General features: G+C 41.3%; 7 protein-coding genes and 3 long non-coding RNA genes across 10 annotated transcripts; 3 read left to right on the top strand and 7 right to left on the bottom strand.

Moving 5' to 3' along the window:
• The first annotated feature begins 2177 nt into the window (after positions 1–2177).
• On the top strand, positions 2178–6277 carry LOC124291077. The gene is made up of 2 exons (XM_046727985.1): positions 2178–2296; positions 4512–6277. The coding sequence occupies exons 1-2, from the start codon at positions 2284–2286 to the stop codon at positions 5306–5308; spliced, it is 810 nt and encodes a 269-aa protein (XP_046583941.1). The 5' UTR covers positions 2178–2283; the 3' UTR covers positions 5309–6277.
• A 3530-nt stretch (positions 6278–9807) lies between these two features.
• LOC124291080 lies at positions 9808–12262 on the top strand. Its single transcript, XR_006902136.1, has 3 exons — positions 9808–9909; positions 11003–11081; positions 11949–12262. It is a non-coding gene; the product is annotated as an uncharacterized LOC124291080 (long non-coding RNA).
• On the bottom strand, positions 11333–13510 carry LOC124291076. The gene is made up of 3 exons (XM_046727984.1): positions 12290–13510; positions 11918–12073; positions 11333–11491 (listed from the first exon to the last, which is right to left on the bottom strand). The coding sequence occupies exons 1-3, from the start codon at positions 12832–12834 to the stop codon at positions 11359–11361; spliced, it is 834 nt and encodes a 277-aa protein (XP_046583940.1). The 5' UTR covers positions 12835–13510; the 3' UTR covers positions 11333–11358.
• Positions 13511–30909: 17399 nt separating this feature from the next.
• On the bottom strand, positions 30910–38473 carry LOC124291072. The gene is made up of 3 exons (XR_006902133.1): positions 38419–38473; positions 37221–37349; positions 30910–31031 (listed from the first exon to the last, which is right to left on the bottom strand). It is a non-coding gene; the product is annotated as an uncharacterized LOC124291072 (long non-coding RNA).
• A 2615-nt stretch (positions 38474–41088) lies between these two features.
• LOC124291068 lies at positions 41089–42230 on the bottom strand. The gene has a single exon (XM_046727969.1). The coding sequence runs from the start codon at positions 42147–42149 to the stop codon at positions 41586–41588; it is 564 nt and encodes a 187-aa protein (XP_046583925.1). The 5' UTR covers positions 42150–42230; the 3' UTR covers positions 41089–41585.
• Positions 42231–61449: 19219 nt separating this feature from the next.
• On the bottom strand, positions 61450–77818 carry LOC124291073. The gene is made up of 3 exons (XM_046727980.1): positions 77708–77818; positions 64096–64346; positions 61450–62359 (listed from the first exon to the last, which is right to left on the bottom strand). The coding sequence occupies exons 1-3, from the start codon at positions 77718–77720 to the stop codon at positions 61940–61942; spliced, it is 684 nt and encodes a 227-aa protein (XP_046583936.1). The 5' UTR covers positions 77721–77818; the 3' UTR covers positions 61450–61939.
• Positions 77819–81452: 3634 nt separating this feature from the next.
• On the top strand, positions 81453–108400 carry LOC124291088. The gene is made up of 4 exons (XR_006902138.1): positions 81453–81462; positions 89262–89272; positions 96098–96107; positions 108259–108400. It is a non-coding gene; the product is annotated as an uncharacterized LOC124291088 (long non-coding RNA).
• Positions 108401–109927: 1527 nt separating this feature from the next.
• On the bottom strand, positions 109928–112651 carry LOC124291069. The gene is made up of 3 exons (XM_046727971.1): positions 112371–112651; positions 111484–111770; positions 109928–110977 (listed from the first exon to the last, which is right to left on the bottom strand). Exons 1-3 carry the CDS (start codon positions 112381–112383, stop codon positions 110507–110509), a joined length of 771 nt encoding a protein of 256 aa, XP_046583927.1. The 5' UTR covers positions 112384–112651; the 3' UTR covers positions 109928–110506.
• Positions 112652–115021: 2370 nt separating this feature from the next.
• LOC124291082 (neuropeptide Y receptor type 4-like) lies at positions 115022–118711 on the bottom strand. The gene is made up of 2 exons (XM_046727988.1): positions 118396–118711; positions 115022–116351 (listed from the first exon to the last, which is right to left on the bottom strand). The coding sequence occupies exon 2, from the start codon at positions 116326–116328 to the stop codon at positions 115177–115179; it is 1152 nt and encodes a 383-aa protein (XP_046583944.1). The 5' UTR covers positions 116329–116351; positions 118396–118711; the 3' UTR covers positions 115022–115176.
• Positions 118712–131117: 12406 nt separating this feature from the next.
• On the bottom strand, positions 131118–138334 carry LOC124291066 (serine/threonine-protein phosphatase 6 regulatory ankyrin repeat subunit C-like). The gene is made up of 3 exons (XM_046727967.1): positions 138305–138334; positions 137436–137951; positions 131118–131285 (listed from the first exon to the last, which is right to left on the bottom strand). Exons 1-3 carry the CDS (start codon positions 138332–138334, stop codon positions 131118–131120), a joined length of 714 nt encoding a protein of 237 aa, XP_046583923.1.
• Positions 138335–144179: the final 5845 nt, after the last annotated feature.

The raw sequence follows: 144179 nt of genomic DNA, 5'->3' as shown, positions 1-144179 counted from the left end.
AAGTAAGGGGCGAAGTGGTGTGTTGGGCAGAGGAACACTGTTCCTGGAACCAGTGCCCTCAACCACCAGCCTCCCGTCCTCCACCGACACAGGGGCGCAACCCACGGCAAACGGGTTGGTGGACCAAATATCCCCCCGGGTCCACAACGGGGGGTTGAAGGGCGCTTAGCGTTACCCAGCACCCACCACGAGGAGGTGGCCCTTCATGGGTGCCACATACTTTAAAATATATCTCAAACTGAAGAAATCGTGGAGAGTCCTACCGTGCTTTGATGGACGCGGACCAGTAGTCTGAACTTGCATGTAACCATGCCACTATACCCCTGGAGGAATTTAAAATGAATATGCTAAAAACAGCATGAAGGGCCTCGGAAACGTCAGAGTAAATCAGCCCAGTAAAGTGAAAGGTAAGTACATCGTTTAAGTTTAAAATTTATTAGTTATGATAAATATATTTAAGAAAAAGGGGCAAGAAGTGGCCCAGAAAAGTTGTGTTATATAATGAATATGAAGCTGCCATCCATATACTTGTCTTCTTTATTCACCAACTTCTAAATGCCTCTCAAGAATCCCGATAAATATATTATTTTGAAACTGGTAGCTATCTTTTCATTACCTAAAAATGTCGAAAAACGCACATACAATCTCCAAAGCAAGCCCGCAAGATCGTCAGGGAAAACGCTCAATTGGAAACATGAGGGTCGTTATGTAAACAAACACACGTGTGTGCATCTGGATTTGTCATCATTCATGGTCCTGTCTTTATTCGAAATTTTCTATTATGGAAACACAATTCTGAGGATTTACAAAAATTAAGATATATTTTTCACGATTTTTAAACAATCACTTAATGCCTTAACAGATTCAAGTTCTCGTGATTAATTTTATTAAACATCTCAGTGCTTGCCTGCTTTCGGATTGGTATTGGTATTTTTGCGCATAACATCCATCGATAGGGGCACGGGGTCTCCTTGGAGGCAACGGAAAGGGGCGAGTGGTGACGAATGGGGTCTTAATGGAGGTTGTGGAAAGGGGCGAGTGGTGACGAATGGGGTCATTTGTGACCAACGTGTTATTCCAGGACAAGCCGAATAGCGACTTGTGCCCCTCTGGAAGGATTTCATATTGGCGTAGGAACATCAAAGCTACTTTAACAAGAACGATAACACTATTTCTGTTTGATTGCAATGGTACCAAATATCACCAAATTACTCATACATTACATTGGTGTTCTTGTTTTTGCTTATTTATTTTAAAGAATAAAACACCCTTGATACATCTCAATAATGACTTTGAAATATTTCTCAAACTGAACATAGGTGTAACCTTGCTGACATACCAAAGTGGAATTTAAAATGAATTCGTTGAAAAATATATGAATAACTAAAAAAACGGCAGACTAAGATATTCCCAGAGATGTGAAATATATGCCCAATGTTAAAGATTAAAGTTGATTAGTTACATACAGAAATAATATTATTGTTTTGAAACTCATAGCGATTTATTACATTTCCTAAAACTGTTGGAAGCGCACGTACAATCACAACAAGCCCGCAAGATCGTTAGAAAACACTCAGTTGGACCAGTGAGAGCCGTTATGCCAAAAAACGGACGTTCGTGTATTTGAATCTCTAACCCACAGGGGCTTGTAACGCTAAACAAATGCTGTCAAGGTATATACTGTCACTGACGGGGTCTTAGTACTATATAAAAAGAAAGGGATGTAACGAAGTCAACACACCAAGTTCGTTTCAGGGCGAATTCAACAATGCTCACTGTATTTATCACATTTAAAGTGTGCACACATTTCAAGCCATTAGATTTACCTACAAAATGAGACATACAGCACGAAAATCGAAGCAGTACTTTGGGAGCTAGGGTCTGGGGAAGCTCGAAAAATCGTCATTTCTCGATTCCAAGCCAAAATCCCTGCTCAGAATTTGTAGCGGTAACTCATCCATTTTCTTGTTTATTTCACAGTTTATACATACGACATTCACAAAAACATGTTGAACTGAGGGCGTCTTTCGGAGACACTTACATCTCACTGTCATAATGAGTTTAAATACATATATTCATCGCAAACAGAATTGTGTCGTGCCCGTTCGCCATTGACGACCTTGGCCTTAACCACACTTGAAAGAACAAGGGGGCTCATTGGCTAAAAATACATATGTCCCATCAAATTGCTGACGCTTTTCAGTGCGAGGCAGGTTAAGGCAGATTCAGTGTCGCTGTAATAATATCAGCTCTGATATCGAATGAAACTTGCACTGCGACACAATGGGAAATTCAAGTAAGTACTCGTACATGTTTATGTCTTTTATCATCAAAGCTGTCTTCTATTATGCAATATGTTGGGTGAATAGTATGAGCATTCTATACTGACAATAAGGATCTGATTTTTACATTCGCTACATCTCTCCCGCTAGATTTGGAAAATCACCCACATGTTTTCAAATCAAACACTTTTACTTAATTACATCCTTGTCATGCAATCCAGATGGGCCTTTATACATGGCGAGGAATGTGTGTTTCATTTATAACGACAGAGTGTGGAATAACGGGGGACGACGACACCGTGTCGTATAACGGGGATTCGCTGTATATCTATATACTGATAAAATAATTGGAGCACAAATTGTACAACTGAAGGTTCACAACAGTTTTAATATCACAGTAGATGAAACTTTGTTCATCTAACGTTATTGATGTCAGATTGACATTCTCTCTGCAACAGGAAGTATATCGTAACGTATTGCACAAAGTACTGTCAGCGAGCTTTGCTGACGTCAGACATTATCACCCACACAATACATCGAGCGCAAGTATAATTAATTCTCGAGGAATTGATCTCCTTTGGAATTTGCCGAGCCCATCTTGTTTACACTGACGAGCAGTAAACTTGGAGTGAAGTAGTGTTTTCGGGGAGACGCACATTTTCTGGATTGTGTACTAAAAAAAAAAAAGAACTGCCGGAAATAGAAAAAAAACCACTGTTTTTAGGCTGTTATTCTGTATCCCGAAAATTTACAAATTTACAAATAGCATATCGAAATAACCCACATCGGCCTAACTGGGCATTCAGTGGTATGCATAATAGTATATACAGAAAAGCATGTTTACTCTTAAAATCGGGAAAAAATACGAGTAGCTGCTCAAAATAATAGATCGGACTATAGATGGCAATAAGGTTGCTCAGCCAGGTATGACGACGGACCGTAGACTCGCCTGGCATGAAATGCACGTCCTGCCTACAAGCACAAGGGGTTATACCTCAAAGATATTTTATGCTTTTTCATTTTTTGAATATGTCTCCTATATGGATCATAAAGTTTATGTTGAGATGCGTAAACGGGTATGATACCCGTGGAAAAGCTTAAATCAGCCATCGTATTAAATGTCTCAAAATAGCATGACCACCCGAAGATCGACAGGACTGTATATTGTTTGTAATTTGTTATGACATGCCGTTTGCTTCCCAGTTTAATTCCCCTGAGGATTATCTTATCTCAGCTTATATCTCTATCTCCCAGCCCGACCCCAACCACCGTCTGCGATACCCGTCCTGGATTTGCTTTTGAGACGACCACTCCTACCTGTTTCTATTTATAGTGATAGTGAGACTCCATGGTTGCTACATCCTTCATAGTTTCAGAATTAAACATATTATTTTTTACGTCAGCTATCGTTTATAATGAAGTTAAGTATAATTTCAAATTAGACATTTAAAATTGTCCTTTGTAATATAATATCATTGCACACTAATTTGCATAAAAATATGGTCTATTTCACATAAGTCGCTTTGGACTTAGTTCTCATTTCTGCACTAATCTCTCCTCAGTAAAGGATACGTTTCCTATCTCCCTACCACTGAGACTGTAGTTAGGCCGAACTTAGTTTAACATATATTTCACACTTACACATATTAACTACATAAGTTGTAGATATTAATGCGGAAAAAAAGTTGTTTTTCTATTTCCGACAGTACTTTAGCTGTCCAGTCGGTTCAAAGGCCGGACCGTCTAGGTTATAAGAGCCCATTCATTATCTACCTGTCTGTCTATCTGGGTTGGAGACATTAGAACCTACTTTCCAAATAAAATTAAAATTTCCAATGTGTTTATGCACTTCATTTCATCTAAAACGTAGTTCTGATCTTTCATGACATGTGAGTGGCTGTGGAGTAGGTTAGTTGTTAAAGCGTTCGCCCGGGTTCGATTCCCCACATGGGTACAATGTGTGAAGCCCATTTCTGGTGTCCCCCGCCGTGACATTGCTGGAATATTGCTAAAAGCGGCGTAAAACCCAACTCACTCACTCGCTCATGACCTGTGAAGGTCCAGATTAGAGGCATCCAGATTAGAGAGGGATCTCTGACTTTGATGCCATGTGTCTACGCGAACTAGATTTCTGGGGATCGAATCCTAGCGCGGGTCCAATGAGGTTGTTGGTAACTTCACGGAGTGCACTCAGTTTATATGTGTTTCAATATTATGTTCTATTCTTAGGAGACGACAGCCTGGAGCAGACATCTTTGGACTGTCGCGACGCACAGAAACGAACTGCACGTACACTGCAGACGCTTGCGCGGGCGTTGCGAGCGACACAGAAACAGATGAATAATGCTAAAGTGCTCTTCCACTCTACTGGTATTGTTTCCGGTGGATTGTCTCTCGCAGGCGCCATTCTCGCTCCTTTCACTGGAGGTCTGTCCACCACACTTATAGCATTGAGTGGAGGAATTGGAATAGTTACCGGGGCAGGTGACCTGGCAACTCAAGCAATCGAGTTCAGAGTTGTTAACAAGGCAATAGAAGACGCCCAAGCGGAACTCGACCGGCTGAATAGGAAACTCAACACATTAGTCGAAGAGCTAACAAGTCGACTGAAAGGCCACGGAATGTCAACATATGAAATTGGGCGGATTTTAAAAACAAGTGGTAACTTGGCATATGGGGTTTATTCGTTTCCTCAAAAGATCAAGGAAGCCATTACCATCGTAAGAGCAGCTCAAAAGTGTCCACTGTGTGGAATGTCCCTAGACCGTGGACATGTTGTTACCGATGCTGTTGAAGGTGCAGTGGCCAGAGCGAGCGCAAATCCGAAACTCGCAGGTGGGGTTTCTGGGTTGAAGGCTCTCAGCAAGAGTGCCAAAGCCCTCCGCGTTGCCGGTGGTGTTTGGACAGCGATAGGAATCGGTTTGAGCATTAAAGGACTTGTTGAAGACCGCATCAAAGTTGAAAATAATGTATCTGAATTGGCAGATGAACTGGAACTAATGGCCGACAAGTTGGAAGAATGCTGAACCATCGACTGCATGTATGTAGTGAACAGAGGTGTTCACGTGACACAAAGGGGAATAACTGTCATCGGCCAGAAGACATAAATCCACAAATGATAAATCCACTATTGATTTGTATCTTGACAACAAAATGATAATTGGTGTTGGTCCATTTCATAACATTTCATTGTCTATATTATCAGTATGTAGCAGTGCTTTTATTAATATTGCCTGAAAACTAAATCTATTTACAATTGATTTCATCATGTTTCATAAATATCAATATATGTTAAATGTTCATTTGTTCGATGTTGTCCGAGTCTTGCCGTTGAATGCCGCCTCTATACATCTTCACCTTTCCTTCTGTTTCCTGGAGCCTTGTCAACAAGGATTTCCCTTCACTTCTTCTCTATTTTTAGCCAGATAACCCATTCTTTGGGATTTTCCCTTTTCTATTTATACGTCACATCATTCCTAATTAGCTATTGTGTCCTCTGACCTTACTTCCTTTGGCTACCTGTTTTCCACTTGCTGTTCCACTGGAAACATCTTTTCCTTTCTCAGGTATGACCATTCTGCTAATATGTTTCCATCTGCCTCTTTACTTTATAAATCCCTATGAAAAGGTGCAAAATGTTATTGCAATAATAATAGTATAACATTAAAAGTAATATTTCATTGATAATTATATAAATTTAGTTAAATATATTAGTTTTACAAATAATGTAAATTATAAACATGGCTGAAACCATGTGCTTACATTTTTTTTCAAAAGTGCAATAACTTTATCCTGGTATTTAAATTGATAACATATTTACTGTGATATTTAAAACTATTTAATATTTATTGTTAAAATTTGTTAAAATTATTTACTGGATTTAAATTTTATGACTCCACTTGCTGATGCTGAACTGGAAACATCTTTTCCCTTCTCAGGCTTGACCCTCAGCAACAGCTTCATTCATCATTTGAATAAAATTCATCTCATCACCATTGCCTTGTGTTGTCTTGAGCAGCAGCCCAGAGCCGAACCACAAAAACATGGGTACAATTTGGCGCCACACGTTGGACGCCAATGTAGCGGCCATAAAATTTCCGAGTACCGTGCTGGGCTTCGAACCACGGACCTTCTAATCCAAAGTCAGACCCTTTGTCCACATATTCAACGTGGTTAACCCCGTCAGCAAGCTGACAAGTTAGGGATTCCATCTGTGGGATGACTCCACAAGTATGTTATCTTCGCGTATGGGTCGTTCCTGACTGCATTGTGACTGTGAAACATCAATTATAACAATGAAACAGGGCGCGAGTCATGCTGAAGCCTACCTCACGACATTGACATATTTGAATGAGTGTTCACTAGAGGACCGTGTGGCTGGGGTGTGTGTGTGTCTGTGTGTGTTGTGTGTGGTGATGATGATGATTTTAAGGAGAAGCATGTGCAATGTGAATGACCCCCCCAAAAAAACTTATGTACAAAGTGATCCCCCCCTAATGTCATGTACAAAATCAATGACCCCCCTCCCCATATTTTTAAAGCATAATTATAAAATATTTGTATGTTCAAAATTGCTGACCCGCCTAGAACATGTGTACAAAATCTCCGAAGAACAAAATGGATGAACCACACCCCATCCACCCACCCACCAACCCCTAAAATCATCATCACCGCCCCTAGCCATAAATTATGAACGGTCACTAGGGAACAGATTGTGACCACGTGACTTTTCGTGTCAGTCCAGTGATGATTATGTATACGTGACAGATGTTTTTCTTGATTTTCAGACAGAATGACGCTTAAACTCTGAGAGTCTGGACTGGGAGATTGTTTTCTTTTTAATGTATTCTCTGGGATATATTACGGAATTTTGTTTGTTTTGAACATTGGTTATTGTTTAATGTAGATTGAGTGAGTGAGTTTTGCGCCGCACTCAGCAATATTCCAGCTATAGTCTATTTGAAGTGAAAACGTACCAATGAAGTTCACGCTAAACAAAAAAAAAAATCGAATAAAGTGCAATTAAGATTTCGAATCCTCATAATTTTACCTTGCCAATTAACATTCAAATCTCAGAATTTTATTCAACTTAGGATAAAAGTTGTTCAACAAACGATCATAGTTTCAAATCGCTATTATTGGTTTGTATTACAAGGGGGCATGCACATTAAATGAAACACCGAGAACAAGTAGGGTTGGTCTAAGTTAACGCTCATCACGTACCGCACGTGCATTTGTTTCACTGTTGCATCCACTGCGTTTACCCCCTTGTAGTACAAATCAGTGTTATAAATACATTAATGTTTGTTAAGCATTTTAAAATATTTTATCAATTGTTTCAAACTGTTATCTTAATATACTTTTAGTGCTAATGTTCCTCCGCATAATTTTAATGTTGTCCCTATAGCTTTAAATCTTAAATCTATATTTATTTATTCATCATTTATCTTTACCTCATAATAAGTTGGCCAGCTATTCTAGTAACATTTAACATATAGTATGACCAGAAATTATTGAGAATTTTAGGAATGTTTAATTGGATTTCTAGTATAAACAACCTTGACCAGCTATCAAGTGCGTGGTTTCATTCAAGGGAGACAACTCCGTTAATCCTTTTAAAGCAAGGACATCAGATCAGCTAAAGTGATTTCAAGTAGAACAGGCATCCCTTTGTCCACTGTTTATCGTGTTTTGAAAATTATTGCAAATGGATATGGCATTGAGCACCAGGGAGGCGCAGGTGACGGTGACAGGTGGCGGCTTGGTATTCTTGTTTCTAAAAATACACAAAGGAGTTTAGAAAACTTAAGGCTGGATATGATTGATAGAGGAACTGTGGCTGTCTGTAAGGAGGCAATTAGAACTGAGCTGCATGCAATGGGTTGGCAGAAAAGTCGAGGAATTCCATCACCGATCATGAAACCTGAACCAAAAGAGGGAATGTTGAACTGGTGCTTACAGCATAGAAATTTCAACTGGGACAATGTGATTTTCTCAGAGGAAAGTTCTGTGTGGCTGTTTCCTAATACACTGAAATTCTGGACCAAACAAACTGAAAAACCTTTGAATCAGCGCCCAAAGTACAGGCCGAAATTTAACGTGTGGGGTGGTATATCTGTGTTAGGGGCAACGCCCCGCTGTGTATTTGAAGGGAATATGAACAGTGAGCGGTACGCAGATATTCTCGAGGGACATTTATTTCCATCTGTCCACGTGTTCTACGGAAAAAAAAAATTTCCAGCAGGACAACGACCCAAAACATCGTTCAAAGCATTCACAGGCCTGGTTTCGGACCCATAATATGTCATTATTAGATTGGGCAAGCTATAGCCCTGACCTAAGTCCAATAGAAAATGTTTTGGGACTTATGAAGGAAAGTGTCAATAAGAAAAACTGACAAATATTGCTGAAATGAAAGAAGGGGTGGTCCGATATTGGGACAGCATTGGCCCACAGGCCCTCGTGTCTTTGCGAGGATTAAAGATTAAAAAAATATTGTTTTTGAGATGACCCCCGACCCGAAATGCTTCACAGTATAATACATTATGAATGTATTATACTGTGAAGCATTTCGATTCGATTCGATTTCCGAATGTCTTCACAGTATAATACATTATGAATGTATTATACTGTGAAGCATTTCGTGTCGGGGGTCATCTCAAAAACAATACTTGTTTAATCTTTAATCCTCGCAAAGACACGAGGGTCTGTGCATGGGCCACGACTTTCTAACTTCTTTGATCAGTAGTATGCCCCGCCGCATTGAAGCCTGCATTGCTGCCCATGGTGACTTGACAAAATACTAACTGTTCACCTGTCTTTGAATCTGGAGTTCTGTTCTGCTAATATTCACATTTAATACGTGAGTAATGAGTGAAAAAAATATAAAAAATTACAATCTTTAAATTCTCAATAATTTCTGGTTGTACTGTACGTGTGGGTGTTTTGTGGTCTTATGTACATGTATCTTTTGTTGTATTGTATGTGTGTTAATATGCAACCGTGTACAGTCAAGTACCTTCGGTATCATAAAGTGTTTTTATCTTATCTTCTCATAACTTGTCCACCCTTGATGATAATAAAATATTTAAAGATTCATTCCTCATGTTTTACGTATTACAGTTTATGTTTTTATCCTGTGGCCAGGAGATCTAGAGGAGTGAGTGAGTTTAGTTTAGTTTTTCTCCGCACTCAGCAATATTCCAGCTATATGGTGGCGGTCTGTAAATGATCGAGTCTGGACCAGAGAATCCAGTGATCACCATCATGAGCATCGATCTGCGCAATTTGAAACCGATGACATGTGTCAACCAAGTCAGCGAGTCTGACCACCCGATCCCATCAGTTGCGTCTTTCGACAAGCATAGTCGCCTTTTTGTGGCAAGCATGGGTTGCTGAAGACCTGTTCTACCCCAGATCTTCACGGACCGCGAGTAAGCTAGCTCCGTCGACTGGTTTGACAGCTTTCTCGCAGCCGTCATTGAAGTCGACAAAGCGATATCCCCACTCAGTAACCATACAAATTGTATGTGTCACGCAATATTCTTTTACAGTTCTGCCTGACAACTCATAGGCAACTTATCACAACATTCAGTGTTAACCACGAGTGTTCGGATGGGACAGAGATGTGAGTATATAATTATTTGAGAATGGCTTAATATCAAGAAACCTAGTAAACACAAAGTAATGTGGGAACTTGATATACATGCATTACAGCTGTTATTGACAGACTTGTGAAGCGGTGTCATGTGAAGCTATCAACAGTCACCATTGAAGTCGATTGTCGCAATATGGCCACAATAAAAAAAAATCAAATACTGTTTGTCATTTACGTTTCTATTATTTTTAATCGAAATTACACATTGCTTTCCTCGAGGGGATTCAGGGTAAGAATTGATCCCCGCACCCTGGGCTGGTCCAAAGAGCGACCAACAGATCGTGCAGTCAGGATGAGTCGGTAGCTCGTAGTGTGCCCAGTATATACGCTTTGGCGGCCGGAATAGCACTTTCGTCATGTCCGCTAAGCTAGGGTTGGGCATTTAGACTGTAGGAGAATACAATAGTGGAATTTCCGCAAGTCATGTGATCTAGTTGCCGATCACGTGGTACAGGTCAAGCTTTGGGACAAAATGGCGGCTGTCAACCGTGCCCTTGAGTGAGCCTCGCCAAGTTCAAAGTGCAATATCATCAATATGGGGGTAAAACGATGCGCTTATGGCACTTGTAATAGTGACTCACGTTTCTACCATAAACCACATATGGCAGTTGTGTTTTTTATTACATTTCCAAAGCCCACATTAAAGCCCGAGATGTGTGACCGCTGGATCAGAGCGTGTTCCCGCGGTGATGATTTTGGCCGTCACAAGATCACCCAAGATACATATGTATGTTCCAAACACTTTGTTGATGGACATGGTCCTACAGGCGAACATCCTGACCCTATACCAGCTACCGCTAGAGGTGTGGAACTTAGAATCTTCAACACTAAGAAGTCAAGACCACCACCTAAAGGCCGTGTGAGCTTGTCGCCAGAGAAGAAAAAAAGTCGTTCACAACTCCAGGTATAGTTTTGGAATGAAATGAAATAAAATGAAAAAAAAATACATAAGCAAATAGATAAATGAACAAATAAATGACTAAATTTTGAATAATTTTTAAAAAACTCTCTTTATAATAATTTATGATGTTCATAAAATATTAATTAATGTGTTTTTTTGCAGGTACTCAATGTGAACATTGATAAGGAAAATGAAATAACTGAGGGTTCTGAAGAGCAAGATACAAATGTTGATAATGAAGGTATATCCATTGATTATATTACAGACAATCTTTTAAATAGAATGTTTAGTTAATGAAATCCGGTTGGGTTTTAGCAATCCTTATTGTCTGAAAAAGTTTGCAATTATAAAATTATAAGATGTCGTTTAGTGTATATTTTTGGACCATTTATCATCCGCACAGTTTTGTTTTTTACAAAAATATTTTATTTTGCAGATGCAAGAAAACAGGTTACAAGTGAAAAAGTAGGCACTTCTTAGATTTAATTCAACCATCATTGCTTTCAGTTTACTAGATCTCATTTAATAATATTCACCTCTGTCAATTCATCAATAAACTGTTTTGCTGCCTCCTGTGACAAACTCTGTCTGTCTTCAGGGTGTCTGGGGTCGAACTCCACCTCTCCCACTTCTTGTTTCTCCTTACCATAACTGAAAAAAAATTCTTTTGATTTTATTTGACTGAAATTAATTAAAGACAGCTAGCTCTCAAATCAGAACTTGCACCTCGTTATAGAATTGAAACATTTGGAAGGAAATCCTTTGCTTGTTCTTCCCTCTACTGTGGAACTCCCACCCTTTGGCCATAAAATCAGCAGTTGACTTTACCCCATTCAAACGTTGGCAGATGATCCACCTGTTTTCTTCTCATTAAAACTAACTATATTTCCTTCACTTATACATTTCAGTATATAATTGTACCATGTCAGCGCTTTGAGCATGATTCTTGTACATGGAAAGGGTGCATTACAAATGCACATTTTTTTATCATTATATAATGTAAGTTTAGAATAAACATTAAGTACCCATTGAGAATATGTGGAGTTAACAGATTAGTTATTATTAATTACCACACACCCAACAGTTTCAATCCTAAGCTTCTTTATAGGCACAGCTTCAGTCTGGCTCAAGGCTCTCCTCTTCCACAGACAGGGACCAGATGTCACGGATGGCTTTTCAAAATCCTCAAGCGCATACAGGCTTGCTGCTATGTGTCGACAAGCCCCATCAGCACTGAAATATGAACACAAAATGATAAAGAAATTGAATGATATATTATATTAACACTGAAGTGTTTAAATGCCAATATATTAACATTTTATAAACGTGATGTAAAATCAATTACAATTTTCTTTTGAATAAAGGTTGCATTAAATAAATATTTCAAATACATGTATTGAAAATATATTCAGTGGTGGATAGTTGTACTGAACATGCATTAAAACTTACCCGCCAGGACATTCACAAAATGCCAGTTTGATCCCTGCTGTTGATTTTTCCATGAGGAACCACATATCATATGTTGGCTTTCCAAGATAGGAAGAATCCTTCTGTGTTGGTTTCACCTTTGACTTGAATGCACAAAGGTTACTGGCAGCACTAATGTCACAATATTGGAGGTCTAACACATGACCATCATAAAACAAACGATAGTCCTCAAAAGACTTGAAAGCCTTCAATTTCCTCCTATCATAATCAGATCTATGAAATAACAGGTAGTTGAAGATATCATACAAGCCAAAGTCTGGGATGAGGCTGAAGTCAGATGTATAAGTAAGAGCAAATGGATCATCAAAATCACAGTGTAAGTCCGTGAGACACTGCTTCATAAACGTTTCTGGTCGACAGTCATGTTGAAAATCGGGATCAGGCTCCAATTCAAGTTTGACAACTGCATTGGCTAAAGCTATGAGAACGTCTTTTCTGTTACCTGTAGTTGTTATTCCGTACTTTTTCAAATAATCTTTAAGTTCTGGGACTTTCAATTTCTCCATGGTAATTAATCATAACTTATATAAACTGCGTATTATGACATGGACCTGTCATCGGAGACGTGCCCACTACCAGATCTGCATTCTATCTCAGCCGAAATATGCAGCCTCAGAGAAATATTATATACACTAAAGGGACAAATTATATACAAGAACTATTTAGAACAAGTATTTCATTCACTAAATTCGATAAACTGCGAATAAATGTTACAACAAACGTGATCAGTATCTACAACGATGCTTGACAGACGCCATTTTGTACGTAAGCTTGACCTGGTCACGTGATTGCGTCATTAGTCACGTTACCACCGGAAAATGGTCAATTACGAATCGATGCAATGTTACCATCTAAAACCATGCAATATTAAAGCATTATAGGCGGGGGAAGAGATCCTCATCTCACCCATACCAAGGAAGTCATATTGGCGACCCTTTGGTGTTTTACTGTCGCAGATAGTTAACCTTGGTTAGAACTAAACAAAACGTGAAGAATTAAAGTACGAAATTAACATGAAAGCGTGTTCTGTGGCGTAGTGTTGTGCAGGTTCGTCTGTAATTCTCATTCCAATGATTAGCTGATTCGGTTTAAGAGAAAACTTGTACTAATTCAAATGGCCTTACATGTGCAATATTGGGGCTGTGGGGTAGCCTGCAGTGTTTAATGCTTTCGCTCGTCACGCCGAAGACCCGGGCTCGATTCCCCACATGGATACAATGTGTAAAACCCAATGCTGGTGTTCCCCGCCGCGATATTACTGGAATATTGCTAAAAGCGGCGTAAACTATTCACTTACACATGTATGGGGTATTACTTTAAGAACCCGAGACAAAGGAATTTAGTTAGCTCCGGCTGTAATTCTGAGTGCGGCCTTTAACTGAACATACACCAAACAGTAGCCGGAGAACAAGCTGCACATAATGTGAGGCCTTTTCAACGTTCTTGTAAATATGTTCGTGTTACAGATTCGGCTCTTGGAAGGTGCGCGAAAAGAGCACAGAAGAACCAGCGTCGCGCAGCCGAACAACTGCGAAAATTGTCCGCCGAAATGAGAAAATTTGAAAAATCAAGCTACTTGAACAAAATGGCGGACGGATTTCGAGGTACAGACCCGTCTGTATTGTTGGCGGTAGGGAAAGGTCTCGGACTTTCGAAGAGACTGACGGAATTGGGCATTGATGGTTCGTCCGTGATAACGTCTTTCCTTAATTCCAGGGTAAGTATATTTGTATGTTTGTATTTATATATCTACAAACAGCTGTAAAGACCACAGACACGAGGTCTGAAACATAGCAATACTTCTCGTGTAAAGGTGAATCTGAAGTTTGCCTTAAGCATCAGATGTTTATTATATGTTTCGTGCTGGGTTTGCGAGTGCTACCGACGATACCATTTTGCCTTTAACTGATAGACCGAAAGGCATCGGGACGGTGGTCATATCAAAGTACGTGCTTGATGTTACCTTGTCTGGCCCTAGTCGCAAGCCGACTCAGTGAGTGAATTTAGTTTTACACCGCACGCAGCAATATTACAGCTATATGAGGGCGGTCTGGAAATAATCGAGTCTGGAACAGACAATCCAGTGATCAGTGATTAACAACATGAGCATCTGGGATGCAATGACACGTGTCAACCGAGTAAGGGGGCCTGACCATCCCATCCCATCCTGTTAGTCGCTGGGAAAGTTCACCCTGGAAACAGAGACTGACCACCAACTCCCCTTCCTTGATGTCTTCCTGAAATCCACAGACCATGGATTCAAGACCTCCGTCTACCGCAAGCCCACGCACACCGACCAGTACATCCATTACAACTCCTATCATCACCCCAGATCAAGCAAGCCATCGTAGCCACCCTCACTAGACGTGCCAAGTCCATCTGCCATCCAGAAGCCCTCAGCCACGAATTACAACATCTAAAGGACACATTCACGTCTCTCAACAAGAGCATGAACAAGCCCCTCAACACCACCGAGACCAGCCCCTAAGCTTGCACCATACCCCATCAGAGTGACAATTCCCTACATTGGACCTATCAGCCACATGATCTCCGGCCTCATCTAGAACCAAGCCAGCATTGACGTCACATTTTCAAGTGGCAAGACCCTCAAGAACCTTCTCAGATCCAGCACTGCAAGCCCCAACCAAAGAGGATGCATCTACCAGATTCCGTGTAGCTGTGGACAACAGTACATCGGGGAAGCCATAGATAACAGACAACATTTGCTTGGGACTCGCTTATATAAACACACGCTTGTCATCCTATGTTCTTCACCCGTGAGTATCGCCACCTCAACAGCCCACTGGCCTCTTGTTTACATTGCATAACTGGCCTCCCTTCCTCTGTTTATGCGGTATCACTGTTGCCTTTACCCCATCATTACCATGTTGGTTTAGTGTATCACTGGCCTCTTCATGTTTGTATTATATCTCATCAAGTCTATTGTTAAACGTGTTTTCTTTGTAGTGCCTCATGTATGTACATATACCCCCTTGATACCCCCTACCATTTACCTGATGAAGGAGCAAGCATACGTTATTCACAATAAAGAAGTTGACATCCGTAAATCTTGCTTTTCGTATGCATTCCACTTATAAATACATTATCAAAATGTTTCTACTTTAAAACAAGTTTTACTCAAGTTCAAAGCAATAACGTTATATCAGTTTTGAAAGAAATTGTCTCTATGACAAGATATCGTTGGCATCCTTCTGTCTCGTGAGACAATGGTGAATCTGCACCCAGGTCAAACTGTGGCTGAAGAGTCCGATGCGGGATCGGCAACTCCGCTGACACTTCCTGCAGGTGTAGTCTGTGGTGGGATCGGCGGGGGAGGACTGGCCGCTTGCAGTCGTCACGTCACGGTTGCATTGAGGGGCAGAGTAGCGCAGTGAGGGGCGTCCATACGGGCGGGTTCCAGTGGCGAGCTCGCCGAAAAGAATGTCCCTTGGAATGCGACCGTCTTCCATCGTGCACACGTGGCCAAGCCAGCGCAGGCGTCTCTGGGTGAGAATGGCGAACATGCTTGGTACGCCTGCCTGGGACAAGATGCTTGCGTTTGTGGCACGGTCCTGCCAGCTGATGCCCAGGAGTCGCCTCAGGTAGCGCACGTGGAAGACGTTCAGCCTTTGCTCTTGGAGGGAGTAAAGAGTCTAGGCTTCGCTGCCGTTGAGAAGGGCACTCAACACACAAGCTTGGTATACTTTCATCTTTGTGTTGAGTGTCAGCATGGTGTTGTCCCACACTCTCTTCACTAGGCTAGTTGAAATTATCCACCTCCTCCAGGGTGTGGTCGCCGATGGTGATTGCAGGGGTGGTGCTGACATCTTGGCCCATAATGTTGGTCTTCTTGAAGCTGATGGTGACGCTGAACTCTGTGCATGCCTCTGCGAAGCAGGTGATGACTCGCTGGTGGGCCTCCTCAGAGTGTGCACTGAGGCCTGTGTCATCTGCAAAGAGCATCTATCGTATGAGGACCCTGCGTATCTTTGTCTTTGCTCTGAGGCGAGAGAGGTTGAAGAGGTTTCCGTCACTCCTCGTGTGGAGGAAGATGCCGTTTTCGTACTCGTGGAAGGCGTAATGCAAGAGGAGGCGTAATGCATAATGCAAGAGTAGGGAGAAGATGTTGCCGAGCAAGAGCAGGTCTTCTTTCGGTGGAATCTCCCTGACCCTGAGGCGGAGTGAGAGGATGCGTGTGGTCCCTTGAGAAGGAGGCTCTACTGATGACAGGAGCAGGTTGCGGACTGCGAAGCTGACGACACCGTGAAGTCGGCGCTCGTCTGGCTCCAGTCCTTGCCAGAAGATCGTGTAGTCCTTCTCCTTGAGACTGCCACTGGAAGAGAGGCATGTCTCCTGGAGGGTGGCGATGTCAATGGTGAGCTTGGATAGCTCGCGGTCGATGATGGCAGTTTTCCTGGTATCGTCCACTTTGTGGAGGTCGTCAGAGTGGCCGAGACACAGTGTTCTGCATCATGACGTTCCAGGTTGCCAGCCGCAAGGCTGGTGGTTTCTTGATATTTTGATTGTTGCCTGGTACTTGGTTTTACAACCTATCTGTCGATTTTGGTCTGCGCTCCACACACCCAATGGAGCAAGCGGGTAGGACCTAACTGCCCGGGGGCTGCCCAGAGTCCGAGGATTCCTCCCACCGTCGGGAGCAGCCCCTAGCGCCCGGCTCTACGCCAAACGAGCCTGGGCTTATAACTGGTAGACTGCTGCTCCCCGTGTTGTGTCTACGCTGGTGCAGCGAAGCTGGAGTGGCCTCGCCAGGTACAGGCCTGGGCGTGCAGTATGGAGAAGATGGGATGCCCAGTCGCCAGAATCCCCCTCTCGGCGTTACTAGCAGGGTCCGACGGAAAGGCGAGCCAATACGGTCGGTGCCAGCGCAGCTGCAGTAGTTGCCGGAAGGTGTTGCAGTGCTTGACCGACTGCCTTAGGGCCTCCATCGCGGATTTTCTTTCGGGGTTTACTCCTTTAGCCTTTGCACGGCCAGAGGGGTCCACAAGGCAGTCGAGCTATTGGACCCATAGCTGGGGTTTGGTTCATGAGCATCAGGGCGTATCCACACGCCGGTTGACCTGCATGCCACATGTCTGGGGGCCAAACCTCCTCCGTAGTCACTTGTAGGTTTAGCCTGAGGCTGCAAGGCACCCAGTTCCCTTGTGTCGCCGCAGGGAGGCCCTACGTGGGGCTTGCTGATGGAGAGGCTATGTACTGGCAGGGAAATCTTACACACTCGGCTTCCTTTTCACAGGCAAGCTGCCAGCCAGCGGTGTTACCCAAAAGCGAGAAGTGACAAGGACGACCACTGCGACTACCACACTAGGCGAATCACATCAACTATTATGACAAAGTGTGACACATGACAATATATACTAGGCACATAAAGAAACTGTGCATACAAAAACTTAAAATCTAAATTTATTAATCCTTTGTAGACACATAAGGATTTAAACTTAGAGATTAGTGACATGTATCCAACATGCATGCACGTGCCACGTTCCGTGACGTCAGTGGATTCGTCTTTGAGACGTACAATACGTTGTTGCACGTGCATTCCGGGAAAGAGAAACAGAGCAAATGAATGCCACACAATACTGTCACTTTGGAAGCTCAACCCCTGCCCTTGCGATCATTCAAAAAATTAAACGGCTATTGAAACGCATAGCATGCCCAGGCTCACGTCTGCACAACGTCATGAGGCCATTGGGATGGTCCGTGGGGGAATGTCTCAACGACAAGTGGCTGCACATTTCCACTGCCACCGGAACACCATTTCTGTACTGATGAGACGCTACCAGAACACAAATGACGTCATCGATCGGCCACGTTCTGGACGTGTAACAACGCCAAGACAGGACAGATGGATAAGGGTGACCCATCTTCGCCACTGGTTTCAGACTGCAGTGATGACTGCCCGAACCATCCCAGGACTTCACCGTATCCACCCCAACACAGTTCGACAACGTTTACGTCATCACGGGATCAGACCACGACGTCCCGCCTTACGGCCTATCCTGACACAACGTCATCGACAAGCTCGCCGAATGTTGTGCCGACATCATGTCCGCAGACCCTTGTTCTGGTGGAGAAATGTTGTTTTTTATAGATAAGTCCAGGTTAAACATTTCCCATAGTGATGTGCCTATAGACGCGCGGGAGAACGTTATGCACAGGCCTGTGTCTTGGAGAGGAATCGCTTTGGTGGTGGTTCGGTGAGAGAGAGAGAGTCTTTATTTCTTCCAGACGATCATCCGAAGATCAAACATATTATATACATGGAGATACAAGAAAGGGGGGCAAAGTTAAAAAATTGATATAGATGTATATACAATTATATTAATCAAGATGAATACCTAAAGCTACAATTTACATAAGAACATACATGTATATGTGTATACAATTAATTTATACAAGAAACTTCCGAAAGTGGACATACATCATTATAAATCTGCAGAGATCAATCAGTGTAACATTGTAGGAGATGTCGTCTTATTACAGGGATCAGATTCTTCGACCTGTGGCAATTCCTCTTCTGCAACGCCATGGCCCTGGGTTAACATTCCAACAGGACAATGCCCGCCCTCATACGGCAAGGGTTGCTATGGATTTCTTGCAACACCACAACGTTGACTTACTGCCTTGGCCTGCAAATTCACCGGATGTCTCCCCGATAGAGCATGTTTGGGACGAGATGGATCTACGTCTACGCCGTCTACGCCGTCTTCCTCATCCGCCAGATAAAGTCCTTGACCTTGCAACAGAACTTGAGAGAATCTGGCGTGACATCCCACAAGCCTTCCTTGCACGTTTGATAGGCTCTATGCGTCGTCGATGCACTGCTGTTCTCAATGCCGATGGTGGACATACCAGTTATTGAGCTTGTGACATGGTCGTTTGACCCTGTCCCGCTTGTGGACTCGTGACGTCATTGTGATTGACTTTTCAATTGAAATTCTCCCGACTTGTAATGGTCTCATGATGCCTCCATTAATGTTTATATGTACCTTTGACATTGTTATCGTACGTATCAACTGGGATAATATTTTGACAATGCACAGTTTCTTTATGTGGCTAGTATATAATTTGCAGCATACATAGTCAGTTCTTACTTTTTTCGACACATGACGGCTATTTTATATGGTCTTTGATATTGATAAAAAGATTGTTCTTTAGGTACATATAATGGTATTCATAGTATCTAGATTTTATATGTTTTAAAACAATAGTTATTCATTTATCCATTCTGAATGGGATATATATCTTGCAATGCGTAATATCTCAGTGGACGTGCACTATTAAACCGACAGAAGTCCGTACTAGTACTTGAGTGGACAACGTCCGCATAACAACATTCATGTGGACGCACGTCGCTATATGAGTAAAATAAGCTCTGGCATTAAACCAGTGCATGAAAAAAGCCCCAAACCCAGCCAGACATCAGGGCTGGTAACTCCAAAATGTTACCAGCCCAGAATGGATTTAACCAGACCAGACAGCAAAATATGGTGAATGTATTCAGATTAATGGAACATCTAAAATATCTATCAGGCCATCGGGCTGGCCAACTGTAAATTTAAACCGTCCGTCAGAAATTTAGCCATGCTGTCTCTTACATGCTGTAATCATCTGTCATTTCAACATCACCTCCATTTCTTCAGCTCGCCAAATAGCTAGAATATTGCTGTGTGCGGCGTTAAACTAACTTGAAATTAAGGAGACAGTGAGTGAGTGAGTGAGTGAGTGAGTGAGTGAGTGAGTTTAGTTTTACGCCACACTCAGCAATATTCCAGCTATATGGTAGCGGTCTGTAAAGTAATCGAGTCTGAACCAGACAATCCAGCTATCAACAGCATGAGCATCGATCTACGCAGTTGGGATACGATGACATGTATAACAAGGATCGCTAATCCGTTTGAAGAGTGAGTGAGGTTAGTTTTTACGGCGCGTTCAGTAATATTCCAGCTATATGGCGTCAGTCTGAAAATAATGAAGTCTTGCCCAAGACAATCCAGTGATCAACAGCATGAGCATCGAGCTACGCAGTTGGGATACAATGACATTTGTCAACCAAGTCAGCGAGCCTGACCACCCGATCCCGTTAGTCGCCTCTTACGACAAGCATGGTTTGCTGAAGATACATTCTAACCCGTATCGTCACGGGTAATTAAAGAGACAAGTGAGACAGCCTCAACTTTCCAGATTTAGATCTGTTCATTAAGATTCAGAGCGACAGAAAACTGTGCACAAGGTTGTATGACAAGGGGATGATTTCAGCTTCCCAATAGATTTCATACTTCCCTTTCATGTCGAGCAATATTCAAACAGCTCCAGCCTTTGGTCTTTATATTTCACAACTTTTCAGGTACAATCGAGCGTTCTCTTTTATCAGGATTTCAAAGAGCGTCATGCCACTCTTTTCATTTTTTCACTCTTGTGGGCTCGTTCGGTAAACCGGACATTCGGGCTATTCCGACCACAAGGTGTGCCTTAAAAATGTAGTTTTATCCGAAGTGTCTTTGTTTCGACAGATTGTTGTTTGTTTTCAAACGTGCATATGTGGTTGATATACATATACTCTCCTCGTTCGTATTAGTGAACTTTATGTAAAGATCCCTAACAGGAACGAGGAAGTTCCTGAATCGATAGGCCAGTATTTGTAACATGTATGGCGTTAATGTGTCTGTATACGCTAACAATATCAGGAAGTTTTATAATTGTAAAGAACGTATTGACGTCAATATACTGACATTCTAACACTGTATTTAACACAAAATGAGACCCCAAATTCGAAATAAGTCACCAAGATAACATTTTCTACAACGTCAACAGTCTGGTCAGGATAACCCTAATAGTCGGGTGCTATTCAAGGCCTGTATGAAAAGCAGCAAACATGATTGTACATCCTCGGTATTATGAGTGAGTGAGTGAGTTAGGATTTAACGTCACATCGGCAATATCTCCGCCATATCGTGACGAAAACAATTTGTACAATAATGATGAAAACATTTGAAAAGTAAAACCTGTCGACGATGGACAGTAAAAATACTAGAGTATCACAGATAAACTAGCATGTAAAACTAAAACATTTTAATTCAAGAAGATAATACAATATAAAAGAGATCTATAGATCGCCAACAACTAAAGTTAGATCACCAGACTAGGGACCATGGGGCTCAGTGTTATGAAATGTAACAATACATAAAAATATTTATTGAAAAAAGATACGTTTTAAGATTATATTTACAAGAATAAATGATGAATATGTTTCATGATTTACTATACATCATTCGATCGACTTTTCGTCATTTGTTTGAAGACAAAATTTGTCAACTTTTCCAACAACACATTGATGCAAATTTTTTACACTCTCAGTAACATTTAGTAAGGCAAGCGTTTTCATGATTCGTTTATTTAGGTTTATACGATTTGCAACACTTTCCTAATTCTGCACAAATTGCACTTCTGCAGTAATTATTAAGGGGTCGACCATATAATCAACATGTATTTTCATTTTGGGGTGAGGGAGTTATTATTCATGGAATTACTTATTTCAACACGGACAGTCGTGATAATAACTGAACTGTTGTCATTTAAACACTTTATTCACGGTCTAATAGGACCAAGTAAGCACGATAATAAAGGACTAACAAACATTTGGCACTTTGAGTAGCGACTAACATCGACTTATGTAACTGAAATTTGGGTAATTGAATAACATTATTTTAACATGCTATTTTTCAGATTCAATCCTCCAAGTACATATCAGCTTTTTACATTTCACATTATCTCTCTGCACGTCGCTCCACAAGCGATGTCACTCAGCACTTTTAGAATAATACAAACATACACCAATTAACATTCCAGGCAATAGCCCCTCATATGAAAAAAGTACAGACAGTTTTGAATCAACTCGACGGCGACCTTAGAAGGCTTGTTGAGGTACTGAAGAACAGTCTTGACGAAACTGATGCTGCTGACATTGAGAGCGGCCTGAGAAACAGAACAGTAATTAACAGAACAGTAACGAGGTGCTAGAAAAGCAGTAGCAGTTGTCAACCGCACGATTGAGGCGCTTAACCTCTTTGAACAACAAAATGATCCATTTGGCTTGTCCGCAATTGTTTCAAGAGTAGTTGAGTATCTAAAATCATTGATGTGTTCCGTCGTTGAGGGGAAACTCCCTGTTCTTGACATCACATCAATCGTGGAATCTTGCTTGAAGGGCACTCACAACGTGACAACAGCTGCTGATCTCCTGGATAATATGGCAGGTAGCCTTGAGAAGAAGTTTTGTGAGTTTACTTCTTAACTAACGACCAATGAAACTTTACCTAAACTATCTAGTTTAGACAAAAGATGGATGCATGAAGTGATATTCACTGAAAAGAGTCATCTCAACGAAATCAACATTTAAAATGACAGTCATACAGCTGTCACAGAATGACTTTAGGGTACTTTGTTTTGACAAGGAAGCTATCTTTCAAGAAATATAGCTTTTCGATTGCTTTACTCTTTTTACGTGTCGAGGTTCATCTTGTTAGAGAAATTTAGACTCTTTCACATTGTAGCACAATCATTAATATGACACTTATATTCTTAATTGGTCATTCCCTTGACCATGTCTGCCAAGTCAGTTTTAGGAATGACAAGTCTTTATGGATTATCAACTTCTTTATAGCTTAATAGCGACGTTTCTGTATAGATACTTATACCGTTTTCAAGCATGAGCTGATGGTTCGGATTGCCACGTCTCCATGTAAACGGCGAATGAACGACTTGAGAGGCATTCTAGAAGTTCTAAGCAATAGGTACGACAAGTCTTTATGGATGATCAACAACTTTTTTGTATAAGTATCTGTACCGAAACATTATACAATAAAGAAGTTGAGCACCCATAAAGACTTGTCATTCCTTTTGCTTACAACTTCTAGAATGGTCCCTATTATTGAAATCTACCTTCAGTTGTTGACAGTTAATAGTCTGATTTTATATTGTATCGTCTTGTATAGTTAAAATGTTTTAAATTTAATTACTAGTTCTTAAATGTCCATCTGTGATCATATATGTTTTACATCAATACAGTCAGGCAGTCTGGTATTCCGACTGCACCTGTATGTACGGCCCTGAGTAGGATGGCCCTGCTTGCTGGACTTTTCCCGTCATAGTAAAGTTATAATCACTAGTCGACGTATTTCTTAATGTAATGTATTTATTGTATAACCGACTAAAGTCGTCTTCGGCAACGTATTACATACGCGTTTACATAGACATCTCAAATCGTTCAATGACGCGTAATAACATGAGTGAGCACCCATTGATACAAGACTCGCAAAAGCTTCAGCGCACAGAAGGTAGTCGTCTGATGACAACATGTGGGATTCTTGGATAATGTTCTCTCCTGCCCTCAAATGCCTCCCAATACCATAACACCCCTTCTTCCATCCGGCACGACAGCCCTTTATAAACGGTTGCACATGAACGGTTACAAATAACTGAAACACTACGGCACCTGCACACACGAATGTATTAATAGCTTTTCAAGATACGTGATTTGGCTTGAAGGGACAAATAATGTCCCTGAGGTCATCGATGGCTACTATACTGAAAGATGACGGTTGTCCAGAACGAATTCGATCGTATCTGGGAACGGAAAACACATCAGTAGAGTTTACTACGAAGCCAGGATTCTGAGAGATTCTAAGGTCACAAGAGCTTCTTTTGAGTGTCCAGTCACACAAACCAACGGATAGAGTCGCGGTGTATCCTCAGGAAGCAAATGGCACAGTACTGGATGGATTTCTTCAAACGTACCCGTGAAGATTCGGGTTAGAATAGCCCATGCTTGTCGTAGAGGCGACTAACGGGATCGGTAGTCAGGCTCGCTGACTTGGTTGACACATGCCATCGTATCCCAACTGCGTAGATCGATGCTCATGCTGTTGATCACTGAATTGTCTTGGGCAATACTTCATTATGTTCAGACCGACGCCATATAGCTGGAATATTACTGAACGCGCCGTAAAACTAACCTCACTCACTCTTCAAACAGATTAGCGATCCTTGTTATACATCCACAGCAGATTAGCTGTAGTGATATAAAAAAACCTTTTAATTGGCTGATTTTGGGGTGCTGGTTCTTCAGGGTGATATAGCGATTGTCCGAATCAGCCACTGTAGGTCTTGAATTGACTATTACAGGCAATAAATCAGTCTGCATGAATAGTATTAAAAACACACGCGCTGACTGTACGAGACAGTCCTTGTACCATGTCGACATGCTCCTTGGATACAAACAACCAAACCCCACGTACGTCTTTTATGTGAAAGATACGATCACAATATTAGATCTATAAGATTTCACACTAGGTTTGACAGAGAATTCGAAGGTTTCGACTTGTGGGAGTATTCGGGTGAAGGTCAGTTCCTCGAGAATTGATAGCATATATAATCTGTAACATACTGCTGTCAGTAAACAGTCCTCTACGCATTATGTAAATAACTGTAGGTTATCAACATACATAGTTGTTCAGTGCCGCTAAAGAAAAGTTGCTTTTCAATACATCTTTGATGTCGAAGGCCAAACTGATACCAGCAGCCGCAATACCAGCAGAATTGACCACCTTACCAGCCTTGACCTTCCCCAGGAAGGTTAACCCTCGTCTGAACTTAGCGATGTTGTGCACACCAACCTCCTCTGGTTTTAGACCAGTTGCCATCCACTGGACTTGTAGCGTCATGTTGTCCGTCTTCCACATTTTTTGGCACAATGTAATTTCGTTTTGTTCTGTATTAATGTGTCATAGTCTGGGACATCTCTATTTTTTCCTTTTCCGTCTCAAGGCAGCGATTAGACCCTGTGCTTCTTCTTTCAGCTTCTTTCGGTCTAGAATACTCTGAACCTCGGCAATACGTATTGTCATCTCCTGAATAATTTGACGGTTTGGAATTAAATGCGAATTTAAGCCAAGACATAGCCAAAACATTTCTGTATATAGTAATGGGTATAGATGAGAGTAGTTATAACCGACCAATTGTTAAGTCTAGGCCGAGGAAGGGGTTATTAGTTGTATGAAAAGCAGTTGCACTTTTATGTAATTCTTCTATATAGTGTAAATAGGTCCCGAGACCTTCTAGTTCCGAATCTGGTTTAGAACAGATCCCAGCAAATCATACTGGTCCTGGGTGTCTAAATCCCTTACCCGTGAAGTTACAATCGGTTTTAAGCGACCCATGCTGGTCGTAAAAGGCGATCAAGGGGATCGTGTGGTCAGGCTCGCTGACCTAGCTGATGACGTCATCACAGACGGTGCTCATGATTTCAACCACTGGATTGTCTTTTCCAGATTCCTATATTTACAGGCCTGCCGTCATATGGTTGGAAAATTGCCAAGTGCGGCGTTTATCAACAAACAAACAAAATCTCTAATTACTGACCTCCGATTCCAAACAGGACACTGCCAGTTCCCGGCCTCACCGGTGAGCCCAGCTCTAGCTCTGGCACACACGGACATTCCCTCTGTCACAAAACTCGCAGCTGCCCCCAAAGGTACAATCCCGGCACCAACAGCACCAACAGAAGCGAATTTTGCCTTGGCAATATTGGCATCCTTCTCTTGCCTTCTTATGAGCTCTGACAATGACCGGAGTTTCTTTGCTGTTGATTTTTGTACTTCAAGGCATATTATTATTTGGTTTTCTATCAAGGTAGAACAAACACTCCTTTCTATACATGTTTTTTGTGAATTTCAATGCGATAAGAAGGTAATATTGTAGTTAAAGTTTTCCTTATATTTTTGTCCTTCAATGATATAACAGTTCTCCTTATTTTCTTGGCGTGAAGCCCATTTCTGCTTTCCTCCACCGTGATATTGCTGGAATATTGCTAAAAGCGACGTAAAAAGAGAACTCATTCACTCATTTTCTCTCGAATTATTCACATACATAAGCTGTCAGCAAATTGTTAAAGGTCACATGCAACGTAAAACACAACTTTGCAGATTCTGATGCCTTTCGGTATGGACTTACCGAAACAAATCGTCAAAAATGCAAATTCAACTTATTCATATTCTCATACAAGACCTAGGACTGCCTCAACTGCAAATACCAGAGCGGACGAATTTACTAATACATCCTCACTCAAAGTAGGCGCACGGCAACCCAGAGGTGTTCCGGCTACACGTGTGGATTGTATCAAGGCATGCTTGAACAAGAGAGGGTATTTCGCCAGTGCAGCGAAAGCAGTCACACTAGCTTGCGCAAGTCTTCACGCAACTTGTCTGACGACAAGTGGTGATGCTTCGAGACAAATGTTACGTTTCGAGGTTCGACTTCACAGCCATGATAGTGACACATCCTCAAGTGACGGACTTCCTTTATCACCTAGATAAAGGAAGCGGTTAAAAGGGTCACAACCCTCAACATACCTACCGGCATCGAGTTCAGTTATCGCCATGAGGACGAGTGCAACTGACAAAAGTACCTTTTAATTGGAGGACCAACATCAGAGAATTTAAGCTCCGGCGTGGTACCTCAATGTAATTCTACGACATCTCACTAGTAAGATCTACGAACCATTACAGAGAACATCATTCGAGTTCTTGACGCAGAAGACGCTGTTCCTGATAACCTTAGTAACAGCAGCAAGGATGTCGGAAATACATGCTCGGAATTTCGAGATAACACGATTTGATGATAATCATAACAGCGTGCATATGGGACTGAGATGGGACTTCATAGCAAAGAATTTACTGCCAGGTCTTCCAGACAGACAGTTCCACATCCCAACACTATCATCAGTCCTGGGACCACAGGATACGCAGGTCTTATCTTTGTACCCAGTGAGAGCATTGAAGTCTTCCGACAAAGATCAAGGTCCAGGTGACGGAATTTCAAGTGTCCTTTCGTCACGATATCAACAGCGACACAGACAGAGGTCTTCTGCACTGAGATATCAAGCTGGATCTGTCATACTACGGGCCTACAAAGCAGCAGGATTGGATTCTCCAAGAGCCTCCAACCCTCATGAAGTTAGAGCTCTGGCGTCAACACTCGCTCTACTTGGGAATCGCTCTATCAGGTCGATAATGAAAGGGCTGCTTCTGGAAATGGGACGTGGTGTTTGCCAACCACTACTTGAGGGACATCGCCACTGAGGACGGCTCTGAACACTCACCATTTCGGCCCTCTTATTGTAGCACAACAATTGACAGTCCCACAAAGGCACTGAGACGGAGTCTCGCCCTTTTATCACATGACTTGCAAAGCTTTCACTCAGCAGAGTTCTGCTTAAGTCGCAATGCACGTCTACGACTATAGTTTGGCATGAAATGCATGTGGACCCGGTTTTTTGTAAATATCTCTTCATCCGACGACCCAATCGATCTCAAACTGTGCAAGTGGATGTTTTGTCAGACAACCTAATCACATTGTAAATCACCGATTTTATGCATTTGTATTAAAGAATCTGTCTATGTAACTGTCAACAAAATAAACAGCAGAACGCAGAATGCTTGCAGAGGGAGGGAGCCAATGACCTGTAACAGCGTCAGTGTTGGGTCATAAAGGTCAACGTTCGTCAATGTAGGTCAGCTATGCACGTGACAGGTATGAAGAGGTGTCACAGGTCGTGAATAGGGTAAGGTGGGTGCCAACTGTTAACCATCATACGGAGTTTGTTTCTCTGAGTTGTTCAACATTAACCACAAAACCCATTAGCGAGAATTATTCTGTAGGTTAAAATCTTTAAATATTCACAAAAAACCGGGTCCACATGCATTTCATGCCAAACTATAGCATAAGTGATATGACCCAGTACTTGTAAGGATACTTGTACAAGAATGGGTCGCTTCTCCACTTGGTGCTTGCATCAAGAAATGGAGTCGCAAAATCCACATAAAATGTTAACAGAAGAAGGCCCAAAAGTTAACTATTGTGGTCCCCCCATATAAAGGCAGCTGGAAGGACAGGGTCGCAACAGCAGCAGAGATTAGCAGTTAATTACAGTGCCAACTCGAAGTTCCCATAGGGAGGTATAGAAGACGTAAATCACTACATAGAATCCAAAGTATCTTGCCCGCCGCCATTTCCGTCGGATTCTACAAGCAAATAAGCATGAGTCAGGATAAGGAAAAATATGTAATTTTCTGAATAAAACTGATATTTTATACTTATCCTGACTCATGAGGTAAGCCCTCCCAGCCTCCCCTTTAGACACTTTGGATTTCCCTGAAAATTCAAGTGTCGGTCTCATAATCAGGAGAGAGTGAGGCACGTGGGGACGGTGGCGCCACAGTTTCCCGCCTAAACAGCTGGGAGGATAATTAAATAATTACATAACCACTCATATATGAGCATCTTGCTCCATATACAACATACAAGAGTAAAGTCCCTTCAAAAAAGGTTCCTCATCATAAATAACATCTCTTCTTTCTCATGATTCTAGTGCTTGAAAACACAAACAGTAAATGCATTTATCAGGTTTACAGTTCTGAGTCAAGTAACTTACATCCTGAAGGACAAAATAGGAACAAATTATCTAATTGTAAGTGTTAAAAAGCAGCTCTCATAACACAAGCAGTAACCGCAGCTGATTGTCTACCAACATTTGGTTGATAAATGAGTGTCATCAAGGATTGGAAGTTTCGGGGATCAGTGTAGTGCTGTATCTTATGCTGTGTCTTCCAGTGATGTTCCAGAGTTGCAGGAATGTCCAAGTGATGCAGGCTGGGGAGATCTTCACCTCCTGTGAAACCCCCAGAGAGGCAGGTGTGGAAGCTAATAATGAGATGACTGTCACTACGATGCTGGTGACGTGAGAACACTGTCAGAATGGAAGGACCAGCAGAACCTAACAGAACCATCCCTACTGATGTCCCTGTTCTGGCTGCAGGACCAAAGGCTGGTTTGTTTTTGATCAGGCTATAATGTTTCAAATCCAAATAAAACAAAATACAGTTTTGACTGAACCTGTTTTGTAACACAGTCATGATAAATTTGTTTCTTTAAATAGAACTATGCCTTTTGTCACATTTCCATTCAACAATATGATCAAGTTAACTTATTTATGTATATATTTTTACTCTTGCATCTTATCACACTGTACAAATCAGTACAACAAGAAATGCAACTTACGGGAATGAAAAGGGAAACAAGCATAATTTCTTGCTTTACAGATTTTCTTGGTAGAGACAGCAAGTAAACATTTTGGAGATATTTTGAAGTTATTTTCCAGAAACAAAACCTCTTATAGAGCTTTCACACAAATACAGAACACCTTGTTCTTTAATTTGTAAAATTAAGAGCCAACTTGTTCACATAACATAAAAGTCAAAAACAAAAGAAAGCTCCACATGAATTCATACATGACAATAACCACATGTCAGTTTCAAAATCAACTGGTCTTGGTGGATCTCAAGTAGTCCTCACCAAAACATGTAATACTGATCACCAATACTCTGTCTTATTGTACAAGGTCAATATTTACTGATTAACAACATAAAAACAAAATCAAAGCAGGAAAATCTGTGTGTTCCAGATTTCCATCTCCATACAAAAGTCTATTCATAGTTTTCCAACATATCACTAGATCATCGGGCCGGCATTTAATAAATCCCTCTTGGCTGATTTGACCCCACAATGTTTTCTTGCCTAAGGGATGTAACTCTGGCAATGTCAGCACATTCACCAACCAGTTCTAATATACAAGTGTTAGGGACAGGTCACTTATTATTGGTGGTGGGATTGGTCTTAGGAATGCAACTGTGTTTCACACACGGCAAACAAACAAAGCCCTTTCTGAATATCTTTATATCAGGGTGATATGAAAATACCCCCAGTCTGTTGAGCATCATAAAGTTTGGTTTGTTTGAAAGTTGTTTTACACTGCACTCACAATATTCCAGTTATATGGCTGCAGTCTGTCAATAATATAGTCTGGACCAGACAATCCAGTGATCAACCTCATGAGCATCGATCTACTCAATTAGGATACGATGACATGTGTCAACCAAGTCAGTAAGTCTGACAACCCGATCCCATTAGTCACTTCTTACAAAAAGGATGGATTACTGAAAACCAATTCTAACCCGTACATTCACAGGTGAACTTTATGAAGAGAAACAACTACAGGTGCCATAAATGAGATATTACCAGAATCAAAGCATTTATATTGTATATTTTATTATTTCCTGTATATTTTCAACAATGTTCGATGTCATAAAAAGATTTCTTTAAGACACTAGAACTGTGTAATGTTTTCATGCTTTACCCCCACCCTGACCCTTTAGCAATCCCACCTCTTTTGTTGTGATATTATTCCATGACTCCTACCTTAATCTCGCCAGCCCACCACCCCCATATGATGAATATGACCTGTCCTTTAGTGTCCAACACTGGCTTGTACTTCAAAGAAATACTGTTCTAAGATATAAACATAAAGTGGAGGGAAACTATCGACAACAAGTGGTACCCCAGGGAACTGCTGTTGTATCAGGTTGAGTCTGTGTGGCCCTTAGAGAGCTGGGAACAATGTACTGTAGTCACACAGGCAGAAGGGTATCTGTGGTTTCTATACTGAGTACTTGTGCACACTCTTGATGCTGTGTCTTCAACTGCCATATGGAACTTGTCACTGGCACCAGAATGTTGCAGGAATGGCACGATCAAAGTCTTGTTGAGTCATATATATCACAATCTTGCAAAGCTGTAAAAGGAGAAAAGCTCATTTTTATGGAACTATCATTATTTTTATCAATGATTTTATAAAACACTCTATAGAATAGAACAAAATAGAATACATGTATAACAAAAGCAATCAGAAAATCACTACCAAATCCGCCAATGTTATATAACAAGAATAAAGATATAATCTTGATACTGGTGGCTGTGGAGGTGAGAAGACCTATAAAGCATGCACAAGGTGTGGTGTGGTATGGCATGGTGTGTTTGGGCTTGTAATAGCCATGACTGATGCCAGTTATTTTTAGTGCTAGCCCACTGAGATACCATGCCTCAGTTTAACATGTATACCCAACTCTCCCACACACAGTATAATACCTGCACACCAACCAGTCCTTGTTAAATCCCAATAATGCCCTGTTTCAGGCAGGGAAACAAGGAAGTGCCATCTACTGAAGTATTCTGGTATGTGAGCCGGGGATCAAAACAATCGACCTTATGCTCAGTTCACTACACTTCAGATGGACAACACATTGGAAACAACAGGAGAACATGATATTCTACATACTGATGCAATCAGTCAAGGCTGTGCTATGAACAAAATCTAGCCATCACCTAATTGTTTGATCAGCATTCTAGAAGTGGGCGAGTCAAAAAAGAAACATACAACTTTATTGATGACAACTTCTTGTTTATTGCATAGAGCAACATTTCGATGTAGATTCTTACATCAAGCTAAAAGTGACTTCAACCAAATGGTGAGAATGTATCACCTATGAAAGACAGAAAAGTCTCAAACACTATCACAAGCACAGCAAAAATACAGCTGCAACGATGGAGCTGATGTGCCAGTGTTTCAGTTATGTAATAGCATATCAGCCTTCCTGTTGAGTGTAATGCTATGACTGCCGTTGAAGTGTAGGATTAATGACCATTACAGTACTGAAACAGTCTTCCCTTTGTAGAGTCAGCCTACACACCTCTGTTGTTAGTGCCACCTTCATCTACAAACCTGACTTAGTTATGCCTTTGTCTTAAAACCTGGCTCTTGTTCACTCAGCCCTTGTCTATAAACCTGTCATTATTTCAACCTCCATCTCTAGAAACCGGGCAGTTTACAAACGAGAGGCAATCTGAAAAAAGCCACCCTTATTCTACAGATCATATTAAGTTTAGAAATACAACAGTCACAGTGTTAGACAGGAAATGAGTCTAACCATATCAGTACAAACCTGAAAGTGGCAGGTTCAACCTTTAAGGTGTGAGTCCAGAGCTGGCATGCTTGACTGGGTCGCTTCCTTGGCCTTCACGAACGATGTGGAGAGATATGTTTCAAACGATGGTAATGTCAACGGCACGTCAATTGCCTTGACTGCGGTCTGGTCCGGCATCACTGTCACTTTCTTAATTGGAGCCATGGTCTTTAACCTTTCAAGGTTCTTCTTGTGTTTGGCACCTGCAGAATACAATATCCTTTGTCTGTGAAGGCAGGATCAATGCACTTCAGGGGGAATAACTTTAAAATTGCTTGTGTACTCCGGTACAGTGGCACATGTAAAATCACTTGCCGTGATAACGTTTCCACTATACAGGACGATTTTCTTGTTGGTTTTTAAATAAGCAGCATGATGAACATTGGGAAGTCAACTGGACACCGGTACAGTGTGATATACAAATTTGCATGCCCGACAGAAAAAAACACTGGACTGGGACGTTTGGCAATGGGTTATTTCCACCCCTACACTTTGGTGTATATTTCAAAAAGTGAGAAAGTGAATGTTGTGCCACAAATAATCAAAGCAAACCAGCAACTGAAGCAGTCGCAACATCCCACACCAATGTGGTCTGAAGACTTACAATCAGTCAGAAACCCTGACTTCCCTTCTTACAAGCAGCTATTGGATGCTGGGCACCTGATCTAACCAGATGCCTTAATCATAAAGTTTAATGACTATGAAAATAAGGCAAACTATTCCTCAATCATGTTCTCAGTCCCTCTCACCTGATTCTGAGGCATCCAGCCTCTCTTGAACTGAAAAGGGCATGGGTTGACATATCAAACAGTAATGCATTCCTTTGGCATGCCAGAAACCAATTATTGTGATTTCAACTCCTGCCATCGATTATGTTTCTAGGTTTGTCGGGACCCTATCCATGCTCTGGGTTTCATCAACACGTTGAACATCTGCATCACTTGGAGATTTCTCCGACATTAAGTGGCCATGCCATGAAAGACTTGGAATACTGTTCATTAAACCAAAGTCACCTACTCAATAGCCTCTCAATAACTCTGAGGGAGACAAAATAGAACATCTGACTCCTGATGCACCACGGCCCATAAAAAATATGTTACCCCCAAAAATGTAACATAGCTGCCCAAGAGCCAATCATCTGTTAGCCTAACAGAATGGAATGCTAACATGTTACAGCTGTAGCAGCCTTATCCCACATAACAGGAGACGAGACTGACTGTGTTTGTTATAGCAAAACATGTGCACTTTGCTACTCCCCACCTTCTCTGTGTTTATCTAGCTGCTCCTAGGAGTTGACCTGTATCTTGCAGAAGCCACAGTGTAACATCCCAGTCGCCTTCGTAGGCCCAGCTTCTGCAATAACCAGATATTGGCACATGTACTATTAAAATGACTATCAAGGGTAAATCGACTTTTACCACAGTAGTAAGTACTGCTGGACATGCTCAACTATTTGTGGGAAGTGGGCATCATGAGCGAGTTGGGTTTTATGCCGCTTGTAGCAATATTCCTGCAATATCACGACAGGGGACACCAGAAATATGGGCTTCTCACATTGTACCCATGTGAGGAATCAAACCTGGGTCTTCAGCATGATGAGCATATGCTTTAACCAATAGGCTACCCCACCACCCGTGGGCATCATGAACTCTGGGGATGCCAATATTGGTCATTGGTTTTTGGTACTCTATGCTCTTACACAAAATACACAGCTGTCGGACATTTGCACAACACCATTACAGGTGACTACAGCAGCCACCTCATCCCTGTAAATAGTGATTTACTTTCACTGTGCCACTCATCCATATACACTGAAGTGACAATATAACTCTAGTTGACACATCAGTTCCAAGCAGCAGAAATTACTCAATCTTTGGCTGTTTTAATACATGTATTATGATACAAAAGAATACACAATGGAATTTAGAAAGTGGTTAAATGTAATGCATTTTCTATTTGGGATTACACTTTCCAAGTAAAGTACATATTCTAGTATTTTTGCTGGGTTGAGTCCCATCCAGGATTCGAACCCACACCCTCAGAGTCGGGCAGCTAATTGCCAGCACACAAAGTCAGCCCTCCAACCCCCTCAGCCATCGCAGCTTCAACATCAGATGGGACTCAACCAAACAAAAAAGCACAAGAATCTGTCCTTTACTAAGAAAGTGTAATCCCAAATATAACATGTTATAAAAAGTCATTCTTCATTATTTGTTTGATTAACTTTAACATGATTCAGTACAAGCTGCATAACATAACAATAGCCTGTGACTGCTAAAAACACTATGAGGAATTGTGTTCCCCATAACTGAATGTGAAGGTAGCCAAGTCTTACATCTAGTTCACTGAATGTTATAACAAGTTTTGCATAGTTATCTCCCTTACCACCCTGGTTTTCTTCTTGAGTTTTCTGTAAGTTGCCATGCACAATCTTCATCCTCTTGAAGTGTTTGCTGCCGCTGTAGTGTTGCTGGGCTTGCACAGTTGAATTGAAGACTATGTTGCACAGAGAACACATCCCTGCTTCTGCCTGCCCCCTCTGTAGACTTACGCTTCTTCACACTGCCAGGCTATCAGGGAAATAAATCACACCAAATCAGATGTGATCAAGTTAATATGACTTTATGTCACTTCTTTCTAGTAATGCGTGTAAAGGTTTGTTCCTCCACCTCCCACCATAACTATAGTGAGTGAGTTTAGTTTTACGCCACTCTCAGCAATATTCCAGCTATATGGCGGCGGTAAATAATAAAGTCTGTAAATAATCGAGTCTGGACCAGACAATCAAGTGATTAACAGCATGAGCATCGATCATTGGGAACTGATGACATGTGTCAACCAAGTCAGCGAGCCTGACCACCCGATCCCGTTAGTTGCCTCTCAAGACAAGAATGGGTTACTGAAGGTCAATATTCTAACCCGGACCTTCACGGGTCCCACCATAACTATAAAGCAATACTGACCCATCTGACCAGTAGTTAAAAACATTCATTAGCCCTGATGAACAGGAACTATCCCTTGCTACTGCACTTACATCTATAAACATCTATCTCTATATATATTAAAGTGACGGTTAGAAGTTTAGTCTGTGTTAAATACAGTGGCTTTGATATAGATAAGGCTTCTCTTCCGGGTTTAAACAAGCCGCTATCCCCACGCAGTCATTTTTAGCAAGTATTAGTGCTTGAATGATTACGAATCTGTGTTGTATCAAAGGCAATTACATCTTGGCCTTCTCCTCTACTTGAACATACTCCATTGTTACTAGTAAGAGAGCCGCCCGGCAATACTGGATGGACACAAACTGCTGCTGTTGTGGTGGCTCACCTCTTGTTCCTGTGAAACTGCACCTACTCCTGGTGTGCTCGTCAGTCCTGGAAACAGTATCAAAGCTGCCTTTTGACAATAATAAACTAAAGTAATCCTTCGGTAACACTACGTATTCTTTATGTAGAACAAACAGTTGAAACACTGTGGGTGACAATTGTGTTGGTGTAACCGTGCAGTATATAACAACTTGTCAGCTTATTGATATGTAACGCCACCTAATGTTGAAACTGCCTCCGTGTTGTAGTGGTTAGAGCGTCCGCCCGGAGAGCGTTAAAGAGCCAAAAAACGTTAAAATATGGTACTTGTTGGTCCTTGCCTGGCGCTCGGCATTAATGGGTACAACAAGGACTGGTCGGCTCGGAGTCAGTACAATGTGTCTGAGTGGGTTATTCATGCTTCACTGCGGCATTGTATCTCTGCGGGCAAGCACTATGAAACCAGCTTAAGTCTGGGCTAATACAAGCAGCCGCACATACACATACACACACATGCACGTCGTCATATGAGCGAAATATTCTCAAGCACGACGTTAAACCCAATTTCACCTCACCTCACCTAATGTTGAAGAGAATAAAATCTGCCAAAATGCTGATGTCAGAGGCTTTCAAGGGCAAGTCTTAGACCATGGTGACCCTAGCTAAGTTTTCAGGAGATTACAGGCTTATGACAGTTCAAAAATCAAATATGATGAAACATTCATCACAGTGACATATTTGCATGTATAAGGAGGTTTCCCTTGAAGTTGAAACAAATCCACCTCTTTTTGCTCATTTAAGCCACTCTCCCGCATTTTACAAGAAGGGTTCAAAAGAGTCCCAATTTTTTACTCAAGTACCTAAGGTAAATAACTCAAATCATACTTGATTCTCCAATAATAAGAAGAAACTGTTACATATGCTTGTTTGTGATTTCATAACTGACAGAACAATCAACCGGTGAAATAAATTATACACATTAAAACTCAACTGTTTCACATTAGCTGAGCAGTACATCTCAACAACGACATATACTATGTTGTGTAGGTTTGTTTGCTCTGTTCCTCTGTTCCTCCTACTGTTGTGTTCCTCTACATTAAAATTTTAACTTGTGAGGTGAGGTGAAATTGGGTTTTAACGTCGTGCTTGAGAATATTTCGCTCATATGACGACGTGCATGCGTGTGTATGTGTATGTGCGGCTGCTTGTACTAGACCAGACTTAAGCTGGGTTTATAGTGCTAGCCCACTGAGACACCATGCCGCAGTGAAGCATGAATACCCTACTCAGACACATTGTACTGACTCCGAGCCGACCAGTCCTTGTTGTACCCATTAATGCCGAGCGCCAGACAGGGACCAACAAGTACCATATTTTAACGTTTTTGGGTATGCCGCGGACGGGGATCGAACCCGCGACCTTCCGCTCTCCGGGCAGACGCTCTAACCAGTAGATTACGGAAGCGGTCATTTTAACTTGTACACCTAGCAACAGGATATTTTCTTAAACAACATTTTCCAATGATAGGTATAAAAATAGCAATATTATTTAGTATAGGGTATAAATTGCCATGTACCATACTGACATTTAATAGACAATTCACGATTTGGGTTATTTTGTCATTCATTGTTCTCGTTTGATCTCAGCTGAACTCACCCTCCACAGGCAGTCCTGCAGCCATCATCTTCTTCTTGTGTGCTTTTCCTTTCATATGCTGCTGCAGCTGTTCCGGGGAATTGACAGTGAGACTGCACACTGTACACGTCGACATTATGCTCCTCAAATCTATAAAATTGGAAAACAAATTATCCTCGTGGAGTCCTACATATGCACAAAGCAATCTTAACACCACAACAATCGTGACTCCCATACTTTAACACAGACCTACAATGGCCATAGCGTTAAGTTTGATTTAACTTTCAACATGTATAAGTTGTAATAGCTGAAAATAATAATAAATACATCTGCCTGGACTGACTTGTGATTATTATTCTCATATTTCAGTATCATCATGTTTTAAGGGCTTTTTGATTTCTGTGTGTTCTTCAGGGGATAAAATAATCACCCTATTTTAAACAAATATGTAGGTACTAATTAAATCTGTGACAGGAGACACATGGTAGACAATGGCAGGCATGACAGGGTAAGAGTTCCGCCCGTAACCCCCGCTTGAAATGTATTCTATTTATTAGGATTATTTCGAGGGTTTAGGGTTAGATTTTAGGTTAGGTTTAGGGTTATGCATAGGCTGTTTATAAAAACATAGACACATTTTCTTAAGCATATAATGATTTTAAACAATACGTGGGTTACGGGCGGAAATCTTTCCCATGACAGTCTTGGTAGACAACGGTACACATGGCAGTCTTGGTAGATAATGGACATGATGGGGACTGTTCCCATGGTAACAGTAATTCAGGTAAAATTATTTTTGCTACCACGAATACAGGACACACACCTAATCTGAATATCCATGATTATGCTATCAAAAATCGTCCTAAAGGATTAAATATTTTAATAGCCTGATAATTATGTTATTTGTAGTCTTAGTCTGACATGTCTGTAGATGCTAATGTTGAACAAAATCCACCTCTGAATAAGCTAGAAGCACCGACATCAAATACCATTAGTGGCATCCCGTATTTGCCAATGCAGGACTGACTCGGACTAAACTACAAATGTTACACGGAACGCATTCTAAAATACCAAAAATGGCACCATAAATTCAAGATCTATCAGCCTTGTTTGAAATATCTACGTAATTAAATCTAGAACACAGAAACAGGTTCACACCAACGAACACAAGCACACGATTAGAACAAACAAACAAGAATTATAGCATGTCAGAACGAACCGTAAAAACGTCAGTTTTGGCGTCTTTTGATTAATTTTCTGCGTTATCTCATAGCTCAATGCTCATGATGTAAACCACCGTATTGTCTTTTCCAGATTCCTTCTTTTATTTACAGACCGCCTTCATATGGCTGGAAAATTGCCAAGTGCGGCGTTTATCAACAAACAAACAAAATCTCTAATTACTGGCCTCAGATTCCAACCAGGACACCAACATTTCCCCGGCCACACCGGTGATTCCAGCTGTAGCTCCGGCACCCATAAGTACCGCGAACATTCCCCAAGTTACAAAACTCGCAACTGCCCCACAAAGTATCATCCCCTGCACCATCAGCAGACGCAATTGTCCCTTGGCAATATTGGCCTCCTCCTGTTGCTTTCTTATGAGCTCTGACAATGACTTGAGTTTCTCAGCTGCAGATGTTTGTACATTTAGGCATCTTGTTGTTTGGTTTCCTATCAAGGTAGAACCTGAAATAAGGAGTTCTTTTAATATATGGAATTTCTTCTTTGTGAATTTCAATGCGAAGAATGGTTTACATCATGAGCATTGTCTGTGATGACATGCACCAGCTAGGTCAGCTAGCCTGACCACACGATCCCCTTGATCGCCTTTTACTACCAGCTAGGTCAGCGAGCCTGACCACACGATCCCCTTGATCGCCTTTTAAGACAGGCATCAGCTAGGTCAGCGAGCCTGACCACACGATCCCCTTGATCGCCTTTTACGACAGGAATGGGTCGCTTAAAACCGATTGTAACTTCACCGGTAAGGGATTTAAACACCCAGGACCAGTATGATTTGCTGGGGATCTGTTCTAAACCAGATTCGGAACAAGAAGGTCTCGGGACCTAATTACACTATATAGAAGAATTATATAATAGTGCAACTGCTTTTCATAAACTAATAACCCCTTCCTCGGCTTAGACTTTTAACAATTGGTCGGTTATAACTACTCTCATCTATACCGATTACTATATACAGAAATGTTTTGGATTTGTCTTGGCTGAAATTCGAATTTGACTCCAAACCGTCAAATTATTCAGGAGATGACAAAACGTATTGCCGGGGTTCAGAGTATTCTAGACCAGCCGACAGAAAAAAACACAGGAGTTAATCGCGGCCTTAAGAAGGAAAAGGAAATATACAGATGTCCCAGACTATGACACATTAATGCAGAACAAAACGAAACTGGCTTGTCCCCCAAAATGTGGAAGACGGGCAAGACGCTACAAGTCCAGTGGGTGGCCGTTGGTCTAAAGCCAGAGGAGGTTGGTGTCCACAACATCGCTATATAAGTTCAGACGAGGGATAACCTCCCTAAGAAAGATCAAGGCTGGTAAAGTAATGAAACCTGCTGGTGTTGCCTTCGAAATCAAGGAGGTTTGCAACGATGAATTGTCAACGATCCTGAACGATGTCAAAAACAACGTTGCTGATGTTGTTGCAAATATGGCCAATGCACTTGGCGTTATTGAGTGAAGCTGTTGTTGGTGACAATTCCTGTACATTCCAAAAAATTCCCAAAAATGGTAAATGTGATTCTCAAGATATTGTGAAGTCTCAGAACTCAGAAGTTCAGCCGTTTAACGAAATGCTTCTTTCATGAGGGCAAGAATGCCAGAACCTTTAATATATTGTCTTAGAAACCTTTCAGCAGGATCGGCTTTTTTTGTGAAACACCATTTTCTCGGTATGCTCTTGCAGGTTGCCTCACCTGTGACCCCATGACAATATTCAAACAACAGGTTGACAACATCTAATGTGTGTTGTTTCACTTGGCAAACAGTTGTCATTCATCCTGTAGAATATGGTATAGTCATAGTCTGTTTTTCTGTTAACATTAGTGATGAACATACTGGATTTTTACAACTATGCTTCAGAGCTGTTAACATGTTTTCCTCTGTGGATGAGACTGAATACACAATGTTTCGCCTAAATGTTTTTATTATGTGTAAATAGATCTATATCAAACTTTTTGTACATTTACTCACGGTGTATTCATTGTAGTGATATGTAACTACGGCTGTTTTCTCACCTCAAATAAACTTTGAATTGGCTGCTTTTAAATTGCGTTTGAACGACAAAACCGAAATGTGCTTGCCCTGTCCCTTTACAACTAGCTATTGTGCGGAGCTGACAAATCTGTCTGTGTGAATGATATAGCGAGGTGAAATGGGGTTTAACGTCGTACTTAAGAATATTTCACTCATATGACGACGTGCGTGCACAGACCTAGATGGTCTTATTGTGCTAACTCACTGATGTACTATACCGCAGTTGAGCATGAATACCCCAGTCAGACACATTATACTGACTCCGAGCCGTTGTATCCATTAATGCCGAGCGCCAGGCAGGGAACAACAAGTATCATATATTGACGTCTTTTAGTATGACGCGGCCGGGGATCGAACCCGCGACCTTCCGCTCACCAGGCGGACGCCCTAACCACTACACTGCGGAGGCGGTCGTATGGATGATATGGAACATACATGTACAAACGTGTACGACTGTACAACTGATATAATGTGACGATACACATTCGGGTGCATGACGGATTCTAATCACAAAATGTGAAGAATGTGAAGAAATCTTGTATATTTTCTTCTACAAGTTAACATATTTGCGACGATTGGGCACTCCATGTACATAAAACAATAACAAATGTTCAAATATACAAAATTCTGTAATACATCCCAGAGAATACATTAAAGAGGAACCAATGTAAAGTACAGACTGTCTGAGATTAAGAGTCATTTTGTCTGAAAGTAAACAAAATATATGTCACGTATAAACAATAATCATTGGACAGAAACGAAAGGACACGTGGTCACAACATATTCTCTGTCTGCTATTCTAGTGAACACACATTCAGATATGTCAATGTCGTGAGGTAGGGCTTCACCCTGACTCGCATCTGTTTTATTAATACAATTGATGTTTCAGGGTGGCAATGCAGTGAGAAACCAGATATACGAGAAGATAACAGATTGATAAAATAGACAGCGCAATGTTATGAAATGTACCAACGCCTTATACCACAGATACAAATGAATAGTGGATTTGCCATTTGTGGAATTATATACTCTGGCCGATGAGAGAGTTATTCCCCTTTGTGTCACGTGAACACCTCTGTTCAATACATACATGCAGTCGCTCGTGATGGTTCAGCATTCCTTCAACTTGTCGGCCATTTTTTCCAGCACATCTGCCACTTCAGATACATTAATTTCAACTTTGATGCTGTCTTCAACAAGTCCTTTAATGCTCAAACCAATTCCTATCGCTGTCCCAATACCACCGGCAACGCGGAGGGCTTTGGCACCCTTGCTGAGAGCCTTAAACCCAGCAACCCCACCTGCGAGTTTCGGATTTGCTCTCGCTCCGGCCACTGCACCTTCAACAGCATCGGCAACAACCTGTCCACCGTCTAGGGACAGTGCAATCTTCTGAGCATGAGACGCTGCTCTTACGATGGCAATGGCTTTCTTGGTTTGTTGATGGAACGAATAAACCCCATATGCCATGCCACCACTTGTTTTTAACATCCGCCCAATTTCATATGCTGACATTCCGTAGCCTTTCAGTCGACTTGTTAGTTCTTCGACTAATTTCTTCAGTTTCCTACTCAGCCGGTCGAGTTCTGCTTGGGCGTCTTCTATTGCCTTGTTGACAACGGTGAACTCAATTGCTTGAGTTGTCAGGTCACCTACCCCGGTAGCTACTCCCATTCCTCCACCTACTGCTATAAGTGCGATGGACAGACCTCCAGTGAAAGGAGCGAGAATGGCGCCTGCGAGGGACAATCCACCGGAAACTCGCCAGTATTGACTATTGTAATAGTCTGCTTGTAGGGGCTCCAGCGCAACAAATCAGAAGGCTGCAAACCATCCAGAACTCAGCGGCTAGAATTGTCACACTGTCAACAAAGTCCTGTCACATCACTCCAGTACTCAGGTATCTCCACTGGCTGCCGGTCAAAGAACAGATACATCATAAGATCCTTACCCTCACATATCAGTGTATCAATGATACAGCTCCTGGTTATCTGTGTGGTCTAGCAGAAGTCTATGTCTACAAGAACTCTCCGTTCCAGTGATCAAATGCTACTAAAGGTCCCAAACATCAGGCTCAAGACATTTGGCGGAAGATCATTCGCATACAATGCTGCTGTTGAATGGAACGCTTTCCCATTTGATCTGAAATCAACTTCAACTCTAACTTGTTTCAAGAAACATCTTAAGACCTACCTGTTCAACAGAAATGGACTGTAAACACACATGTGATATCTACGAACTCAGTTAGCGCTTTGAGCACACTTTGGTGTGGAGTTTAGCGCAATATAAGAATCCATTTTATTATTATAATTATTATTAATTGTTTTCATGCCTTTATGATTTTTTAAGTTTTTAGCAAGAACGTAAACATAATAACTGAGGCAACAATAGCTCTTATCTCAAACAGTTATCAGAAAAGAATAAAACATTGAATTCTTTTGACCCCCATCATAAGTTAATCGGCTTTAAAGAAATAATCCGTTGTGTAATCATAAATAATTTGTCCTGTTTTGGTAATGACATAGAAATTGCGGTAGTGACTTGTCGTTTTGGTAATCACATGGACGTAAACAAATTTAAGAATATAGTTATCCTTTATCATTTTCCAAGCAATGTCTTATTATAAAACATTAGATTTATGAACATAAAACATTGAGGCTTAAAGGTCACATGCAACCCAAAAATCAAACATAATTAAAACACAATTATCACTTATTCATGACATATAATATACATGGCTGATTATGAAAAAACGTATAAACAAAATTATAAGCTTACAATCGCAAATCAAAAGTGCAATATTTTGTACTTGGGTTTATTTCCCTCGAAACGAAGCACCCGGGATACCGAACCTAGTCAGAGCGGGTGGGTGTGCACTCAAGTGTAACGGCTGGTTCATTTGCCAATGCCCTCGCGGCTCATTGTGTGTGTGTATATAGAGATGTTGGGTTTTGTAAATACATGCTCATTTTTTGTGTGTATAACATAAGGACGACATAACATGTCATGTGTACAAGTATCACACCTGCCTGTCTGTGTAATTACATAATGTGACAGAGACGGACTGTGTTTGGTTTTACCCCCCTTTTAGCAATATTCCAGCAATATCACGGCGGGGGACACCAGAAATGGGCTTCACACATTGTGCCCATGTGGGGATTCGAACCCGGGTCTTCGGCGTGACGAGCCAACGCTTTAACCATTAGGCTACCCCCACCGCCCTGACAGAGACGGAACTCGGGCCATAAATCAAATCGTTTTGTTTATGGTGTATAGCCTGATAGGTGTTAAGTTCAAATTGCATGTGGTCAGTGATCGAAGTTGTGTATTGAATATTGTCATTAGCAGACAGGCAGGCAGACACATATGTGTCAATAAAACAGACATGTAGTTTTGCCTGTGACAACGACATATATATATCACAGTTAAAAATTCTGTCAACGCAAAATAATGACATTGCTTTTACGTATCGAACTGAGAAAGTGACTCGGTAAGAAGAACGTGTGGTGAATTAGACAAATGAAATTATATAAAAAGTTAAATCGGTAATCTACTGTCATAACATGTAAAAAGCTCCCGCCTGTGAAATATCAACAAAATATTAGAAAAATATCAAAGCCTTCACCGAGTAATCACCGCCAGCGATGGTTTTCCGTCTTGAAATGTCGAACGCCTCACTGGTTGACACATAGCTGAGTAGATCTAGATCCTAACAAGGTTCTTTTATGTAATGAGTAGATTATTTACTATTTGTTTTGATTAGACTACTCCTGCTCACGACCTTATAATCCTGACATCCCGCTTCTAAGCTGCGCGAACCTATTTCACTGCGCATGTGCTATATGAGCGCAGCCCAGCCCAGCGCAGCACAGCTGTTCAAACCACTTTTCACCCCAAGCGCTGGGGTGAATTTAGTGAATCGTTTGAACTCCGATTTCGCTGGGGGGTTTTCATCGCGTTATTTTTCAACTTTGTAAGTTGAATTTGCTTTTTTGATGATTTGTATCTGTAAGTCCATACCGAAAGGTATCAGAATCTGTAAGCTGCGTTTTACGTTGCATGTGACCTTCTATAATTTAATCTTTGTAACCACAGTTTGCTACAATTTTCTATGTTAATATGTTATTGACAACACGCAGCAGACCCACAGCAAATTGTTTGCTTCTCAAAGTAGATAACTTGAAATAACTTTGCTTTAAGGAACAACCAAATATGATTAATGACACTATCTTACTTGTTTTTACCAATTCAACATGACAGATATAGTATAAATTATCATGATTAAGTGCTTTTAATATAGTTTAACTTTGGAAAATGTTATTTTCTTGTGAATTAAACCAAAAAAAATTTAAACTAACCAAGTAATTTGTAAGCACTAACAGTTGATTCACAAAACCTTGGCAACTGTTTTTATCAAATTCTTATTTCATCAACACTAATACCACTGTGAGACAAAATGTAATGTGAATCCCACTCTTAAGTGCTATGATATAGCATGCCTCCTTTGAGCACATGACCAGCAATGATGCAATCTAGTGGAAGTTGGAGCTGATCACAGTGTTTCAAGGGAGACAATCCATATTTTTTTCAGTGTTAATTCTGTCTGTTGCGGTAATGACTGAAGAAAACTAGGGGGAAGAAGAATATGGAGTCAGTCAGGAGGAAGAAGAATATGGTGTAAGTCCAGCGTAGAATCAAGGCCTCGTGTGCACACTGTGCAGCCTGTAGCCTGTCCATCTCCGAATTCCTGACTGGGGTTGGTCAGAACATTAGAATATTAGACTCAATAAGAACATTTACTTAGAACTGAGAATTGAGAACATTGCTTATGGATGCAAAAAATGTGCTTGTAATTGTTTTGTTTAAACTTTGTTAATAAATAAAAAACAAACAACTGAAAATGTGTTTCTTTTTTCCTGTTACTTTTTTCCTAGCAAAATCTGTTACTTTTTTCCGTTTTATTTATTCCTGTTACTTTTATTCCGATCACCGTAATGACAATATCTTCAGGGACATTTTGTAAATCTAAATTTTTCAGATTTTGTTTTTATATATTCTTATTAATTGTAAAATAATTGTACCATTCAAACATATTCTTTAAAACTGACCCAAAGATACATAATGATATTCAATTTTGAAATTTTGACACCCAAAAATGAAAAAGAGGTTGGAGATTGGGACATGCATAAATAATTTTATTGCCCATCTTCGTCTATTATTTTCCAAAATTTAGCCAAGAATAAAATATCCTTTATTTAGGGATTAGTAAGCTTGGTGCCATGTGTCTATAAAGAAAAATAATTTCATTAAATCATTTCATGCAATTGAAAACATTGAGCGTTATGTCAGTGGGGACAGCAAATTACCATTTTCGGTAGAATGACCCAAATATGTAAAGAACACTGGTAATCCACCGCTAACATAGCAATTAGGAAAAGGGGTATGTATTTGTTATGATTTATTTTGAGAGTTATAATATGATTGAGAACAACGTTTCTCATCAGGTTTACCATGTCGCGATCACCAATATATCGATTTGTGTGTTGGATTGGGGCCCACAAGGATGCCAACTTATGCCCAACACATCACTTGGATTTATACAACAATGTAAATACGTGCGAGTTGTCGTCCCTGTCTAAACCTTCGTCACCTACGCATTGTCACGGCGGAATAACCCAAGTTCGACTCAATATTTATACTTGTCATATTTCTTCGCACAAGTAAAAAAATAATGTTTCGCATATATACAGTACATTGATATGTTATGTACAAGTATATACAGAAATGTGAACAAAATAAACTCACAAAAATGTTAGAAAAGCAGATAATATAACTCTTTCTTTCTATCGCCTAGCTTTGCCCCAGGTGCTGGATCCCAAAACGAGGCTCGTCGAAATGTATGTTAACTGAATGTGGACTGGGTGGTATAGTTCAAATTTGAAATACGGGGGGCATTTTACTCCAATCGCAGTGCTTTTTTCCAAAGAGCTCTCAGTGTTGACAGGCAAAGATAACTACGGGTTAACCAGCTATCTGGCCGATTAATAAACCCATTTTACGAGTGGTCGTTGAAACCCCTCTTTATAACGTACATGCAAAAATGTACGTTTGATTTATATCAAAGTACGGTGAAAATACAACTTGTGCCCCAAGGTATCATTTTAAACAACCCTGCTTTATATAATTCAGTTGTAACCAAATCAGCAAAATCAGTATAGGGCAGCGTACACATATTACTGCGTTAATGAAACTTATGTTTTGTACTGTTTGGAGAGAATAGGGCCGAACATCATAGGAAAAGGCAATTGCAGACCCTCTTTGGAAGCAGGGTTCAAACTGTCACTGACATTAAGACATCTAGCCACTAGTGACCAGTATCCAAGCATGGCTTACAGCTACAGGATGAACAAGTCATCAAGACACCGCATCGTACCCCAAGTTTGCCAGGCTATTGTGGAGTGAGTGTGTTTAGTTTTACGCCGTACTCAGCTATATTCAAGCTATATGGCGGCGGTCTGTAAATAATCGAGTCTGGACCAAACAATCCAGTGATCAACAGCATAAGCGTCGATCTGCGCAATTGGGAACCGATGACATGTGTCCACCAAGCCAGCGAGCCTGACCACCCCATCCCGTTAGTCGCCTCTTACAACAAGCATGGGTTACTGAAGATCAATATCCTAACCCGGACCTTCACGGGTCGTTATTGTGGATGCCAACAGATACGAGGTATTCAAGACTCCTACTACATCAGAAGAGTGGAAGGAAATAGCCGGACAATTGGATGGCAAGGGCCTTATGCCATAGGGGCCCTGGGTGGAAAGCACATCAAGATCCTTACACCTCCACATAGTGGAAGCGACTACTGGTGTGTCTGCAAAAGCCGCTACTCCATCGTTCTCCTGGCGCTTGTGGACCATGACAAGTTCCTGTGGGTGAGTACTGGAGGTCTCCGACACAAGTCAGACCACAAATATTGAATGCATCGCCAAACCTAACGCGACCTGTGGAGCAGTGATGGCGATCGTTGGCGATGCTTTCGACAATGATAGATACCTCACGGAGGCCCCACCGCTACCCCAGTACGGCTTTATGCGAGGGAGTGCAACCGAGGGACATTTTTCGGTCGTAGATCGGTCGCACACCCCGTGTAAACATGATATATGCACAGCGGTAAAAGTGCACCCGAAACAGACACAATATAATGAAGGCGAAGTGTATATATCAGTTGTCTTATTTAAATTTGTCGGTTGTATGATTTAGTCAAAGGTGGAATTGTAATCAAACTAATATTTTCTTTCGCGGCTCTTCACAAGTATGTTAGGAAGCTACAGCCCAGCAGGCACATCAACGTTGTTTCAACGTTGAGAATAGGTTGATTTAGGTTCATTTAAGTTTTATGTCAGTTAGACGTATAATTCCAGTAAGAAGAAAAGAGTATTCCAAATTAAGAAAAACTATTTACTGTTGTATTGTTACCTTGAAAAGGTGAAAATTGTCCCGAGAAGACATTTTGTCTGAATTTCAGCTCTTAGACAGACCCCTGAATAAACACAATGCAATTACTTTCACCATGAAAGGGATCCAAGATGACCAGGAACTATACCTGAAGACAGCACATAAAACAAGTCACTTTTCATGAAATCTTTATGAACACACACGCACACAGAAAACGTGGTTTAATGCATAATGTAAAACATCACACATGACATAGTCTGTAGGTGATCTCTGTTGTGCTAATAACACAATATCATCTGCATATAGCATCAAAGTGACATTTACGCCACCAATTTCAATACCACAGTTCAGATTTTTCAACACAATTACAACTCCAAAAACACAATTATCAGCTCCTCTTCTTTCTGCCACTCCCTGCCTGGCGGTCAGGTGGATACTTCAGAAGCGTTCCTAACTCTTTCTTGAAATTTGCTTCGGATGCATTCCCATCTCATTCCCTTAGATAGGACACATTCTGAAATTTTATATTTAAATACGTGAATAAGTTATATGGAAGATATATTGTCTTAAATGATTCAAGTATTTGTTTAATCAATCACTTGAAAGGTTCATTTCACTGCTGTAACTTGCCATGTGAACATATGAACAGCATCAATACAAAATATGACGAAAAGTGTAAACAATTTATATTTTCAACCGAAGGAATGGAAGTTTTCTTAAACATTTTGAAAGAAAATCCTCAATTGCAAGTTGATTATTTAATTAGACTATGAATTACCGGTAGGATGAATTAGACGATGCTTTACTGTCATATATTATTTGCTATGGTCATGATGAAAATGCTGCACTTGGTAATTAACTTACCAGAGATGATTAAATACAACCTTGTATTCTTAAAAGAAAACTTGCCGTTTTGCCCATCAACATTCATTCTTGACATCAAATTGTTTGACATTGTCCTGCAAAACAATGGAAGATTGTTGTTATTCTGTCAGATTTAGTTTTCTTTAGAGATTCTCGGAAATGATTATTTCAAATTAATAGGAGTTGAACTGATGTAGCAATTTTGCTACCAGGAGTCATAAATTGTAACAAAAGACATTTTACATTAAATGATAAGAAAACAAAATGGGTGGTGGTTCACAGGTCAAAGAACAAGTCTATTGTGGGAGGTCTCCCAACACCATTTGTTCCCAAACACAAGGAAGTATGGATCATGGAGTTCTGAAAACAATAATGAGCTCTCATAAGTATACAATATATTCTCTATTATCTACTCTCCCTCTCTCTCTCTTTGTCATTTGTACACTCATAAAACTCTGATAAATAACTTTTATAATTCATAAATGTTTACACTTAATCTCTTATAGGAACGCTTAGAAAATCTCTCATATAATGAATTATGTGTGCGTATTATCTGCGACGTCATAACTATGCTTCTCTGAATCATGAACAATAAAATAATGAGATTAAACTCTACATTGCCAGAAATAATCTATGATACCATGAATAATAAGACATTGAATAACATCTCTTACAACTCCAATCTACACTCAAAAAGACTTAAATGTACTCGTAAACAAAAATCGCTGGCACACGCAAATTCTTGGAAACAGTGCATCTCTGACTCTCAATTCCCAGAAATGGAAGTCCTACTCTATTTGACCCAAGGGGTGACAGGTGGCCAAAACATATTGAAATGTAGGTCATACACTGAAAATAACTCTGATTTAAAACACTACAAATATACACCTTCTCTTTAATATACTCGATAGATGATCTTAACAAGGGAACATGTACATAAAATGCTGATATCTAACAACACCTGTACTCTAAATAATGGACTCTTCCAAATCTCAGTATGTTTCACTGCACACATATTAGATTGCAAATAATGAAAAACCTACCCTTTGACAATAATAAAAAATATCATATTCAAATTCTACAGCTGACCAAATACCTGAAGAGTGTGTTTCCCAGCAATAAACATCTCTATATATCTATAAATGTATGACTTCTGTCCTCTCGCGTGCTATCTTGCATCCAGCTGTTTACGGCGAAAAACAATATGGCGTCAAGCAAGGGAGTGCTCATTAAACTAAACATCTCCGGGAGAAATCATTGTCAATTATTTCTCTTAAATGATCAACCTTAATATATAAATGAAAATAAAGACCAACTATTATCACCAAAAAAGACCAAACATTATCACAAATATTCAAAACAGGTGGTAATGAAAGAGCATTATCATCTTTCTCTTAAACTTTGTGGTGGATATACTGGAAACAAGTGAAATGTTAAAACTTGTAACCTTAGCCTTGCTCCTTTTATGAGATCCACAAAATTGCTGCCACCCAGTCTTCGAAGATGAGATTTCTGCAAATTCCATTAAAATAATCTTATTTCATAATTAAATGTTCCTTACATTAAAATTACTTCTTTTGTATGTAAGATTTTAACCTTTAAGAGACATGAATTATCATATCCCTTCCAAACAAGTGTAAGAATGAAAGTCTGTGGGTGCAGTTTTGTTAATTGTCCCATCAAAGAATCATTAGTGAAGTTACACTTTTGTAAATAAATAAAAGTTCAAATAAATTATATACAATTTCATCCTTAACAAAGACTTTCACAAGACATTTTAAAGTGAAAATTTTCGTTGCATTTCCTTACGCCATTCTCCACCACCCCTTCCCCCCAATAATATACATATGTTGACAGGGTTCAGGGCGTGCTCAATGCATCATTTACTGATCGATCTATTCAAACGAACAAATGTTCATAATAATGGGATGCAATATAAAATGTTGATTAATCCTATCCGATTTTGTATAGCTGCCCTTAGGGACCGTTCATAATGTATGGCTTTGGGGTGATGTTGATTTTGATGTACAATGTGAATTACACCCCCCCACACACCCCTCCCCTAAAGTGTATGAATATGTACAGAATAAGAGACGGCCCACCCTGCATGTCATGTACATTATCTATGACGCCCTCTCCCCTTCCCATAATTTCTAAACATAGTGCGTGTGTACAAAAATGCTGACCCCTTAGCTCCCCTGAACAAAATGGTTGACACCCCACCCCACCCTCCAACCCTTACAATCAACACACACACACACACACACACACACACACACACACACACACACACACACACACACACACACACACACACACACACACACACACACACACCCGCAGCCATATATTTAATTATGAACGGTTCCTTATATTGATGTACTTCATTGATTATTTGAAAATGTATATTTGCAAAATTCAAATCAGGTGATGGGTACGAAAGGAAATCTTATTCGATTATATAATAAAATGCCAAATATATGCATGCAAATATATTGAAAAATAACAAAACAAGTTCATGGAAAACACGGGCTTCCACTAAATTTTGAGAAACATGTACTGTGACATACCGGTAACCTTGTGAGATAAAACATGAGCCCTAATTCGGAGTTTCTTGCTACTGCTAGATTTAAACGGCATTCCTACGTTTTCATTATACATGAAGGACATACTTACCAAATAAACACCAGCATGCCGTGAAGATGTGAAAATAGAACGATATTGCGTTGAACTTCGCCAAAGTGAACTGACAACGATCAGCTGCCTTTGCGCGCGCGATAATTGTGCGCATGTCCGGATATGGCCAAACGAGGCGATCGAAAGGTCAACATCTGGCTTGTGTTTGAAAGCAAATTGTCGGGAATTATACAATTTTCACAGTTTTGTGGGAAATATCAAATGTAATGCAATTTGGATAACTGATGACTTTATACCTAAAACTGCGATTTACGTAATATTTCCGTCCGTTGATCGATGCACAATCAAATAATACATAAGATTATATCTGTCACTAGCTCGATCTTGATTTCTTATGAAAATAATGTTCCGAAATGATAGTTGCTAAGTTGGATACCTATTACCAATATGAATTATGTATCAAATTTGCCAAGGAAACAATTAGTTGACATTTTGTTGGTTCCTTACGTTGAAACAACGTTGACAACTAAACGAATCTCGACTAACTTTCTTTGGTCGCATGATAAACGTTGAATCAACGTTTATGAAAGGTTGATCAACCAAACAACCAAAATTCAACGTTGATTCAACGTTGATTCAACGTTGATTCAACGTTGTGTGCCCGCTGGGAGGTATTTACATAATGCGTAGAGGACTGTTTACTGACAACATCATGTTACGGATTATATATAGTATCAATTCTCGAGGAACTGACCTACACTAACCTCTACCCTCTACTTGTGAGTGTTTGGCGCTTTAGCGACATAGATAGCAAAATTCCAGACGGCTTTGTGTGTCATGTCGACATGGTACAAGGGATATGTCCTACAGTCAATGCGAATATTTTTAATGCTACTCACGCGGACTGACTCATAGCCTGTTATAGTCAAATTCAAAATCTATGGTGGCTGATTCGGGCCATCGCTATATCGCCCTGAAAAATCAGCCCCCCAAAATTAACCAATTCAAAAAATTATATCACTACAGCTAAGCTGCCGTGGATGCCGCAACATTTCCATTTTTTTAAAAACGCGTGGAGAACGGGTGAGTGAGTTTAGTTTTACGACGCACTCACTTATATTCCAGCTATGTGTCGGCGGTCTGTAAAGAAGTGTGGCCCAGAAAATCCAGTGATCAACTGCATGGACATCGACCTATGCAATTGGGATACGATGACATGTGGGTCAGCCAAGTCAGCGAGCCTGACCTCCCGACCCGGATCGTCACGGGTCTGTTTGAAGAGATCCACTCAGTACTGTGCCCATTTGCTTCCTAAGGATACACCACCACGTCTCTATCCGTTGGTTTGTGTGACTGGACACTCAAAAGACACTCTTGTGACCTGAGAATCTATCAGAGTGCTGGCTTCGTAGTAAACCCTGCATGTGTTCTGCTGATATGTTTTCTGTTCCTAGATCAGATCGAAATCGTTCTGGACAACCGTCATCTTTCAGCTTCAGTATAATAGCCAGCGATGACCTTAGGGGCATTATTTGTCACCCAAGCTTCAAGCCAAATCACATACCTTGAAAAGCTATTAATACATCCGTGTGCGCAGGTGCCGTAGTGTTTCATAATTTGGTCCTGACGAGAAATCTATTCGAAGCAATAATATACGCTGTTTGCGATAGAAGAGTCACACTCGTGCAAAATATACAAAGCAACATGCAGAATGTCTGTCAGTCCTTTTTTCCGAAACAAATTATATACTTGGACAGATATCATTTTAAAGTTCTATTGCTTGTCGTTACTAGGTCATGAGCAAGGAAAACAGTAGTTCGTTGTTCGTCAATCCATGGGGGAAGTATGCTCTAACGAGTTTAACACGATCCATTTTGTCACCACTCCCACCTACCGTCACTGGTGTAATGAACTGACAGAACATGTACACAATTGCAAAATATATGCAACAAAATTGAAAGTTATTATTTGGAAATTTTGACATATTATCATCATGAAATATCAACTTATTATCTTGAAATTTCTAGATTTTCGTTGCGATTCCTTAGATTAACCATTAGATTATTATTCATGTCACAAAATCCAGCAGCTCACAAGTCCCTTGCCAAATACAACCTCTCATGTCTATATCGGCGGTATCTGTGTCAGCGTATATAATACGTGACGAAGACGAAGGGATACGTTGAGTCCAAACTTCTTTAGTCGGTTAGACAATAAATAGATTACATTAAGAAATACGTCGAGCAGTGATTACAACTTTACTGTAATGGGATAAATCCCACAAGCAGGTGTATCCTACACACGGCCGCACTTAAGGTGCAGTCGGAGTACCAGACTGTCTGGGAGTATACTTGCAAACATATATACTGATGGTTAAAATTGAGGCAACACCTAATTGAACATGATGTAAATGAAAACATTCAAATGAATACATTAATTGAATAACAGCTTTCCGTGGCCTACATGTTCGTCTCTCCAGTTCAGAAAACAATATGCACATGCATTACATGTTTTGCTCGTGCATGATGGTGAAATGCATGCATGTAAACATTTCGCAATATGTTGTTTTTTCGAGTAGTACTGTGTGAGTTGATGAATCAGTAATATGGCTCGCAACCAGTTATCAGAGGCCACAAAACGGCAAATTGTGGGCATGGGAGAAGGTGGTATGTCCTTGCAACAGATTGCAAGACGCGTTAACGTCTGTCACAGCGTCATCGGCAAGTTGCTGAAAAGACACAGCGCAGGACAGATGACGTCAAGAGGTTGCCGCTGGTCGAGGTCGACTCAAAAAGACCAATTTGATGGATGATAGATGGCTGCTACGAATGGCACATCAGGAACCATTTTGGTTTTCAAATCAATTCCGTCAATGGTGGCATCAAACGACAGGAGCGAATGTATCACTGGAGCTCGTCAACGCTGAATGCAGAGAAGTATGGCCGTGACATCATCGAGAACACTCTGCTACCTTTTCTGCATGTCAGTCCTTATGTTGCGTACATCTAAAGGACGACAATGCACGCTAGGATCATTACCGACGTTAAGAGGCAGCATAACATTGAATCCTTTGACTGTAATCCGATCGAACACGTGTGGTGCGCGATTGGTAGGGGTATTTCCGCAAGGAACCAGCCGGTGTCCAACATTCGAGAACTCAGGCAGGCCGTGCTGGACGCATGGAACAATCTGCCCCTGCCTTTTGTCGTAAACTCATGCTATCGATGAGGAGACGCTGTCAGGAGGTGATTCAGGGTCATGGCAGATACACGCACCACTGATGACCCAGTTATTGTTTCAAATGTTAATTTCAGTGAATTACATTTCAAGAAGTTCTATTGTTCCACAAAACAATTCAGATTTTACAAGATGAAGTCATTTCGTATCAAAATGTGAATACCTTTTGGTATGTCCATTTGTGGAGAATTTACCACTATATTTCTTCAATGGAATAAATTATCTTGATTTCATAAACATACTGAATAATTAAATTTTTATTGTGTTCATTAAAATTCTGGCAATCTGATTGGTTAACTGGGAACATTTCTTTGATTTCATTTCCCAATGAATCTAAAAAATAAGCCACGCCCACCGAACCGGACTACTTTCGACCTGAGGAATGTCGGGGAATACCTTTACACAGCGAGGGAATTCCCTTGCACTCGGGTACCTTAATGAACTTTGGATAAACATTGAAGTGATACATTGTGGTTAACATAAACAAACAACTCAAAATTATCCGTGAACGTTAATAAAGTGTTTATTTAATAAAAAAGTGTTTGTCATAATACATTATTTGACTGGTTACTGTGGTTACCACGTGCAGTCAGCGAACAGTCGTCTGCAACTTGTCTTGTTTACATTCCAACAAGATGGCCGATTCCAAGTACGGAAGTTTTGATCTGGGGAATTTTGAGTCGATTTTCGAAGATCAATCTACCGGAAACGTTGCAACTCTTAGCACGGATAACATTGATTTTCCGGATGATTTAGACCTGGAAGAAATTGAAAGTTTGTTAGAGATAACAGCATCAACCAGATCTACAAAAACATCGGCAAATCACGAGATGACGTGTGCAATGCAAGTCGATGATAAGCCATCCCAAACACATCGTTTCAAACGTTTATCAAATAATGATTTACTTCGAATGGACGACTACAGACAATCAACATCCACAAAAAGAAACACAAAATGGGGTGTTAAACTATTCCAAGGTAGATATACACAATTCATATAAATATTATTTTCAAATTCCATCCTACGTATATTTTCTCAAAACGAAACACAGTTCATCAGCACAAAGTTGTATTTTTAAAATGGAACAATTATCAGAATGAGATTAAATTATGTAGATCTAACCGAGAAAAATGATTTGCTATAAAGTTACCTAGTTCAAAGTTTACATAGTTGGGTCTGTCATAGTCAGGTTTCTAGATATTGTTTTCGTTCTGTTTATTTAGATTGGTCGTTCGAGAGCGAGGGGAGGACTGTGGATTTTTCAACAATTACACCAGAGGAACTTAACACAAAGTTGAGATTTTTCTACACTGAGGCACAGCCTAAAAACCAGGAAACAAGATGTGAAAATATGCCGGCTGCACATGCTGCCGAGTATCACAAGAACACTTTAAAAAATGTTCGTTCTGCCCTGAAAAGACACTTAAATGATATCGGGAGAGATATTGACATTGTAAGAGATAAGCAGTTTAAGTCTGCAAATGATATGCTTGATGCTAAATTAAAGTACAATGTACAACATGGCTTGTCACGTCCCACACAACATAAATCAATCATTGAAACAAGTGATCTGATGAAAATTAGCACTTATCTGCATTCGACATCCAATCCTGTTATCCTCCGGTACAAAGTATGGTACGACTTGGCCATCCATTTTGTAAGTCGTGGTCTTGAATTTCACCAGCAGCTTACGCCCACATCCTTTGAATTTGCGGTAGATGATAGCAATGTTGAATATGTCACACTGTCCCACGAAACGAAACAAAAAAACATCCAGGGTGGTCTCAGCAGCGATGAAGCGCAAAGCGACAAACGAATGTACGCGACGAATGATATAAACCAATGTCCCGTCAATGCACTTCGCCAGCTCCTTGACAAAAGTGACCCAAATGCCGGATCACTTTTTTCGCACTGTAATAAAGATGCACTTAGTTCTCCAGACGCACACAACATTTGGTATACAGCAACCCCAGTCAAAAAATACCAGTTCACTCGTTTCATGTCTGACATATGTCGCAATGCCCAATGTAGTCAGTCATACACTGCTCATTGCCTTCGCGCCACAGCAATCCAAGCCATGAGTGACGCTGGCTTTGAACTTCGTCACATAATGTTTATGAGTGGCCATAGGAATGAAAGTTCCGTGCGTAGTTATAGTCGCCACACAACGACTACTCAAAAACTAAGAATTAGCGAGACGCTTTCCGCCATTGTAACGCCTCGACAAGAGCATGCGCACGTTGGAACATCAGTTCATGGCATCGCAATCCCAGTCACATCACAGCCCCTTTCCACTTGCGCAAATACTGCTGCCACTAACAATCTCAGTTCCACTAACTTCATGTCATCGGGCTTCATTTCCAATTCTCACTTTTCAAACTGTGTCTTTCAGTTCGCTGGTAATAATTCAAATGTTTGAACTTGAAACTTTGCCGTTACCGGAACGCGTCACGTTGTGTTGTTCCGCTCTGATTCGCAACCCCGATGTTAGCTTGGTTGATTGACAGCTGTTTGGGGGTGCTCTATGCTGATTGGCTAATGGTTTGGTAGGCGTGTCATTTTATGTAAATGAGTCACCTGAGTCATGTCACGCCATTACCGAATTCTTACACCGAAAATGTTAATCGGTGGTAACAAAGATATCTGTTTCGATGAATTTGATTGTGTTTAAATAAAATATTGTTGAAAGCCTATAGTATTTGTTGTTGAATTTAATTATAAGGATTGACTGTGTATTTCTTTCGTTGCATTGAGGTATGAAACTAAAAACCAATGTGCAAACTTTTGTAAGAATCCGCTACGCGGATTCATACAGTTTGCACATTGGTTTTTAGTTTCATACCTCAATGCAACGAAAGAAATACACAGTCAATCCTTAAATCTGGGGAATTTTGAGTCGATTTTCAAAGATCAATCTACCAGAAACGTTGCAACTCTTAGCACGGATAACATTGATTTTCCGGATGATTTAGACCTGGAAGAAATTGAAAGTTTGTAAGAGATAACAGCATCAACCAGATCTACAAAAACATCGGCAAATCACGAGATGACGTGTGCAATGCAAGTCGATGATAAGCCATCCCAAACGCATCGTTTCAAACGTTTATCAAGTAATGATTTACTTCGAATGGACGACTACAGACAATCAACATCCACAAAAAGAAACACAAAATGGGGTGTGAAAATATTCCAAGGTAGATATACACAATTCATATAAATATTATTTTCAAATTCCATCCTACGTATATTTTCTCAAAACGAAACACAGTTCATCAGCACAAAGTTGTATTTTTAAAAATGGAACAATTATCAGAATGAGATTAAATTTTGTAGATCTAACCGAGAAAAATGATTTGCTATAAAGTTACCTAGTTCAAAGTTTACATAGTTGGGTCGGGTCTGTCATAGTCAGGTTTCTAGATATTGTTTTCGTTCTGTTTATTTAGATTGATCGTTCGAGAGCGAGGGGAGGACTGTGGATTTTTCAACAATTACACCAGAGGAACTTAACACAAAGTTGAGATTTTTCTACACTGAGGCACAGCCTAAAAACCAGGAAACAAGATGTGAACATATGCCGGCTGCACATGCTGCCGAGTATCACAAGAACACTTTAAAAAATGTTCGTTCTGCCCTGAAAAGACACTTAAATGATATCGGGAGAGATATTGACATTGTAAGAGATAAGCAGTTTAAGTCTGCAAATGATATGCTTGATGCTAAATTAAAGTACAATGCACAACATGGCTTGTCACGTCCCACACAACATAAATCAATCATTGAAACAAGTGATCTGATGAAAATTAGCACTTATCTGCATTCGGCACAAAGTATGGTACGACTTAGCCATCCATTTTGTAAGTCGTGGTCTTGAATTTCACCAGCAGCTTACGCCCACATCCTTTGAATTTGCGGTAGATGATAGCAATGCTGAATATGTCCCACTGTCCCACGAAACGAAACATAAAAACATCCAGGGTGGTCTCACTCTCAGCAGCGATGAAGCGCAAAGCGACAAACGAATGTACGCGACGAATGATATAAACCAATGTCCCGTCAATGCACTTTGCCAGCTCCTTGACAAAAGTGACCCAAATGCCGGATCACTTTTTTCGCACTGTAATAAAGATGCACTTAGTTCTCCAGACGCACACAACATTTGGTATACAGCAACCCCAGTCAAAAAATACCAGTTCACTCGTTTCATGTCTGACATATGTCGCAATGCCCAATGTAGTCAGTCATACACTGCTCATTGTCTTCGCGCCACAGCAATCCAAGCCATGAGTGACGCAGGCTTTGAACTTCGTCATATAATGTTTATGAGTGGCCATAGGTATGAACGTTCCGTGCGAAGTTATAGTCGCCACACAACGACTACTCAAAAACTAAGAATTAGCGTGACGCTTTGCGCCATTGTAACGCCTCGACAAGAGCATGCGCACGTTGGAACATCAGTTCATGGCATCGCAATCCCAGTCACATCATGTCATCACAGCCCCTTTCCACTTCCGCAAATACTGCTGCCACTAACAATCTCAGTTCCACTAACTTCATGCCATCGGGCTTCATTTCCAATTCTCACTTTTCAAACTGTGTCTTTCAGTTCGCTGGTAATAATTCAGATGTTTGAACTTGAAACGTGTTTGCCGTTACCGGAACGCGTCACGTTGTGTTGTTCCGCTCTGATTCGCAACCCCGATGTTAACTTGGTTGATTGACAGCTGTTTGGGGGTGATCTATGCTGATTGGCTAATGGTTTGGTAGGCGTGTCATTTTACGTAAATGAGTCACCTGAGTCATGTCACGCCATTACCGAATTCTTACACCGAAAACGTTAATCGGTGGTAACAAAGATATCTGTTTCGATGAATTTGATTGTGTTTAAATAAAATATTGTTGAAAGCCTATAGTATTTGTTGTTGAATTTAATTATAAGGATTGACTGTGTATTTCTTTTGTTGCATTGAGGTATGAAACTAAAAACCAATATCTTTGTTACCATCCGATTAACATTTTCAAGCATATCATTTGCATATCAAGCATATCATTTGCAGACTTAAACTGCTTATCTCTTACAATGTCAATATCTCCCCCGATGTCATTTAAGTGTCTTTTCAGGGCAGAAAGAACATTTTTTAAAGTGTTCTTGTGATACTCGGCAGCAAGTGCAGCCGGCATATTTTGACATCTTGTTTCCTGTTTTTTAGGCTGTGCCTCAGTGTAGAAAAATCTCAACTTTGTGTTAAGTTCCTCTGGTGTAATTGTTGAAAAATCCACAGTCCTCCCCTCGCTCTCGAACGACCAATCTAAATATACAGAACGAAAACAATATCTAGAAACCTGACTATGACAGACCCAACTATGTAAACTTTGAACTAGGTAACTTTATAGCAAATCATAATTTAATCTCATTCTGATAATTGTTCCATTTTTAAAAATACACAACTTTGTGCTGATGAACTGTGTTTCGTTTTGAGAAAATATACGTAGGATGGAATTTGGAAATAAAATTTATATGAATTGGTTTATCTACCTTGGAATAGTTTAACACCCCATTTTGTGTTTCTTTTTGTGGATGTTGATTGTCTGTAGTCGTCCATTCGAAGTAAATCATTATTTGATAAACGTTTGAAACGATGTGTTTGGGATGGCTTATCATCGATTTTCATTGCACACGTCATCTCGTGATTTGCCGATGTTTTTGTAGATCTGGTTGATGCTGTTATCTCTAACAAACTTTCAATTTCTTCCAGGTCTAAATCATCCGGAAAATCAATGTTATCCGTGCTAAGAGTTGCAACGTTTCCGGTAGATTGATCTTTGAAAATCGACTCAAAATTCCCCAGATCAAAACTTCCGTTCTTGGAATCGGCCATCTAGTTTGAATGTAAACAAGACAAGCACTCTCCCACCCAGAGTTCCATGCGGCAAGCCAGCATAGTATCTCTGCCACAGGCCAGAAAAATGTGACGATTCGTCACATCTGGCACTGTCCATTCAATATAATGTACAGATTTCTTTAACTCTTTTATTGTGACGAGTCTACACATCTAACTAAACATGTTTAATAGAATGGTTTAGTTTCACTGAGAAAATATCCAAAAACATGTAACTCTATTTCGATTTGCGTAGCGATCCTTTGTTTACATAGGTTGTACCACGTGCTGTCATCGAAGCTGATGGAGAGCAATCGATGCAGCCAGTTTGATATCTAAATATGTACTGTCATAGACCCTACTGTCGCAGTTGTGGAAGAATATATATGTAACAATGTAAAACAATATGAAGTGAGCGCCGAAAAGCTTTCGTGAGTCCAGTCTCTTCTTATTAAGAATATGCGCGTTTGATTACAAACGGGAAAAGTCAGGTCACGTGATATGCAAATTAGCCTGTGGCAGTGATGTTATGTTAAGTCATCGCTGTGCCGGAGTGTGCAAGACAAGTTGCAGACGACTGTTCCCTGACTGCACGTGGTAACCACAGTAACCAGTCAAATAATGTATTATGACAAACACTTTTTTATTAAATAAACACTTTATTAACGTTCACGGATAATTTTGAGTTGTTTGTTTATGTTAACCACAATGTATCACTTCAATTTTTATCCAAAGTTCATTAAGGTACCCGAATGCAAGGGAATTCCCTCGCTGTGTAAAGGTATTCCCCGACATTCCTCAGGTCCGAAAGTAGTCCGGTTAGGTGGGCGTGGCTTATTTTTTTAGGTTCATTGGGAAATGAAATCAAAAGAAATGTTCCCAGTTAACCAATCAGATTGCCAGAATTTTAATGAACACAATAAAAATTTAATTATTTATACATAATTATATAGAATGCAAAGTAATTATAGTGTATACATAGAAATTATGGTTCATACATGGGTACAGTGTTTTTATGAAACAGTGACGATGGTATGATGTTATCTATTGTTTTATGAACCATGCAGTCGTGAGGTAGACATACTCATCCCTGTTTATTGCTGGTTTTGTATGTTTTATGAAGATAGCTTTAAACAGCTTGCGTTTCCGCCAGTCACTGATGTTTTTGTGATGACTTCAGTTTCCCAGTCAATTTCGTGAAATTCTTTATGTCCATCAAACAGCATCATCTAAAATGCCAATCAGGCAGCTGTATGACTGTCAGTTTAAATGTTGATTTCATTGAGATGGCTCTTTCCAATGGATATCACTTTATGTATCTATCTTTTAAGCTAGACAGTTTAGGTAAAGTTTCTTTGGTCGGTCCGTGAAGATGTAAACTAACCGAACTACCTCTCAAGAATACCTGCCATTGTATCAAGGAGATCGGCAGTTGTCGTCACGTTGTGAGTGTCCTTTAGGCAACATTCCACGATTGCTGTGATTTGAAGTACAGGGAGTTCCTCATCAACGACGGGATGAAAGAATGATGTTAGATAATCAATTATCCTTGAAACAATTCCTGGCAAACCATTTTGTTGCTCAAAGAGGTTCAACGCCTCGATTGTGCGGTTGACAACTTGAACAGCCTTTCTAGCATTCTGTCGCTTGCTACTGATAGTAATTACTGTTCTGTTTCTCAGGCCACGCTCCATGTTAGCAGCATCAGTTTCGTCAAGATTCTTCTTCAGTTCTTCAACAAGCCTTCTAAGGTCGCCGTCCAGTTCATTCAAAGCAGTCTGTATCTTAGTCATAAAAGGGGCCATTGTCTGGAAAGTAAATGACATGAAGTGAGGTGGGGTGAAATGGAGTTTGGCGTCGTACTTAAGATTATTTTGCTCATATGACGCCATGCATGCGTGTGTATGTGTGGCTGCTTGCACTAGCCCAGCTCACTTTAGCACACTGAGATACCATGCCGCAGTTAAGCATGAATACCCCACTTAGACACAGTATACTGACTCCGAGCCGACCAGTCCTTTTTGTACCCACTAATGCCGAGCGCCAGGCAGGGAACAACAAGTACCATATTTTAACGTCTTTTGGTATGATGCGGCCGAGGAACGAACGCGCGACCTTTCGTTCTCCGGGCGGACGCTCTTACCACTACACCATGGACGCGGTGCAAATGACATGAAGTTAAACTGATTGTGAGAGACCGAAATGTCCAATTATTTTGCATGTTTTTTTGCAACACAGACGCTGTGGGCACATGGCATGTACAACCAAAATAGAAATTGAGATTTCCTCATTGCCCTCCCATATGACAATGATCATGCGTTCGAGTCTTTCATTAACAATATAATGAAACATGATTACATTCGCGTTTTCGTGTAATATATTATGAATATCTATTGTGTTTCTTCTTACTTATCCATTACTAATATATATTTCTTAAACGGAAACACACAAAGGCAGTTAAGTTATGTCATTCACAAAATGAACGACATTAGAAACACTGAAGTAACTCTTCAGAACAGCGAATGGATAAATTGTGTTGTTGCCTGATCCAATAATAATATTGTGACACAAAAGTTGCAGCCATGATGTAATGATATGAACTAAGATTCGGTTTAATCTTATTGTCCAGCATTGCAACGTAAATATCCAATTCAGAAAGAATAAATGAACACATATTGATTTAAGCCGCATCAGCAATTTTCTAGCAATTCGCGACAAAAAAAAAAGAATACAAAACAGTTACCATGAAAACCATCATGGACACATAAAGAACAATCGTTTTATCAGTATCAAAGACCATAGAAAATATCGGTCATATATCACAGAAAAAGTAAGAACTGACTATTTTTGCTGAAAGTTATATCTTGTCATAAAGTTAATTTCTTTCAAAAATGATATAATGTTATGACTTTGAACCTGAGTAAAAACTGTTTTAAAAGAAGAAACATTTTAACATATGTGTCAATGCAGTTTCCACTGTCCCATTCAGAAACATCATACTGCCTCGGATTACACTAGTGAGTGAGTCAGTTTAGTTTTACGCCGCACGCCATATTCAAGCTATATGGCGGCGGTCTGTAAATAATCGAGTTTGGACCAGACAATCCAGTGATCAACAGCATGAACATCGATCTGCGCAATTAGGAACCGATGACATGAACATGTGTCAACCAAGTCAGCGAGCCTGACCACCCGATCCCGTTAGTCGCCTCTTACGACAAACATGGGTTATCAAGGCACATCCTGACCCGGACCTTCATGGGTGGATTCGACTGGTGATTAGGGCCAGGCAAGATAACATCAAGAAAGTCCTTTGGCATGACTCTGGTCACGAAAACGGCATCGAAACACCGACCCGATGCCTTTAGGTATAGCAGTTGAAGCCAAAATGGTATCTTCGGCAGCAGTACGAAACACAAACATCTGGTGCTAAACTCAAACTTCAGATTCACCTTTTCAGAGAACTATTGTTTTCTTTTCCTACACGTGCCTCTGGTCTGTACAGCTGTGTGTATACAAACACGTAAATAAAAACACGACTTACTCTGGAGGTAAGGAAGGACGTTATCACGGACGATGCTGCAATGCCCAAGCTCACAAGTGTACCCGAAAGGCCGAGTTTCGTCCCTGCCAGAACCAATGCAGACTGGTCTATGCCTCTAAATCCGTTCGCCATCCTGGCCAAGTAGCTTGCTACTTCAAATCGTCTCATTTCGGTGGACAATTTTCGCAGTTGTTTGGCTGCGCGTCGCTGGTTCTTCTCTACTCTTTTCGCACACCTTCCAAGGGCCGAAACTGTGAACATATTTACAAGAGTAGTATATACAACAGGGGTACGAGATCAATTCCAACAAAAGACTCTGTAAAGCTTTATTTAATAAATAAAGCTTTTATCAGGCCCTTATCTCTCTCCGCTAGTGTGCATACCACTTTTGAATCCCCAACCAACTTCCTGGTCACTATGACCGCGAATCGGCACTTTCCTGGTCACTTGGTTATTCCAGTTATGTAATGTTGATATGGGTTTATATTAAATGTCGACCTTTGAAATCCTCATCGTGTGTAACTTAACTTTTATCTCGCTATGTTTTGTGTGCATCGGGTATTATATTATTAGAATTAAACATCGCTTGTTATATTAAAAGATGGAGTGCAACGAACTGCTCGAAAAAATGTTGGGCGGTGATCACACTCCCAATAAAATTCAGAAAATGCCTCCCGATGAGATTGATAAGCTGTACGCGAGATACGAAACCCGGCTCGGGGCCGAGATGCAAAAAACTATAGGGTCGACCATGACCGGTTTAGCGTTGTAATTCCTTCCCATTTCCCCGCAACATCGACTTTACCTGTGGGAAGATCTTGAGAAAAATCCATTCATCGAACACGCTTTGAACGCCAGTCAGCTGTGTGTGGTACCACAAATACGGTATGTTTTTAGCTCCGGTGATGGCGGCGATCATCACAGCAAAGCATTGCCAATTTAAAGAGGGAAAAAATAATAATAATAGTATACAAGATGGAAACTGCCCAGCAAGAACATTATTGATGTTATATAATAAACCACAACCAGCACTAAAACCCACACCGCAACCACAATTAGAGGTCAACCCCCATATTATGTTATAATTAAAAATATATTTTATATTATATACATAATGTCTGAAGGAAAAACATTCGTTAACGATGCATACCACGCAACCTTGGTCGCCGGTCTAGCTGTAGGAAACGCTCGTTTAACCAAAATGGTTCTCAAACAACCGATGATCAAACTCGATTTCGACCTGCAGGATATGGCCATGCTCATCATGAATTTAGGGATGGCGATGGCCACCAAGAACGTCCTCGTAAAACAAGGAATCCTAGTGGAAAATATTTTATATAAGTAAAATAAAGATATAATATCACTAGAATGGCTACGATCGCTATTATGGTCGGCTGGCTTTAGTCAACGCCCTGGCATTTTCTGGGAGTAATTACCTGTTCTCGAAATTACGGGAGTCAAACGCGGCCGAGGTAGAAGCGGAACGAAAACGGCACGATATAGCCTTGGATAAATTACAAGCCGCGCAAACCGAGTACGCGAAAAAACGCATGCAGAGACTCAATTTCATTAACGATCAACTCAAGCGTGAAAACAATGACGTTCGAACGTTCAAGAACATTGATGACGCCGCGAAAGAATATTACCTGCTAACCGGTAAACAGCTTGAACCTCTCGATTAACTCACACTCTCCCAGTAATAGGTGCTTATGGGGACAACCGATAGGCAATGCAGGACCGAGGGGTACTGTTGTTTTCACATGAGGAGTCTTAGAAATGGTTTCATGAACTACACGTGCTCCATGTGTGGTATTGGAGTGAAATGCCATTATTGTTTATGTAGAGCCCACGGGGTGAACGTGGTCCGAAACCAACTTATTTACGATAAGAAAAAGGATTATTTGAACGAACGTCAGCGTCTCCTCAGAATGAAACTTTAAGAAGGCTCCATTTTTGGCCTGGCAGATAAGGCTGACGGAGTAACCTCCCTTACATAATGGTGACACAATTAGAGATTGGCTTGCAACTAGGTATAACAATGACTACTATTCAATTTGCAGAAGATCCACTACAATTCATTCAAATTCCACCCCCGAAATCTTTTGGCCTGAGAAGCTGGTTGATGTTTCCAGGTAAACACAGTATTGACGACATCAGACCTCTGATCATTAGCAAACTCGAAGAGGAAATAAACGAATTGGGGCACATCAACTTTCAAATGATGGTTGTTACTACAAAGCTGGATGTCTTCAGAGAACAATTCTTGACTGAATCAGCCAATATATATAAGTGTACCCCCCACGATCTGGAAATAATACAACGGGAAAGCTATCCTGAGCCCAGAATCGATACGGTTATTCTGAATATAGCGCTGGGCGGGGAACTAGATTTGTGGTGAAAAAAAAAATGTGTGCTTCATTTTTTACTCAGTATGGAACACCCAATTAGAGATTGACTTTGCAATTAAGTATAACAATGGCTACTGTCCGAGAGCTTAAACGGATTGCACGAGAGCAAGGTGTAGTCGGTTATTCCCGATTAAGGAAACCTCAGCTGTTAAGATTATTCAACATACAATCCCCGCCCACTATGAAACAACTCAAACTCCAAGCGAAAGAGCTGGGGCTGACGGGTTATTCCCGCCTGAGGAAAGCCGGGCTAGTCAAACTATTGCACGACCCCGTACAACCTCCTCCCATGGTGAAACAACTCAAACTCCAAGCGAAAGAGCTGGGGCTGGTAGGTTATTCCCATATGAGGAAACCACAGCTCGGTGAACTGTTGCATCAGCACAGAGTCGTCGATCTACAGTTCGTGCGCACTGAACACGCTATAGGTAACTATCTGAGAGGCTGGCGGATGAATGTAGACAAAAATATAGACATCGGCGACGTCAAGCCTCTGATCGCTGACAAAGTCAATGAGGAATTTAACCTGGGAAGCCTCAAATTTCAAATCACTGTGAAAATGTCACTCGATAAACAGCAGACGGACGGTGCCGTTGAAAACGTTCAGCCATACTTCAGGGGCAAACAAGAAGTCGCGACTCAACCAGAGATGGTAGACGCGTCCATCGACACCTCATTGCAAACAATACGAGAATACCTGGAACGCTTCACGCACAGGGGTTCTGGGTGGGTCGTGGACAAAATCGATAAACTCTATCTAGACGTAGCTAACTACATGCCGTTCAAAGGCGGATCGTACCTAGACTTGCCCCCCCTACTACAAGAAAAAACAAGCCATGGTCAACATAAAAACAGAGGTAATAATTGTTTGAGGTTAGCGATCAGATCCGCATTGTTTCCGGCCGACGTTAATTTGAACAGACCTTCGAGCTACCCCAAAGACGACGGACTCAACTGGGACGGTATAGACGAACCTACCCCATATCTCAGATCACCAAAATCGAAAAACAGAACCACATAGCCATCAACGTCTTTGGACACGAAGGCAACAAAACGATCGTGCACAGGATCAGCCCAGTGACCGAGGGCCACGTGATCAATATATTCATGATCCAGCGAGGTGACAAGTACCACTACGAGTGGATAAAACACTTCAGCAGACCAATCGAAATACAGAGAGAAAAAACACTTCTGCGAACGGTGCCTGCACGGCTTCACGCGAGCTGATTTATTAGAATCCCACCAGGAGGATTGCCTAGGCGTGGGACAGACGGCCGTACGAATCGACATGCCCAAGGAAGGTGACAACATCTTAAAATTCACCAACCACAAAAATCAAATGCCCGTACCTTACATCATCTACGCAGACTTCGAAGCCTTAATTAAACACGTTGACATCGGGCCGTCCATGGACAAAAACACGTATAAAACGCAGGAGCACGAGGCCTGTGGGTTCGGGTACGTGGTCGTCCGATGCGATGGGAAAACAAACGCTCCGTGGTGTACAGAGGTCCAGATGCGGCTGAAAAGTTTCTCATGTGTTTGCAACGGGAGAAAAAAATCATCAGGGAAAAATTGTACACCGTCGTTCCCATGCGCATGACTCAAGCCGACCGGCGAGATCACGATAGCAGTCACGTATGCCACGTGTGCGATGAACCGCTGAACGGCGATTCGGTGAGAGATCACTGTCACATCACCGGCGAGTACAGAGGCGCAGCCCACAGCGCGTGCAACCTCAAACTCAAAATCAATCCTAAAACCATCCAAATCCCCGTCGTGTTTCACAATTTGAGAGGGTATGACTCTCACTTGATCATGCAGGCCATCGCGAAGGTCGACGGCAACCTGACGTGCATCCCCAACAACATGGAAAAATACATCTCCTTCTCATTAAACGGTCTGAGATTCATCGACAGCGTTCAATTCCTGCTGTCGTCTCTCGATAGTTTGGTCAAGGCCAACGACCTGAACGACTTCCACATCACCAATCGATACACCGACGCCGAGACTCGACCTCTGTTGATGAGGAAGGGCGTTTACCCCTATGAATACATGGACAGCTGGGCCAAGTTCAACGAGACACGACTGCCTCCCATCAACCGATTTTACAGCAACTTGACCGACTCGACCATCACCCAGGACGATTACTCGCACGCGATTAACGTATGGAATAAACTGGGCTGCAAGAATCTGGGTGATTACCACAACCTGTACTTGAAAACAGATGTACTCCTGTTGGCCGACGTGTTCGAGATATTCAGAAAAACGTGCTTCGAAACAGTATGACCTAGACCCCGCGTGGTATTTCTCCTCCCCGGGTCTCTCTTGGGATGCCTTGTTGAAAAAGACTGGTGTGAAACTCAAACTATTGACGGATTACGACATGCACCTGTTCATCGAAAAAGGCTTGCGAGGTGGGATTTCCATGGCTTCCAAACGCTACGCGAAAGCCAACAACAAGTACGTGAAGGGCTATAATCCGAATCAACCCACCACCCATATCCTCTATCTCGACGCCAACAACCTGTACGGCTGGGCCATGAGCCAGTATCTACCCACCGGGGGATTCGAGTGGACACACGAGACGATCGACGTCATGAGCATCGTGTCAGATTCGAAAAAAGGCTACATACTCGAAGTGGACTTGGAATATCCCGTGGAATTACACAAATCACACAACAGCTATCCACTCGCTCCCGAACGTTTGATGGTTAACCCAGATTGGATGTCCGACTACCAACGAAACTTGCTGGGGAAAAATAAACCGGCTAACGTCGAAAAACTCGTACCCAACTTGATGAACAAGAAAAAATATATCGTTCACTATCGCAACCTGCAACTGTACCTGTCGCTGGGAATGAAACTCACGAAAATTCATAGGGTGCTCAAGTTCGACCAGAGTCCGTGGATGGAGCCCTACATTAGAATGAACACGGACTTGCGAAAGCGGGCCAACAGTGATTTCGAGAAAAACCTGTACAAGCTCATGAACAACTCGGTGTTCGGTAAGACGATGGAGAACTTGAGAAAACGCGTGACCGTGAAGCTAGTCCGGTCGAAAGAGGAAGATAAGCTCAGGAAACTGATAGCCAGCCCGGCATACAACCGGAGCAAGATATTCAGCGACGATCTGGTGGCCCTGCACATGAGGAAAAGCCACATCAAATTCAACCGGCCTGTTTACGTGGGGATGAGCATCCTCGACTTATCCAAACACCTGATGTACGACTTTTACTACAACGAACTGAAGAAACAGTACGGCGAACGGTGTGAAGTGCTGTACACGGACACGGACTCCCTGCTGATGGAGATTCGAACCGAGGACGTGTACGAGGACATGAAGAAACACATCGATTTGTACGACACCAGCGACTACCCCAAGGACCACCCGATGCATGACACTATCAATAAAAAGTGCTCGGCAAGATGAAGGACGAATGTGCCGGAACACCGATCGCGGAATACATCGGCTTGAGACCCAAAATGTATTCCATCCTGAAAGCAGACGATAATGAAATCAGAAAAGCGAAAGGCGTGAAAAAATATGTGGTGAAAAAACAAATCAAACACGCCAGATTCAAGGAAGCCCTGTTCAAGACTCGCACTTTCAAACATCAAATGAATACACTGAGAAGCGACGGACACAGGATATACGGACTGACGATAAACAAAACGTCCCTGTCGCCGATGGACACGAAACGTTGGATCGCCATCGACGGAATCAACACGTACGCGTACGGACACGAAAAATTGAACTAAAAGAATAAATATATATATATATAATGTCACGACATCAAAAAAAAATTGAAAACATTTATTACAGCCCGCGTGGGTACTGGAAAGGCGCGAGCGCCATACACAAGCTTGCCGAGATAGCAAGAGTATCACAAAACGAAGCCAAAGCGTGGTTGGAAAAACAAGCCCTGTGGCAAATCTACCTACCGGCACCGCGCTACGTACCTAGAAGAAAATTTGACGTGTCGACGCCCAATCGAGTTCACCAAGCCGACCTCCTGTTTCTACCCCACGACAAAAAATACAAGTACGCCCTAACTATTGTTGACGTGGCCAGCCGCTACAAAGAAGCTGAACCCTTAACCGCGAAAGATTCGACCCAAGTAGCCCGCGGATTCGAGCACATATACAAGCGCAGTCCGCTGACATGGCCCACCATGCTGCAAGTCGATCCCGGACGGGAGTTCATGGGTGCCGTGTCACAACTGCTAGCCAAGCACGGCGTCCAAGTCAGGCGTGGCGCGGCCGGAGCTCATCGCAGTCAAGCCATAGTCGAGAGATTCAATAGGACTTTGGCCGAGCGCTTATTCGGGCATCAGTACGCACAGGAAATAAGTCTAAACAAACCCAACACCGAATGGGTCGCGCGACTACCTCAAGTGGTGTCGGCTATCAATCACGAAATCACTCGTCTCACCGATAAAAACAGCCAACGCTATTAAATTGAAATCAGTGAACGCTGAATCAGCTGCACCGTCGCGTGGGAAAGAGAAACAAATACCCGACCGGGTTCTCGTGAGGTACCTATATCAGCCGGGAGAACACGAAGGAGACACTCGGAAACGAGCCACCGATCCTACATGGTCGGTCAAAACTTACAACGTAGATAAAGTGGACATCAAAGACGACGAACCGAACTTGTACTATTTGAAAGATGGGCCGCCGAGAGGTTTCGTCAGAGAGGAATTATTGATCATAACTCACGACACAATGTTACCACCCAAAAAATAAAGCATTTGCTAAGCATTGCTAAGCATTGCTAAGCATTGCTAAGAATTTGCTAAGCATTTGCTAAACTAAAACACTCGATAAGCCACGGGTTGGTCGGTTTTCAGCACGAGTTTGGTGTGTTTCGTTTCGGCGAGTTGTTTTTTCACTCGTTCCCGTTCTAGTTTGCTCATCACGTCGTTTTCTCTCAAACATTCCTCGAACGAATCCCTGTCCTTGCAGTGAAATAAGGCAACCCATCGCGTCTGTTCCCTGAGGTCTTTCAACACCGAGTTGAATTTCTGCGTTAGCACCCAAACGCTGTGCTTTGCGTGTCGGCCAGAAAACGCTAAATACGATAGCATGTCTCTCTTTTTTGTTATCTCTTTATTAGCGCTGCAGTCGTCCAGGATAAACAGCGTCGACTCCCCTTTAAATTTGTTGTGATAAGCTTTCAGCCAATCCTGCAGACGTGTTCCCGGGTCGACTTTGTGCACGTCCGGGTCCGTCATCACCCAAGATCTTTCCGTGTACGTTTTGTTGATGTGCAGAGTAGGGCACATGATAACGATGTTATCGAAGGTATCCCGGTAGTATCCCTCCAGCATATTCAGCACGAAAACGGTCTTCCCACAGCCCGTCTGCCCGCACACTATAGCGCAGTGCAGATCGCGAGGTAGATCAATAAACTGCCTGCACGAATCTTCCATTGTCTATATTAAGTTGCGCGTCCATAATCACGTACAAATATAATTTTAATTTGCCTGCGGTTTGAGCCTTCTTGGCGATCTGGATGGTGATCCCCTCGCTGCCATTGTCAATGCGGCGGCTGCTGCCGTGTAGCCTGTCGTCATCCGTGGATCGCATGTCCAACCACAGCGCGTACTTGGTGGTCAGGTATTCCCCGATCTGCACGGAGGATAGATCCAGGTCCTTGGCGTTGTTGACTTCCGGTGGGTGTCGTGGTAGCTTTTTTATCTCGTCCCATTGCTGGTATGCCCTCATGCCTTGGCTGAACAGTTGGTTGGGCACGCCCTCGATGGTCACTTCCACTTTCGTGATTTCGGGGTTGAAAACTTTTGCTGTCTCTTTCGAATGGTACGTATTCCTCCACTGGAATGATCAAGATGCCTTTCATCGATCGCGCCGCACGCATTCGGGGTTGAAAAAGTTGATGTTCCACAACGTGTCGCTCTTGTCCCGTACTATCGTTCTATGCCGCAGTATGCGATCGTACAGGATGGACAGCTTCCCGGAGTACTGGTTTCGAATCTGCCGGGCCAGCTCCGGACTCGTGACCATGTCGAACTCCAGCGAGATGTTGTCGATGGCGTAACTGGCCTCATCGCCTTTCGGCATACCCACGACATTGCTGTAGTCATTAAACGTGAGTTCGTACTCCAGCCGATCACCCGGCGCGGCCTGGTAAAATAGGCGCGTGTCCTGTGAGCAACGCGAAGTCGAGCGGCACGCAAAACTAGTTCCAGTACGCTTCGGCGATGGCTTTTTCACCAGCCGGGATCTTGTCAAGCTGGTCTTGCGTGAAGCCGTACCCCATGCGCAACCAGGTTGATTTACAGTTCTGTGAACAGATGCCTTGGTACACATCGTTATCGCGTTCGCCCTTGCTTTTCCAGAGATCCATGTAACAGTAAAACACGTCGCTGTTGTCTATACTCAACACCTCGTTGCCGCTGATTTTGATGGTGGTTTTCTTGACGATGGCATGACCAATGTTACGCACGAGCTCGCGTTTGTCGTTGTCACAAGTCAACGCCTGTCGAACCGTGCCGGGAACGATAAGGTCATTCTCGCCCAGGTTGGGGAATCGAACCATCAGCTACTGGTTTAGAGCTACCTTGCTCGGATTATTGGTGATGGTCACCGACTGACGCACGGCTTTGATGCCAAGAGGCTCTCTTAATCTTCGGAAAAGATTTAACTTTCTCCTGTATGACATTGTTATATACATGAAATATATAAGTTTAATATAATTAATATAATGGACATTCCGATGGATGATTTGGGTGGTGTGCTCGATGATGGGGATAACGTTGAAAACACCTAATTCATGGGCGACACCTTTAGCAACGAACTTTTAAAGCAGACCGTAGACGAATATTACAACACATTGAGGCGAGATAAAAATTACGTCGAACCGTTGGGACGATACTATTTCAAGTTCAAGGCCTTGCTAACCGTTCGTGGAGAACTCGTGAACAATATGGGGAAACTGAACGGTGGTGGCGATGACTATTTCGTTGTTGTAACCCACCACTTTATGGACTCTCAGGTGCATGTCGCTCGGGGCCATGTACAGTCCCACTCCAAACACGTAGTCGACTTTCTACAGGGCATATTCCAACACGTTTTGGTAGCGTTGGATAGCACTCGGTAGATCAGCTGGAGCATTGATAGCATCCTCAATGTTTGACACCAACTGTTTCAGCGCGTCGTAAGCCGTCCCTTTACCCACGATGTAGGAACGCGTTTGCGTCTGCGCTCCCAACAGCGCCCACACATACGTTCGAATCGAGTCGTTCAAGCGTTCGGTGCCGGGCACGAGTGAACCCTCTTGACGTGTCCAGCATGAACATTTTCCAATCGTCCACGGAAGCTTTGGACTGCTCCACTTTCTGGACGGTGAAAGCAACACCACCTTTAAAGTTCATACGATCATCTCGCCATTCATTACTCGACAAAGCAAAGTCCTGACGTAGTAAATCTCGTTTCAGTAAATCATCACTTACTTCTTTCACGGATCGCATCCCATCATATGGATCACCGGTACCAACCCGTGGTTCGGAGCCGGCAAACGCCAATCCGTCTTCGGATCGATTTCGAATTCGTTGCAAGTTCTTTCGTACGCACGTTGATCGTACGGATTGTTTACCGCATCCCATGCTTTGTCCTGTGGAAGCGGAGCACTGATTTCTTTGAGGATACGTCTGATCTGATAGTACACGTGGAACATGAACACAGCTCAACGTCACACCGCACCCGTTGTAGTGTACCACACGGCAAAATTGAATTGATTCTGTCAGAACTGCATCGGGTTGTTAAACCAAGAGTGTACCGTCTTAACGTTCGTCACCGAAAATCTGTAATTTTTAAACACATTGATAAATGGTGCTTTGAAATGCAACCCATCTGCAACCACGATCTTCATGTGTGTGAAATTGGAAGTATCGCTTTTAGAATAAAACACTCCCGGTTTGTACATGTTGAATTGTTATATGATGTATAATATTTACTTCCATTATGTACGTGACGCTTCCGTCAAACAAAGACCACTTCCTAAACAAAGTCGTGAACAACGGAACCCTGCTCGTGCCTTACGTCCCGACGCATAGGTGCAGTGTAATCATCAGCGCAGTCTCAAGTATGGCAGCCCACATGCTATCGAGTAAACCCAGGGAGCAAAACGTGGGGTTGCAAATGGTGTCTGAATTCGACGGCGTTGTCAACATCCTGGAAAATCTACCGGATAATTCCACGCTGGTCATCCAAGTCTACCTCGGTGAACCATCATCACCAGTCGAAATCGTGAAAGGAAGCAAACTCCGGTGGACCAAACAACAATACCACGTTTGCTCTGTTTACGTGCGGGTGAACATCGATTCCCACACCAGTCTGCAGGGAGTCACCGTTACCGTGGAAGACACGATATCACTCACCAAAATTTTCCTACCAGACAACATACATCTCATGGGGTTGAGGTGAACACCTGAGAAATTATCAGAAAAACAATTGGAAACTATTTTATAACATTTTATATAGACGATGAATCATCATCCCAACATCACGCTTGGCGATCTAGGAGACACGGAGGAATTCGATCTGCCTGGTGAGGAAAACACATTGTACGTCCTACATTTGAAAGACAACGTGTACGAGCGGGTGTCGCTAGCAGACTTTAAATAGCCCGAATGGTTGATCAACATAACCCTCACCGCACCTCATTTCTCGGTTAAACAAAATGGTTACGTCTCAAAGATTAAGAGCAACGGTATCATTCTCGGGTCTTTCATTCCGGATAATAATATACAAGTTATACGAATACCAGGTCACTCAGGCAACATGTTAGCTCCGAGCGATGAGACTGTATATTTAAGCGCTGATTCACCCGATTACCAGCAGAAGTTTTTGACTACGGTGCCAGACACCACACTCATCATAGAAGTCTATCTCGGGAACACTAATAACAATGCAAGCCCTTTATACGGTTAGTTAATAATCTGGGAAGACAGGCACAATTACCAACGTTGTCGTATCATCGTACAACCAGGAACGGCACCCTTAGTAATCCTCGAGGGGGGTCCGTGTTTTGGTCCATGATATGCCTCTTCATGTCACAGGGATTTTCGTGAATAAAAATCTAAGCCTTATACTGACTGACTGAGTTTGGTTTTACGCCGCTTTTAGCAATATTCCAGCAACATCACGGCGGGGGACACCAGAAATGGGCTTCACACATTGTGCCCATGTGGGGATTCGAACCCAGGTCTTCGGCGTGACGAGCCAACGCTTTAACCATTAGGCTACCCCACCGCCCTCAAAGCCTTATAAGTCTCAAATACATTAATAAGAAATTAACGAAAAAACAATTAAATTTTATCTTATAATATATAATACACAAACACAGGATGGGGCTGTACCCAGTAGTAAGTGAAGTAGCAAAAAACAATGGAAACCGTAGAAGGATTTCGGTTGAAACAGTTATGTGACGTAAAACGCCAACTAGAACAAGATCGCGATATACGGGCGTCATTAAGTAAGAAATAACATAAAGCTTTCAATTTCGTGGATGGGGCTGATACCACCCTTATGGCAACCAGCATGGGATTAGGAGCAGTAGGTGTCGGGGTTTTTTTACCACCATCGTAGCCGCACCCATAGTGCTGGGCATTGAAATAACAGCCGGGGTGTCAGGGTTGGTGGGGTTGGTGTTTAAGTTAAAAGATTACATCGTAAAGCATTGAAACACGACGAAATCAGAATTCTGGCCGAAGCAAAGTTAAACACAATAGACGACCATATTTCCACCGCACTCACTGACAATAAAATCTCAGATGAAGAGTTTCGTTTGGTCCTCTCTGAACTCGCAAAATATCACAGAATGAAACAAGAGATTCGTAAAAGTCTCGTAAAAACACTGCCATCAGTGAAGACGAGAAAAAATGTACATAGAACAAGGGATACAACAAGCCCAACAAGCTTTCATTACGAAAACCAAAGAAACCATAGGTGATTCACATTAAATTGTTTTGCTGAGATCAACATTGCATAGTTTATTGATGTGAAAATTTATTGCTACATTTACCTCCCTGTCGAGTGATCACAATAGTGCATGTGACCAGGAAAGTGCCGATTTCGCGGTCCAATGCATAGTGACCAGGAAGTTGGCTGGGGATTCAAAAGTGGTATGCACACTAGCGGAGAGAGATCTCCGATTACTGTTTAGTTAGAGTCAGCACTCAGGCTTACGATCGAAGCTAGCTAAACTCCTTTATCTCAAGTTCAGAAAGAAATACTAAATATGTGTGAGTGAGAATGGTTTAACGCAGCTTTCAGCAATATTCCGGCAATATCACCGCGGGGGACACTAGTTAAGGGTTTTACACATTGTACCCATTTGGAGAATCGAACCCGGGTCTTCGGCATGACGAGCGAAAGCTTTAAACACCAGACTACAGCCCCAATATTGCACATGTAAGGCCATTTAAATTAGTACAGGGTATTTTGTAAGTCTAATTAGCTAATCATTGGAATGAGAATTACAGACGAACCTGCACAAGACTACGCCACAGAACACGTCATGTTATGAGCTTTCATGTTAATTTCGTACTTTAATTCTTCACGTTTTGTTTAGTTGTAACCACCGCTAACTATCTGCCACAGTAAAACACCAAGGGATCGCCAATGTGACATCCTTGGTATGTAGGGGATGATCCCACCCACCGTCAATAATGCATCAATACTGCATGATTTTAGATTGTCACATTGCATTGATCCGTAATTGTATACTCCTACAGTCTAAATGATGTAGCCTTTAGCGGCCGCCATACAGCTGGAATATTGCTGAATGCGGCGTTAAACTCACCTCACTCACTTTAGCGGACATGACGCCAGTGTTATTCCAGCATCAAGACAAAACAACAAAGCACGACGTCGTCGACGTACCGTTCCGCACTAACTCTACGTGACTACACGATCTGTTGGTCGCTCTTACGACCAGCCCTGGTTGCGAGGGATCAGTTCTAACCCTAAATCCCCACGAGGAAAGCAATGTGTAATTTCGATTAAAAGGAAACAGAAAGGTAAATGACAAACAATATTTGATTTATTTTATCGTGGCCATATTGCGACAATCGACCGCAATGGTCCCAGGTGACTGTTGATAGCTTCACATGACCCATATTACTTTGTGTTTACTAGGTTCTTGATATCAAGCCATTCTCAAATAATTATATACTCACATGACTGTCCCATTCCAAAACTTGTGGTTAAAACTGAATGTTGTGAAAACTGTATATTGCCTATGAGTTGTCAGTCAAATTATTCCTTTGTGATATTGCGTGACACGTACAATTTGTATGGTGACTGAGCGGGGATATCGCTATGTCGACTTCAATGACGACTGCGAGAAAGCTCTAACACCAGTCGACGGGGCAAGCTAACTCGCGGTACAGAAACTTCCTCTTCTGGCCACAACGATAAAAACATAAAAACTGTTATACGTAAAACAAGTGGAATGAATCTTTAAATATGTTATCATCAAAGGGTGGACAAGTCAAGATAAGATACAAATACTGTATTATCCCGAAGGAAAGTTGCTGTACACGGTTGCATATTAACATTGAGCAACACATACAATACAACAAAAGATACACATACATAGGACCACAAAAACACCCATACATATGCTCACTAAGACTAGAATAGCTGGCAACAACGCCCAACATATGAGGTAAAGATAAATGATGAATAAATAAATGAAATTAAGATTTAAAGCTATAGGGACGACATTAAAATTATGCTGAGGAACATTAGCACTAAAAGTATATGAAGATAACAGTTTGAAACAGTTGATAAAGTATTTCAAAATGCTTAACAAACATTGAAATAATTCATTTAAAGGATGAAAGAACTTCGAGAAAGGTATTTGCGTGTTGTCTGTTTGTGTGTGTTATGTATGTGCGATGAGTGTGTGTTAAACGCTGGGGTGTGTAGGGGGAAGGGGGGCCTTGGGTGGAGTCAGGTTGCTGGCAGTGTGCGACATAGCCACTGGCCCGCTAGCCCGTGGATAGTAAATGTCCAGTCGGGCCAGTAAATCTCAACAGTCACTGGCCCGACTTGAAATTGAACCTTCATGGAGTCATATTGCAAATATATCAATCTCACCGACTTGCTAAGTTATAATACACTTTTAAATCATTCAAGATTATGGACTGATAAATTGTTCAACATATTAGCAGCTTAATGATGAAACCCGTGTCTACATCCAATTTTTGGGCTAGTGAATTATTTTGTGGGCTTGTAACTTAGGCTTAGCTAGCCCGACTGACCAGCAAAATTTGGAAACTATTTCGCACACTGGTTGTTGGTTGTTTTACCGTCTTGGGTTTTAGGGATTTTTGTCTGAATGAAGAGCTACTTCAATTTCTATTTCTACCCATGGAACATGAATAAATACCCTTTCCATTTCCACAAGGAACCTCGATCCGACGATACCATACAAGTTGACTGTATCCTGCTTCACCGGTTGCACCAGTCAGCACATGCAAAGGCTACTCAACTGTTCACATGTGGTACAAGTGAAATAGGGAATTATTACACTGGACACCAGCTTAGCCACAAACACATCACATTTGGAAATGTCCTCCACATGTCTACTATAAAACTTTCTGGAAGTTTTACTGAGGCCTTAAATGTTGTAACCTTCACTGAACAACTTCTGAGAAAGAATCGTGAGACTCTTTAAAATCTTGGTGACAAGGGCATGCTGATGTGTACGTCAATAATTGAGAAACGTAAACACAAAAAGCTGGGGATGCAGGATAAGTGTTCAAAATGAAGGGGAATTTGGCTATTGGTCAACGCTCTTATCACACACTCGTGTGGATAGTTTGTTGTCACTCTGAATCTTTAGATCTAAATATGAAACAGGTGAGGCTGTCGCAGTGGTCTCCATTATTTCCAGTTCAGGTTAGTAAAGTCAGTGGTAGCGAATTGACTAGTTGATCCCACCCCACACACACCCTTTTGAAAGCCTATCATATGTACATTCAAATTCCAGGTGTTTGCAGGCTGAGTGCGGGGGATTTTTCCTGCAGTGACCCCCCAAAGGGGGTCAGGGTGGGGAAAATTGGGGGAAATTAGTTTTTGCTGTTTTTCACAAAATACATTCTAATAACTGCTTTCTATCAGGAACTATAAAGATATTTGGGTTTATTGATTAGTTACAGGTACAGGAAGACATTTACTTTGAAAAATGCATTGAGTCTAAGGGGAAAATTAAACTTTATAGCTGTTTTTCCACACTTTCTAGTGGGCAATTGTTTTAAGAAGGTATTCTTGTTTCAATAGCTCTAAAATGATCAAAATTCATGTTACAGCTACACTTAAAGCATGAAAAGACTTTGAGATGGTTTATTGTAGTCTGGGTGCTGGGGATTGTTCATGCCCTGACCCCCCCAAGAGAGGGGCCAGGGGGTAAAAATTTGGAAAAATGAGTTTTTTTCTCTTTTGCATAAAATACATTCTAATAACTGCCCTTTATCAGGAACAATGAAAATATCTAACATTTATTATTTAGTTAGAGGCACAGGAAGACTTTAAATTTGAAAAATGCATTGTGTCTAAGGGGGAAAGCAGACTTGAATGCTGTTTTTTTCTACACTGTCTGGTTGGCAGTTGGTTAAAGAACGTATTATTTCTTCAATTGCTCTAAAATGATCAAAATTAATGTTACAGCTATACTTAAAGCATGGTGGTTTATTCTCACTTTGGGTTTTTATAACATTGAGTTACCATTACTTATATTTATGTACCTTTATGCCGAATCATCATAGATTGTGTCCAGAAGACTCTCAATCTCAACTTCGTCTGAATCCTCCATTCTACTCAAATCTAAGATCTTGCTGGATATTATGTCAGTCAACTCTTGTGGAAGGAAGTTGCCTATGGTCCATTGACATTTCAGAGCATGTGATTCTTGTCAGCATTGACCAAGATCAAGACCTGGTGATCGCACGCTGCATGAGCATGTATAGGAAGTCTCTGCAAGGTGGAAAGAGTCTTATGTCTACATCATCATAGCTTGTCATAGTCTGTCTCCCCTTGGGGTTTAGACCGCCTCCTTGGTGTTGTGGTTAGAGCGTCCGCCCGGAGTGTGGAAGGTCGCGGGTTCGATCCCCGACCGCGTCATACCAAAAGACACTAAAATATGGTATTTGTTGGTTCTTGTCTGGCGCAAAATGGGTACAACAAGGACTGGTCGGCTCGGAGTCAGTATAATGTGTCTGAGTGGGGTATTCATCCTTCACTGCGGCATGGTATCTCAGTGGGCTAGCACTATAAAACCAGCTTAAGTGTGGGCTAGTACAAGCAGTCGCACATTGCACGTCGTCATATGAGCGAAATATTCTCAAGCACGACGTTAAACCCAATTTCACCTCACCTCACCTCACCTCACCCTTGGGTTTTAACTTCTTCATGAAGATTTGGCAGTGAGCCTCATTTACATTGTGTGTGACTTGACCATACATATGACAGACAAAGGATTCCAAAGACCACAACAAGTCAGTAGCTACTTATCAGAAAGTCCATTTTGGAAAAAGCATTCACAAATTCAGGGTGAGATTCGAGAAGCTCAAAAGGGAGAACTTTGCCAAAAGGTAAAAAACTAATTTCCCCCAATTTTTCCCACCCTGACCCCCTTTGGGGGGTCACTGCAGGAAAAATTCCCGCACCCAGCCTGCAAACACCTGGAATTTGAATGTACATATGATAAGCTTTCAAAAAAATATAGTCTTCAAAATTCCCCCAGAGGGGGGGAGGGGCACCTATATCAGCCCATGGACTATAAGGTTTAAGGCTACGAATAGCCCGACATGACTGTTCGGAATAGAACAAGGCTGTTCGGAAGAATCGGCAAGAGTAAAAAATTAAATTTTGACGATGTGGAATATCTATTAGCAAAATAATTGGTAGACAGGATTTACTTGCCTTTGTGCGTGAATATGATTCCCACTGAACAGTTCTTTGTGAATATTACTTATTGCTTCATATAATAAAACACAACAGGAATTAGATGTGTCATGGTCACGTTAGTTATTCGGTAATATACCCGACACCGTTCTACCCAAAATTACGCTTCTATACCAGTTTCCTCACACGTCAACAAGAATGTAGCCATTTTGAAACTACTTGAAAGAACACTAAGGTCGGTTCGGAATAACGTTAAATTTTCACCTGAATTAAGGCTACCTTAGCATAAGGTAGATTTGTGCAACGGGGTGTCAACCTTCGCAAAAGCCTAAGGTTAAAACTTAAGGAGTTAAGGGAATCTTTAAACAAATAGCGCTACGGTTGTTTTGTACAATGCCCCCCAGGTCAGTAATAATACAATTTATTCAATTTTATATTTAATAAATTCATTTAAGTGAATTAATAGGCGGTCAGGCTACTTGGCAAGAGTTGCCTCCCTTTGGCAAGTTACTCGTCAGTTAGCACGTGCATGATAGCTTTAAACGGGCTGTGGCCTTTTCAAAGCTGGCAAGCAGACCGAACAGACGCCTACAGTTCAATGTAGAAGTTTAAAGTCCTATTTTGATGAACCATGTCCGGACGAGGCAAACCTCAACGAAAACGAAAGCAGTCGCAACCTCCGGCCAAGCAGCCGAAACGAACCAGAGGAAAGTCGAGGCGAGAGACGACAGTACATGACAGTGTAGCTGGCGAGCCGAGCGGGGCGAGCGAGGCGTCAGTCACGTGCGACGCAGGAAACCAAACAGGTGAGTTTTCTCTTGAGCAGTCGGGGATATGTATTGACATTGATACAAGTAATGATAACTGCCCTCCCACTACTACAGGTAACAATAATTTCAATACGAGTTTTGAAGCTGGTGATAATCTGTCGGTAGAGTCAGTATTTGACAGCGTTGGTGCGCTTGTCCCTCAGACCATCAAAGAAAAGATCAGAAATGGCGAATATATTGACATCAGCTTATTGGTCAGAAATTCGAACATGGATTAATCACATGGGTCTTTGAAGCTAAATAGCATGGGTCAGATCGAGGTTGTTCGGCAAACAAAGGAAATTGGAAATATCTTTGAGTGGACCTCAGCTTTCTTGATTTTCTCAAGTATTGTATGACCAGAAATTATTGGGAATTTTAGGAATATGTTTAATTGGATTTCTAGTATAAACAACCTTGACCAGCTATCAAGAAGTGCTTGGTTTCTATCAAGAGAGACAATTCCGTTAATCCTTTTTCATTAGTTTGTGAAGAGTTATCCCCCTTTGTTTACTTGCTAGCAGACGACATTTTCAGTGATCCTCAGTATGGATGATTTAGAGAAGAGGAAGTTGATTTTAGAGTATTAAAACAAGGACATCAGATCAGCTAAAGTGATTTCAAGTAGAACAAGCATCCCTTTGTCCACTGTTTATCGTGTTTTGAAAAAATTGCAAATGGATATGGCGATGAGCACTAGCGAGGCGCAGGTAGGCCCAGAAAATTGACTGTCGGTGACAGGAGGCAGCTTGGTATTTTTGTTTCTAAAAACAAACGAAGGAATTTAGAAAACGTAAGGCTGGATATGATTGATAGAGGAACTGTGGCTGTCTGTAAGGAGACAATTAGAACTGAGCTGCATGCAATGCAGGGCTCGATTTAGTGCTTTGTTACTTGCACTGGTGCAACCCAATATTACAAAGTACAACCTAGTTATTTGTCTAACTTGCACCAGGTACAAGTCAATTTTTGAGTGGGTAAACTTCTGAATAAAACATCTACATAATTCAATAGCATATTTCTGATAATACACATTGCATTAAAAACAGTGCACCTGGAATTTGACTGGTGCAACTAGGTTTTTATCTTAGGTTGCACATGGTGCAAGTAGGTTAACATCTAAGTCGAGCCCTGCAATGGGTTGGCAGAAAAGTCGAGGGATTCCATCACAGATCATGAAGCCTGAACAAAAGGAGCGAAGGTTGAACTGGTGCTTACAGCATAGAAATTTTAACTTGGACAATGCTATTTTCTCAGATGAAAGTTCTATGTGGCTGTTTCCTAATACACTGAAATTCTGGACCAAACAAACTGGAAAACCTTTGTATCAGCGCCCAAAGTACAGTCCGAAATTTAACGTGTGGGGTGGCATATCTGTGTTAGGTGCAACGCCCCTCTGTGTATTTGAAGGGAATATGAACAGTGAGCGGAACACAGATATTGTCGAGAGACATTTACTTCCATCTGCTCACGTGATCTAAATCCAGTAGAAAATGTGTGGGACTTATGAAGGAAAGTGTCAATAAGAAAAATCTGACAAATATTGCTGAAATGAAGAAGAGGTGGTCCGATATTAGGACAGCATGGACCACAACTTTCTAACTTCTTTGATCAGTAGTATGCCCCGCCGCATTGAAGCCTGCATTGCTGCCCATGGCTATTTGACAAAATACTAACTGTTCACCTGTCTTTGAATCTGGAGTTATGTTCTGCTAATATTCACATTTAATACGTGAGTAATGAGTGAAAAAATACAATCTTTAAATATTTTTCCTTATCCTGACTCATGCTCTTTTGCTTGTCTTCTTCTTCTTGCGAACATAGTGGAACACTTGTATCTCCTTATTTGAAGCTCCCTTCAAAATAAAATCACTAATTGGTACTCACCACGAGTTGCTCCCCTTTGCTTCCCCTGGCGGGAAAGGTGTCGCCACCCTCTGGCCATGTGCTCCACTCTCTCCTTCTTCGCCCAGTGAGCAGGATGTGAGAGCGCCTTGTGTCTCCTTACACACCATATCCTTTGATAATCTCTTAGTTTTTACCTCTCATAGGTTACTATAGAGGTATAGCTAGTATCCTTTACTATTTGTATTGATTAATTATCGTATTTCTACTGTTTATTCACGTGTATTCGTGATTGTTCAGCTAGCTTTACGTTGATGAAAATCTGTACGATTTGTAGATTACGTTTTTCTGCCTCCGATCCACATGTAATATGCCCTAGTTGTTCTACGCCGTGTGCGTTTAATTCACGTTGCAGTTACTGCATTAATTTATCTCATTCTGCATTTAATAAATATCATCTTTGCGTCTTAAGACGTGCTGCAGATAGATCACGCAAACAAGGGCAAAACATGGCAGAGAGTCCAGATATTCCATCCAGTCAGCTGCTAGCGATCGACCCTCTCCCGTCTGGTGTTCTGCTAGAGACCCCTGCGGCAGAGGAACGTGGGACGCAGTCCGTTACCTCGAAGAAACGACCGGCCTCCCCAGACATCCCGTCATTGCAGACCAAGTCTAAGAGGGCCTCATCGTCGTCTCAACGCAGATTGAGGACACCCAGGGCAGCGCAGACTTCCAAAGGGAAATCTACGAAGACAGCAAGAACTTTCTCAGCCGAGATCGTTCCAGCAGCAGAATTGGGCCTCTACGATGATCAGCCGATAATCATCCCCGACTTACGGCAGAAGAAGCGACCGGTGTCAGCGACTGTGACTTCTGCAGAGATCACCATGCAGCCTGATGCCTCTACACCGACGTCAGACGTCATTGATGTGAACCCCATCGCAGAAAAGACGCCGACGACTTCGTCACAGATCATCCCAGAAGACATGATGCGGCAGATTATGAACATCATGGAGGACCACTACAAACTGCGCAAGCAGGGTCCGAGCCTTCGCGAAGGCTCCAACGTAGACAGCACCCCAGAGGCACCCCCCGTCAACGTAGCAGCCAAGACGATGTCACCTTCGCGAAGGAAGTCCCGCACCACCTTGACGAAGGACCTAGATGTACAGCCTTCGCGAAGGCCTTCGCGAAGGCGGGAGAGATCATCACCATCTTCGATTTCATCTCTAGATATGGACTCAGACCATCAGACATCACGGAAGCCTTCGCGAAGGTCATATCATCGATCCCCCGGACCGGACGCAAATGAAGCTTCGCGAAGGCATTCGCGAAGGACATATGATTCCAGATCTTCATCATCTAGAAGAACATCGAGGGACTGCCGAAGAGCTTCGCGAAGCTATCAACATTCACCTCACAAGTCTCCGAGAAGATCATCCCATAGACGATCTCCACTTCGTTCATCACCAGGTCGATCACCCGTCAGATCTCCACATAGAGCGGCGCACAAGTCAACTAGATCGCCACAAACCTCATCAGATATACAGACAGCTACACGCAGTCCCGAAGAGCATCTACAATTTGTTAATGATGATGGTTTTGAGGATGATGGAGGAATCATATTTTCTGATGCAGAGATACGGTATTGGATGGTCAATAACCTAGATCTCACATCACCATCTAAAAGTGGCAATACAGCGCAGACGTATTTGATGAAGGAAGATGATCCAGATGCAATCACTCTACCCCCGATCGACCCGATTGCGGCAGTGCCACAGAATCTAGATGCAGCTTTCCAGAAAGCTACGAAAGTTCAGATACCACATCTGCCCAACTTTCAAGCCAAGAAGTTCTCCACGCATAACATGGACTCCTTCTACAAGGCCCAGGACATCGATGAGAACTATAAGATCATCAGCGATGTAAAGAACAAGATTTACAAGATGGATGATCGCAAGTTGGCTCATATAGAAACCATGACGAGACGTATGTTCTTTGGGTTAAATAGATCTAGGACGATCAATGAGACTCTTATTACTAGATTCCGGGATTCCACGACGGAAGATGATAGAATGATTTATTCTGCCTTACTTATGCAAAAGAAAGATCAGCAGTTTTTAACGGATCATCTTACATCTGTTTCAGCAGCACTGACCTTAGCTCGTCGTCAAGGCCTCCTCGCCTCCTGTAATTGGGGGGAGAACTTTACAGCCCCACTTTATACAGCCCCGTGGTCGACAACATCCATCTTTGACGGAGAAATCGACAAAGTCGCCAAGGAAGTCTCTAAGGATTCCAGGGAAGTCCTTATGATTAGATCGATGGACACACTAGCCAGCGTCATTCGTCAGACTTCACAAAGATACTCAGGCAGATCTAAGTTCACGGGCCTACAAAGAGCAAGAGACAGGAAGATAGCCAGCTCTAGAGGTAAAGATTCTTTTCGTCGCCCATATGGCAACTATAGAGGAGGATCAGGAAGAGGCAGGACACCCAGAGGTTCCCGCAATTATAGACGCTGAAACACAGGTTCGGAACGACTGGAGTCTTCCACCCCCAGCCGTTCCAGTACAGCCAGCTCAAGTGGGTGGACGCCTCCAACTACACTGGGAAAACTGGGGAATATTGCAAGACCCTTACGTCTCCAACATTCTTCAACACGGATTTCGTATCCCTCTACAGGCCAAGCCTCCGCTGACAATCAAACCCCCCAAGTTCGATTTACAAGCGCAACAACTACCAAAGATAAGAGAGGCTGTTTCATCACTCCTATCCAAACAGGCCATAGAAGTAATAGATCAAGCAAACGTCGAACCAGGTTTCTACTCCCCAGTTTTCCTAGTTCCCAAGAAAAACTCCACGGAGAAATACAGACTCATCTACAACATGAGCTTTTTCAACAAGAACTATCTACGCAAACCACCGAAGTTTCGCATGATACATTTACCTCAGTTACGCCAGATGATTCGTCCTATGGACTACATGGGCAGCATAGATCTACAGGATGCCTACCTGCACATCCCCATTCATCCCGATTCCAGGAAATACCTACGATTTACTCTAGAAGGGCTACATTACCAGTGGAAAGTACTCCCATTCGGAATATCATCAGCCCCCTGGCTATTCACGAGGATAACGAAACCGATTATCAAATTTCTACATCGTCAAGGGCTACGCAGTGCGTTTTACCTCGACGACGGGATACAAGTAGATCAAGATCCACTGCGTCTCAAACTACAGTTAAATTACATCATAAAGCTACTAACACAACTAGGTTGGTTAGTAAACTTACGCAAGTCGGACCTAGTACCATCGCAAGACCTGCAGTTCCTAGGTATTCGATTCATCACAAATCGCAACCGTATTTTGGTACCAGAAGACCGTTGGCTCAAGATACAGCAGACCATTCCACCAGCTCTACTCTCTCCGTTACCACTGCGACAATGGCAGAGCCTACTAGGTCTTCTCACATCAGCCCAAGACATGACTGTCACAGGCAGATTACAGTTACGTCCCCTACAGGTCCTCATCAACGCACATCTCAACGATGTACAACCATTCAGTCTACCGAAACATCTCAGACCGCATCTACTATGGTGGACCAAGAAATCGAATGTCTGCGAAGGGATTTGTTTAGCAGAGCAGGAATACAAAACCCATCTGTATGTAGACGCGTCACTCCAAGGTTGGGGAGCTCATCTCACCAACCACACGATATCAGGGTTATGGAATCAGCAAGAATGCAAACTCCATATAAACAGTCTAGAAATGAAAGCTGTAATCAACGCCATTCTACATTGGAGCACATTTCTACAAAATGCGCGCCTAATGATCCATACAGACAATTCGACAGTGGCGTTCTACATAAACAAGCAAGGCTCAACGAGATCGATGAACCTTTTGAACCTAAGCTTTCAACTGTTCGATTTAATACAAGATCTAAATCTACATGTCAGAGCAGTGCACATTCCCGGAGCCAGAAATATACTAGCAGACGCTCTCTCTCGGCCTCATCTACCATCACCGACAGAGTGGATGATCAACAGGGAAATTTTTGCACAGATAATCAAGCAATTAGGAGCGCCGCTAATAGACCTATTCGCCACGCGATTCAACAATCAGCTACCGACATTCGTGTCACCAGTCCCAGACCCCCAAGCTTGGGCAACGGACGCTCTAAGTCTATCATGGGAAGGCCTCAATGCGTACGCGTTTCCGCCGCCAGCAATAATACCTCAAGTATTACAGAAAATCAGACAAACACAGAGCCTACAACTCACTTTGGTCGCGCCCTACTGGCCGGCCAGAACGTGGTTTCCCATACTAATTCAAGAAATCGGTCAACCAACACTGGAGCTACCCAAGCGCGCAAACCTGTTAATTCATCCTCACACCAAACAAGTGCACGGAAACCCAGCAATGTTCCAACTACACGTATGGACTGTATACAAATGTGTTTAAACAAGAGAGGATATTCTGCCAGGGCGGCAAAAGCAGTCACGCTTGCCTTACGTTACTCAACTCGTAACTTGTACGACGACAAGTGGCACAGTTTCGAAAATTATGCAACAAAGAAAGGGTTTACAGCAAGAGAGGCTTCACAACCTCAAGTGGCAGACTATTTGTGTTACCTACGCCAAAACAAACATTTAAAAGGTTCAACGATATCAACATATCTTGCCGCGCTTAGTTCTGTAATCACCATGAGAACGGGTGTCAAATTGACAAGATCTCCAGAGTTACTGGCCTTACTACGAGCTTTCCGATTGGAGGACCAAAAGCGGAAGTTCCACGCCCCAGCTTGGGATCTGAATGTAGTGTTACAACACCTCACGAGTGAGGTCTATGAACCTTTGGAATCGACAAACTTTGAATTTCTCTCACAGAAAACACTGTTTCTGCTATCGCTAGCCACAGCAGCAAGAATGTCTGAAATTCACGCTCTGGATTACGAGAGGATACAGTTTGATGACAATCATAACACAGCGCACCTCGGATTAAGATGGGATTTCATCGCAAAAAATCAACTGCCAGGTCAACCAGACAGATTATTCCACATCCCGGCGCTATCCTCTATTCTCGGATCACAAGATACACAAGACCTATCACTGTGTCCGGTAAGAGCGCTCAAAGTTTATTTACGACGATCCAAAACAAGGAGAAGATTTCTCAAACGTTTATTCATCCCCTTATCGCCTACGAATCAAACAGAAGTGTCACGGACCACAATATCTATTTGGATAAGGACTGTCATTCTCCGTGCCTACAAGGCAGCAGGCTTGGACCCACCAACAGCATCAAATCCACATGAGATCAGGGCACTGGCCTCTACCCTCGCCCTACACGGTAACTGTTCCTTGAACACGATTATGGAAGGATGCTATTGGAAATCTAACATGGTATTTGCTAATCACTACCTGAGAGACATCACTACAGAAGATGTCTCTGGCATTCACCATTTCGGACCACTGGTCCTCGCTCAGCAACTGACAGTCCCTCGTAGGCGTTAAAATATTATCCTCACAAGATTAATATGTATTTTATACATACTCATCTAGCTTATAACTCTACGGAGTTTTAGGGCTATGTATATATGTTCAGCTTAAGTATTCAACCTTAAGCATATACTTTGGTATAGTCAATTTCAGTGCCTCTATCAGAGTCACCTATATATATATATATAATTTATATGTATTGTTCAATATATTCATAATGTAATTCCCCTTTAATGGCTTTATATAACCTATGGTTTTCTTTATACAGGAAACATCCTAAATCTAAGCCTTCATGAAAGTTCCCGTAGGGATATTACAGATATTACAGTATATCTATACAAAATCACTAATTATAAATCCAAAGTATTCTGTTACCCACCTCCGTTCCGTAGGATGCTACAAGCAAAAGAGCATGAGTCAGGATAAGGAAAAATATGTAATTTTTAGAGTAAAATTGATATTTTATACTTATCCTGACTCATGAGGTTAGCCCTCCCATCCTCCCCACATAACACTTTGGATTTCCCTGTAAATTCAAGTGTTGGGCTCGCTAAATCAGGAGAGAGTGGAGCACATGGCCAGAGGGTGGCGACACCTTTCCCGCCAGGGGAAGCAAAGGGGAGCAACTCGTGGTGAGTACCAATTAGTGATTTTATTTTGAAGGGAGCTTCAAATAAGGAGATACAAGTGTTCCACTATGTTCGCAAGAAGAAGAAGACAAGCAAAAGAGCATGAGTCAGGATAAGTATAAAATATCAATTTTACTCTAAAAATTACATATTTTTGGGGAAATATCAACAATGAACTTTGGTTATTATAATATGTAAGCTGCAATTCCCGGAAAGGAAATTTCAACAAGGGAAGCATGTTTTCCAGGGGTCTTAAAAATCAACTGGCATGAAAATGTCCGGCTATTGTTGGGATTACAATGAGCCAGGAAAGGTTTGTACAAAGAGGGATTGTAAATATCCTCATGTGTGTTATTCCTGTGGGGGAAATCATCCAATAACCCGTTGCTCATCTGCTGACATGCTACAAAACAAAGTCATTTCAGAGACCTCCAGTTAACGGCACCCTCCCCAATCAACGTAACTAGATTATTTAGTGAACTGGCAAACTACCCTGAACGTGTGGACGCTCATCTCTCAGTTCTGGCAGAGGGTTTCACGAAGGGTTTCAGTCTACAATATCAAAGGTATACTGTAAAAAAGATTTGGTTCCCCCATAGTAAAAGTTCCATTGGAACTTTTCATTCCAACATTTGTTCCTGTAATAGTGCATGGGGAACAATTATTTCGTTCCGCACACACAGAATTTATTCCGGGTAAAGAGGAACTTCCACACACATCATAAAGTGTCTAAAAGAGGGTTTTGTTTGTCGGGGTGGTCTTAAAATTGGGTCGTTGGGGGAACGGAAAGGAAAAAAAGATTTTCCTACGGTATTTGTTCCATATGGAACAAATCATGTGGCTATCAAGAAGCAATTATCATGTGTGAAAGTTCCTTAATTTTTTTTAGGAAAATACATTGTAGATTCCCCAGAATCCGAACTGATGATTCTAAATGAATCTTGTGTTAAAAAGAGTTCAGTTATTATGTAACCAAGTTACCTTCATTAATCAGGTTACAGTCAGTAGCCAGGTTAAAGTCGAAATGTAACCAAGTTACAGTCAGTAGCCAGGTTACAGTCAATATGTAACTAAGTTACAGTCAGTCAGTCGCCAGGTTAGTGAACATGTTACCAAGTTGAAGTTAGTAGACATCCTGGATGTTGACAAGTTGGATGAGTCCATTTTGCATTCAATACTGACTGGAATAGGTTAGGCCTACGGTATTTGTTCCTGTTCGATGGAATATTTGCCGTATGTGCGGAATTTTTATTCGTGTTATCCATTCTCAATTTCACGGCATTTATTCCGAACCGGAACATTTACTACTCGGAACTAAATCATGTTTACAATACTGTGTGCCAGGGAGTCTGTAAATTTGTTGTCAGCTAGAGATCCCAAATTTGAAAATATTATTCAACAGAAATTGGATAAAGAGATACGTTTAAAAAGATGACAGGATGTCAGGGCCATTTGACTACCACCTTTTAAAGATTTGATTGTTTCGCCCATTGGCATAATCCCTAAGAAAGCTGTTGGGGAGTTCAGACTAATTCATCATTTATCTCATCCTGAGGGTGAATCAGTAAATGACTATATTGACCCACTCATCTGTTCAGTGCAGTATTCATCAATAGATGTTGCAATCTCTATGATTCAAGGACTAGGGCCTGGGTGCTACATGGCAAAATCAGAATATGGATTCTCCTTCAGTACCAGGTCACATGAGAGACCACATGAGATTGCGCATGCTCAATCGGGTTTCAGTGCAAATGTGAACTCGGGTAGAAGTCGAAGCCTTTGTTGATCAGCTCTTCAATTCTTGGAATTTGTGTGCTCTTGTGTTTTGTGACTTTCTTGGACATTTGGATTTGTTTACTTGGAACTTTGGGCACGGTTTCCATTCACACTCGGCGTATGTAAGTCCCATTTTGTCAAGTTTTTCTGTCCTCTTACCTTTTCCCCCATGGCTTCACCAACTCGGGGTACGCCATCTTGGCAAAATTACAAGATGAATTGTTGGGTCAGTCTTCGTCTGCCCGAAAGCGGGAGTCGAGACAAGAACTGTTATCATCAGACCCAAAAGTGAACAATGGGGAAGAAATTGTTTCAGAGGAAACAACCCCGAGTGTTGAATGTAATAACATTGATGAAGAGAAATCTGGTGACAGTATCTCTATTGGCTGTCCAAAAGGGACCAGTGGTCATTTTGACAAACTTTCAACAAGTGTAAGTGCGGACAAAGGTGCCGAGTTTTTCACACAGGCACTTCATATAATGGAGAAAAATCAAATGGCAGTTATAAAGAAAGTTCTTGACAAAGTCACAGAACTGGAAAATCATATCCTTTACGAGCCAGAGGGCTCGCAGTGCGACGGGTCTATTTATAGAGCTGACGACAGCGTTTCACAGCAATGCCTCTCAGAGGCAAGCGAGCCAATAGCTGGACCTGGCCTCAGACCACAGTTACCCCCCTTAACTTTTACCATGACCCGGAAGTAAACTATGAGAATATAGTGCCTTGTTTAAATGGGCTGTTCTGCTTGTGCTAATTTTTTCAGGGTGACTTGTGATAGCTTAAATGAAAGGTAAGACATTGCACTTTATTGCAAATTTTTTTGGGTCCACAATCTACTCATGGTATTGACACCAGCCTTCCTTGATTTGACCCCAAGTTCAAGGCTGTCTAGTGTGTTTCGGCTCGTAACTTCCGGTGACCATTGTTTACAGTGGATACAGCAAAATTGACATGGTCGACCCAGGCTCATATTTTGCCGATTAAGTGACAAGTGGCAGGTTGGTCAGCATGCAACAGGAGAACAGCCTACGACCGATATTAATTATGGTACACTGGCATGTCACTGTAGATAGCAAAGAAGGAAAATAATTGTGGTCTGAGGCCTGATATGGTGAAGGTAGTGCAAGTGTTTAATTTGCTATATGTCTGTTATTTTTCAAAATATTCACTTGAAACTTTGCATATTTACTGACAGGAACATTTCAAATATGTATACATGTGTTTTCAACTGAAAATATATTTTTTTACATTTTTTATGAATTTATTTCAATTTTCTGATTGCATATTGTTTTAGTGAGTGAGCGGACGCATCATATTTAGTCATATTGGTTCCATTATGGTGAATGTATGTATCACTACGCCGCACGTGCCTTTTAGATGCATGTGATACCTAAAATGGCTAATATTCAAGCCTTTTTCAAAAGATATAGAGCCAAGTTTGTGAAGAATTCAGTCCTCAGTGAAGAAAATGGCGTATGTCATATGTGGACTGGAGCATGCAAGCACAGTGGGTATGGGGTATTGAGGTATTTTTGCCCCATAGCCTACCAGTGGCGTACTACTCATGCTCACAGGCTGAGTTTCATAGTACTCAGGGAAAGCTTTGACATAGGTGATTACGACATCAGCCATTTGTGCCACAACAGTAAATGCACCTATGTCGAACACCTGTCTGCTGAGCCACACAGCATAAATGCAGACAGAGTGGCCTGTGTAAACAGGGGTGTGTGTAAAGGCCATGCACCTTTCCCAGATTTCCTTTTGGCATTGAAGTTATAGGAGAACAGAAAAACAAAGGCAAAGTATATGAAAAATACTATATCATATAATATAGTAAAATTTTATTCAAATTTCCTGATTTTCACCACAGTCACAGTTGGTTGTGACATAGCATTTATTCACAACACATAGCTTTAGAGACATTATGATGTATTTAAACTTATAGTTACACAGTATCTGTCTTTAGCAAGTAATTAGCACATACAGTTCTGCAGCATCACTGCACAGTTTCAATATTTTGAATAAGAATGTTCATGGTTTTTGCTGAAACACGGTACAGGGTCTAACTGACCCTTTCTGTAGTCCCCACTCTGCTTGTCAGTCTGTTTAGACTTCAAATGTTCACAGATCTTGCTTCCATGCTGTGTAAGTTTCCTTTTCACAACACTGAGGCTTTTCTGATAGTCTTTGTGATAGGTAGCCTCCTTGTCCATTTGTTCAAGTGACCGCACAGCTCGGCTTGAAAGTTTCACCCCAGAATGGTCGCACTTGTCGATTGCTGATGTCCCAGGGCCATTGTTGAGCCTGTCGGACATTGTCGGAACTGTCCTTGAGCCAAGTGGGTGGGGTCAGCTAGCCTTTGCACCTTCCACATTGGGTCCAACACTTTGAGAGCTTTGTCTACTCCATCTGCAGACTTCGAATCCCCATCGGTTGTGGCATACTTTATGAGTACACCCTGTAGTGCGAGCTGATTACCAATGTCCTCTCCCATTTTGAACTCAGAGAATGGAGTGAAGGCCGACATGTTCGCAGTACAGTCTGGGTGCCCCCCTGGACATTTCACATCCATGCCTTTTCCTTTCAGCCAGGCACCAGTCCAGCAGAGCTTATTCTGGAATGACGCACCGGTGATGAACTTCTTGTCAGTAACAGTTTCGCAGGCGATGCCGATTGCTTGTGATGCATTCTGCCCTGGCTTCTTCCTGCTTGCTATTGTTGTCGAGTTGTATCGGCCATCCATAGCAATGTTCATCTCACATGGCTCAGTACCCCTCTTTCGATTAACTTCCTTCACTAACTCCACCTTTTCTGCCACATCCTTAGTGTTAAGTTCAGTTACAGCCTTAGCCACCTTGTTGGAGGTCCTCTGCATACTGCTCCTGCATGGGGGTGGAATGTCCATGTTGGCCATCAGTAACCTTGCTCTCGTATTTCCTATAGGTGTGTCCTGTAGACCCAAGGCAAGTCCCACGTTGGGTGCTGCTGGGTTTGGCCCAGGTTTACCCGTCTCGATTTCTTTGTATAACTTCATTTCAGTTGCTACAAAGTCACATGTGACACATTTCAGTGTTATTTTCCAGCATGCTCCCATTTTCTCTCCTTGGCTATCTGCAGCTGAGGGTCGTCACAGTCACTGGATGTTGACCGATGCAGTCATGAGAGCTGTGTTCCATGCTTCAGCCACCTTTTCATTGTCGACTAGTCGCATACCCTCCAAGTCATCTTTGCTTGACTCTTGTTTCAGGTCATGCTTGCTGGTTGAAGTGGGACGCAGCAGCCTCACTGAAGTAGAGATGCCATCGCAGTCAGGTGTTGACAGCCCAGTGCCATCCAGCCTTGACTTGGTGACCAGGGAGAAGTCTTCTGCACTCAACCTAGTGACTGTCCTGGGTATCTGGGGTGGAGAGGCACTTTCCGACTCTTCCGATTCAAGGGTGAGACCTTTGTTCCAGGGAGTATGGCCTTTGCTGAACTGTGACTTGATTCTCTTGCGGTCGCCTTTCATCGTGATTGTGTCGAATAGAACTAATGAGCTCTGAGCACAGCATCTACCTATATATCCCATCTCTGTGTGTTGTCACTGGCACTGACAAGCAGGTATATGTATTAGAAAATGTATTGGAAACTCAAGACATACACATGTCTTGTGCCACTGGTGTAACTCGCAGTTGAGCCATACACACCTACTGACACTTTGTCGCGTATTGGTCAGGTGTCAGGTGAGAGTGGTTACGCTTGGTGACTCGCTGCACTTGATTGGCTGTACACAGCTACTTGAGCAGCCAATCAATTTAACGAGGGAAGATAGGGCTTTCTAATGAATAAAAATTTAACAGTTTCAATTTTCATTTTTGTTGAAAAATATGAACTTTAATGGAAGTATTTTAGTATAAAATGCATGTATGTATATAAAAATATAATTTTTTTGGAAAAAAATGCTTTAATGGACTGAAACCAGTGTCCTTTGATAGCACATGCAATAACAAAAGAGGAACACTTGATGTTTTTGTCAATTTCCACCTGGTTATGGAGTTATAAACAAATTAGAATTGTGTTTGAAATTAATTCATGCCCAAAATTAACACTCAAATGCCAGATGAGGTGAGGTGAAATTGGGTTTTACGTCGTGCTTGAGTATATTTCGCTCATATGACGACGTGCATGCGTGTGTATGTGTATATGCGGCTGCTTGTACTAGTCCAGACTTAAGCTGGTTTTATAGTGCTAGCCCACTGAGATACCATGCTGCAGTGAAGCATGAATACCCCACTCAGACACATTATACTGACTCCGAGCCGACCAGTCCTTGTCGTACCCATGAATGCCGAGCGCCAGGCAGGGACCAACAAGTACCATATTTTAACGTCTTTTGGTATGACGTGGTCGGGGAACTCAAATGCCAGAGATACAGCATGGAGGAAAAGGAGTATAAGTCAAGTTGGGGCTTTCAAATTTTCTGTGAGCCTTACATAGTGTCTGGGCTTAGTATTGATGAAGTTTTATTTAATTTGCAGACTTTTTGGTGTCCTGATAGGCCTCAGACCACAGTTACCCCCCCTTAACTTTTACCATGACCCGGAAGTAAAATATGAGAATATAGTGCCTTGTTTAAATGGGCTGTTCTGCTTGTGCTAATTTTTTCAGGGTGACTTGTGATAGCTTAAATGAAAGGTAAGACATTGTACTTTATTGCAAAATTTTTTGGGTCCACAATCTACTCATGGTATTGACACCAGCCTTCCTTGATTTGACCCCAAGTTCAAAGCTGTCTAGTGTGTTTCGGCTCGTAACTTCCGGTGACCATTGTTTACAGTGGATACAGCAAAATTCGAACTAACCTGTAGAGGTTTCAGATTCTTTGAATATATTCCTCCTTGGGGTACTTATAAGCATTTAAATGTCCATTTAAATTGCCTACGACAGTTGTAACAATATTTGAATAAAAATATTTACAAAACAAAAACTATGTTTTGTCTTGTGAGACCACCCTTACAGGGCCCTCCGGCCCCCTACAGCCAAGAGCAGGTAACTCTAGACCGTAACCTCGCACCTCACTTTCCATGCTGAACGACGTCAGACAGAATGTGGGAGGTGGGCGGCGGCGTACTACTAAGGAGGAATATATTCAAAGAATCTGAAACCTCTACAGGTTAGTTCGATTCTTTTATATATTCCTCCTTGGGGTACTTATAAGCATAAGACAGACTCCTAAAGACGGAGCTAAGGAGCGGCATTCTGTCTGCAGAAAACACCCCCGACAAGAAGTGGAATTTCCCAAGCTAAATATAGCAGAAAAAGCACACTGACCCGGTCACGTGTCCACCATAGCCAATCAGGCGGGGGCATGAGCCAGGGTCAGGGTCGAACATATGTAAATTGCCCAGCGAAACCTCGCTAATGCAAACTAACGAGACACACCCTCCCTCCCTCCCGTAATCTACTCGGAAGCGAAGATAAGGGTCCCGCAATAAGCCACCAGAAACGAAATGCCTTAATATATACATATATTTAGCCAAGTTTCCAAGGCCAGTTAAGTCTAGAGCAGAATGCAAAAGACATGGGAATAAAAACCATCACCACATAAATCCCGTCACCAAGGGAATATGTAAACAAGATTTTTAAAACCCAACACCAGTGTTAAAAAATTTGGCATAGAATGGTTCACATAATAAAATCCTCGAAAGCTCAATCGGCTAGAGAGGTGGAACCATGCCCACTGGAGAGAACTGACTGACCCAACCGAGCACGCTCACTGGAGAGTCTGTCAAGTTGGTAATGACGGATGAACGTACTCGGACGGCTCCAAATAGCCGCGGAGCAGATCTCCTCAATGGGCAGGGCTGCAGCGTAAGCTTTCGATGTAGCAACTGCCCTAACCGAATGAGCTTTCAACCATACAGGCGGGATACGCCCTGTTTGAGTATAGCTCATATGTATGGCAGAGACAAGCCACCGAGAAATGGTTGGCTTGGTCGCCGGAAGACCAGCCTGAACCCCGCCGTAACAACAAAACAATTGGTTACCCTTACGGGTACCCCTTGTTCGTTTGATATAAGCCTTAAGTGTCTTACGGACATCTAAAGGCGTGAGCACGTCGTAGAGAGGTACCGGACAGGGAAGGCTGAGTGAAAGCTGGGAGCTCAATAGGCGCCGTCACATGGAAGGGACTATCCTTAGGACGGTAAGTATCAGGCAGCCGTATGCAAACTCTGTCTTTGTGAAAAACAGTAAGCGCGCGGGATCGGCCGACATTGCGTGAATATCGCCAACCCGCCTGCCTGAAGTCACCGCCACAAGAAACGCCGTCTTCCACGTCAACAGCTGGAGTGAAAGAGCCGACAGATTGTGAAACAGTGGACCGGACAGCCAATCAAGAACGATTGACATGTCCCACGGGGGACTAATCCGCCGGACAACCGGACGGATTCTGTCCACGCCTGCTAAAAAGCGCTGCACAAGAGGGTGCTGCCCCAAGAGAGCACCGTCAACAGGAATATGGAACGCAGAAATAGCCATAGAATATCCTCGAACAGTTGAAGCCGCTAGACCGGCGTCCAACCGAGACTGGAGGAATTCTAAAACAGAGACTAAATCTGTAGAAAAGGGATCAAGAATCCCCCTGTTGACACACCAGAGCGAATAACAGGCCCATCTATCCTCATATTGAACTTTTGTCGAATCCCTCCGCGAAGCCAGAATTGTGTCTGCAACTGGTGCAGGAATTCCGCTCGCACGGAGGCGATCCCTGACAGCGGCCAAGCCACCAACTGGCCAACCGACGCATTGGGCGACTGGAGAAACTGTAACACAGTCCTCTGGACTTTGACGATGAGAAGCTAATCGTCAAGGTACGGGTGACAACACCTGCCCTGAGACCTAGCTAACTGAGCTGGGATTAGCATAAGTTTGGTGAACACCCTTGGCGCCGTGGAGATGCCGAAGGGGAGCACATGAAACTGGTAGCACGTCCCGTCGAAGGAGAACCGGAGGTACTTCTTGAACTCGGGGTGCATTGGAACATGGAGGTATGCATCTTTGAGATCGATTGACGTAAGCCAATCCCCTGTCTCGACGGAGGAGATCACTGACCTGAGTGTCTCCATCCTGAAAGACGGCATCTCCAGTAACTGGTTCAACCCTCTGAGATTCAGAATGGGTCTGAACCCTCCGTCCTTTTTGGTCACTAGGACGTAGGTGGAATAAAACCCCTCTCCTTGCTGACCCAAAGGAACCACCTCGATGGCTGCCTTGTTCAGTAAGGACTGAACTTCGGCACGGAGCGCGGTCCGCCTTGTCGCGGGAGGTCGGCACAGGCGTGTGCCGAACCCCGGAGAAGGAGGGAGGATCTCGCCTCCACTGTGGCAAGTGGCCATCCCTGAGCGTGGACAGGACCCAGGGATTTGAGTTGGCTGCTTCCCACTCCCGGAGGAATAGGGACAACTTGCCGTCGACAGGGACGTGTGGCATGAGGCAGTGCACCCCCCACAGTCGGCAAGTCTCCGCAAGTATTAGTTTTCTCCAACGAAGCCTCCTTGGAACCCTTAGCTCTTTTGGGAGCCGGCTCCGTATGGGAAGCGGCTCCCGTAGACCCCTTTTTTTGTGTGAACGCTTGGACGGGGTATCCTGAGCCCAGATATCACCCCCTGCCCGAAGCAGGTTGCTGTAAAACAGCCGGTCCACCCGTCATGCCTTAATAGTTTGAGGCGTGAAAATGGCACACGCCGGACACCCCTCTTCCTCATGATCAGTTTGGATGAGGCAACGTAAACACACCTCGTGCGTGTCCCTGACGGGAATGGCAGCGAGGCACGAAGTACAGGATTTAAACTGCAACAAGTAAAAAACCTGTGCAGCAATCAACCCCATACACACATACATATATGAAAAAACATGCATGGGCGACACAATTAATGCGACAACGTAGCATACAGTTGACAATAACCATAATACGCACTGCAACATATCTAACAATTACGACTTTTAGCGTAAGATAGAAAATGCTAGCAGCGGAAACGCCCTACATGTAACAACATATAAATAAAAAGTACTATAACCACCTGTAACATTGAAAAACCACACGGGAAACCAATGAACAGGGGGGCTAGCGAAGGGACCTGTCCGCCATCTTGACACGCACCGGGCGAGCCGACCGCGACAGGTACCAAGTTACAACTAGAAATTATGAATGAAAAAGTTCAGAACAAGCCTCCAAATCGCCCATGCAGGGAAAAAAGAGAACCATACATACAGTTGCTGTTTCTGACACACTCATAATTTTGCGCAGGGAAAAGAAACCTTCTCGAATGGACCCACATCTTGCCGGTAAACGACAGCATGGAAAGTGAGGTACGAGGTTACGGTCTAGAGTTACCTGCTCTTGGCTGTAGGGGCCGGAGGGCCCTGTAAGGGTGGTCTCACAAGACAAAACATAGTTTTGTTTTGTAAATATTTTATTCAAATATTGTTACAACTGTCGTAGGCAATTTAAATGGACATTTAAATGCTTATAGGAACCCCAAGGAGGAATATATAAAAAAGAATGACATGGTCGACCCAGGCTCATATTTTGCCGATTAAGTGACAAGTGGCAGGTTGGTCAGCATGCAACAGGAGAACAGCCTACGACCGATGTTAATTATGGTGCACTGGCATGTCACTGTAGATAGCAAAGAAGGAAAATAATTGTGGTCTGAGGCCACCTAGCACCGCTCAGCGGCCCTCCGAGCAGCAAGCAGCTGGAGTTAGCTCCCCTGCTCATCAAAACAATATGGCGGCCCCCAGTCAACCCTCTAAGCCGGTGTGTGATCTGGGAAAAATTGCCAGTGTATTCAAAGTTTCCGAACAAACAGGGCCACGGATCGAAACAGAATTGGCAGATTTAGTGGAGGGTCTGCTTAGCACAAAGCTTGATGAGAAGCAAAAGGCAGAAATCTTCGAAAAACACGCCCGCCCTGAAAACTGTCCCAAGTTACAACCACCCCGTGTACACAGCGAGATATGGCGTATCATGGAATCAGACAGTAAGTTACGAGATATCAGAGCGCAAAAAGTGCAGAACTCCATATGCAAGGGGTTAGTTCCAATTGTGAAGGTGGTGGACACTTTGTGCAATAAGGAAACATTTTATGTGTCCTACCTTGTGACACAGCTAGTAGATGGCATTGCCTTGATTGCCTCAGCTAATCTAGACCTCAGTTTGAAGAGGAGGGACGCAATTAGAGGGGACATACGCCCTGAATTTAAACAACTTTGTGCCTACACCAACCCAATCACAGAATATCTCTTCGGGGATAATTTATCTGAACAGATAAAAGAACTGACTGACACCAATAAGTTGGTGACCAAGGTACATAATGTGACATCTCATCATTTTCATCCCTATCAAAGAGGTGGCCAAAGTAGACCGCCTGTCTTCAGAGGTACAAGAGGTGGCTCACAGAGAGGAAGGGGTCGTTTTTTAGGAAACGGCGGCCCACAGTTCAGTCACCCATACAGCCGCAGACCTCAAAGAGCTGGGAAAAGGACAAAATTTCTGTAGAAAGAGTGAGTTTTTATGATACTATACAGAGTCTTCCAGTATGTGGTAGGATATCATATCATCTCGAGGCTTGGAAAACTTTAACATCTGACCCTTATATCCATCAAATTGTTAAAGGCTACCACATTGAATTTGCTGACTTTCCTTCTCAGTCTTCATTTAGGGAAACTAAACTGGGAGGTAAACAGGCACTGTATCTAGACAATGAAGTATCAACAATGTTAAAAAAGGGTGTATTAGAAAAAGCTACCCCTTCTACCAATCAGTACATCAGCACTGTTTTCTTAGTTCCTAAACCAGATGAATCGTTTAGAGTGATTCTCAACTTGAAATCACTAAATCAATCAGTGCAGAAGTGCCATTTTAAAATGGAACATTTACATTCAGCAATGCGACTTATGACACCTAATTGTTTTATGGGGTCAATAGACCTTAAAGAGGTATACTACTCTATTAGCATTGCTGAGGCAGATAGGTGTTTTCTTAGGTTCATCTGGAGAGGTGAGATGTATCAGTACACATGTATGCCATTTGGCTTGACATCTGCACCTCGGGTATTTACGAAGTTGCTGAAATCAGTGCATAGTACTTTGAGGAAACAAGGTTTTCTCTCAGTTGCTTACATAGATGACTCGTATTTACAAGGACAATCCCAACTGGAATGTCAAACCAACATTAATGTCACAAGAGATATGTTGGAAAATTTAGGATTTGTGATTAACTGTGAAAAGTCAGTGCTTGTACCTTCCCAGTCCATAGTGTTTCTGGGATTTGTGCTCGATTCAACGGCCATGACAATCTCTCTTACACAGTCAAAAGTGACAAAGTTCAAGGAGAAATATTCTTGTATTGTTGTAAAACAAAGTGTTACAATCCGTGATATTGCGGAACTAACTGGAATCATGGCTGCTTATGCAATTGCAATCCCCTTTGCCTTGTTGTTCACGAAACAACTTGAAATTGAGAAAAATTTGGCATTAAACAATGCCAAGGGTGACTTTGATGCTATGATGCAAATTTCTGATATTTGTAGAAAAGACCTGAAGTGGTGGAATGACAATATTGAGGGCAGTTCTGTCCCTATTTCACGTGATATGCCCACCCAGGTTCTGACTACCGATGCATCCTTGCAGGGATGGGGTGCTGTGCTGTATGAAGGGAATGTGAAAACAGGAGGTGCGTGGGCAGCTCATGATTGTGTTTTGTCGGACCACATTAATTACCTGGAACTGAAAGCTGTGTTATTTGGGCTCCAATCATTCGCCCTAGTGTTACGAGGAAATCATGTGAGAATAAGGGTTGACAATTCAACTACAGTGCCTTACATTAATCACTTTGGGGGTACCAAATCTCAGAACTGTCATACTATGGCAAAAGAAATCTGGTTATTTGCAATGAACAATAACATGTGGTTATCTGCTTCACACTTGCCTGGCTGTAAGAACATTGACGCTGATAGAGAGAGTAGAACTTTCCACGATGAGACTGAGTGGATGCTGGGCAAGACATTATTTACTAAAACAACCAATCACTACTTTGTTCCCACAATAGACTTATTTGCATCCCGTCTTAATGCACAAGTACCTTGTTACATTGCTTGGCGTCCAGATCCAGATGCCTTCTTAGTTGACGCCTTTATGTGGGACTGGTCTCCATGTAAATTCTATGCTTTTCCCCCATTCAGCATCCTGGAACAAGTGATCCAGAAGATTCGGTCAGACAAGGCAGAAGGACTGGTAATCCTACCCAACTGGCCAAATCAGAGTTGGTACCCAGTGGCAATGAAAATGTGTCTCTCCGCTCCAAGGTCTCTTCCCAGAAGAAAGACAACTCAGTGTTACCCTACAAGCCAGCAGCTGTTCACCCCCTGTCTGCCAAAATGCAACTTCTAGTGTGCCATTTGTCGGGGAGAGTCTTCAAGACCTTGGTCTCTCCGAATGATCTATTTCAATTATTATGAGTTCTTGGCGCACAGGTACTCGCAGTCAGTATAAGACCTACCTCATTCAGTGGGAACAATTCTGTATTAATTCTGGGTTAAATCCACTTGAAGCAGACCCTGTACCTGTGATTGGTTTCCTGACCCAGTTGTATGACAGGGGCTGTGGATACAGTGTAATAAATACCGCAAGAAGTGCCCTATCTAGTGTCTTATGCCTACCCTCAGGTACTCCTATAGGACAACATGTGCTGGTTAAAAGGTTTATAAGAGGTGTTTTTAACTCTAGACCAGCACTCCCCAAGTATCAACAGGCCTGGGATGTGAGTGTAGTGCTAGATTTTCTTAAGAAGAAGGAGATGAACAATTTATTATCACTCAGGGACTTAACAGTGAAATTGACAATGTTTTTGGCATTGGTCACTGGACAGAGATCCCAGACTCTTAAGTGTTTGAGTATAGATAATATGATCAAGAGTGGAGAGAAGGTAACTTTCAAGATAACGGATTTGCTAAAACAGTCTAGACCAGGCTGTCACTTGAAACCTATTGAGTTGCAAAGATTTGATGTTGAAAGCCTATGTGTAGTTTCTTGCTTAGATGTGTATATAGATAGGACTGTAGACCTTAGGTCATCTCCTCAGCTGTTGATAAGTTTTACTAAACCATACAAAGCTGTAGGAACAGAGACTATATCCCGGTGGCTTAAGACCGTTTTGAGAGAAGCCGGTGTAGATGTGTCTATATTCTCAGGACATAGCACCAGATCAGCCTCTACAAGTGCAGCTTCAAGTGCAGGTGTACCCATGCATCAGATTATGGAAGCAGCCGGCTGGTCATCTACCTGTGTTTTTGCAAGGTTTTATGAAAAACCTGTCTTGTCAAACTGCTTATTTGGTAATGCCATTTTATCACATGGATCATCAGTATAAGTAATGGAAGTGTTAAGTCAGATTGAGTTTGAGTGGTTATGTCTTTGACAATTGCTTTCTTACAAATAGCATAGCAGTGTTGTAGCATTTCCATAATGTGTTACACTTGTCTTGTGATGTTCAGTGATCAATATATCAGGTATGGCTATGCCTTTCACATTGTTTTCTTCCAACTAGCATAAAATTGGGAGCTTTTCCATTATTCATTAGTTGTGGTTATTATGCTTAATAACTGAGATTTGAGATATCAGGTATATCTGATTGTAAGCCCATTATATGACATGAGAGAAGGGTACTATTGCCTGTACAATAATATTGCTTTCTTAACAATCTTGTGTGATACCTGATGATGGAACATGTTATAAATTTGAAAACTAGTTAGAATAAATATGTTTGATGACACCTTGTTTTATGGTGGTTTTGTTAGGTACTGTGAACTAACTTTAAAATCTCATGTGGTCTCTCATGTGACCTGGTACTGGAGGAGAATTTGAAAATTAAACGAGACTTACCTGTAAGGTGAAGTTTGATATAAATTCTCCGAGGTACCAGGGCACGAGTGAGATCACATGCCACTCCTTCCCACCCTCTTTTCTGTAGGGTATCCATTAGTTCACAGTACAGGCTTTAAAGACTGAAACCCGATTGCGCATGCGCAATCTCATGTGATCTCACTTGTGCCCTGGTACCTGGGAGAATTTATATCAAACTTCACCTTACAGGTAAGTCTCGTTTAATTTTCAAATTTTATCTCCCGATAATTTCAAGCTGCTGGGAATTGAATTCAAAGACAAATATGTGGATAAAGTTTTACTAATGGGGTGCAGCATCAGCAAAGTTTCTACAATGGGATGTCAAAAAGCAATTATCTCAGTGAGTGTCAAGGAGATCTCATTCATTATTTGGATCATTTCTTCTTTGGAGGCCATCCTTCTGACAAAACAGAGTGCCAAGTGGTTTTGAGAACATTTCTTCAAGTTTGCTCTGATTTATGTGTTCCAGTTGCAGAAGATAAAACTATCCATCCTTGCACAAGTATTGAATTTCTAAGATTCAAACTGGATTCTGTCAAACAGCAACTACAGATTACAGAGGACAAAATTGCTGATGCCAGATTTAAAATTCAACTTATTCTTAGTAAAAAGAAAGTTGCAAGGAAACAGTTGGAAAGTCTAGTCGGCTTATTAACCTTCTTCTTACATGCTATTCCAATCTGTCGAGCCTTTCTCCGCAGAACAATTGATGCTGTATGGAGTGTAAGAAAATCCCACCACAAGATTAGAGTGACCACAGCACTTAAAGAGGATCTGGTAGTATGGTAATCCTTCTTACAGAATCACAATGGCATTTCATTCTTTATGGATAGATTCTGGACAACTAATACAATGCTTCAGTTGTATACAGACAGTGCAGGGGCATTTGTAAAGGATTTGGGTTGTACTTTGACCGAAGATGGGCGTACAGGTGTTGGCCGCAATCGTGGCACAAACCCAATTTAACATGAAACATCACCCTCCTTGAATTCTTACCTATTTTTGTTGCAGTTAACATTTGGGTTTAAATATCTTAAAAGGGAAGAAAATTATCCTTAACTCTGACAACAAAGCAGTTGTCACAATTTTGAACAGACAATCTTCCAGATGTAATTATGTAATGCATTACCTTCGGAAATTTGTGCTGAAATGTCTGCAAATTAATATCCTTGTAAACGGTCAATACATTTTGAGGCAAGCTCGTAAAATGTTAGGGAAATATTGCTGTGCTTTCGACCCTGAGGGTTTGCTTTCCAAGTCCGGCCGCCGTCTTACAGCGACATGTCGGTGTGACCAAACCTGCAGAGGTGAAATGAACTGTGAGTAGGCTAAGGACATGGTTGGTTTGTGGCATCACTAAGTGCAGTACCCTTGGTTGTCACAATTGCTATTGCTATATGATTTGTGCTTCACTTGGTGCAGTACCCCTTGGTTGTCACAATCATTGCTGCTTGATTCCTATATTTGATTTGTGGCATCACTTGGTGCAGTACACCTCGGGTGCCACAATTATTGCTGATTGATTCTCTAACGATATGTGCAACAACCCTGTCATGAGAGACCTGAACTGCCATTACCTTAAGGGTTGGCGTTCAAAAGCTTCTGTCGATTTCCGCCTCTGTAACATTAAGTTGCGCCCATTAATGCCATCAGAGGTATTTTGTTATATTTTATTTGTGTGCCAGAAATATCACTTAATTACTGGTCCCGCAGAAAGTGTGACAATGTGTAACCTTGACGTTAGTGTTTGATGAGTGACAAGTAAACTCTCGTCAGAAACAACTGTGTTTTGGTCGTCTCTCGACATGGCACATGGGAATCCCTTATCAAAACATATCTGAAAAATTTCATATTAGATATTGAGTAAAATTATTATAATTGCACAGATGCAGGGGGTTATACAGTAGTTCCAGCCAGTCAACGCCATTTGCATATTTATCAGATCGAAGCGCCACCTTCATCAGATATATTTATTACATGGATAACACTATTCGCTGTGCGCTTACGCATTACATCATAAATATCCCATGAATGAATGGATATTGCTTAACACCGCATCAGCAATTTTCCAGCTATTCGCTACAAAAAACAAAAACAGTTACTATGAATTTCTTTTATCGGTGGCATTTAGAAGCTGGTATGAGGAAGAGGAACACGTTTTTATGGATGGATAACTTATTTGTTGCAATAGATGCGACGTTTCGTGTAGATCCTAACACCGATATCAAACATAAAAAGGGGTTCCTCTTCAGTTCTATGAATACCATCATGTGCACTGTTACGGTTAAATAATTGCCGTGACAAAAGGCAAAATATAACACAGACAAGTCTAAAATATTCAATAATATATTGGGCAAACAATAAGCAAGCTACAATGAATACAGATTTCTAATTTAAGTCACAGATCTAAAGTTATGGGTCACATATATAAAATATTAACTCACCAGAGTCTTGGTAATCACAGTGAGATCAAATATTGTAAATGGAGCTTGTTTGCAGATGAAAGCAGTCAGGCACTAAGTGTCAGGGTCAGACGATGGTGATGTGACGAAGGGCGAAGCCGGGGCAAACAACGATGGGCAACTCCAGTGACATCGAAAGTCCAATGTAATTCCGTGTGTCAGTGCTTGCGTGTCGCACAATACAACAGCCAGCCATTATATATACTGACACAGATTCTCGAACTTTCCAGCCAAGCATGGCTGTATCATTAACCACTAAGATCTTTCTCGAAGCGTGTTGAACATACGACATGACGATGTCAACACATAAACATTCGCCCAAGGGAGGTAACTCTGGAGCGCTATCATAAAGGCGTGCTGCTACAATACTGTTGCCACTGAACATATATGACTCGAAATGTGACCCACAACCAACACTCAAAACTTTAAACATTGTGACTCATAATTATTATCACCTAACCAATGTTATTACAAATTACAAAATACACACTCTCGTAAAAGCACATAAAACACAATCGTTTTATCAATTAAGACCATATAAAACATTAGTCATATATCACAGAAAATGTAAGAACTGACTATTTTTGCAGAAAGTTATATCTTGTCATAAAGTTAATTTCTTTCAAATGTGATATAACGATATGGCTTTGAACTTGGGTAAAAACCTGTTTTAAAGAAACATTTTAATATGTGGCAATACAGTTTCCACAGCCCCATTCAGAAACATCATACTGACTCGGATTCAACTAGTGACTAGCGCCAGGCAAGGTATTTAACATCAAGAACCTCTTTGGTATTACTCTGTCACGAAAACAGCATTGGAACACCGACCCGATGCCTTTAGGTATATCAGGTGAGGGGAAATTGAAATTAACGTCCTGCTTGAGAATATTTCGCTCATATGACGACGTGCATGCGTGTGTATGTGTACGTGTATGTGCGGCTGCTTGTACTAGCCCAGACGGAAGCTGGTTTTATAGTGCTAGCCCACTGAGATACCATGCCGCAGTGAAGCATGAATACCCAACTGATACACATACTGAGTTGAGTATATATACTGACTCCGAGCCGACCAGTCCTTGTTGTACCCATTAATGCCGAGCGCCAGGCCTTTTGGTATATCAGTTAAAGGCAAAATGGTATCGTCGGAAGCACTCGCAATTTCAGTACGAAACACACAACATTTGGTGCTAAACTCAAACTTCAGATTCACCTTTTCAGAGAATTATTGTTATCTTTCATACAACACTGTGTTCTTACACCCAGTCTTACCTTTGGGATAATTCACTGACATCATAAAAAAAATATTGACGATTGTGAAAATAGTGAGTGAGTTTAGTTTTACGCCGCACTCAGCAATATTCCAGCTATATGGCGGCGGTCTGTAAATAATCGAGTCTGGACCAGACAATCCAGTGACCAACAGCATGAGCATCGATCTGCGCAATTGGGAACCGATGACATGTGTCAACCAAGTCAGCGAAACTGACCACCCGATCCCGTTAGTCGACTTTTACGACAAGCAGTCGCCTTTTTATGACAAGAATGGGTTGCTGAAGAACTATTCTACCCCGGATCCTTCACGGGTCGATTGTGAAAATAACCCGAGGTGGTTAACTTTTTGTTTTATGTATTTATACTTTTTTTAAAAAGTAAGGGAACTCCATTTTTAATTTACGTTTGAAAAAACTGAGACATATCTGAGTCAGTCATTGTCAATATGATAATAATGACCATTTGCACTTCCTTTTGACCATAGTTGGTTTTACAGTAATCGCTCCTGAAAGATGATTGGCGTGTGTGACGTGAAATTTGCATGTTTTCGATTTTCAAGCAAAAAACCGACTAGAAGCAAACACTAATAACTATGTGATGTAAGATGACTGACATAATTATAATGGTCTACAGTGATTTATCGACCTTCTTGAAAACCGTCAAAATTAAGAATGACACCCAATGCATGTGTAAGGGACTACTGCGTTGTGCACGTGCATACGACGCGTTGTGTTTATGGGTAGTTACAAACAGAAATGGTGTTCCGTTCATAAGATGACTGTCTTTGAAAAGGTTGTTAACGCTTATACTTCCCATCCAAATCGAAACTTCAGGTTCCCCTACATTTTTGTAAGAGAATATTCATAAAAGCGGCATTGTCACATGGTCAGTCATGTTTGAATCCGGATGTGATTTCACTTAAAACACTTGTGCAGGCCAAGATGGTACAGCACATTACAGTGACTAAACATAGAAGAGGTTACATTCGGTAAGCAGCCCTAAACAGTGAATTCAACTATTCTTATTGAAACACAGATATACCTTCAGTCACGTTTCATTCTTTAAAAGTGTACTCCTGGAACAGTGTGCGAAATAGCCACAGGCTAGCTAGTGAATTTTCATTGGGTCATTTTGTAAATATATCACTCTCACCGACTCGTTAAGTTATAATACACATCTTAGGAAATTGTTAGGAAATATACAACCAGTTTGATATAGATCTCTTTGCACAAAACAAAAAAAACATATAGACGAAATAATATGTATTCAGTCTCATCCACAGGCGAAAGGATGTTTCACAGCTCCAAAATATTATTGTAAAAATCCAGTATGTTCATCCCTAATGTTCACAGAAAAAAGACTTTATATTTTACAGGTTGAATGATAACTGTAACAACACAAATTAGATGTTGTGAACCTATTGTTCAAATATTGTACTAAGTACAAGAGCAGGGCTGACCTTTTCACGAACACCTCGTAAAATAACTAGTGTTCACTGGTGACAATACGCTCATTTCGGAAAAACGATATGGTGTGGCCAAGGATTGCAGAACACACCATGTTGCATGTTCAGAAAATTGAATTACTGACGAGAAACAAATCTAACATTCCTGTATTCCGACAACATGGTCTTTTACAACATGCCGATCCCGCTAAAAGGGTTGTAAGGCAATACATTAAAGTTTCTGGCAGTCATGCCCAATTGAAAGACGCATTTCGTTAAACAACTGAACTTCTGAATTCGGAGTCTTCACAATATCTCGGGAATGACTTTTAACAATTTTTTAATGTTTTGGAATGTACAGGAATTGTCACCAACAGCAGGTTCACTCAGTAACACCAAGTACATTGGCCATATTTGCAACAACATCAGCGACCTCGGACACGTTGTTTTTAACATCGTTGAGGCTCTTCAACACGTCTTTGACGTCGAAGGCTAAACTGATACCAGCTGCCGCAACACCAGCAGACTTGATAACCTTACCAGCCTTGACCTTCCCCAGGAAGCTTAACCCTCGTCTGAACTTTGCGATGTTGTGGACACCAACCTCCTCTGGCTTCAGACCAGTTGCCATCCACTGGACTTGTAGCGTCATGCTGACCACTGAAATAGCCTTTCTTGCCCGTCTTCCACATTTTTTGGCACAATCCAATTTCGTTTTGTTTTCTAGTAATGTGTCATAGTCTGGGACATCTCTATATTTGCTTTTCCGTCTTAAGGCCGCGATTAGACCCTGTGTTTCTTTTCTCAGCTGGTCTAGAATACTCTGAACCTCGGCAATACGTTTTGTCATCTCCTGAATAATTTGACGGTTCGGAATTAAATTTAAGCAAAGACATAACCAAGACATTTCTGTACATAGTAATGGGTATAGACGAGAGTAGTTATAACCAACCAATTGTTAAAGGTCTGAGCCGAGAAAGGGGTTATTATTTGTGTGAAAAGCAGTTGCACTTTTATATTATTCTTCTATATAGTGTAATTAGGTCTAAAGACCTAGTAGTTCCGAATCGGTTTTAGAACAGATCCGCAGCAAATCATACTTTCCAAGGAGTCTAAATGATTTACCCGTGAAGTTACAGTTGTTTTAAGCGACCCATTCCTATCCTAAAAGGCGATTAAGGGGATCGTTTGGTCAGGCTCGCTGACCCAGCTGGTGCATGTCATCGTAGACGGTGGTGATGACTTCAACCACTGTATTGTCTTTTCCAGATTCCTTTATTTACAGACCACCTTCATATGGGTGGAAAATTGCCAAGTGCGGCGTTTATCAACAAACAAACAAACTCCTTTATTACTGACCTCAGATTCCAACCAAGACACCGCCATTTCCCCGGCCCCACCGGCGAGTCCAGCTGCAGCTCCGGCACCCATAAGTACCAAGGATATTCCCCCCGTCACTAAACCCGAAGCTGCCCCCAAAAGTACCATCCCTCCACCAATAGCACCAGCAGAAGCACATGTTGCCTTGGCAATATTGGCATCCTTCTGTTGCTTTCTTATGAGCTCTGACAATGACTGGAGTTTCTCAGCTGCAGACGTTTGTACATTTAGACATATTGTTGTTTGGTTTCCTATTAACGTAGAAGCTGAAACATACATGGGTTGTTTTGTGAATTTAAATGCGATAAGAAGATAGTATTGTTGTTTAAAGTGTCGCGTTTACTTTTGTCCTCAAGTTTTTTTGTCTTCATTTTTTTCGGTGTGAAGCCAATTTCTGGTGTCCCCCTCCGTGATATTGCTGGAATATTGCTAAAAGCGGCGTAAAACTGAACTCACTCACTCACTCATTTTCTCTCGAAATATCAGCAAATTGTTAATGTACCTGTTACATAAATCATTCTACAGCCAGACTATTCGGACCAATGCGAGCCATGGTTTCAGCTTACGAAGCTTAAAATATCCATTACTCTGTGATACGAAGTCTCTGATAGGCTGCCTAGTTGAATTAAATACATAGACAAGGCATTTAATCGATCTGTCTTGCAGTGATAGATCAAAACAGCGAAAAACATATGTATGAACTAAGATGAAGTTAGCTTCGTATAATGACGCAAATTAAAACGAAAGTGAAAGTTAGTTTGGAGGCGGGACATACTATCAAGCTAATGGTTTCCTTGTTCCATGTACACTCTGTTGGGTGAATATCTTCAGGAACGAATGAAGATGTAGGAAACGATTATACATACCTGAATTACCCATTGTGATTCGAATTTAGTCGCTACGTTCGTGTACAACAGGAATACTGTGCTGAACTTCCGTGTTCGATGATCTTCTTCGACTTGGTTATCTGGGTTTTTAACTTTCGTTTTCAGAGGTAATTTGTTTGTCTAGTTTGTTCGACAGCCGCAGTCGTGGCGGCGGGTGCTCTAGGGAGGACAGGACACGATAACCAGTTTCGCGAAGGACTGATGTGACCACTGATTTTCACTGGTATTTTGCCTCCTAAACCCAGTAAAATATGTGTCGGGTGGATAATCTATTCTACAGCCTTGACCTTCTATATTTAGCATTTTGCTGATAAACTGATTCTAGTACGACCAGGTGGCCTATGCAGCTCAGGGACCAACCATTTAGTTCTTTTTCTTTAATGAAAATTATTTTTAAAATTGCGTCAATTCATGAAAAGATAATTATGCTTCGGACAGTGAAAACGAAAATGTCGGCCATAAATAGCACAGATTGCCAGGGAGTGGAGGTAATTACGAAGTATATTAATTCAAAGTAAAGATGTTTGACTCATCCTATGTGTATAAAGGAATGATAATCATGGATACACCCCACCCCCATAAGGCCACGGGTACGATAATCATGCATACACCGCCATTAGGTCACGAGTATGGTAATCATGCATATAAATCGTATAACGACACACTGCCTGTCCACATGATATGTTTATGTATGGTAATATAGTTTGTGTCTAGTCGATCGAAGTGGACCTCCCCTTGTCCTCGGTTGGTAATACCTCTAAGATGTGAATACACGTTCGTAGAAATAAAAAATCAGTCAGTATTATATAACAGTTTTATTCATATTTAGTCTTGATCAACAAAACACGTCTGATTGAATTGATTACGCCTACATATTATTACAAGCGACATTGTCACCTCTTCAGTCATGTTTGTGACTTCACTTAAAACGTTGATGCAGGCCTTGAGGGTATAGTACATTGCAGTGACTAAACATAGAGTAGTAAGTAGAGGTCGCTTGCGGTAAGCAGCCCTCAACAGTGAATTCAAATATTCTTATTGAAACATAGATATACCTCCAGTCACATATCTTTCTTTAAAAAAAATAAACAAATTGCAACACAGTTGTTCTCCACTAATCGATAAGAAAATGGATGTGGACATTTTTGTGCGGGGTCTGTTTGAGTTTAGGTTTCATTCAATTAACAATTAATAGTTGTCATAAACCCTCTCTCACGAAGTTCATAGCTTTCCATATATGGTCCCAGCAGTGTTACCCAGTCACAGTATCCTAATTTCAGAAATCAGAAATGGGCCTCGCACATTGTATAAATGTGGGGAATCGAACCCGGGTCCTCGGCGTGACAAGAGAACACCTTAACCACTGGGTTTCCCCATCGACTACAAATCCAGCAAGAGATCGGACTAGCGAAATATATATATATTTTTTATTTTTTTTAAATATCATGTTTTCCACTTTTTGTGAAAAGTATTCTTGAAAGGTGATGATACTGATGGATTCGCTCTGCTTAGGAAACATTTTTTTCAACAAATATAGACTGAAAATTTATCAAACTGACCTATGAGTGTGCAAGGGCAACATTATACTTTTCTCACATCAATTCGTAGCTTTCCACAGCGGCGGGAAAGTGGGATCAGAAAAGTTTAGTTATTTGACGCCGGAATGAAAACGTGGGATGGGAGATGTGGACACAGAACAAAAAGACAGCCTAACCGACAATACGACAAAAGGCATACACGGATATACGCTGCGCAAGGGTCCGTTACAAAGTGAACGTTTACAAGAGAGTATTCATGCCCATATGGATTACGACAAGCCAAAACCAATGACTGACTTGAGTTTCATCCTGCTACACAGAGAGTAAACCTCATCGGCCGGAAACGGGAAGTATACATGTGTCGAGTAGTTGATGCATACTTCCGGTCTTTTATTACCCATTGTTCGTGTGTTCGTGTGTTCGTGTGTTAAATACCACAGCTTTAAAACTGCAGTCAGAGATATTGGAACGGTAACTGTCATTAAGTTTGTTCTGAATTTATTGGTCATTCCATTTCTTTTTTTCTAAGACTATCATTTAATGATATATTACTTATTCCATTTCGAAGGCTTAAGAAACAAGTGTTGGTTTCATTGAATCATAACACATTATGTTCATTGTGAAAATATGGATCACTAGATACGAAATAATATATACAACCACATAAATCAACAGTATAGGCCATTCTTACCCCTAACGTTTGTGCATAGAACGTATAATGGTACGTTTGGAAAACAATTTACGAAGACTTTTTACAATCATCAAAAATCTATCGTAATTATAAATAGGTCACCCTATTCGTCGCCTCCAAAAATCTAAACGTTGCTTGTAGGGTAGCACTTCTAATCTGGGCCTTCTTGTCAGGAACTGGTTCATCACGAGGTCGAGAAAAAGTAAGTCAGCACCCGGATAATTATTACAGACCCGTGAAGATCCGTGTTAGAATTGGTCTTCAGCAACCCATGCTTGTCGTAAGAGGCGACTAACGGGATCGGGTGGTCAGGCTCACTGACTTGGTTGACACATGTCATCCTACATCCCAATTGTGTATATCGATGCTCATGCTGTTGGTCACTAGACTATTTGGTCAAGACTCGATTATTTACAGGCCGCAGCTATATAGCGGGGATATTGCTGAGTGTGGCGTTAAACATCAAACAAACAAACTATTATAATTAATCTCATTGTATTGCAACTGAAGTCAAGTTGAAGTTTAAAGTGGCTAATCATATTCATCTGACAACGAATCACTTCCTAAAATGCCTTAAACTGACAACAGCCGCGATCTCTTTACGGACGTTCACGTTGCAGTAACTGTAGATGAAGGGGTTAGCTGCACAGTTGATGAAGTAGGATCTCAGGAATATGTTGTATGCTGCCAACGCCGGCCCTGCGAGGTTTTCAATGCGGTCCCGGTGTAATGCTCGCACAGCCATTAACGTCAGATGTGGAAGAAAACTAACCACGAAGGCGAGGCTTATGATGAACAGCATCAAGGTCGTTCTACGCGCTGTCCTCTGACGTTTAGATGGACGTCTGATGATAGTATCACTCCTCCCGAGGCAGGATTTGTCTGAAAGCGGAGGTGTTTTACCCTTGCCTGTGGTGCTGACATGTACTTCGAAACTTACGCTTTCTTGAGTGCTGTGTTTCGAAACTGAAACGTGATTCTTCGAAACAAATCCAGAGTCACTGTTATCGACGTCTTTGTTTTTCCACGACCACTTCTTTACATCGGCAAACCGGGCCACCCCTTTCCATATCCGAACATACAAGGTCGATAGTGTTGCCATTGCTGCCACGAACAGCACAAACTGGAAGCCGTTGTAAGCAAGAGGGAGCCTTGTGTTTACGTAGAAGTCTGACGTCGTGCACAACGTCGCGTTAACGCCTTCAGATAGAACCTTTGTCTGACCACCGTATAAGATAGTCGGGGGAATAGAAAAAGTAAATGAAGAGACACAGGACAGAAATATGGCAATAAATGCAGCCTTGATAGACGTCTGAGGCCCTGTAGGGTAGCAGACCTTCTTGTGTCGAACAGCGGCCACGGCAACCAGAATGTTACCGGAAGCAAACGAGGTGAAGCTCACAAACATGGCCGACAACTTGCAGGGAGTACTTCCAAACTCTCCGAAGGTGAACTTGTACCTGATGTCGACGATGTCAACAGGGATGCAGATCAAGCAGGTGGCGAAATCGAGGGTGGATAACGCCAGAATAAAACAGCGGGTAGTTGAAGGTTTCATTTTCGTTAAGTAGACAAGGAATACTAGACAATTGCCCACGAAGCCAACAAACATTATCAGGCCGAGGAAGATCATGGCCACCAGATTTTCAAGAGCATACTCGTCGTTCCGAGATTGAAGATATTCTGTAACTGAAGACCTGTTATCCATTTTGGTGCGCCCTTTCTCTCTCTCTGTGTGAAAGAAATATTGCGTTTTGATTATTACACACGTGATTATTGATAATGAGTTACAAATATGTAACAATTCACCACAGTGGGTTTTGAAATTGAGTTACAAATATGTAACATTTCACCACAGTGAGATATCTGTAACTCAATATCAAAACCCAGCTGCGGTGAAATGTTAGATCTCTGTAACGCAGTAGTTAAACTAACATTTCACCACAGTGGGTTTTGTTTTTGAGTTACAGATATGTAATATTTCACCACAGTGGGTTTTGAAATTGAGTTACAAATATGTAACATTTCACCACAGTGTGATATCTGTAACTCAATATCAAAACCCACTGCGGTGAAATGTTAGATCTCTGTAACGCAGCAGTTAAACTAACATTTCACCACAGTGGGTTTTGTTATTGAGTTACAGATATGTAACATTTCACCACAGTGAGTTTTGATATTGACATGACATGGTATCACAGGAAGAACTGATTGACTGACTGAGTTTAGTTTTACTCCGTTTTAAGCAATATTCCAGCAATATCACGGCGGGGAACACCAGAATTGGGCTCCACACATAGTAGCCATTTGGGGAATCGAACCCGGGCCTTCAGCGTGACAAGTTACCACTAAGCTACACCGCCGTCCCTCAAAAGAAGGAAGTTCACACAACTGTTTCATAACAACACTGGAAAAACGGCTGAAACCATACGCGGAAGTAATGTAAGGTTTCTAGTAACGGTCAACTTGATTACATCATACTTCCGTGATGGCATATGCTCCATCACACCAGCCAGTTAAAGTAGTAGGCATGTACAAATTATTACATAATACAGTATAATATTTATTATATGCTGTGTTTTATGAGAAAAGTTAATTGAAGTTATGTTATTTAGGAGTGGCATATATAGTACTGTATTAATTCTTATTGATATATCAGTTGATACGTTATGTTAATATTGAGGTCGAGCAGACACTAATATATCATGATGACAAGGAAGTAGGCTACATTGTCAAGGTTCAAAGTTGAAAATTACATAGATTTTACTTTGATGGGTCAGAGCTGCCGAGGAAAGTACCAAAAGTGGCCTAGTGGATCGCGTCATGGTGGAGAGCGGGAGGCCTGTGGTTCGAGTCCCGGACGCGTCAGTAGACTGGGTATGTATGGTGTACCCACCACTGATAAACCAAAGCATGGTATCTCAGTAGGATGGCATTGTATTAGTGACATAAGTCAGAGTAATGGCAAATAGGCATCAATTTCCCTCATCTCTGAGAGGTGTTTAACAATCTATATATTATCGACTTTCTCACTGTACCGTGGGGTAGCCGAGTGGTTAAAGCGTTCGCTCGTCACACCGAAGACCCGGGTTCGAATCCCCACATGGATACAATACATGAAGCCCATTTCTGGCGTCTCCCGTCGTGATATTGCTGTAATATTGCTAAAAGCAGCGTAAAACTAAACTCAATCGACCAAAAATATACTCGTCTCTCATCGTAAAATTACTAGAGTATTACTAAAAACGGCGTAAAACTAAACACAGTCAATCAAAAATATACCCGTCCTTCATCGTGATATTACTGGAGTAGTACTAAAAGCGGCGTAAAACTGAACTCAATCAATCAAAATTTACCCGTCCTTCATCGTGATATTACTGCAGTATTACTAAAAGCGGCGTAAAACTAACTCAATCAATCATACACCCGTCCTTCATCGTGATATTACGGGAGTATTACTAAAAGCAGCGTAAAACTAAAATCAATCAATCAAAATTATCCCCGTCATTCATCGTGATATTACTGGAGTATTACTAAAAGCAGCGTAAAACTAAACTCAATCAATCAAAATTATACCCGTCATTTCATCATGATATTACTGGAATATTACTTATTACTAAAAGCGGCGCAAAACCCTCACTACTCACTCACTAAATGTTTCAATTTGCAAACTGACGTGTAAAGAGAACAAGGGGTAATACTATATACTTTTCAGTTTGAAGGTAAAAAAGATAAACGTGTGCCTATCTGTTACATAATATTTTGGTTTACTTACCTCAAATTATTACACTTTTAAAACTTGAACATGACATGCTTCTCCAGACAGCGGTAGGCTCTCACTGACTATGTTTGGTATTGCCCTAGAGTTGAATGGCTCAAGTGTCCCGTCGCGCGTTTCCTAAATCTGCTCTTGTGGACGATCCGTGAAGGAAGCGTTATTCAAACACTGCTTCCCGAGCTCATTGAAGTCAGGAATGAGTTCAAATTCTAAACGAAGGATCTGTACACACGGATGGTTTCTGTCTGCTCGTGACTCATATTTGTCATGAGTATAATATTTTCTGAGAATATGACCGTTTTGTCAAAGTTGTTAAATATTTCAAATTATGCTGAAAAATGATGACTAAATGTAGAAAACAACTTTCCTTCGAGACAACCATTAAGTTCGACACGGATATGTTTTGACCGTATTCCATGAAAGGGTGATATTTTGATACATATTCCCATGAATGAAAAGTAGACTTTTTTTAAAATTACAAATTGGATAGATACACGAATTATTTCAGATGAATAGTGACTAGACTTTGCACATGTTTATAACGGGTGCCACCGGTGAGGCAGGATACACCTGGCATCATCACTATTTCATAGTGTTTCATAAACACATGCTCTGTCATCGTATCACATGGTGACAATCACTGGATTCTGTGCTCCAGACTCGATTTGTCTACAAACAACATCATACAGCTGTAACACTGCTGAAACAAATATATGCTCATGATATGGTCACAATTGTATAATCGACTGCGTTAAGCAGAGATATCTTATGAATTTGGAAAGGGTTGTATAAAAACGTTTGTATAAACATTTCAATACTTGAAACAAACCGAGGGGCTACTGACAGAGTTTAAATCCACATAAAGAGATTGGGATTTTGATTTCCTTCTGGAATATATATTGTCTGTCTATACATATTCCTGTACAGTATGCTGGGAGAGGAGAGGTTGTCGGTTGCAGCCATACTCGTCTCAGGCGCTGCAATATGCGCTGCAATATGCTAGACAGAGTTGCGTCCCTAGGCATGTATATTATCGTAGGTTGGAAGCTCAGGTAGATATATAGATTGTCCTCCACGATTGAAGATTACAGGTTATTGAATAACAATATACATGGATGTACATATTTACACGGCAGCAAGAGGCATGTACATCTATACCATGAAATGAGGTTGCAAAAGATGAGACCATTTCAGAAAATATTGACCTATAACGAACATACAATCTCTCCGTGTTTCAAATTAAACATTCGAGAAACAGTCGGGTACACATCCAAGCATAAAAGACATGACATCGTCATTGTTAGACTACCAGTCATTAAAGGTATCATAGGCGGATCCAGTAATTTTAAAATCCTTCAATGTGGGCTTCGAACCCCCACCCCGGCTCCGCCAATGCTTTTAATTAACTTCAATGTTGTGTTTAGTCATTTTCAAGGGGGGAAGGAGGTGGGGGTGGGTCCCAATGGACACACACACACCCCTCCCCCCCTTGGATCCGCCAATGGCAGAACATACTGTTGTGTTTGACAATGTCATTTGATACTCTTCGGCACTCACATTCACCAGATTTGAATTTGCTGACACGGAGTTTTGCTATTGTTGATAAATCTTTCATTCTCCCGGAAGCGTGATTAGATGATTAGCTAGTTTCCATATATTCAGTATACCATGTTGTCTGATCAAGAAAAATCCTTTCTGACAGATATTTGTCTCTGTAATGTATATACCCGTGCACTTTGTGTCAGCAAAATGCTAAACGTCGGTCTTTCTTTCGAGAGTAGGGCACACCCAGTTATCTTACCTCACATTCTGATTGGCTGAGCACTCTTCTATCATTTTCAATGTACCCCGTTTACAAGCGATTAACATTTCTATGTACCCCGCTGGGAATGCCGAACTCATTTGGTACTTCGTGGTAGTAATTCTTTATCTCGAATAACATTGAATCACGTATGATGTACATTCGTGAACAACTCGTGTTATTCCGGGACAAGCCTAATAGCGACTTGTGCCCCTCGGATTTCATATTGGCGTAGGAACATCAGAACTACTTCAAACAGGAACGATAACTCTATTCCTGTTCGATTCCAATGGTACTTAATATCACCAAAGTACTCATACATTGTATTGCTGTTTTTGTTTTTGTTTATTTATTTTAAAGAATCAAACCTTCTTGGTGCAACTAAAAGAAAGAGAAAAACATATTTGTTAAAGACATATTCTGACGTAATTATTACAGATATTCACCTTAGATTTCCAATTATATTTCTGAAAAGGGTTTAATAATCACAAATGGGATTTCTTTTTAAAATTTATAAATAAAAACCTGCTACATTAAATCCCAAAGCGGAAACTCAAAAAATGACTTTTATTTTAATATTTCTCAAACTGAACATAAGCCTAACCTTGCTGTCATATCCCAAGTGGAATTTTAAATGAATTCGCTGAAAAATATATGAATGACCACAAAAAGGTCAGACTGAAATAATCCCAGAGAAATTAAATATATGTCCAATGTTAAAATTGATTAGTTACATACAGATATAATATTATTGTTTAGAAACTCGTAGCGATCTATAATTACATGTCCAAAAACTGTTGGAAGCGCACGTATAATCACCACAACAAGCCCGCAAGATCGCCAGAAATACACTCAGTTGGACCCATGAGAGCCGTTATGTCAACAAACGCACGTGCGTATATTTGAATATCTCATCGTCAATCGCATTATTCATATCAAAAACTTCACCTTAGACAGCACAATTCTGTTAGCTACGTTCTTGGTAATTTCAGTTTGACGATATATATTTTCATGATTCTTTAACCAATAGCATAATGCCATAAACGATTTAAGTAGTCGGGGATTTTTTTTTATCAAAGCACTGCAACCATTACGCGCGTTCTGATTGGTTTGTCGTATTTTCGCACATAACAAGCATCGACAGGGGCACGGGGTCTTCTTGGAGTTTACGTAAAGGGGCGAGTGGCGACGAATGGTATGATGTACTGAAATTACCGATGTTTTGCGAATGCAAATCGATGGAAGGGAGACAACTCTATATCTGTTTTTCTTGAAATCAGCTAAAAGATTTGTACCCGTACTTCAAACACTTCAAAATTAACATTGACGTGTTCGGTAAGATAGACACGTTGTTCACTGGTCCCTTCGGGCTCAAGGAACATAAACAAACATCAAGGACACATCAGCCCATGTCCCCCTCGTGACCAGTGAACAACTTATAATGTAGCTGTTTTGAAAAATTATTACTGTCTAAAGCGGTTTTAACCCTAAACTCATTCTCTCGCTGGGCTTGGATGAGCCCCCAGCTCATTCCACCGATTGACTTGAGTTGTCTCCCTTCCCCATCGCACTCGACCGATTGACTTGAGTTGTCTCCCTTACCCATTGTCTCCCTTCAGCCTGTCTTACCCTCACAGGGAAAGCATGTCTTGTCTTGTGATTACGGACCACAACATGTGTGTAATCAGTGGGTGAAAAGGTCCTCGAGAGAAATTATATGCACATTCCATTATACACATGTGTTTATTGGCTCCTAAGAATTATGTTAAGAACTTCTGTTTCGTAATTATCTATTCAAATATGCATCAGCCATTCCAAATAGTGATAGCATATATCCACAATGGAATCAAGTTTAGGATACGCGCTCTTTCGAAATTCTAAATGGAATAAGTGTAGAATGTTTGTTTGTTTGATGGCAGACGCCAACGGATCAATATTTCATTCGAACCCATCGCATGTGTCGAATACCCGGTTGTGCCGAACCCTTTTGCTCTATTTATCCATATTCCATCTTGGATGTGTGAAACTGCTTATGCCCATTTCGATGTTGTTTCAGACTTACTTTACAGCTCCAAGAAAGAAAACATAAAAATGCTTTAATTACCTTGACAAGTCAGGGGCGTAGCTACCATTATAAAAAAAAGCCCGGGCTTACAGGCAATTTATGCTATTATAGTTGGGCAGGGCAAGCTGATACAATGTTTGAAAATATGGAAACGTCATAGAACAAAACAGGTGACGTCACTATTGAGAGTGACGACATTCGACCTTGACCTTTGTCCATACTACCAGCCGCCATTTTTTCCAGTGCTCAGCGACTTTAGAGTTCTAGTCGATGTTTTCATTGCTGTATGTTGTAATTTATGGTACAAGTGTTGTGGTTATGGTTGGCACCGGTAAGAAAGTGCATAATGGCACCGGTACATGTGACGAATGTGAGTCAGACATAGCGTCAATAATGAACCCAAGCACAAACGAGCCGTGGGTAATTAAACTGAACTACTTATGACGTCACCTAACAACGGACTTGATAATGGCCCGTCGTCAAGCATTTTGTGGGCATTATCAACTTTTCTGAGATGCCAAGCGGTTAGAACCATCGAAAAAAAATACATTATCAGACAATAAAGGTAATAACAATAACAATTGAATGACGTTACACCGTCACTGCGCCATTCTAGTGTGCCCCCTCGTAATCAAACCATTTAACATTACGTCACAATGTAAGCGACGTCACAATGCATGTCAGTTGTCATCGCCCCGTACGACCTCCTACAGTAAACTACACAGTTGCATCCCGTTTCTTCTGTTGCAGTTGCTTTACGCAGCTAACATCACTGGTGGAAACATTACGTTTATGTTTTACGATGGTTACAGTATGTCAATTAGACTCACAAGTTTTCTGCGACACGGTTTTCGCAATGTTTACATTCCCACTATAGCGATACAGCTGTTGAAGAAGTGCCTATAATATTTTAAAAAAAGAAACATCACCCGTTACAATTACGTCTACGTCTACGTCACTTCTGAGACACCGGAGATCAGTTCTAACCCGAAAGATGATCGACCTATCCTTGTACAGGGCTAGAATCGGGACTTTCTCACACCCACCCGGGACCCGCCAGGCAGGCCATGTTGGCAGATTTTCACCTGACACACAGCACGGCAGCAGTTTTTACTACATGTGTAGATTGAGTGCTTGTGCGGTGTTTTGTACGATGCACTTGTCTCTCTCACTGGCTATGATGAGGTTTGGGAATGTTGTAGTCTAGTCATACCAAAATTTTGAGTGTCTCCTACCAAAAAAAGTGATTAGTGACGTCAGCAGTCATCTACCTGTGTTCACCGGACCGTATCAGTGTGCTATTGATCTGATCGTCGACAATATCACTGTGGGTGTAGTGGTTCGCTTCCAGTTGATTCTCTCCAATGACATTGAGTCAAATCCTGGACCTGATTATGTGGCACAACAAGATCTGATTGATGTCAAAAATACACTTGTGGCTGAAATTAGAGATTTTCGCAGATCTATGCAAGGTGACATCAATGTTTGGAAATCAGAAATGAAAGAGATCAATGTGAAATTTTGAAGCCTAGCAAATAGTGTTGGTATGATTGAAGAGGACGCAAACAGGACTGAAAATCAACAGGAAGGAAGGGTTTTTCAAATATTGATATTTTGTCAACGAAATTCGACAATATGAAGGATCAAGTTGAGAAACAAGCTGAGACTCTGGATAGGCTCGAGATCTTTAGTCGCAGAGACAACGTGGTATTTTACAACATAAGTGAGAGCCAAAACGAGACATATCAGAACTGTAGAGACACAGTGTTAAATGTGTTAAACCAGCATTATCGTCGCACCTGGCAAACAGCGGGATTCTACGGGCGCACCGTGTAGGGATTGAAACATGACAATCAGACACGCCCCTTCATTGTCAAATTTGCTGTGTCTGAGGATAAAATCAGTGCATTAAAACTCCGTCCAGAACTTCAGAAGTCTGCAATTGGAGTATCAAATGATCTGACGAAACGTCAACGCGACACAATCAGTGAACATAGAGATAAGGTCTCATTGCCTATTACAAAAACGGACGCTTGATTACCCGACCGAAAGATCACTCTTGTACGGAACCGAAAACTGGACTACCTAGTCAAGAAACCGTCAGTTTGGACAGGACTTTCGCCAAGGCAGTGAGACGCCTGAACAATGTTAGCTTTGTTGTTGAGAATCCGACGACGTCGACACTTACACCTTACACTTACACCTACACCCGCAACAAGAAACGCTCCTACAATGTCATCACAATAGGAAATCGGCCGGGTCTGCAGCCAATTACAAACACCTGTTGATGACACGGATGACCAACACACACCTGGTGTGTCGTAGTGACTTCTACTGTAACATCTCTTTTGTTCCCTCTTTATTCTTTTCATGGAATATCGATGGCCTAAAGAGCAAGTTACAAGACTCAGATTTCTTAGCCTTCCTAGGTCAGTTTGACCTAATATGCCTGTATGCCGACTTTTTGTTGATAATCTGATCACTATACCAGAGTTATCTGAATTTCTCTTGTACTTTTGTAAAGCTCATAAATTGTCTAATTTTGGAAGGCTTTCAGTGGGGATCTACATGTTTATACGGAACTCATTGGCACAATACTGTTCAGAGATACCTATTACAATATTAAATGTTATCTGTTTACGCTTATGTTCCACCAGAAGGTTCAACATTCTATAAGAAAGCACAAACATGTACCCTGTTTGATCAATTAGAAGAGTGGCTGCTATACAACCCATTATCTGACCGATTGTGATATTCATATTATGGGTGACTTTAACGCTCGTGTTGGAGATGGTAATCAGCCATCTGATGCTCCAGATGATAGAATTGATCACTATTTTCCGAAGATGAACCAGTACCTATAGACACAAGGTCAACTCAGGTTGTTATTGTAAATAGATTTTGGGAATTTACTTTGGACTTTTGCTATGTTTTTAACTTGTTTCTGGTTAATGGACGTGTGAAAGGTGATGAACGAGGTCAGTTCACGTACATTTCTGACCAGGGCTGTAGTATTATTGATTATATTATTTCGTCCCCTAATTTATTCAAGTACTTTTTAGTTTCAAAATATGTGATAGAATTGAAAGCAAACACATGCCACTGGTACTCAGTTTCAAAAGTGTAAAAGCAATTATAATCAACAACTGAAAATGATTGCATCCCAAAATATAAATGGAAATCATGTGATGAACAAATATTCGTATATAATATATATATGATAGAAAGCATGTACTAGACTTTACTCAGAGATGAAATTTCAACTGACATTAATAATGCTGTTTCCAAATTTGTAGATTGTATATTAGAAGCGGCAGGTTGTATGAAAATGCCACCGCGATGTAAACCTAGACCTAAGAACTTCTATGGTAGTGATTGCCACAGGGCTAAATTAGAGGCAAGAAAGGGTCTTGAGCGCCTTAGAAATGATAGAAATAACCTAAATAGAAAGAAGTACTGCATACTCAGAATAAACCAACAGCTAACAGCCCGAAAGTTATATAACTCTAGACACAATCCTAAATCATTTTGGAAGGAACTGAGAATAATATCTAATCCCAGGAAACCACCACCTGATATTTCTGATGAATCATGGTTTAATAACTTCAAATCACTGTATGATAAAACTGATCTTACTGATCAAGATCAAGATACTTTTGTTACATGTGCTGCACATATACTACTCCAATCTTTATTCCGGTACTGAAAAGGCCTCAGGCCTATAGTACACTATATACATTGCTTTATACACGTTCAACGAACAATATGTTTTCTATGTACAAATGAGTAGAAAATATACATGGACAGGTTTTCAATTTCTATAGGATTTGAACTGTTCAGCAGTAGTGAAAACTTAAGCCTGTTTGGAAGGACATAATATTTTTCTCTTATATATTTGCTTCGAAGTCTACTGTAGTTAGGGCATACAAGAAGAACATGCTACTCGTCTTCAATTGCATTTGTATTACATAATTTACAAGGTCTATGTTTTCTATCCATATTTACATATCTACCTTTCTCGATTAGAAGTTCATGAGATGATCATCGGAATCGTGCTAAACTTACTCTAAACTTTTTTTACATTTAAACATGATAGATAGAATTCGGTATGGATATTGTTTTTAAACATTAGGTAAGTGTCACATTTGCTTGAAATAGATAATTTTTCTTGCCAGTTTTGAAAATACATATCTTTTAGTCTTTGAGTAAATGATTTGATGAATTCCGGATATATTCCATTTTCTTGGTTATGCCAAATATCTCCAAATCCAGTAGCAAATAATAATTGCTTTATCTCAGTCACCCAGTTTTTGTGTCCATTTCTATCATATAAAAGCATCATATTATAACATATCTTTGGTAAGCGATAGGTTGGCATGTGTATTAACTTTATCAATACCGAGATTACTTTACAATAAGAGTGTATATGTAAAAGGAAACCTGCCACATTCTCCATAGATCATGATATTTGGAGTGTTTTGTTTAACACTTTTAAAAGCTTTTTACAGGCATACAAATGTACCATTTCTAGTTATCCAAGTGTATTTAACCCCAAATTTCTGCGCCATATAAAAGAATAGGGATATATTTTACATCAAATATTTTGAAAAATGAATTAATACTGACATCACCAAGAATATGTATTTGTCTTAGGAATCCGGAAGTACTTTCTGTGCCTGTACTGCTGCATAGTTTGCATGCAATGACCAGGATAATTGATTAGTGAAATATACACCAAGATATTTGTAAGAATTTGTACTTTCAAGTTTACAATCTTTATAATACCATTTTTCATTTTTTCCCAGTTTTCTCCCATTTTTAAATACCACTACTTTTGTTTTATCCAAATTAACTGTCAGCTTTGACTGCTCACAAAAGTTTTCCAGTTCATATATTTGCCTTTGCAGGCCAATAATAGTACTTGATATTAATACAATGTCATCAGCAAAAAGCAACAGAAATAAACTCTGTCAAAAAAGAAACGCAACCCCTGTATTTTAGAGATTTTGATCTGAAGTTTTAGGACGACACGGCATTTTTATTATTTAAGACAGAAGTCTGAAATTTGGCAGAATAATAACCAGATGGGCATGTTTAAAATTGTCATTTCAAAAGTCATCTCACAGACACCAGTTTGTCACCAGGGGGGCGTCTTTCTCAGTATCTCGTATGAGCACCACGCGCTGCAATCACTGCACGGCATCTCCTTGGACAAGAACGGATAAGACGCCGGATTCTTTCCTGGGGAATGGCTCTCCACTCCTCCTGCAGTGCAACGGCGAGCTGTTGCAGCGTCTGTGGCGGCGGCTGACGTTGACGTACGCGTCGATCCAGAGTATCCCACAGGTGTTCAATAGGGTTGAGGTCTGGTGATTTAGAGGGTCATGGCAAGACATTGACGTTGGAATTCTGCAGAAAGTTCATTGTTGCACGTGCAGTATGAGGCCGGGCGTTGTCCCGTTGAAAAATCTGTGTCTGTTGGTCAATAATCAGGAGAAGGTGAAGCTCTAACACGTGGTTGATGTAACGTTGGGCTGTCAGGTTCCCTGGAACGATCACCAAGTCTGATTTCTGGTTGTATGAGATGGTTCCCCAAACCATGACGCTTTCTCCGCCAAATCTGTCCACCTGTCGGACGCAGATGGGCGCAAAACTTTATGACGTCTCCTATACAGACGCTGTCTTCCGTCGTGACGTTGCAAAAAAACGTGATTCATCAGAAAACCAGATTCGCCTCCAGTTTTGTAAAGTCCGTATCCTTACGTTGTTGCACCACCTGAGTCGTCGGCGTCGATGTAGGGGGCGTAGTACAGGTCCAACAACTGGTCTACAGGCACGTAAACCCGCTTCTTTCAGACGGTTCCTAATCGTTTGAGCTGACACTCTCCCTCAAACCTGGTATTTGTGTGGCAGTCACGGTTGGTAGGGCATGCCGATTACGCAGGTGATGGACCCGGATGTACCGATCTTGAAGGGGGTCGTGATTCTTGGCCTTCCACTTCTCGGGCGATCGTTGGTCAAATTGAAGTTGTTGTAGCGGCTCCAAAGTCGGGATATCGTTGTTTTGTGAACATTTTAGATGCCGTGCAACAGTTCCAAACTTTCTCCGGCTTGAACACGACCAATGGCGATATTTCGGTCGGCAGCACTCAATCGTGGCATTTTAACACAGCTTTTCGGCGACAAATGAATGAATATAATACGGAAGCACATGGGCTTTTATACACCCTACATTAACTGCCATTTCATGAGTTGCATGTGTTTTTGTGCAGAAGTCACCATGAGGTCATTTCATGCGTTGTGACGGAATAAGCAATAAAATACACTTATGCGTACAAATGCAGTTGTTTGGATGGTAATCTTCATTAATTACGTGTATCATTTCAATACATTCGAATAAAATTTAGTTTGGAAGCAATAACTTCATTCAAACGAATTTTTCATATCTGAGGACAGGGGTTGCGTTTCTTTTTTGACAGAGTTTTTTAGTTGGAAGGTATCAGGATGTAGTTGAACGCCGTGTGTACAGTTATCCTCGATCTGCATGGCCAATTCATTTATGAAAAAAGAAAATAAGAAGGGACTCAGTACACAGCCTTGTCTGACTTCTACTTGTATGTCAAAGGTTTCTGACACTACATTATTATTTCTGACACAAGCTTTAACATTCTCATATATCTGTCTTAAGAGTTAATTCATTTTTGGGCTTAGTCCACTTGTGTTTAGAAGATTCCATAATTTATTTATTTCCACAGAGTCAAACGCTTTAGCAAAGTCAACAAATAACGCATAAAATATCCCCCTTTAATATTAAGGTATCTCTGGACGATACTTTGTAGAACAAACATATTATCAATGGTTGTGTAGCCTTGTCTAAAACCTGCCTGGCATTCAGTTAACTTATCCATTGTTCCCACCCCCATACTAACCCACCCCACCCCCACCCCTGAGAAAGTGTTATCCTCTATAATTATTAACGTTGTTTAAGTCGCCATTTTCTATAATTATTAACGTTGTTTTTCTTCGCCAGTTTTTTTCAAGTATCAGGTTGAATAATAAATCTAAGTGTTGGGTTAGAAGGTCAGCCGAATAATTAAACAATTCAGGTATCATATTGTCTATTCCTTGGGATTTGTTAAGCTTAAGATTCTGGATGCTGTCTAATATTTCTTTCCTAGTTATAGGCGAGTATAATATCTGTTCTGTGAGTTCGCAATTTACGTCAGAATTTATGGGATTATTATCACTTTCACATTCGGATATTTCACCATCTGTTAAGTTTTCGAACGAAAACAAATTTTTGAAGTGATCAAACCAATGTTTGGTATCAATTTTGTTCGTCTCATGCTTAGAGTTGAGACGTTTTAATTCATTCCAAAATCTTTTTGAATCATTTATACTATTTTCTATTATTGCTTGTTTATTTTAAAAATATTCGGTACGTTTTGTTTGCACACGGAATGGTATTCATTTCTTATCTTATTATAGTTTACAAATGAGCTTATATTTTTATGTTTTCTAAATTTGTTCAGACATCTACACCGTTCATTTTTCAATTTTCTGCAATCTTTATCAAACCAGTCATTTACAGATGTTTTGGTTTTCCTAAGTTTTCTTCATATCAGATGCGGCTAGACTAAGTGCCTCTACAATATAATCAATGCTTCTATCAATGCACGTAAAAGCGCAGTCCACAGATTTATCTAGGAGTTCCTGTACATCATCAGATAAAATGTTTTGCCTAAACTGTTCTAGTTTATTACTATCCCAAATGAATTTAAAGCCAGTATTTCTCTCTGTATCTAAAACATCAGGTTGTCGTGCATGAAGCGCTCGTATTTTCAACGTAACTGGGAGATGGGATGACTCGGCTCTGGATGTTATAGCGAAATCGCTAACAAAATCAAATACAGTTGCTGAGGATATTATATAATCAATCACACTGGCACCATTGAAACCGATATATGTAAAGTCTCCAGTTTCTGAGTCAGAGCCACATCGCCCGTTCATTATATGGATATTGAATACAGAGCATAAGTCAAGCAAGTGTTTGCCAGAGTTGTTTACTACCTTGTCGGCGGAAAACGTTTAAAACTGAAGCAATCAAAAATAGATTCAATAAAAGAGTAGTTTTCATTTTCTGTGAATTCTAATATATCATCTTCAATAAAGTCTGGCCGTGTCCCAGTTCGTGCGTTAAAATCACCGTCGTACAAGATACAAACATCTGGTAGTCCCGAAATTATTTCCAGTAGGTTATCTTGGAAAATAAGGATTCCATTTTAACATTCTGAAAGAGATTGGTCATACCATGCTGATGTTTCTGGATGTATGTAGGTACATGCATATAAAATATCTTTATCAAAACCAAACAAGGATTTATCAAATAAAATGAATATGTTGTTTTCAGTTATTCTTTTCACTTTTATAAATTCTACAAATTGGTTTCTAATGAGTACTGTAACACAAACACACAAAAACACACACACAACACACACACACACACACACACACACACACACACACACACACACACACACACACACACACACACACACACACACACGACACACCACACGAGCCTCCAGCAATTTGCTATTTTATCTGCTTGTTTGGTAATTGAAACATAATCTGTAAAACAGTGTTTAAAGTCAGTGTCATTACACCAAGTTTCAGTGAAGCCAACAAAGTCAAGTGTTTTAACGTATTCCATGAAGTCATTATCAATTAGTTTTTGTTTCAAGCCGGATACATTCCAAAATATGAAATTAGCAGACTTGTCCAAGTACATGTATGTATGATTGTCATTTTTGTCATTTGACTTCGTTTTCCGTTGATGCGTCCTAAAATCATTTAGACCCTGGCCACGCCCTTATCTGCGCTGAGTCCTGCTGGAGCGACGAAGGCCTGATCTGAGTTCACGTCTCTGGTCCCGACTCGGTCAAGAGTTGGTCTCTCTGATTCTTGCTCGGTGCTGGCCTCACTAATGGCCTGGTTAGGCTCATTCATCAGCTTGTTCCCCTTGTAAAAGAATCCCGCTGCACATACATGTCCTTAATCAAGCGATTTTGAGAAACAGATTTTGGATTCTCCAATTGAAGAAGAAACTAGTAAATCGCCTGGGGTCGACAATATACTAGCAGAAATGATTAAATCATCAGAAAAGGTCGTTATGCCGTTTCTTTTCGTATTATCTAATAATTAAACTATTTGAGAGCGGCAGCTTTCCAGATGCTTGGAGTAAAGCAATAATTATTCCATTACACAAGAAGGGTGACATCCACAACCCAGATACTATAGGGGCATTTCAATTATTTTTTGCAAATTATACACCAGCATATTAAACACTCGTTTAACACAATGGGCAATTTTCATGAATAAGATATCAGAAACTCAAGCGGGTTTTAGAGGAGGTTATTCTACCATTGATCACATTTTCACGTTGAATGCACTTATTGAAAAATGCTTATGTAAAAGAGATAAAAATGTTTGTTGCTTTCATAGATTTTAGAAGGCTTTTGATTCAATAAACAGATTTAAATTATGGAGCTTGTTATTAAGCTACGGTTTGGGTGGGAAAATGATGCTAGCGCTAAAAGGCATTTACTCTTCCGTCAAATCGTGTGTGCGATGTAATTCACATTTAACAGACTATTTTAACTGTCCTTTTGGTCTAAAACAAGGTTGTATGCTGAGTCCAATACTCTTTTCTCTGTTCATAAATGAGCTTTCTATTGAAATTTCACAAAATGGAAAACATGGCATCCAGTTATTTCCCCGATATGATAGAAATTTTGATGCTACTTTTCGCGGATGTTGTTATTTTAGCTTCAGATAGTAAATGTGGTCTTCAAAATCAATTACATATTTTAGCATTGTATTCAGATAAGTGGGGTTTAAACGTTAACCTAGATAAATCTAATATTGTTGTTTTCAGGAGGGAGGTAGACTTTAAAAATACTGATGCATGGTATTTTCAAGGTAATAACTTAAAGATAGTCAATAGATATAAGTATCTCGGTTTTCTATTCACGTGTAATGTTAACCTGGGCAAATTGTTATCCGATCTCTCCTTGCGTGGTAAAAAAGCATTAATGGAATTAAATGGTAACCTTAGAAAAATCGGTTCGTTATCACCAGATAACTTTTTCAAAATATTTGATAGTCAAATACAATCTATCCTATTATATGCTTCTGAAATGTGGGGATATAAAAAATATAAATGTATTGCAAATTTAATCCTAAACGTTGGACCTCAGACACCTAACGCTATTGTGTATGATGAATGTGGCCGTTTCCCTATTTTTGTAAATGCAGCTGGTCGTTGTCTTAACTACTGGATTAAAATAATAACAATGCACAAAGATCGCATACCAAAGAAAGCTTATGAAATGGTACTTAATCTCGATAACCATGGCTATGAGAAATGGGCTTAAAAAATTCGCTATTTGCTCTTTTCTTATGGATTTGGATTTGTCTGGTTATCACAAACTGTTGGAAATCGTGTAAGTTTTATTGGAATCTTTAAAACGCGTTTAGTGGATGGTTTTAAACAAAACTGGAGATCCGACTTTGACAATAGCACACGTTATGTTTTGTATAGAGAATTCAAAAGCTTATTAAACCCTGAAAAATACCTTTTTGAAATTGCCGATTATAAATTACATCAATAATTAGTCAGATTTAGAGCAGGATTACTAAGGTTAAAATTTAATGAAGGAGGATGGTGTAAAATTAACGCAAATTTGAGAACATGTCCTATCTGTTACGGAGGTCTAGAAGGCGTCACCACACTTTCGTAAACATAGTAAACAATGGTACATTTGAAAATTCTGTTGGTGGTCTAAAAGCAAACTTAGTGACACATTTGGTGATGTATTTTTAGTTGAACGCGACTTTCCTAATTAGAAAATTAACCTCTCCTGGTGGTTTCAGTATGCATACATTTCACGGACTGTAAACAGAATGTAAGTGGACAGTCCAAAGTGGTGCAATTTGTGGTGTTTGTCATTTCCTGAGCGGAATCTCTTCGTTAGGTAGAGGAGTTATGCCATAGAGAGTTATTTCCCTTTAAGAACATCTTCTAAATTAATACACAGCTCACACAAATGTTACGCTTCAGCTTAATGTTGAAGTAGAGTTTTAAGTGTTGAACCGTGCCGTGGGTTTGTAACATACTTTACACAAAACCTTTTCTGTTAACTTGATGATTTTAACAATTTGTATATTACACGCACATGAAAACAAAAGACGCAAGCACGTGCCCATGCACACGCACGCCACACACACACACACACACACACACACACACAACACACACACTCACTCACTCACTCGAGAAAAACTCACCACAGCACATTTACGTCAATCCAAACATCATGCACCCCACAATAGTGCGAAAACGCCTTTCAAAAACATTTCAATAATTGAAACAAACGGAGGGACTGCTTACAAATCCTGATATATAATTAGTTGTTAAGATGTAGTTTGAAACTTGCTGGAATACATATTACCTGTACTATATGTGCAGAAAGCAGGAGATGTCCACTTTGGCGCCGCAATATGTTGGGCACAGTTGCTTCCCCTGGTGTGCAAAATATATATCCTCGTGGCTTCAATTCCCGGTTCACCTGATTATGTTCCTTCGTTTGTTAACACCATGCCCGTGCACTTTGTATGTCACTAAACTGGTTAACGTGCATGACTTTGTATGTAATTGGGTTTTCTTTTAAAATATATGTTTTGAACAACTAATAAAGGGAGACAACTGTGTCGACCTTCATTGTGACTAATCTGGCACGCACCTTCACTGCCAAGCTCTGTGTGTGTGTGTGTGTGTGTGTGTGTGTGTGTGTGTGTGTGTGTGTGTGTGTGTGTGTGTGTTTAATTTACGACAAGTACTGAAAATCAAAATGAAATTGTAGTTATAGTAAGGTCGATATGGTTTCGTCTCGAAAAAAGTGGGGGGAGGCTTAGCCCCAAGCCCCCCCTGTCCCTACGCCCCTGCTGTATATGTAAACAATTACACCACCAATAACTGCATAATCTGATAATGTATACGTAAGCTCATTCTAGTTTATATGAATTAGAATTACAAATATCCTTTACCAATAATACGATGACCTTTGTCGAGTACGATTCTGAATTAGAAACATGCGTGTTGTGACACAATTACAGGATTGCGAACCGCTGCACATTGGCATCTTTGTCTCTGAGTTCTGTTGGTGTATTTATATAGTTGAAAGCCGGACCTCACATTTCAAACATCGTACAGTAGTAAACAGTATTATATTATGTAGAAATATAATTCTATACGAGATCTTCAGTAACCCATGCTTGTCGTAAAAGGTGACAAACGGGATCGGGTAGTCAGGCTCGCTGACTTGGTTGACACATGTAATCGTATCCTAATTGCGAAGATCGATGCCCATGCTGTTGATCACTGGATTGTCTGGTCCAGACTCGATGATTTACAGACCGCCACAATGTAGCTGGAATATTGCTGATTGCGGCGTAAAACTAAACTCACTCACTCACTATACTAGACGTACTGCGCAGAGGTTCAGATCCGAGATAATCATGAACAATCGCCTCCGTGGTGTAGTGGTTAGAGCGTCCGCCCGGAGAGCGGAAGGTCGCGGGTTCGATCCCCGACCGCGTCATACCAAAAGACGTTAAAATATGGTACTTGTTGGTCCCTGCCTGGCGCTCGGCATTAATGGGTACATCAAGGACTGGTCGGCTCGGAGTCAGTATCATGTGTCTGAGTGGGGTATTCATGCTTCACTGCGGCATGGTATCACAGTGGGCTAGCACTATAAAACCAGCTTAAGTCTGGGCTAGTAAAAGCAGCCGCACCTACACAAACACACGCATGCACGTCGTCATATGAGCAAAATATTCTCAATCACGACGTTAAACCCAATTCCACCACCACCATGAACAATCGACATACTACATGCTGATTTAAGCACTTGAAGGAACTGTATTACAAAACAGAAATATATCTTGGTATCACATTCTTTATTTCGAACCTATATAGAAAAAAATTAAACAATGCAAATCACAGGTATTGCATTTTAAAACTCATCACATCTGCAGTCAACAACTGATGAAGGGAGACAACTGTGTCGGCCTTCATCGTATACCTGGGACTGACGCCAGCTGCATTGCCTGGCTGTCCGGACAACATAATAACATAGTCGACTGGTGTATAGTTAAGCATGTTGTAGTTTACATAGTTATATATTTTTGGATTAAACCATACTTTAACTAAATATACCCTTTACCAATTACAATCAACTTACTCGAGAAGGCAGAGCGACGGCCGGTATTTCCGGTTAGGCGGGTTCTTATGCATTCGTCACCTCTCGCCCCTTTCCGCAACCCCGCTATTCGGCTTGTCCCGGAATAACACGAGTTGGTCACGAATGGCTCTTATGGTAATGTTATGCATAATAGATTATTAATATACGGATTATATTCTTAGGCTAGTCTTATAACTTAACGCTTAATTTAATATCAAAAGAATATCTATAAGAGCATGCTTGTCAAGAAGAATTATGTCACGTCCATACATCTTCAGTTTGGACGGACATGTTAATGTGCATAGAAATACATTGGTTGTCATGGTAACAGATATGACATGTGCATTCGGGTGTGTAACAAGTCACTGTTTAATAAATGCATATATAGCACGGACACTCTTTAATCCGGACGACAGAGAAAGGAATGATTGGAATCGGTGAAGTTACCCCGTTTCCGGGTAGATACATTCACGTGACATCTGACCCGTTGTGTTGCATGTAGCATGGCAGCCAATCCTTTATCGATATAGCTGGACGATCGACGCACTGGTCTTGGTCAACTGATAATCAATACCACAAGTCATTGTTCATGAACTTTAGCAGCGCATAAGCAGACCTATGTGAATCATTGATAGCGGGTCATGTACTTAAGTAATGAAAGACATATCCAGGTCAGTGAGCATCCGCGTACATCGTCATTAGACCCGCGAATGGTTTTAATCTCGATTTAATATTGCATTTTGTTTCATGTTGACCAGCCACAGACACGTGGAGTAATTTGCACTACGGTTTACGCTCAACAAGAAACTGAATTGTTCGGTTTTCACACGCGGAGTCGTAAATAACGTTTGTGGTTCATATATTTGGACGAATCAATTTGATTGGGAATCAATCAAAGGTTGGCTAAAATTCTGTTGGTTGATGATTGTCTTTTACCAGGTCAGGACAAAATATGGCAGTCTTATCAAAATGTAAACAATGACTGGACAATCGTTGATAAGGCAGCGTATTCATCGCCTTTCTATTGGGATAAATCCCATTGGCCCATTCATTTCCACCTGTTTGTTTCGGAAGTGACGTCACTATTTTAATTTCTCGTACTACCATGTCAGGACGAAATAAGGCTGTCAAAAAGACCAGACATAATGACTGAACAATCCTTGATAACCCAGCGTAGTCATCTCCATTCTATTAGGATAAACACCAAGGGCCCATATTCACTTCCGACGGTTTGTGTCGGAAGTGACGTCACTATTTCAGTGTCTCGTATTGCCGACTTAGCACGTAATTAGTCTTGTCTGTAGATATAATATGATTTATCGCCATGCTATGTGAATAGGGCTTAATCGAAGCTGTTGTTGCGAGTTTAGCCAGATATATGGAGAGAGCAAGAACGCGTTCTTAACGCTAAACAGCTTAATTATTACAACTTTTTAGGCTTATGCTTCATATAATTGTTGTTAAACCATAAGAGGTACGGTTGTGTATGTTTGTCACACAAAGTTATAAATGCCGCTCTAAGAACATATTTATCGCTACAGAACGGAGACATATAATGCACTGGATTATCGGGAGTGATTTAACGAGCGCTTCAAGCAAATATTATATTCGCATATACAAATATCAAATAAATAGTGATAACAATGTTTCAATGAAAGTGAAGCAACTGTGAGATATACCCGTAACAAATAACTGATGTATGTGGCATTTGAGTCAGTGGCTATGTGTATTTCCCAAACAGGGCATGCCAAAATTATCACAAGACAAATATGTTCAATCATGGTTTGTGAACGAGGAAACAGAAGTTAGTCAATTTTGGTTCTGGCGTTGTACACTCCAGTGGGAGCCTCGATTTTGTTCTCACGTGTGGCTCCAAAATTTCAGCATTTTTCTCAAGAAGGAGCTTGATTGCCTCCCGTTTGGACGCCCTGTTGGCATAAAACAATGGCGTCCTTCCATAGGAATCTTTCGCATTGACATCAGCTCCACGGCCGATCAGATAATCCATGATTTTCACATGCCCTGAGTTCGCAGCTATGTGTAGAAGTGTACATTTCCCAGGGAGTCCCTCTGGTTTTCCCATGGGAAAGTTCACGTCCAGACCAGCACTTAACATCACTTTCACAAGCTTCTTTGAACCTTTCTGTGTGCATGCGTGAAGCGGTGTCCATCCTCCGATATTCGTGGTGAAAATTTCCCGTGCGAGTGGTCTGTTTGTTTTCACGAGATGTTTGGCTTGCTGGTATAGCTTGCTTTCGTCATGCCGTAACAGAGCGATCGCACCTATTGACATCTGTCTCACGTCATTGCTACTTCCGGTTAGCCTCTTATTCAAAGCTTCAGGCAACGTTGGCATATCCTCCTCTCCCCTCCGTGGTTGCTGGAAAAGAAATGAAAAACTTCAAAATTACAATTCTGTCAAATGTACCACAAAAACTCAAAAAACAAAATGGGAGGTGGGGTAGCCTAATAGTTAAAGCGTCCGCTCGTCACGCGGAAGATGAGGGTTCAATCCCCCATTTACAATGGGTAAAGTCCATTTCTTGTGTTCCGGCGTAAAACCACATTCACTCACAAACTTTAAAAAAGCATATAGGAAGCACTAGAGCTTCTTTTTCAGAATTTCCGTGTCCAGAGGTCAGGACAAAAGTATAACATTTTCTAATTAGGACACTGAAGATGACTGCTCACTCGTACTGAATCATCACGTTCAACTACGCAGTAAACAGATACCCTCGTGGTGTAGGTATATATCTTCTCCATTTCTCTAACTATTAATACACCTAACACTTGTGGGTGGACCTCGACTGAAATGTGTTTCAGGTCGAACAGTCGGACGATGCATAGTCTAGACCATGTACTAATTACCCTGGGGAAGGTTGCGGGTTCGATCCCCGACCGCGTCATACCAAAAGACGTTAAAATATGGTACTTGTAATATGAGCGAAATATTCTCAAGCACGACGTTAAACCCAATTTTACCCCACCTCACTAATTACCCTGGGGACACGTGGAAGCTGCCCGTTGGCGCTGAAACTAAATGTGGTGTTCTACTGGAGTGTCCAGATGGACAAGGATGTAATTGAGGTCATTCAGGCACACAAAGGCTGATTTGTCAAGGCGAGTACTCTGCGTTTGCGTTTCTATGATTTTGCAAGCAGCCTTTCCTCATAAGAGTTCAGTGTGGATTTGACAGAAATGAATCTGTAAAGTATTACCTCATTAAAGTGAAACGCCTGTTAATATACGACCTCACTGAGACATTGTAAAGCTTTCATTCATGTTATAAGGAACCGATCTGGGAAATGATTTTCAAGAGTTGAAGAACAACGTAATACGTTGAAACAGGGTCTTTCTTCCAGAATAGAACTGGTCAGAAATAATGCCAGGATCTGGATTAATTCACAGAACAAACGAAAAAGATTTAACTGATTTTAAAATCGGACTAAAAATAGGACTGGCAAAACATACGAACAAGACATGTAAATGAATTGTTTTCGAACCGAGATCGAGAGGTCACAACAAGACAGACAGATAGATCATTCGAACAGTTCGAAAACACAGGTAAATGTACACACAGGCAGTATATTGACATAGAGACGGGTGCAGAGTACGGACATCAGTGATGATGATGATGTTATGGTGAACATCTGGGCAGGTAAACAAAGTGTCAGGAGCCTCAGACAGCCATACAACTACATACCTATTGTTAAACTCGCCATGGTCTCCGGCAGGGTTTACTACACACTAGTCATAACCTCGCTGTTATGATTTATATACATCACGCGGATCTTGACGGAGAATAATGGAACACTGTCAAACTCCCTCTAGCGTGGGCTTTAAATTGCCACATGTTGCCACTGAGTCACGTACGCGTGCCTTAATTGAAACATGGAATAACAAAACAATCTGCATAACTGAAAAACAGTATTTGATCAGCAATTGTTTCGAAAAATAAATACACTATCAGATTGCAGTTGATTAAAAGCAAAACATCCAGGACTTTTGCGTTGTGAATAGAGCGCGCTGCTCGCTGTAGTACGTTCCGTAGGCCCTTGAACAGTCATAAATAACACCTGGTCTGACAGATACACGAAATGAATAAACGCTTCCCTTGTAACGCCACTGGGTCAACCATCTCTAAATACCACTCTGTTCCTTAGCTATAGGTAATCAATAAAGTTATATTGAAACGAAAACCGTTATCGTGCAAAAGGGAAATAAAATTACAAGTCCCTTCTTTACAGAACTGCAGACTGTTTACCGTAGCAACAACATATGATGTTAGACGCCACTTAAATACATTGGCGTCTATTCAAGGATTTACGGTACCTTGAATTGATCGAAATGATGACTTAGCAAAATATAGTGTGAGCGTTAACACTGGCTAATACACGCATGATGCAGCGCACCTGGCGCTTGACTATCAGTGATGATTTCTATTATACTATATACTCCTTCGTGATTAATCAGAGTATAAATACATACAGTGCTAATGAAATTCGATCACGATCACGACTGACATTTGGATAGATGTAATTACCCTCCACAGCGTTTGTTTCCATTACGCGGGTTCCATGTCTCTGAACAAAATGGATCTGTAGCTTGGACAGGTTTCAGTCCAATGTACACATATATCCGTGTTATGATTGTCCTCGAGCCGGTGCAAGTGTGTTGATATACAAGTCCTACGGTTATGCAAGAGACACGTCACACCTTTACCGCACCATCCAACCGAAAAAGCCACAAGCGGTTGAATGATCTACAGCCCGTCACTTCCAGTTCCTGAGCCTTCGGCTATCAATATTGGATAAAGTATCTTATTGATGGCTGGTGTTCACGTGATCACAACACAGACATGGGGGCGTTGCCATAGCGATCTGTAAACATTACCTCTAGAGGGTATTTCGCCCCACGAAATTATCTGGTTTATTTCACTATTTCCTGAAATCGATAGGACAAGAAAGCGATGGAATGCCTTTTTTGTCTTTCATGATAATCACTTCGGCAATATCGATACGTCCTTCCACAGTAGAATTAAGATTATCGATAAATGGTAAACACTACTGGATGAGTTATTTTGGTCTAACAGCGTGTCAGTTACACTGTTCGCAGTACGGGGACTTCGTTAAGGTTAGCCCGTGAGCGAGTATAATTTTCCGCCGCATTTGCAATATAATAGCAATATCACGACGGGTGTCCCAGAAATGGGACTCACGCTGCAGTCATGTAGGGAATAGAACCCGGACCTTCGGTATGACGAGTCACGGTCTAACCACAAGGCTACCCCACCACACCAACTTTGTTCACGTAGCTGTGATGTCTTACTCATTTATCATATTGCCTCTTTCAGAATATCATTTACTTCCAAATTCGCAACTTCTTCATACAGGTAAAGTGCACTGGAGTTTAATCTGACGAAAGAAGATCCAAAAGGTGTTTTTCAATAGCTTTAACTTTTAAATTTAAATCTAAGCAATCTCAATTTTTAGCTGACAACTTTTGTATTCATAACACAAGGTGGCATGGTGAAATCGCCATTTGAGGTCTACAGAATAATTCCACTTTGCGATACCTGGCAGATGATGTGGAATCTCGACCTGAGGGTGCGCTGAACGAGGTGATGAGGACTTCTTAGCGTGATGTAAGTAATTCATAACAAGCACACCTTATGAGTCGAATCTTCAAATGTGTTCTACATCAAACATCACTATGGAACGCTTTACCAATAACCCTCTGTCGATGTTGCAGGTACTGTTTCAGGGAGGCTATGATAAAAATGTCATTACAGTAACTCATTAATCGACGAGGCAAGGTCAACCCAAGGTTCAAATAATTATGTATACGTACTATATGAGTGAGTGAGTTTAGTTTTACGCCGCACTCAGCAATATTCACGCTATATGGCGGCGGTCTGTAAATAATCGACTCTGAACCAGACAATCCAGTGATCACACGTACTATATGAGACAATTGGTAGCAATATATATATCGATGGGCGCATTTACCTTCAAGTGCTGTGAGACCAAGCACTCCAGATTATGTAACTGTACTGAATAAGCTCATTACAATACCTTGTGCCATGGTGATCATAGTTAGCCGGATATTCGGGAACGACGGCGTATAATAACACGTAAACTAATATCATTAGAAAGTGTTAAACCTTATCCGATTATTAACAAAGGTATGAACTATATGCAGCTTTAAAAGGTGTTCACTTTTGCATTCCAATCACTTCGAAGAGTTTCTGTATAATCAAAATAAAGTGCGATGTATAATTTTCTAACGAAATATAAGCTGTTGCATGTAGCAAAACGTACTGATAAGCCTTGCCATAGCAACCTAAACAATGGCATTTGAAAAATTAGTAAATGATATTTGTTGCTCTTAAAATATCACCTCTCGGCTAAAAGGTTCATTCAAAGCCTGCAGTAAACGTTTGAAATACCCTGTTATAATAGCTGATAAATTATAAACTCATATTTTTTTCAAGTTTGTAAACCAAAATACACATATGTGCAACACATCGTGGGAAAAGGCTCAATGAATGAGTATTCTTGGCACAAATCAGGATGAAAAGGCATAAAAGCGCGATTTTTCTCGCCAATCACATTTAACTTTGTATTTCATGAAATACACAACTTTAATTTCGTATTCATACCCATAAAACGGTATGTTAAATATTTCTTAAACGCACAGAGCATTGAAATGTTTCAGTTACGTTGTCTAGCGCAGTATTGTCTATTGAACGTGATCACGCGTGATCACTTATAACGTAAACCGCCTCCGTGGTGTAGTGGTTAGAGCGTCGGCCCGGAGAGCGGAAGGTCGCGGGTTCGATCCCCGGACGCGTCATACTAAAAGACGTTAAAATATGGTACTTGTTGGTCCCTGCCTGGCGCTCGGCATTAATGGGTACAACAAGGACTGGTCAGCTCGGAGTCAGTATAATGTGTCTCAGTGGGGTATTCATGCTTCACTGCGGCATGGTATCTCAGTGGGCTAACACTATAGAACCAGCTTAAGTCTGGGCTAGTAAAAGCAGCCGCACATACACATACACACGCATGCACGTCGTCATATGAGCGAAATATTCTCAATCACGACGTTAAACCCAATTTCACGTCACGTCACCTCACTTATAACGTAATTACTTAGAACGGACCTATGGTATATAAATCAACCTTGTTGGGACCTGTCATTAATAAAGAGGTTGGTGTCATCTCCATCAGGTGATTGATCGTATCTTCTTTTTATCATAGTCTTAATCATGTACATTTTAGACTTGGGAGATATCATTTCAGCAATAAACCGATCGCTCATCAAGTTCAAATCAATCACTCGCACTAACACGCCGGTGGGTGTGAACTCTTAACAGAGGTGAGTCTGTGTGAGTCACTCTGCCTGTGCGGTGTTGGAAGGAGGCAGTTGTCGTTTTTGCGACGGTTTCGACTTGAAGGCGTTGTTATGGAGATAATATTCATCACCGTCTGCATCAAATGAACTCACAACGAGGTCATTGATCACGACGTCTCAGTCATTGGTGCGGTCATCATTTGATGTTGGTTTGGCCTCACGGGAAACACACACCTTCATCACCCGTGTTCATACTAACCCTTAGCTCCACATTTACACCGCCATATCACCACCACCATCATCATCAGTATCATCGTCGTCATCATCATCATCATCATCATCATCATCATCATCATCATGTGTGAAACCCATTTATTGTGTCCCCCGCCGTGATATTGGTGGAATATTGCTAAAAGCGGGTAAAACCACACTCACTCTCTTGAGATCAACATCATCATCATCATCATCAACATCCGATGCGATCGGTAGTCATGGTCTTTATTTAATTGTAAACGTACCCCGACGGTGTGAGTCACTGTTCATCGTATTAATCACTTGATTGTTCAGCACTGGGGTATTTATAGCTTGCAGTCATACAGCATGGATGTTGCTGAGTGGGCGTTAAGCAACAAACACATTGCGTGAAATCCAGTTTTGGTGGCCACTGTGATATGGCCACAATATAGCGGAACTCACTCACTCACTCACTAATTTGCCATCAGAAAACCAACAAATCAATCAGTCAATATTGTCTGCTTTAGTAGCACTATGGTAAATACTATAACTACCGATATCCTCATCCCACAGAGGTGATTCTCCTCATTAGTACAACCAGAATCAACGTTTCATAATCAGCACCCTCTTTACCATCCGCAACATGCGTTCGCCTACGTCAATTCGCGCACAGCAGCGTCATCGGCAACACAATTAACTTCGTCAACGTCGTTAACAATACACTGTGACGTGAAGTCATTCCCACATTTGTAACATAAGTACTGCAGTACTTATGTTCGATAAGTACAACTTCAGAGGTTAATAGACCGAGATTATCACTTTTCAGCTTCATGGTTGACTCAGCCCCAGTTAACAGTGTTAATCAAGGGAAATCCGGCCCTGGAGATACGAGAAATAAAAAACATCACATACAATCATACCAAAAGCTTCTGGAGAACTAGAAACACAATAAAATATAACACACACACCTGTGTTTCATTTCTTGATCATACTGCAATTGTACCTCTTCTATTGAATG

This window comes from Haliotis rubra, unplaced genomic scaffold (genome assembly GCF_003918875.1).
Source record: "Haliotis rubra isolate DU_JTF1 unplaced genomic scaffold, ASM391887v1 Scf480, whole genome shotgun sequence".
Lineage (NCBI taxonomy): Eukaryota > Metazoa > Mollusca > Gastropoda > Lepetellida > Haliotidae > Haliotis > Haliotis rubra.
Note: the sequence above shows the minus strand (reverse complement) of the source record. Positions and strands in the feature narration are given on the sequence as shown.

Coding starts and splice junctions, on each gene's coding strand:
- LOC124291076 (XM_046727984.1), bottom strand. CDS start 12,834: ATGGAGAAATTGAAAGTCCCAGAACTTAAAGATTATTTGAAAAAGTAC. Junction 12,074..12,289: donor TTTTGTGAATGTCCTGGCGG/GTAAGTTTTAAT, acceptor TTCATATTTCAG/TGCTGATGGGGCTTGTCGAC. Junction 11,492..11,917: donor CTTAGGATTGAAACTGTTGG/GTGTGTGGTAAT, acceptor ATTTTTTTTCAG/TTATGGTAAGGAGAAACAAG.
- LOC124291068 (XM_046727969.1), bottom strand. CDS start 42,149: ATGGGAGTAGCTACCGGGGTAGGTGACCTGACAACTCAAGCAATTGAG.
- LOC124291073 (XM_046727980.1), bottom strand. Junction 62,360..64,095: donor CGTCCTTCCTTACCTCCAGA/GTAAGTCGTGTT, acceptor TTTACTTTCCAG/ACAATGGCCCCTTTTATGAC.
- LOC124291069 (XM_046727971.1), bottom strand. Junction 110,978..111,483: donor TGTCTTGGTTGGAATCTGAG/GTCAGTAATAAA, acceptor CAAATTATTCAG/GAGATGACAAAACGTATTGC.
- LOC124291082 (XM_046727988.1), bottom strand. CDS start 116,328: ATGGATAACAGGTCTTCAGTTACAGAATATCTTCAATCTCGGAACGAC.
- LOC124291066 (XM_046727967.1), bottom strand. CDS start 138,334: ATGGAGAAGATATATACCTACACCACGAGG. Junction 137,952..138,304: donor TATATACCTACACCACGAGG/GTATCTGTTTAC, acceptor TTTCTTTTCCAG/CAACCACGGAGGGGAGAGGA. Junction 131,286..137,435: donor CTGAAATTTTGGAGCCACAC/GTGAGAACAAAA, acceptor TTCTTTTACAAG/GGGAACAAGCTGATGAATGA.